General features: G+C 45.2%; 1 protein-coding gene across 1 annotated transcript; it reads right to left on the minus strand.

Annotated features, from left to right (window-relative positions):
• Positions 1–45,324: 45,324 nt before the first annotated feature.
• On the minus strand, positions 45,325–86,685 carry LOC147749179 (maestro heat-like repeat-containing protein family member 1). The gene is made up of 14 exons (XM_086936541.1): positions 86,625–86,685; positions 85,380–85,441; positions 83,664–83,783; positions 72,943–73,050; positions 71,617–71,737; positions 69,024–69,064; positions 68,593–68,734; positions 67,644–67,696; positions 66,212–66,319; positions 62,800–62,919; positions 61,723–61,821; positions 48,635–48,718; positions 47,006–47,077; positions 45,325–45,369 (listed from the first exon to the last, which is right to left on the minus strand). Exons 1-14 carry the CDS (start codon positions 86,683–86,685, stop codon positions 45,325–45,327), a joined length of 1,236 nt encoding a protein of 411 aa, XP_086792667.1.
• Between the last annotated feature and the right edge of the window lie 57,494 nt (positions 86,686–144,179).

Below are 144,179 nucleotides of genomic sequence, written 5' to 3' on the forward strand. Positions count from 1 at the left end.
ACCACCCGGGCCTGCATCCCGTACACAGAACGTTCTCGGGCCAAACTTCGTCCATGAGAGGCGCCCCCCGTGGACGACCATCCACCACCTGCACCTGTGTCCAAATGTAAGTGAGTAACAGTCCCCGACCATTCTTGGACCGTGACAGGTGCCCCCCCTTGAAAAAAGACCCCCCTCAATTTCACCTCAAACAGTTTCATCACCAGTGTGCCATGGCCTGGACCTCCAAATCCATAACCCCCCAACCCGTCCTCTAGCAAGCACAATCCATGCGCGTGACCAGGATGCCCCATGCTCCGTTCACTTGAAACACATCCCCGGCTAAGCATCCCAGGATAACGCCAGACCTGACATATCCCAGTAAACTTCTCCCCCGCATGTATTCTCAGATCGGGGCAACCTCATATTTTCTGCGACCCAATGTCAACCGTACTGGCAACAAACATCCCCCCACAAATTTAATTTGACTGGTTCCCCCATCATCTCACAGCCTGATGATTGTGGTCCCTGCCCCAGTGATGTCTGCACACCCGCTAATGCGCCTCCTGTGCTGTCCAAATGCCGGGAGAAAGACCACCCCCATCCAGGCGACTGCCCTGGCTCCCGCTCTACTTCCAGATCCTATGGTAGAAAAAGAAAAATTAGTTCTGCAGGTCCCCAGCCCCCTTACGGCAGTCGTCCTAAACACCTCTGCAAAAAACCCATGCCCCCAGTACCTACGTCGCCACAGACACCATACTGTACTCCTGTCGCCCCGAGTCCGCAGCCCCCCAAAGGATTAGCCTCCGCTGCTCTGCTCGAAATGCCTGTGCCTCATTTTTGGCACCACCAACCGCCCAGCGCAACCCAACCTGCCCCCCCTACAGCCCCCTTTTATCCGTAGCTCCCTCTGAACCATAAACTCCCGCCTCCAGGGTGTGCAGTACCAAGCACGCAGTTCAACGAAAAAACTCAGACAATATAACCCAGCGGCTCTATACCTCTACCACAGCGTTCCATCTTCCTGCCCCACCTCGGCCAACCCCGCACAAAACCCCACGTTACGCGCCCTTGTCAGATCATGCGCACTTGCCCAAACAATGGCCACCGAGCCGCCACCTGCACCCCTGCACACATGCCTCGCCTTCAGAATCTCCTCGTTCCCCTGCCAAAAAACACACCTCCCCCTACAATCCCACCAAAATACCCTGCCCATGCCGACGTGTCAGTCACCCGTCACCTTATTACTTTCACCCACGAACCCCTTGCGTAGCACCATCATACCCGTGTTCGCTATCGTAGACTGTGCCTTCCATCCTGCACTCGGCTCACGTGACCCCCACCCCGCCCCCAGGAAACTGCAATGCAACAAATCCCGAATACTAAAACCTTTTATCATCCGTTATAGCCCATCACAACTGGCCCCCACCCTGGTGTGGATATCCCATCTGACAAGCCCCTACCCCGCACATCCGATGAGCCATGATGTGAAGCATGCCACCTCCTACATCGTACACCAAAAAACCTGGCTTCCTCCCAGGAGACATCTAGCGCCCTGACCCCATGACCCCCAGTTAGCCAGGAAGGACCCCCCAGACCCCGAACCTCAACCCGCCTGCGTCACATCTGTGGAATCTGTCCCCTTTGACCCCCGGGGACCTGTCCGGCATAATACCTTCTGCGGAAACCTACCCCCCCTCCCCCAATCTGCCCTGTCCCCTTCTCTGCTACTTCATTGAGCCCACGTAATGCTGCCAAGCTCGCCAGCAAGCCATGCTGTGGGTAGTGTCTGCATCTTGCGAAACACCCCCCCGCCGCAAGGGTAATTTTCCAACCCCTGAGCCCCACCATCATATGAATGCCAATGCTTTGCCACCAAATGACCGCTTGTGAGCCGATCGGCCACCCTTGCTACCCCAGTTGCCATATTATCCTCTCTGACTCATGCCACCCAACGTTGGGTTCCCATCGTGACTCCTGCCACAGCAGCACTTGTATCCCCACAACACCCCCCCCACACTCATAGCACACCGCTGCTGAACTGCCAGTGTCCCCGCCAAAAGCTTTCTGCTTTCCCAGGCCTCAGCCGTAATCACGTAGCTGAGGGTTAAACCAGTACATTTTACGTTTGTTCGTAGCTGCCGTGCCAACAGTGGCCGTACCCACAGGTCATTAAGTAGCCGCACTTGACCCCTGCAACAATAAGGAAACAGTCCAGTTACCATGCACCCCCCTCCCCCCGCAGCAACCCACTCAGCCCCAGCCCTTCTCACGACAACTTCCATTCCCCACGGCATCCCCATCACACACCATCCCAGAGCCCACTTCGCCCTTCACAACCACGCCAGCCGACCCCCACTTTTCCCTCAACATCCATGGCATCTCTCACGCATTATATTCGTAACATTGTCCGACTAAGAAAGCGGTATTGGTCGCTGCGCGATCCCCCGACCGAGGGCAGGCCGCCGCGGCCCCCCCTACTGCTTCTGGCCAGTGCTCGGAGGCCGTTGTGCGCCCACTGGCATCACACCTACTGCCGGGCTCGACCTCCGGCCTTGGTTCGCCCACCGGGTCGCCACAACCAGGTGGGCCCAAGCACCACCGGGCCTCGTGCCGTGCTGGCAGTCCCTCAACCTTGTCCCGTATACCCTTCACAGCGCCATCTACAAACTCCGACAGGGACCCGTCGCCCGACCCCCCCTCCATCCCTCCCACGCTGTAAACCCCCAGCTGTCTCCAGTGCACCATGACCAACTAAATGGTGCAGGTTCCAAGAATGGATGGGCTCATACCTCCACCTCGCTGCTAGAAAAAGATAGATGCTGATGGAACCACTGCCGGCTCCGAGGATTGTCATTAAAAAATGCTCACAGTCCACTACCTAACCACATTAAAAAAATTCCCTCTGCAAAATTAAGGTGCCACTATCTGAATTAAGGAATGGAATGCCACCGAAAGACGGCGAACAGCTACCACAAAAACTCATCCCTGTGCTTAATCTGGGCCCGATCACGCACCCTCCTGGCACCCCGACTCAAGCCCCCAAAGCCTGAGGATGCAATGAAAACCCCCCCCCTGGCTACGGGGCCCCCAGCAGCCGCGCACGCTGGCTCCAACCCCCCTCCCCCATCCCTACCCCTGCGGGCGAAGGCAGCATGCAACGCAACCACAGATAACACCACAGCAGATAACGAAACCATAGGCACGCAGCGAGACTCCACCGCCCGCTCCCATAATAGAGTGCCCCCTCCCTACCTGCCACGTCTGACGTGTACGGTGGCTGCTCCTCCTCGCAAACCACCACCGCAGCAGCACCCGGCCGTCCCTCGCACGTGCACACATTTTCTCGCGAAACCCCATTCAGGCCTAGGTCTGCGCCTGCTGGACTCGCCCACCGCGACCTCTCCACACGGCCTGCTCGGACTCGCACACACATTGTGGCAAAGCCAGCCACTGCGCCGTAAGTCTCCCTGGGGGCACTTCAAACGGAGACACTCTACCTAGTTCAGCCGCGACAAATTGCTAAACCCCCGACCACCAGCCGATCGACAAATCGGCCTCCTGTCCCCCAGCCATCCTCCTACCTATAAACTTTCTTAACCACAAACCTTCTAAATCCTCCCGGTGGTGCTCAGGTGTCAGGATGAGGCAGGATCTTCCTCTCCTGATACCTTATATGCCCTCCCTCCTTTAACCCTTCTAGTCCCGCCCCCCACCTTGTCCTTCCGTCATTGCGCGAATACCCCGGGGAAGACTGGTCTTCGACCTTCACTTCCCCCGGGGGCTGCAGTGCCTATAATGGGTGCACGTAGTAGGGGAGTGAGCAGAAACATGAGGCTGTAACCGAAACTAGGCCAATTCTCATTCAGCCATTTTATGTCTGCGATGGGGGGGGCAAAGAAAAACGCTCATTTATGGTTGCACGCTACACCAAGACAAATGTTCTGCCTGACCAGCATCTTACGGAATACAGGCTAGCACGAAAAAAAATCTGGATTTATTTTTTACACCAAGCAGACTTTCCTCTGAATACCAGGGCGCAACACAGCATGCAAATAGCACAACAATAAACATCACTGTTCCACATAGGGGAGGTTATTCAGGACCTTGGCATCAGTGAACAGCGCCTAGAAGCCTGCTTCGTTGTTTGAGGACCGTCCCATTTCGAAGGCATCTGCCTTTACTCTCTTGGTTGTCCGCCTTTTTACAACGTTTACGAGTGGTTGCGAGCCACAAACAATAAGTAAATTCCCCTGATGCGTGTAATTTGTAGGCGCATGATCGCGCTCCCAAAACTGAGTGCGTTATTTATCGCAGGGGTATTCTAACACTACAGCGTGGGATAGAAGGAGAAGGTTATCCCATCCGACTTCGAAATCGTGGCTTTAAAAATGTATGGCATAAATTAACCCATGTGTATCACCCGCTTTAAGCCTCCCCGTTCAGGATGACTGGGCACATGTGCAAACTTACTTTATCTGTGACTCCCTGGGCCTATAACAAAAGAGTCACGATCTCTGCGGTGTCGACTGAAGAGATCGCCCGCGTCATCGCAGCTTTTGAAGATAGAGCTGCAGGGGCTGGCCAATTTAATTGCCAGGGCTGTCATTGGTAGCGCTGCTCGATTGATGGCCCGGTGACCCAGTACACTGCAGCCATGTAAGCAGCAGGTGTGCTTGCAGTGCACGTAAACGCTGCAAGTCCATTGCCCAATCATGATGCACAGCCATTCTGCGCACGCTCAAGAGGATTGGAGGTAACTGCCAGAGCGTGACAGCCCACTCTGGTGAGTAAGTGAATTACATTTGGGAGATATGGCACTTTAGGGATTGGGCAGCAGACTAAAATCTTTTTGTATAATAGAAATGTTATTTTCCAAACATGGACAATATCCGAAGAGGTTTCTTTACGCATAGCTGCCAAGGTTTCAGATTGCTGTGTGTGACATTCTCATAATTACAGTGTAATTATGAGTGACATTTCAACGAGTACAAGTGACACTTTCTTACAAGCAAAAATCAAGCAATGACGACGAAGTAACTATAAATATCAGAAATTAGACTCATTTAGGCATAGAGAAACTCTAAGAAGATCTTAAAACTAGGCCTGGGCAAAGCACTCTGCTACGCTTGCGTTGTTTGCGAAGTTTTTGCTACTTCGCCCTACGCATACTGCACGTAGCACAGTGCAAACACCCGTAGCGGTCATTTTGACATGCCGGCGAGACTTTTTCCTCGTTCGCAATCAGCAACATCAAGTTGCTGAATGCGAGTTTGGAAAATAAACCTCCCGGCAAGATTCTCAACGCGGGGAGGTCAGGTTTCTCATTGCAAGTGGTCACGTATGCTCGCGACCGCTCACGATGAGAAACTACCAGTCCTTGTTGAGAAAGCTGCCGCTCAAGTAAAAATCTACTTGAGCGGCAGAAAACTACAGCTCGCACTGTGCAAGATGCCGTTTTCTATGATTGCACAGTGCCGGATGCTTGTCCGCACTATGCAATCATTGAAAACGGCATCTTGCACAGTGCGAACCGGCTACTATGCAGTTCACGTAGTGCTACGCGTAGCTCGCGAAGTGCACTTAAAACTGGTGCAAACGATGCGCCCGCTGACGCATGATTGCAATGAAATTATTAAACTGTCACACATAGCAATCTGAGACCGTGGCAGCTATGGTGATTTAACCACTCAGTGCATTCTGGGAGCTGTAGTCTTGACATGCCTCAGTGGAGCGCTTTGAATAAACACACTTGAAAACAAAGATACCTAAAACGAAAGGCTTGGATTGTAAACATGGTGTGCTGCTCTTTTTTAGAGGAATGGGACACATTTTTCCTTATTCAGACAGGGTACGGGATAAAGGCGGAAGAAAAAGGGGGGAATAGGAAAACTGTAAAAAAGGAGAAAGCATAAACAACTAGCATTGGCATAGCCAATAGGTCTCGCCTTTGGGACCTTATAAGTGTTTAGGTATCCAGCACAATATCCTTGGTGCAACAACATCAACTGTTGCATGGCTAAATCTTATAAGGTCCCACAGGGGCGACCTATTGGCTATGCCAATGCTTGTTGCCCTTGCCAAAAAGACACACACATTGCTTGAAACATACTGTCTGGTGTGGCGGAGGCGGTGGGTACCATGATGACAAGGGGAAACACTTTGCCGTTGTAGAGCAGGCATGGGGTGCATGCTGTCTGCCTGGTGGCCCCCATGCCTCCCATTCTTCACGTGCAGGCTGCTTCAAGTCAGCTGAACTGGACTGCTTTTGAGGATGTCTCACTGAAGAGAAGGCTCCTGTTTCTGGGACAGTACACGTGCTCTTGTGTCAGCCCATGCCAAGGTAACTGGTGCGGGTCCTCCAGAAACACCAGAGGACTACCCCAACAAAGTGATCAGATCAACCACCCGGTCTTGCTTCCACCAAAACCACAAAAAAACATTTTCTTCCCCACCCTCGCTGTCGATTTTTGGTGCAGTCAGAAAGATGCTTTTTGCAGAGGAAACACGCCAGCCGCTGCCTTTTGCTGAGGTGTGCACAGGGGGCATCGGCCAAACCATTTACAACCCCCCCTTCAAACACAAGGTGAAATCTCCACCTGCGACTACACAGCACCACCCACTTTCCATTTCACAGGACAGGACCCAACCTGGTCCAGACTCTTATTTACCTACCCTCAGTATGCCCCGCCCTGGCTCCACCTCCCGCTATACATCCACCGGCGGAGGAACCTGTCAATCAGTGATTCCTAGAATGTGTGTGTGAGTGTGTGAGAGAGCGAACGTGAGCTGTCAGCTTTTGGCACCTGCATATCTAAAACAAGGGGCAAATGTGTTTTTTGCTTGTTCTGTTTTGGGTTGCCTCAATTCAAAATATTTATCCTGAAAACTAAAATGAGACAGATCTTGCAGCACTGGTCGAAGAACAAGTTTCTTTTTCGTGTTTGGGAAATAAGCGATGCTAGGGCAGGTACACCCTGGAAGCCCAGCAGACATGGGTCGCGTGCCAAAAGGGTGGGTAAATCTACTGCAGAACAGTTCAGAAATTGTTACATGTCCCGCAAGAATAAATAACTATTTGAGCCCAGGTATTTACCTGGTCCAATTACAAGTTTACTGCTGATTTAAAACAGGTGGTGTGGTGTAAAGAATGGCCTCACAGCAGCTCCTTTGGAAATTTCGATGGCGCTATACGGAAGAAAATGTACGCCTAAACAATGAAAATATTAAGTACATTTGCACCATGTATAGGTCCGGCTTTACTACGTTCTGCGCGACAATAATTACACTACCATCACTATAGTCTGCATTTCAGGAGAGATAAAAGGAAATACTTTCCGGCGTACCTTGAGAATGAAAGCAAGTGTGCCCCTCGCACGGCAGCAGGGGAGGGGGCCTGCGCGATTCCCTTGCGGGAGCGTGCAACCATATGGCGCTGCACGCTCCCTTAAGGAAATTGCCAGACGAGCACGCGTTGCCATTGCAAGCAATGCAACACGTGCACGTATTTGCTCCCCAAAGCGGTGCCGATGGCATTGGGTCTCTCTCCTATGCAGCGCATGTGCGTTGCATAGGCGAGACCTAAAAATGAACCTATAAAAGAGAGATAAAGAGACACGCAGGGTTGGGGGGGAAAAACAGGCATTAGTTATCTACAAGTCACTCTAGCATATTACTGCTCCTGCAGTGGGCCCCTAAGAACATCTTTGGGGCCCTGTGCTTGTTATTTTTTAGGTCTCGAACTGATCATGCGCTGGTCTGGCCGAGACATTTAGTAGCTGCTTTTAAAAGTGCTACCAAAGCGGCCACCAGCTTACTGTCACGCGCACAAGCGTGCGAATCCCTAGCGTGCTTAAGCACGTCATCGCGATCGTGATCACCTGCGCTATCAGAGTGATCGCGATGACTTTCGCTTTCACGGCCGCGCAGCGTTACTTTTACTGCTGCGCAGCCAATGCTCGTTTGGTTATCCTGTCTCTGCTCCTGTTAAATGCTTAGTTTGGTTTACTTCCTATAAGCCTTCCCAGCCGCTTTATTATTCTGCTTGCCCATGACTCATCTTCCCGATCTCCCGTGCCTTGCCCAACACCATCTCACCGCTCCCACTTGCCCTCCGAGGTCACTGCGTTCAGTGACCTCTTTCCGCTCCACTGTGTATTGATTTCCTCCCTCCCCTTTTGCAGTTTTATACAAAGCGATCTCGGCCCGTAGGTATTGGAGCGCTTTATACAAGCATCAGTTTCATAACACACGGTAACATTCATTTTTTGGTAGCGCCGGTATTGCTTTGCGTTTGCTGAATTGTTTTAACAATCAATGTTGGAGGGCGTTTCGACAGACCGGTAAATTGAGGTCTTCTTCAATTGTTGGTGCTTGAGGTTAGAGCGTGGGTTTGCTGGCATAAGCCACTTGAAAGCTCAGTCTCTGTCTGGAGCTTTCCGTGGCTCCGCCACATATACTTAAATTGCACAGGATGTTCCAGACTTAACAGAGTTCTTGTAAACAGGCACCTACGACAGCACATACTTGCAGCACCGATAAAGGACATTGTTTACAGAATAGCTCTAATAAGTGACAGCTCACAATGTTCCACTTTGATAGCTGCATCTAATGTTTCTCACTCGGCACCTCTTATAAACGCCCCCTCTGATAACTTTGTGTGATGTTAATTCTCACATGCCATTGCCTATAAACAACCCGTAATGTTTTAACTTCTCCCTCTCTGTCTAATGTCACAAGCTTCAGCGCCTCTTCTAAACAGTCCCTGGATATCAGCCCTGCCCCAAAGTACACTCTTGCAAAAGAGCTGTATTTCATGTATGGAGCAAATGTAATGTTGCTGCAGTCTTGCTTAGCACTGTTTCTTATGCCTCTTTCCCGTTTGTTTTTTGGCATTGTTTCTTATCTCTTTTTCCCGTCTATCTCCCCTTCACTGGCTCCCCACCCTCCCCCTTCACTCTTCCTCTCTCTCCTCCCTCTCTTAAAAACCTGATAAAACACTACAGTTTACTTTATCTGCATATATTTTCTTTCGTTATTATTTTTTAGGATCCCTGCCCGTGCTTAATTGCGAACTCGTACTTAAAGGCACATTTCGTATCTGTGGGGGAGATCAGCACCTAAAAAGGATACATCAAATCCATTTTGTGCACCTTAATTAGTGAAAGCAACAAATGGATCACTAGGCACTTACACAGTCCCCGCTAAACACACTACCATTGCTGAGGCTTACAAACCATTCATTCCTGCTCTGTAGGCTGTATGTCAGGAGGCTCAATTTGCTTAAAGTACTTTTTGGAAATATAAAAACTGGTGTGAGTAGCTGTGTACAGTACTGCACAAGTAACTAATTGCCACCACTTTGGTGCCAGCTTCTCAACCATTACATGTACAGACATCACACTGTACAAAACATTTCTAAAAACAGTTGGAAGAGTTTGTGGAGGGGTGCAAGAGAGTAGAGGTGGTAGGGTTTTTGTATCAGTGAAATCTAGGCACCAGCTGCGGGGGCCACTACGCACTAAGAACACTTTGTCATAATTAAAGCTTCAGTTAAAACCAGCAGCTTCACTAAGAGGTTTACCTTGAACATAAGGGTTAGTAGCAGCATCAAAACTATAAATTACCTTAAAATGAGAAACCCACTGAGGGTCTGTGGTTTGAGTACTTATTATAGTTAAAATGCAATCACTTACCCTAATTGAATTGATAGTCTGCTAGAAGATATTTGGACTGCGCCTCTGTAAAACCTAAAAACACGATCCCAATTTGAATGCTTACGCTCTGTTTTGGCCATTTTAAGGGCAAGTTTATAATGTGCTCAACCATCTATGTTTCTAGGTTTTGTAAATGGTCCCACCCACAAACGCCTACTGGCAAGGGAACATAAGGCATCATACCATCGAGCTGTTGCCTAATTGCCTTATAGGTAGGGCCACTGGAATTATACTGCAGGAAAGGCCAAATTATGGGGCAGGACTGAGTAAATTATGCGGCAAGAAAAGGCAAATTGTGCAGCTTAGTGCTGCTTATTTTGTAATAGTATTACTTCATTATTTAGTGAGGTCAAAAATAACAAGCATTGGCATAGCCAATAGGTCTCACATTTGGGACCTTATAAGTATTTAGGTATTCAGCACAATATCCTTGTTGCAACAACAGCAGCTGTTGCATGGCTAAACACTTATAAGGTCCCAAAGGCGAGACCTTTTGGCTATGCCAATGCTTGATTAATTAGGCACTTTCTCTCTCTTTACCTCTCCTTTTCAAGAGTTGACAACCCATGCTTCCCTAGTTCAGACCGCCCCTCCCATGTGGATAATTTGTCCTCGCTCCCTGGGAGACCTGGCCTTCACAGGTGCTCTGTGAGGGCTCCCCGACTCCTTCCCTTCCCGAGATTATATTGGGCTCCCTATCACTGTCTTTACCTGCTGATCTTTTAAGTACAATGTGGCACGCCTGGGAGTTCTGGAGCATCTCGCCCCTGGGTTTGTTTCCTGGTTTTGGAGGCCTCGTTCTCTGGCTGCAGCTTCCAACTCGGTCTTCAAGGCTTTCTAGGATTGTGGGAAACACGCCTGCCAGCTCGTGGCCTTGCTGGTGCCCTATATAAGGCCACCTCAAGAAGCATGCAAAGCAGGAGAGAAGGAATGTGCGGGAGGGGAGGTCCAGACAAGGGAGACTTGGGCAGAGAGGACACAATCCTGGGACTGTCTGCCATGAACATCCCCGGACACAGTTCTGGGAATGTCTGCAATGGCTGCCATGGACATCCACACAGCGGACGCCATTGTGCTGTTTTTGCTGCAGCTCAGCCTCACTCGAGCAAAAATTAGCTATTGCTCAGTCGCCCAAAAATGAGGAATTTCAGCCATGCCTCAACTCTGTGGCTAACTGCGCCGAAAACAGTCGAACAGCAGCATAAGCAAGTAGGATTTTGTAATGAGACACTTACTTTTGCAGCAGTTGCTGCCAACGAGCCTGCTCCTTGTAGCCGCAACTACACGGACTGCTGGGCAACCCTGCTGCGATGACTTTCCCCTGAAACAGCTCCGACCGTGGTCCAGGCCTCGAGTCGAGGACAGTGCCAACGCAGCATTGATAATGGCCTCAATGCTGCTGGACACGCTACAGGTTGCAATGTCTGCTGATGCACTGTCACTTTGGTGGCAGACGGGTTGGTGATGACGGCGTGGGCATGTTATGGTACATAATAGTCTGACGCAATATGCGCAGTGTGAGCACTCAGCAGAAACGGTCTGCGCAACCTCGCGCTCGCGGCACAGGTGAATTAGTTAAGTTGTAACCCCACCTGCTTGAGCCTTGTGCGAGTTGAGCCAGCCCCCCAAACAAGCCTGCAAGCTGCGCGCTCCGAGTGCTGTCAGCTTTCTGCCTGTAGTGTTAATTTACAGCGCTCCTGTTTGTTTTGAGAGCCCAAGAGACGCTATATAAATGCATGACTTTCCATTTCAGTGCGGTGATGCGCACCACACTGAAATGCATTAGTCTAACACCTGATGCGTGATACTTAGCAGGCCTGCAGATTTAGTCGGACTATTGAAGGAATAAGATTGATTCATGGGTCCTTTCTTTTAAGGGATGATCTCCTGGTTGCTGAAGTGGTAGAGTTCTATATTCTGTGGCATGTTTTTGCTGGTTAAAGGTTTGGTTGTAGATTCAAAATCAATTGTGTTGGAGGTTTTTTTTACCCTGGCGAGTATACTTCAGTGACTGTGAGACACGTCCTAGGGTAATTGGTATTATTTGTGTCACAGAGCTTCCAATTGGTGCTCTTGCCTCGAAATGACCTTGTAGATCGAATCGGTCACGTTCATCACCACAAAGCCACAGCACTGTTCGTTTGTCCAGTTCGAATCCCCTCCGAAGTGATAAAGATGTCTTTTAATTGAAATCCTATATCCCAATATTAACAGATTATTTGAAACGAGCAGCTTTAATATAGCTCCGCGATTATGCAGAATTGTGTGGGGTTGCAGTAGTCTCATATTGGTAGACCCTTCTATTGCATACTGAGTGGCCCCAGCAGAGTTCAGTTTTGTCAGGTCTCCTTTGGCAGTGCAGCATTACATCTTGTGGGATCAACCGAAATAGCTTTAAGAACGCTTCTGAGAGTGGTGCTTGGCTCTCCCATCCATATTGGTTACCTTGAGTTCAGTATTTGAGTTGTACTTCAGAAGACACCAAAAAACAGTAACTTGTCAACCTGCAGAAATTTATCAGGGAAAAATGTCTGGGGGAAAAAAGGCAAAGTGTTTGTAATTTGGTGTGTTGGAGGCTAATTATGTTGGGCGTTGTTTTCTTGTTGAAAACTAGAAATAAGAGGCATTTACCCTGAATGGTAAATACCTAACCATACGATAATGTTATTCACGTGTGGTAAGTATGCCGCCCAATAGCTTAAGACGGTCTTCCTCGATTCAGGATGGCTCCATTTGAAGGTCTTGCAGAGTATGCAGAGGGTGTTGAATCATGTCTGTAGATCTGTCAGTTCATGGTGATAGAGGAGTTGAGTATGATGGCGAGGTTGCGGGCATGGTCCACGGGCATGGGAGTGTTTCCGAGGGCGGCGGGCCTCCAGGTGTCGTCCCACGAGGAGGGGGTGGTTTTGAGGATGATGACTTCTGTTTTCTCAGAGTTCAGCTTCAGGCAGCTGCTGCTCATCCAGGTGATGCTCATCCAGTATTCCTAACACTTATATTTATGTGACACAGTTTTCAATAAAGCATTGATGTTTTGAAGTGCTTGATCTGCTGTGATTTATGAATATCTGAAGAAAAATGTTCCTTAAATGTAGCTATCAATGAACCTGCTTCGTGCGTATGCGTCTGCTGCAAGTTAAGAGCAAATTAAATATTGTAGGGGTACGTGCCCAAATTTTTGCAATGTTTTACCTGCGCCTGATAATTTGCAGCTTGTGCGTGTTCAGAAAGCACAAGCTGGGCTGGATGTCTGGAGGCGCCTCCATGGGGATAGTCGGGAATTCACCTATTTATCCGCAGTACATAACCCGTTCTCCAGAATTGACTATCTCTTTGTCCCCAGGGTGACAGTGAGTGCCGTGGTGTCAGCGGACATTTTGCCCCGGGGCCTGTCGGATAACTCCCCGGGGGCCCTTACACTTCAGATGGTTCGAGGGCGACAGCCGTTTAGGTGGCGTATGTCTGTGTGGTACCTGTAGAAAGATGACTATAAGGAGAGCATGAGCTAAGCTATCTATCACTACCTGACTGTTAATGTGGGGTCCGTTTCCTGTACTGAGACACTGTGGGAGGCACTGAAACCCATGCTGAGAGGGGTGGATATTTCGTGGTGTGCAGCAGCGCGTAGGGAGCGTAAGAAGGAACTACTGCAAGTGGAGGCAGGAATAGAGGTGCTTGAACGTAGGAGCCGGGAGGTAGAGGGGGGCCCAGTGAGGTGGCAACTGTTAGTGGTACAACAAAATTATGCGGCCCTCTCAATGGATGAGGCCCACCAAGCCTGGCTGGCGATGCGTAGCAGAGTGTATCAATGCGGCCCGGCGGGAGAATCAATTATCGACTCCGCGGCTATTGCCGAAAGCTTGGCTCCTTATTATGCGGAACTTTACGCTTCAAAAGAATGCTGTAATTTATGAATTAGCTGCCGTCATAGGTAAATTTATCGATGATTTACCGTCTAAAGATGTGTTGGTTGAGGTGCGAAAACAATTGGAGCTGCCACTGACAGATGAGGAGTTGGGTACTGCGCTGGGAGAACTCAACCCCGGGAATGCCCGGGACCCAACAGATTCCCCATTGATGGCTCGCTCCCCCGGACTGGAGACATGTGGAGGTGGTGGTATTCCACAAACCAGGTAGGCCCCCAGAGCAGCATGCTTCATACCGTCCCATGTCCCTCTTGAATGTGGAGGCGAAGGTTCTGGCCAAGGCTTTGGCCAACTGTCTTCTGCCCCACATTTCCACTCTGATGCACCCCGACCAGGCTGGGTTTATGCCCCAGAGGGCGACCAGGTAGGTGGGCACATGTGGCGGCCAGCGGGCAACTGGAGGAGCCAGCTGCACTGTAATTGGCCAATATGAACAGGTGTTTGACTTCCTGAGCTGGGTGTACCTTTTTGCCTTGCTGCGAAGGCTCAACTTCGGCCCGCGCTTTCTTTCCTACCTAACTCTACTATACGCAGACCTGACGGCGTCGGTGCGGGTGGCGGGAGCACTTTCTTCATCCTTCTCTATTAAGCGGGGTACACGGCGGGGCTGCACCCAGTCCCCATACTTATTTGCGCTTGCCATGGAGCCGCTGGCAGCCTGGGGGAACATTGACGCTCAGATCTGGAGATTTGAATGGGCGCCGGGCCTGTTCGATAGGATTGCATTATACGCGGAAAATGTCCTTTTCTTTCTCACGGCTATAGATAGGACGGGGCTGCGGCTATTGCGCATTCTGCAAATCTTTGGGGACACTCCAAGACTCTATATGAACCCTCATAAGTCAACACTATGAATTTTAGGGGATCACACTGGAGTAGGAGCGTGGGAGTCCTCGGTCCAGCTGGCGGCGGGGGAGCTGCAATACCTGGGCATGTTTCTATCAGATATACCAGCAATTTCCTGGGAACCTAATCTGGTCCCAGTGTGGGAACGCACTCAGGAAGATCTTAAGTCCTGGTCCCATATGCCTCTGTCCCTATACGGGATGGTGGCGCTTCCTCTGCTCCTCTACCAATTGCAGAACCATCCATACCAGATCCCACCCCGATGGTTTAAGCAAGTGAACGCACCACTGGGTCAGTTCCTGTGGGAGGGGGGAAAGGTGCGGGTGGCCTTGCGCAGATGTTTCCTGTCCACCTACTGTGGAGGGCTGGCGTCCTCGGATGTCCTCTCTTAATATCAAGCTTCACACTTGCTGGTTCTTAATGAGTGGTGGTACGGTGACCAGGGCGGCCCGGCATATGCAGTTGAGCGGCAGCTCATGGAACGCCATTCCCTACATATGATATTATATTTGTCGCTGCCATCGGTCATGCGAGCAGTTTTTCTGATTTTGAGGCAAGCTCTACGCCACATGGGGTGGTGGAACATTTTGACTCGTGAGACCCCCCCTCTGGGACAATGGGCTTCTGCCTCAGCTAGCGGCCTTACAGGGTTTCCGGGGTTGCAACGCAATAGGTAGCTCGGTCCTTGGTGATGTCATAAGGGGCCGGACTCTCAAATCTTTTAAAGACCTGCAGAAGGAATCTTCGATGCCGAAATCCCAGTTTTACCGCTACTGCAATTTAGGCATGCCCTATCCCCTAGTTTAGAGGGCCTGGAGTAACTGCCGGAGTTCAGTCCATTAGCGGTGAAGGTCTTCATGGGAGATCTCACTGACCTGAAGATCTCTCGAATTTACCAATCCCTGGTCAATCACTGCTACCCCACGCTACAGAGGCTTCGGAAAGCTTGGGAGGAGGATGTGGCACATTGGAGGAGGAGGATTGGACTGAGGCCTTAGCAGCCCCGCGGGGGCGGCAATAGCGATGCGCCTTCGGCTGGTGCAGTTCAAGTACCTACAAAGGGTCTACTTCACCAAAGTGCGTTTGTGGAAGGCAGGGCTGATCGCCTCCTCTATGTGCCTTCGCTGTAATCGGGAGGAGGGCACATTTATTCACACGTTCTGGAACTGTCCGTCTCTTAGTCGCTTTTGGAGTTGGGTATATTCCAGCCTCTCTGAGGTTCTGGGATGGGGGCTCCCCCGCATGCTGCAGCTTGCCCTACTGCATGTTATGGAGGAGGTAGGGGGTAATAACTATAAGCGACACCTCATGCAATTGGGCTTTACACAGGCAAAAACGGATATTGCCAGGACATGGAAGGCACCTAGGGCCCCATCGGTGGCTGCATGGAAGAATGGGCTGGACTTCTGTATGGGGCTAGAACAACCCATTTTGATTGCTAGGGGGTGCCCGCGCAAACACTACAAAATTTGGAAACTGTTGGGAGATTATCGGGGTCTGATGTTGGAACCGCTGCCGGTGGTAGAGGCACATTTGTCAGAATTATACATATGCATACTTTTAGACCAGGGGGCAAATTGTGGGAGGGCTCAGAGGGGCTAGCATTTCCTGCTGTGTCGCCAAGTGGTGGACAGGTTTATGTGGAATTGGCGCGATCTGGGGGTGGAGGGAGGAGGGAGGAGGAGGTAGTTGTTAATATGTGTTTGGTTATTAAATGTCAAAGTCATTATCACTGTATGGTTGAATTGTGCAGTTGCCTCTGGGGTGCAGAGCCCTGCAATATATGTGCAACTTGACAAATAAAATTTGTTTAAAAAAAAAGAAGGCACAAGCTAGTTCAAATGGTCAAGCCAAATAAATATTATAGCACTTAAGGGTGACAAATGAAGGTGGGCTTCTATGCGTCTCAGTCATTGTATGTGGAGATTGTTTAATGTATTACTGATAAAAAATCATATACTTTTACTTTATTGTAATCTTAGGACTTTTGAAAATAAACCAAATAGTCATATGAACAAACGGTCATCAGTGCTTAAATACTTTGACCATTAATTCATACTAATATATTAATTGAGGAAGTTGTGAGATCCTCCAATCTATGCATGTGTAATTAGAAAGTATCTGCTAGTGTACCTGTTTATTTGTAAATATTATGATATATTATTAACCTAGCCATACCGTTCGGTTTAGCTTTAACAGTTTGGACACAAAATGCTTTGAACATCTTTTTAATATTTAATATTTAATAACTAATAAGGTTCACAATCTGCTATTATTTAGCATGCAGCTTGATTAGAATGTTAATAGTAGTCTGGGTAAAGTCCAGTAGTATTCAAATTGTTTGTATTCACTAAATGTTCTGCATTGTAAATGAAGACTATACGGTTAGCAAATAAGTATTTGCTTAGTATTCTGTTAGTGTTTAAGAAGTATCACTCACATATCATGCCACTATGCAGACTTTTTCAGATCTCCGTGCTCTGTGCGGAGCTCAGAGTGGGAAAAACTCAGTAAAAAAACACCTCAAGTGCAGCAAAGTTTAGTGCCCAGCTAATAAACAGAATTATTTTCTTCATGTTACTTCTCTTGCCCATGTCTGAGCCAAGCAAATTCATAGACAAGACCAGTGTGTCCCTGTGTTTCAAATTTGTGAATGTGATTTAAGGAACATGTTCCATCCAAATCTTAAATTCTGCATAAAAACCTTGCTTAGAGGGATTTTTCAAGAGTGATGCATTGTGTTGCAATATGCCCCACACCTACTTAGTTTTGAAACTCTATCTTGAAGGATTATGCCAGTCATGTAGCCAAGAATATACTATAGCTCTCATTAAAGGCAAGAATATTTGTTTTCTTCATTTTTTTTATTTAGTGCCAAGGGTGCTTAAAATGCATAAAAAAACAAAAAATGTACAATGTTTACATTCAGTGGTCTGGGTAAGAACATTCACATTACATTTATTTTAAAGAGTCAGATTTACTTTACAAATAGTAAGCAATTTCATATTCATCATAGCTGTACAATAACTATTTATTAACTGCTTAATATTGCTCAAGTTGTGATGAACCAATGTTTCATGGCTGATATTGGAGAATGATTTGATGTAGGAGCCCCAGACTCGAGGAAGCAGTACTTCATTGTCATTGGAGGTGATTCTAAGCCGTTGAGATGCTGTCGTCATTCTTCGCCAAATCACAAAAGTCGAACCTTCATGTTTCTCTACAGCTGGTGAAGCTTTACTATTCAATGATTTCTAAATGTTCTCTGCAAGTCCTCTGGTGGGATATGGCATTTCAGCACTGAATGCTTCTCAGAAAGGAAATGGCGAGGGATCCTCCATAAATGTTGTCAGTGATATCAATCACAGTGGTCAGAATCAAAAGCTGAAGAGATGGCATTTAGTCTGGAACCTGAAAGTTGAAAGGTACAAGGTCAGATTGGTCAAGTAGGCAATTTCCCATCCTTACAGTCTAGCAAGCAACGTGGAGGTACCATGGGCTCATAAAATATCTTTTGCCTTGTTTTAAACGTTGGCTTGCAAAGAACTTGAATAACTTTAACCAATGTAAAGGGGGAGTTAGCTGGGAAGAGATTGGGCCTCTTTAAACACAACAAGAGGTAAGACAGTTCATAAAAATGTGCTGCCATACAATATTGTACTCCAGTAGCTGCGTCGTCTCTTCTCCAGTGTCACAACCTCTCCCATGCAGGAGCTACTCCACAGAATTCTAACACTCTTGGAAGTCTTTAAACAGCCAGTAGGTGTTTTGTAATCATACAGATTATTTATAACAATGTGACCGCGACCTGATAACCACCAGTCTTAGACTCTAGGGGGCAGATAATGTTACTTACCCATCTGGTCCCCCTTGCATCTGACCTAGATTTGCAGAATTATTTTGCTCTTCTGTGGCAATCCCAAAGCATCCATAGTGGGATGACAGCCAAGCTCTTGGGGGTCCATTCCCACGTGATGCACATAATGAATTCATATAAACAAAGTCTTTCTCTTTTAAAAGGTTTTGCACCCAATCTTAATCAACATAAAAGTGTTTCTTTGATGATGAGGACTTGAATGACCCTACCCCAGAATCGCTCCTCCTCAAGCACCAATGGGATTTGAGCCTCAATCTCTCCATGTCGTATGTTGATTACATTTTTCCCCATGACTCTTAACCACTTGGCTGCTAAGGCATTATTTTACTCCTTATTTGTTTTCCATTGAAATCAATGGAAAGTCCATGACGAGTTACCCTTGTCATTAGCGGCGAAGAGGTTATAAACCTTTGTATTTCGTTCTTTTTCTACACACCCAACTGTAATGTAATTTAAAACATTAATCAAAGGTCTTCTATCAGAAGTGGCTCTGGAATTCTGAAACTATGAAGGGGCGATTGTATTTTTGAATATATAGGACAAGAATATTGTGGCACAGTAAAAGAGTGGACAAAATATCGAGGGACAAAATAATGAATGGTAAATGCATAGAGGAACGTATACATTTGCCATTCTTAACGCCACATAAATGAAGATATATGTGTATGTTTTTTTGGTACACCGATGTGGAATTAGGTGCAGAAAATCTATACACATACCTTTTGATATTTTGTCTCTCGATTTTTTGTCAATGATATTAGTGCTTCACAATATTGATATTCAGAGACACATTTGGAAGGCCAAATTATGGAACACAGTGAAAATGATGCAGCAAATGTAGTGCATTCTGTGACAATAATATTTTGCTGTTTCATCACACATTAATGCTATTCTCGCAAGATGTTCTGCCTCTCTAGTACCAATTTAACACGGGTGAAACAATCAGGCGAGTAGTTAACGTTTGCCACGGCGCAGCACCATGTGTGATTTTTGATCCTTCTAAAGTAGCAAAACAAATCTTTGTGGAAAACTGCAAAGTGTGTATCATAGGGTGGATTATTTGGCAAGTAAAGCAAACCCATTATTGTATGGAAGAAGCCCCTGGATACCCTCTAGGGTGACAAGCACTGCTCTACAAATCCACCTTACATTTACATTACATTCCAGCGACCTCATTGAATAGTGACGGTTATTTGTGTGATTCTTTCAATTAGATAGTACTCACGCTCTCTCTTTTTGACAGAAAAAAGCATCAAAATCTTACCTCGCTCTATGTAGAAAGTATGAACTCATAAAACCTGAGAGTGCTTTTCATCATTTTGATCATGTTCTCAAGCTGATAGATAGAGAGAATGGAAACAAGAAGGCTATTTAGACTTGTAAAACAGTTGATTTATTTTTCTCTAAAATAGCAAACTGTGGGCATTACCAATAACCGGTTGATCCTAGGTAATAGGATAGGATAGTATTTATAAAGCGCACTTATACCAGCTGATGTCAAGGCGCTAAGTGAACAGGGAGAAGTAAGCACCAACAACCTGCTAGGAGGCAAATAAACAGGGGCCTGGTGTACGACCCGGGCATTTAGTGACTCGCAAATTGCTCTCAATTGCGAGTCGCAATTTGTGAGTCGCTAAATGCCATGTACAACAGTGTCAGAGACACTGTTTGTCATTTCCAATGAGGTTGCACATAGCATGCCTCATCAATATTCATGAGGCACTCATAGTTTGCAACCCCAATAGGAATGGCTGGCCTTCTCAGGTATGGCGGCCTGCTCAGCTCAACAGGCCTCCATGCCTGAAACTGCTTTTCAATAAAGCATTTTTTTAATGCAGCCCGTTTTCCTTAAAGGAAAACTGGATGTATTTTAAAAGAACATGTAACGTTTTCATTTTCCCCTGCAATTGCAAAGTGGAAGGGGTCCCCTGGGGACCCATTCCCATTTGAGAGTGTTTTATCACCCTCTTGAAGAGGGTGGTAAATTGTGAGTGTTTTGCAACTGCAATTGCAGTAGCAAAACATTCTTACATAAGGTAGCAAGTCGCAATTAGGAAGGGGCACTCTTGGAATGCCCCTTCCGATAGTGAGTTGTAAATCCTATTTAGCGAGTTGCAAATAAATTGCAACTTGCTAAATAGGGTTTGTACATGGCCCTATTTGTTTTTGCATGCGCAAATGAGTCCATAACCCGTTTGCTCATGCAAAAATGGGTCGTACATCTGGCCCCATTACTTTAAGAGCTTCTTAAAGACCGGAAGTGAGTCTGCCTTGGAAATCGGAAGGCGCAAAGATTTGCAGAGTTTTACGGCTGCCAAAGAGAAGGAGCAGCCACCCCACTTGCACCTGCGAAATCTGGGAGTGACCAATTTTTTAAGAGAAAAAGATTTTTTTATTCTTTGCTCAAAGCCAATGCCAGCCGAATCTTTTGCTTAATTTAGAAGTGGGGCTAAATTTGATCCTAGAGTGAAATGGAATTTTTGAGCCCATAGTTTTTTGCTCGTCCACAAGTAGGATCAACCCTGTGTTTTTTGTTCTCGTCTCGCACAGAAGAGGTTAGTCTAGTAGTCAGAAGGATGATTGTTTTAATTAATCCCTGTTTCCAGCAGGAGATAGATTCCACCTCTGTCTGTTTACACTGTGCACTAAAACCAGCTTTGAAATTAAGAGATCAGCTGTAGCTCTCTAAGGGTTCCAGTGGATGAGAGACAGATTGAGTTGCTACACCATTCACTCATTGCTAGTATCGTAAAGAATTCCTTTGTTTCTGAGAATGGAGCGCATTTTCCACAGGCAGTTATTCCTGTGATATCTTGCAAATTTACTTTGATTTGTGAAGATAGAATGGAAGAAACATAGTTTGAGAGAGAAGGAACATGAACATGATGGTATGGTATTTTAAAGAAGACTCAAATGTTTCTCAGCTGCTAAGGTGGGGATGTTGAAGACATCCCTGTGTTCCGGTGGTGTTACTTCTTCAAGTAGTTTTTATGGATACTGTAAATATAATAAAAAAGATCAGCATTACCAAGACCATTGTCAAAAAATGTAGACTGTCATGAGTTTCACAGAGACGGAAGTCATGTAACGCTGCACATCTCAAGGTACTAAACATTTTAAAAACCATTTGTACAAGTAACTACATGCTATGCTTGCTTACCATTTTGGCATTTCACATCCATAGCACTTTGTGTTTATCACCTTCTAAAGTAGAAGATAGGTGTGAGTGAAATATTTCTATCTGTGAGTAATAGATCAAAGATGCAGAAACAGTGAATAAAGGTGAGCTGGCTATGTACAAGTGTGCTGCTACTAGAAGTGCTCACTCTGCTCTTTACCTAAGAAATCTTGTGTGACTCCTTCTAAACAATACAGTTTCTACCTGAAATGAGGCGCTAGGGGGCGCACAGCGGAATGGCTTGGTGAGACCGCAGCTCCGCCGGACAACCGAAGGAAACGCGGTCTGTGCTCGCCCCGAGGCCTGCAATGTCGCCGACGGAATATGGCCCCGACGTGTGAATACATCAGGATGGTGAAAAAGCGAGTTTGAACGCCAATATCACGAGTGGAGTAGAGAAAACTGCGGACAAAAGAGAGTGGGACTGTGCGGCGATTCAAGATGGCGGTCGCCGCGTCTGCTGCCGACTCGTACAAGCCCAGAACTCCGAAGTAAGCAACGCGGAGACCAGCAACACCGTTAGCGCTGTACGTGTGGGCTGTGACATGCGGGCTGAGACGAGCACCGGAAGGTATGGATTCAGTGCCGGACCGTAATGGCTGGGGTACGGCTCCTTTAAGCGCCCGGGAATGCACTGAGGCAAAATGGCAGCGCCCGTGTAACCTGTGATCGGCAGGCGAGCATTGCACTTACTATACGACCAACGTGATATGTGGGACTGGGGGAAGACTGCTCACTGTAAACCAACCCTTGGATGTGTAGGCGGCAGTGGCGTCCAGAGCACGCGCGGTGCTTCACGGCCCAGGAGGCGATACTTCGCCAGGCGCTATGGCAATGAAAGGGCGCGAAAACGCACGGACTGCTCAACCCTGTATGCAAGCGAAGCCTACGGACTAGGACGATTCGCTGTGGTGCCATTGGGAGGATACGGACTTGCAGTGGCTTTTGATGCGCCGTGTCGCTCCATTCATGCACCTGATAAAGCCAACACTGTACTCAGCGTCCAATGATTCATCAGGGCTGAAGGCTGCTCGCCCTTAAACAAACATCGTGGGGATCAGCCATCCTGCTGGGTATTGCAGTGGTGCCCCCCTCAGCCCCATTACAAGATAACACTTTGCACCCCACCAGGCAGCTCAAACCACGCCTCGGTTGGACATCGGGAGCGGCGGCGCTAGGGACCCTGATTTGCACGCGGTGCACATAGTTAAATATCGCTTGGCAGCAACGACGGCGGCATCAACCAGGATCACCAGGTCCTCACTTCAGGCTGTGGAACCAAGACCACCACTGCCAGTGAAGATGGTTAAGCCAGACAAACAGCAGCAAAAGATTTCATTTGAAAGCAAAAAAGCACCTAAACCCACGGAGCAGATGGCGGACGGCGAGGTGTCGACCGACCTGGCGCCGAGTAACACTATGGAGAAGATACTGCTTTCCATTCAGGCGAACTTACAGGACATTAACGGCAAATTGGACAACTTGACATGCACGATGGACGGCATGTCTGACAAACTGGAAAAACATGGCGAGAGGTTGGAAACGGCCGAAACCAGGATATCAACAGTAGAAGATGAGTCGCGCGCCACGACCAACAAATGCGCCGGCATGGAACGCATGTTGGAAGTGATAAAGGCGAAGGAGGAGGAATTGGGAGCGCGGTCCAGGCGCAATAATGTGTGTATCACTGGCCTTCCTTCCGGAAACAACAAACACCGGTCGCATGGAGGTATACATAGAACAGTGGTGCAAAGATCTCTTCGGTGCAGACGCGCTATCTCCGATCTTCATAGTTGAGAGGGCTCACAGATCCCTCGCGCCTCGTCCACCGCCGGGAGCTCCACCACGGCCCATAGTGGCGAGAATTCTTAATTATCGTGACAGGGACACCATCTTGAGGCTCGCACGTGAGAAGGGAACGATCACCCATCAAGGTAACACTTTAGAATTCTACCCGGACCACACTGTAGCGGTACAGCAAGCAAGGAAAGAATTTGCGTCTGTGAAGGCCAAGCTCCGAGATCTCAACATCAGTTACTCCATGTTATACCCGGCAAATTACGTGTGTCTTGGGAAGGTAAAGCTGTACTGCTGTCGACCCCTAAGGCCGCGCAAGAATTTGTGAAAAAGGTGATGAAACAGAATAAACTTAATGCACGAGTGGAACAGAAACCGGATTCCGACTGAGGGGGATGGACAGATGGGCAGTACTCCCGCGAAAATTGTGGTAAGACGATCTCTGATCATTTGTGGTTTGATGTTCCCAATAACTGGTACGGTCATGTTCACGGCGTGCAAACCCCAGGTGGCATCGACTGCCAATTTCCGTGGCCTGCACTAACTGTTTCAAAGGGCTGTCAGATATGCAAACTATTGCTTTGGGTGTAATCGTTGGAGGCCGCTGGGCGTGACAGGACTAGAGACTGGCCCACTGTGTAGCCATGAGAACTGTATCATTGCTACGCTCATTAACAAGGCGTTGTTATGCATTAATCCTAGCCTCCAGAGGGCCCTTTATCGCTATGGGTTGCACATCACTGGCATATCTGCATTACGACCCTAACTTACTTCTGATGTAATGAGGAAGTGCCTTGCTGGCTGATTGTTAGTGCTGGCCAATGGGTCTGCACATGCCCTCTATACTGTCCCGCTCCACTCGGGACTCTGTCACTCTGCATGATAATGTTTCACGCTCCTATGCGTCCTGTAGACCACTGCCCGTTTGACGAAAGGACCAGGGTGAACAATGGCAAAGGAGCACATGACCTGTGATTTGTGGTGCGGCCATTACGGCCTCACGCAGTGTCATAATACGGAAGGTTCGATATGACCGGGTGAGATATATGTGCACACTGTATACCTTGTTATCAGCCTTACACAAAGCCCCCTAAATCGCTGGCATCTTCATGCTGGACTGTCATGCTCTACGAGGTCACTGATGTTACTACTCACAGACTGTATCCAGGTTCCTGTTGGTGGTGGGTGGGATAGGGGCAGCCAGCCATACCACACATGTGTGAATCGATCGATAAGTGAGTCGTCCGCATCCATTAAGTTGGGTGTTGAGTTGTGCGCCAAGCGGACCTCCGCAAGGGTATCCCCCCACGTAAGTTCTGTTAAGATGGGAATTGTTCTGAAGTTCTCTAGGTTGAAGGGTATGTTTCAGAAGGGCAGATTTGGGTTGCTGGAGTGGGTGGGGGGAGGGGTAGGGGTATTTTTCATGACAATGTCAAGTTCCTGTGTTTTGTATGGCAAGGGGCTAATAGGTCACACGTGACCGCACACATTGCAGTGCGTATGGATTCTGATCATGATTGTAAGTTGTTGCTAGCTTGGACTCAATGGCCTTATCGATGACTCCGGAAGGTAGAGGTACAGGTAGAACACATTTAAATTTCCTCACGTGGAATATCAGAGGCTTTACACAACCAAAGAAAATAAGACAGGTGTTTGCCTACCTAAATAGATGGGACATAGATGTGGCTGTGCTGCAGGAGACATACATCGCACCTAACACACATCAGCACATAGGCAAACGCTGGGCGCAGTCGTCCTACACTGCTACTTACTCCTCTTATTCGAGAGAGGTGAGCACACTGATCCGGAGGGGTGTGAACTTCACAGTACACCAATGGGAGATATGTTATTGTGTCCGGCACATTACGTGGGCAACGACTAACGCTCCTTAACGTGTACGGTCCGAATGTGGATGCACCCGAATTTTTTCAAGAAGTGTGGGGGCATTTACAGACACTCACAAACACACACATCATATGCGGGGGTGACTGGAATGTGGCTATGGTGGATGGTGTAGACCGTTCCTTACACTCCTCGGAACAGCACAAGCAGGCAAGGACGAAACTTGTTCATATGCTGACGGACCTGTCGTTAACAGATCTTTGGAGACACAGACACCCTGACACACCGGGGGCCACACACATTTCAGCGATCCACAATAGTTGGTCACGTTTGGATTACTGGCTGGGCACGGATAGCATTGCACTGTGGGCACAGGACTTGCGCGTCCTACCTAGAACACTGTCAGACCATAACCCTGTATTGTTAAAACTCACGATACCGCATTACGCACCACCCCCGTTTTACTGGAGGTTCAACTCACGTGCTCTAGCTGATAATGTTTACGCTAAAACCATCAATAAAGCGATTAGGGAATATTTTCAGATAAATGCACCAGTGGTGGAGGATCCAGGGCTGTTATGGGAGGCATTTAAGGCCACAATACGGGGCGTGTGCATGAGCACTACAATAGGCATATTCAAGGACATTGGGCAACAGATAAAGCGCTGCGAGACGCGCATGAAGGAGCGAGAAATGGCCTTTGAGACCACTCACGATATCACCCTACTGGGGGAACTGCGTCTAATACACACAGAACATCAAACATTTGTTGACAATGAAATAAAGTATATAGATCGAAAACACACGGCTAGATCTTTCGGTGAGGGCGATAGACCTGGCGGCGTACTGGCAACCAAAATATGCGAGGGCAAGGGACACACGGCTATACTGCGCATCAAGTCTAGGGATGGTACATTACAGACACAAGCCACGGACATTCTGAATGGCTTTGTTGACACTCACGGGGCACTATACAAATCACAACCGATAGCATCGGCGGAGGAGATTTTTAGCTATTTGGAGGATGTGGCAATAGGTTGGCTGTCGGACGGCCAGTGTGGTACTGAAAATTCTGGACTCCGCTATTGTGTGGTACCGAAGCTCTGCATCCGTGTCATAAATATCATCGTACCATGACGATTTTGGTATCGGCAGACCGGTAATGATTGGGATACTATACATCAACATTTGCGTCATGATCGAGTGATGCAATCACCCTGAAATCGTAGTTTTCGTCTTTGAACCCTCGGGTTCCATTTTGTGAGCGGCATCCATTTTGTGATTGCCCTTACCTAGTCAAAACGACCAAAGGCCGAATTCGATCTAAAAGGACACGTACACCTTTGCTGACTCCTCTGTGACCTGGGCGAGTTGACTCCACTGCCTCAAGCCAAACCTGTTCGGGCAGTTCCTTTCCCAATGGCCGAACAAGATTAGTATCAAGGCATAACATGTCATAAACCGTTCATCGCATACAAGCTATGTTTTATCTCACACACACCTTTCCCTGTTTCTTCTTTATGACCTGTTTTACAAGGAGGAGGTGCCCGATTTTATTAGGGGTCTGTCGATATCTGATGAAAGTTCTGGGCCTTGCCGGGTAATCTATCACGAACTGGACAGACTGAAATGTGGGCTTGTCATCGTGACTCTGCTTTTTCTTTGTAGTGAAAATATGTATATGGTCAAACTGTAAAACAAGGAGTTCTTGCCTGAAGCTCAATATTTTGTATAAAAAGAGAAGGCTGGTTCTGTAAAAACGAGCAGTCTCCTGAGAACATACATGCGCTTCATGCTATTGTACTTCTAGGATACCTGTTACTGGTTGCAGCCAATAAATACGATCTTTGCCATCACCTAGAAGACTGTGTTTCTGTGGTCCAAAACAGGAAGGACTCGAGGTCTTTGGGTGTTTCCCCTGGCACCGCCGGGTCCATAAAAACCCGGTACCTCAGTTGGCACCCAACTCGGGCGGTATCAAGCGGTACCGGTCCAAGCCAGAGGTTCGTGAGGAGCTTCGAGTGAAAATTCCGGAGGACGGCCAGCCACTTCAGCGACCCCTGTATGTCGACGTGGTTCCGAAGGTCTTTCCTGCGAGGTTCCCCACGTCCCGACGGCTACGAAGGACTGCTGCCCTGACTATCGCCCTGTTTTGGACCCTTGATGATTGGTAGAGCGAAACGATAGACGAGTCTTCTGGTGACGTCATCGATCATCGATACTTCAGTTAAGTATAAGTGGAGCGTCTCCCAGTCCTTAGTTTGGTTCTTTGTTTGGTATCCTTCGGATACGCTTTGATTTGGAACTTGCAAGCGCCAAAGCCGAAGGACTCGTGTATTCACGAGACTATCGTATTCGATAATCCTTTGCAGTTTGAAGCCAGACTAGAGAGCGAAGATGCCTGGTCTTAGCAGACTTGGAAATTTGTTTTGTCTTGGTTGTAGTAGGGACTCCCGATTGGAGGACTCGTGTCCGGTTCCTCCGATTGGAACTCCAACGTATGAGCTCTATGTGAAGCATGGCGTAGGCCCTATCACATATAATGAAGTGTGGATCCGATACACCAGAAACGATGGTGTCTTAAAATGGCCCCAATATGGTAGGTTTGACACAGAGATTTTAGATAATCTGCAGGTAAAACTTTTCAAGAAGAAAGCCCGGCCGGCGATGTTTGATTCCTTTCGCCTATGGCGCAAAGAAGCCAAACAGAAAGAAATGAAATTAGCAAAGAAAAATAAACAAGGTATGTCGATGGTACAAGCTGCCGTGGCGTTCAGGGATAATGAGGAAGAGCAAGAGAGTGAACAAACACTTAGAAGTAGGAAGTTAGCGGTAGACAAGGTCTACCCAGTTTTGCCACGTAAAGGACGAGGATCAAAAGAAGAACTCGATAAAGATCCTTTAATGTCTCATTTACTGAGTTCACCACCGCCTTATGCGCAGAGTGCTACAGCACCCCAACAACCTCCCATTGTTGGTCCACAGGTTCTACCACAAGCACAGCTCCTCTTCAGCTGGTTCCTACTGCTCCGGCGCAGCCCTCTCAAGGGTCGCCGCCTTTGCTACCTACTCCATCTGTTTTTCCTACGACTTCGCCTACTGCTCCAACTGCTTATCCTAATACTTCCTCTATTACTGCCTCCACCTCTGCTTTACATCATCCTGTCTTTTCCGGCGCTTATGCCTTTCCGTCAGTTTCTCCTTCTGTTCGACAGAGAGTAACAAACACTGTTACTGGCCTTTTCTCACCTTTCTCACCTTTCTTTGGGTCGCCTAATACGACCCCTAACTCAGAACGAAGACAGTTGCGGAGTCAACTGCCTGACTATCGGGAGAGAGAATTATTGGATGAGTTAGCGCGCAAATGGGTTGTCGATACTGCAAGACATGATGAAGAGTCTATTATAGAAGTCTTCTGTCAATGGGAAGCATCGAAACAGAGATATGTTTTTGAACAAATGTGTGTACTTCTCCGCGAAGATCTGAAGGGAAATGATCCGGAACACGATCTGTCTGAGTTGTACCTTGTGCGGTTCAGGTTCGCGGAGGGCATGATTGTGGGCACCGATGTTGAACAAGCGGTTGCGACATTATTATCCTATAGGAGCAGAGGGGGCACTTCCAGATCACTATCTGAATGTGACGCACCAGGTAGGAAAAAGGCGCGACAGTATCCCATGAGAGAGGTTCCCCCAGTTTGGAGGGAAGGTGACGCAAATGCTAATCCAGCCATTCCGCCGCATTTTCAGCGTGTGTGGGTACATGTTCCTTGGAAGAGATCTGAAGTTTTGGCTCTTAAACAGACATTGCCTGATCCCCGTAAAAATCCTGCAGGATATTATAAGGAGTTATCACAGACTGCGAGCTCCTGCATCATGAATTTAGCCGATATAGACATGTTGTTTGGAAATGTTGTTCCACAGCCTTTATGGGGAAAGATTCGTCATACAGATCATGATCAAGAGTTAGGTGACACATGGGTTAATATTGCAACTGCTGATGCTAGACAAGTTGGTGGTGCTAAACCTGAGCCTTTAGTAGCAGAACTTCCTGGTAGGATTATTACGTATATGAAGACTTTAATGCCCGAATTGCGTGTGAATTGGGACAAGTTGTCTGCGTGCAAGCAGAAGAAAGATGAGACTGTGTCCGACTTTTTCACGCAGTTCGAGGAGACTTTCGTCGATAATAGTGGTCAGGATATGGCTACTGAGGGTGGCCAGAGATTGTTTGTTGACAAATTTGTACATAATTTGCTTCCTGAATTATGTAATAAGTTGAAGGATTCTGAGAGTGCTTGGGCCGTTTCCACATCAGCACAGATTTTAGCTACGGCCCAGTACTATGAAAATCGGCGCAAAGATGAGCTAGAGAAAGCGGATAAAAAGACTAAGGAATTGAAAACTATAGTCCTTCTACAGCAAGCTTATCCACCTAGTACTACTAGTCAGCGTGACTATCAGCAACCCCAGCAGTATTCGAGAAACTCGCAAAGAAACGAGTCTTCTCAACCACGTTTACAGTATGGACCGAATCAGTGTGCGTATTGCAAGGAAGAGGTCATTTCGAGAGTAGTTGTCCGGTTTTGTTACGACGTATGAATGGTGCTTCTGGTGCAAGAGGTCGAGGTGTTCAACAGGCTCCTAGAGGTAGGGGCCGTGGAAATTTCCCCCAGAATGCTCCTTCTTTCCCGCCTCAGAATTCTATGAATAGTTTTGACCAGCAGAATAACGCGTTCGCCAGGACAGCTCAGTACTATGCTGATGACTACTATGCAGAAAACGATTATGTATGATTGCTAGGACAGCCATGGACGGTAGACAGTCAAAATATCGAGTTGGAAATATCGACCTACCATAATATCGAGTCTGAAATATCGAAGGAGCATAATATCGAAGGCAAGAATATCGTAGGACAGAATATCGACCCAAGGTAAGTAATATCGAAATACTTAATATCGATGTAAGTAATATCGAAGTTAGTAATATCGATAGCATATATATCGATGTTAATAATTTCGATGACACTAATATCGATATTTGTATTATTTTATAGTTTTTTATTATGTATGTGTTATATGTTTAATTTAAGTATTTAAAATAATTACTATTATATGTGTATACATTTTCTATAATAATATAGAAATTTATAAGGAAATTTGATGTTTTAGTACCGGAGCGGGTTGTGGGTTTATAGGGGAATAGGGTGGGAAGTAATTTAATTATGGTAAGTTGATTAATAATTAGTAGGATTAATTAATTAATTATAATTATTTGCTAATTAATATTGATTAATTGGGAAATAATTAATTGATTAATTGATATATATTTTCTGTAGCGGGATGTGGGTTTATAGGGGAATAGGGTGGGGAGTAATTTAATAATAATTAATTAATTAATATATGTTTTTAAATATTTATAACTAATTAATTGGCAAATAATTAATATTAATTAGTTAATTAATTAATATAATTTTGTACATATTTTAAATTAGTAATTAATTGGTAATTAAATAAAATTAGTTAGTTAATTACATTATTAGAGTAATTTATATATATAATTTTTAGTTACTGTTAATTAATTAATTGGGGAAAAATGATATTAATTATTAAATTATATTAATTACAGCTTATGTGCTAATATATTTACTTTATTGTTATTGTTAATTCATTATTAATTGCTAATTAAATAATATTATTTAACTTTGGGTTAAGGAGTATTTTTAGGGTTCAGGGTCATTTTTGGGTTTTTGGGTAAAGGGGTATTTTGAGTGTTTAGGGTCAGTTTTCAGTTTTTGGGTAAAGGGGTATTTTTAGGGTTCAGGGTCAGTTTTCAGTTTTTGGGTAAAGGGGTATTTTAAGGGTTCAGGGTCAGTTTTCAGTTCATGGGTAAAGGGGTATTTTTAGTGTTCAGGGTCAGTTTTCAGTTCATGGGTAAAGGGGTATTTTTAGGGTTCAGGGTCAGTTTTCAGTTTTTGGGTAAAGGGGTATTTTTAGGGTTCAGGGTCAGTTTTCAGTTCATGGGTAAAGGGGTATTTTTAGTGTTCAGGGTCAGTTTTCAGTTCATGGGTAAAGGGGTATTTTTAGGGTTCAGGGTCAGTTTTCAGTTCATGGGTAAAGGGGTATTTTTAGGGTTCAGGGTCAGTTTTCAGTTCATGGGTAAAGGGGTATTTTTAGGGTTCAGGGTCAGTTTTCAGTTCATGGGTAAAGGGGTATTTTTAGGGTTCAGGGTCAGTTTTCAGTTTTTGGGTAAAGGGGTATTTTTAGGGTTCAGGGTCAGTTTTCAGTTTTTGGGTAAAGGGGTATTTTTAGGGTTCAGGGTCAGTTTTCAGTTTTTGGGTAAAGGGGTATTTTTAGGGTTCAGGGTCAGTTTTCAGTTCTTGGGTAAAGGGGTATTTTTAGGGTTCAGGGTCAGTTTTCAGTTCTTGGGTAAAGGGGTATTTTTAGGGTTCAGGGTCAGTTTTCAGTTTTTGGGTAAAGGGGTATTTTTAGGGTTCAGGGTCAGTTTTCAGTTCGTGGGTAAAGGGGTGGTTTTTGGGTTCAGGGTCAGTTTTCTCGACTGTTGCACTCTCTGGAGTGGGAATAGTAATTTTATCCCTACGCTATCAAACGCTTTCCCTACTGTTCCACTCTCTGGAGTAGGAATAGTAATTTTTACCCTTACGCTATCCAACGTTTTATATAATTAATTGTTGAAATATCACATGTTTATTTTATTTTTTATATTACTTACATTTTATGTATGTTATTGTTTTATGTTTGTACATGTATTAGTAAATTAGAATATATTTCATTAATTTAGAAATTAGTAAATTAATTATTAATACTTATTGTTCAGTACATATATATTATATCTTTACTGTATATATTTAATTAATGTATTATTAATATATATGTTTTATTTATTAATTTTAAACATTATTAGATACTTTTAAATATGTATATTTTATTTATTAGTGTTATATACTTACTTTTACATTTATATATATTAAAAAAAATCGATATTTTTAACATCGATATTTTTTACAACGATATTATTTTTTCGATATTTTTGTACTTACCATGTTGTAGATAGGATGTCGATATTTTTGCCCTCGATATTGTTGACTCGATATTCTTGTAGGTCGATATTTTTGTAGTCGAAATTCTGTCATAGATCCGCCATGGACAAAGAGAGGGAGTTGTTTCAGTTCCAGTAGATCAGAACGGACCTTATGTTGAGGTGATTACATCAGGTGTGTCAGAGCCTTTTCTGTTAGATACTGGTGCTACAAAGAGTTCTATTATGCACTCAAAACTCCCTGGCGCACCTTTGTCTGGCGAAATGAATGTTTCAGTAGGTTTTTCTGGCGCCCCGGTTAGGAACCGATCTCTAGTCCTATGTCCCTTTCTGTTGGGCCATGTGAATTAGAAGCACCCCTTATTCTCACAACAGGTTGTGGCGAAAACTTGTTGGGATTGGATCTGTTGAAAAGATTGTATGCAACCTTGTACTGTTCTCCTTCGGGAGTACAGCTTACACTGGGTAAGAAAGTGGTTTCTCCAATGTACATGTCAAGGGAAAAGCTCCCAGCAGAATTGTCTTCTCTTCCGGATACACTTTGGGCTACTGGCTCTAATGATGTGGGTCTCTTGGAAATAGCGCCATATGTTATAACATTGAAAACTAATGTTAGAATGCCACGCATTCCCCAATACAAGATCTCTAGTGAAGGTGAAAAAGCGTTGTTAGCGATCACTTATGATCTGATTGAGAAAGATGTCATTGAGGAGACAGCAGGCAACATCAGTAATAGTCCTGTTCTGCCGGTTCTGAAGCGTACTGATCCTTCCCAGCCACCTGTGTACCGATTTGTGATTGATCTTAGAGAGGTCAATAAGATTGTTGTGCCACAATTTCCAGTCGTCCCTGATATCACTGCCCTATTGACTATGATTCCAGCTTCAGCCACTTGGTTCTCGGTGATTGACTTAAAGAATGCTTTCTTCAGCATCCCGATTGCCGAGGAGAGCAGAGATATTTTTGGCTTCAATTTAGGAGGCCGAAGTTTCCGCTTCAAACGCGCTCCTCAGGGCTACTGTGAAAGTCCATCAATATTCAGTCAGGCCTTGAAATCGCAGCTTGACACAATCGTTTTACCCGACGGCGCTACCCTTATTCAGTACGTCGATGATTTGCTAATAGCTGCAGATACTGAGGATATTTGTAGGGAAGCCACATTGTCGTTGTTGCGTCATTTATGTGATCTGCACCACAAAGTCTCTCTTTCAAAGTTGCAATATTGTCGACAAGAAGTGACCTACCTAGGTCACCTCTTATCGAAGGAGGGAAGGAAACTGACCCCAGAAAGAATTCAGGCAATTGCAAGATTGAGTGTCCCAAGGACACAGAGAGAAGTGCGTGCTTTCTTGGGCATTACATCATATTGCAGGCAATGGATATTGAATTTCTCCTTATTGGCCAAACCTTTGGTAGCATTAACTCGTAAAGATACACCGAAACCCATTCCGTGGTCTGAAGAGTGTCAGAAAAGTTTTTCCAAATTGCGTGATGCATTGTGTTCGGCTCCTGTGTTGGGTACCCCCGACTACAGTAAGCCTTTTACATTGTATGTCCATGAGAAAGAAGGTTGTGCTTTATCAGTTCTGACACAATCTTTCGGGGACAAACAGCGTCCATGCGCATACTTTTCAGCGACTCTAGATCCGGTAGCTAAGGCATTGCCAAGTTGCTTGAGAGCCACTGCGGCAGCAGCTGTCTGTATTCGACAGTCTGCTGGGTTAGTAATGAATAACATGCTAATTGTCATGGTCAAACATGCAGTAGACATTTTGCTAAACAGAACAAGGACACAGCACTTAACTAGTGCTCGATTGTCAAGTTATGAGCTGACACTGTTAGCAAGTCATGTACATATAAAGATGTGCGACACACTAAACCCAGCCACGTTATTGCCCATTCCAGTAGAGACAGATGAAGTCGAGGAACATGAGTGCTGTTTTAGGACAGAAGAAGAGACAAGAGGGAGAATAGATTTACAGGACACTCCTCTTCCTGAATGCGATGATACCTTATGGGTTGATGGTTCATGTTTCAAGTTGCCGAATGGCGATACGACTGCAGCATATGCTGTAACGACGATGCATACTATTGTTGAAGCTGCACGTATCCCCCACAATTCCGCGCAAGCAGCAGAGTTGATTGCACTTACAAGAGCATGTGTTTTGGCAAAAGGGAAACAAGTGAATGTGTACACGGACAGCCAATACGCCTTTGGCGTGGCTCACAGTTTTGGACGTTTGTGGCGAGAACGTGGGTTCCTGACTTCGCATGATGCTAAGATCCAGCATGGTCAGTTAGTAAATAAGCTTTTCGAGTCACTGACCTTGCCATTACAAGTTGCGATTGTGAAATGCAGTGCACACAAAAAGGTGACGGATGATGTTGGTCGTGGAAATGCATTTGCGGATGAAGTCGCGAAAGAAACTGCAAGGAATGTAATGAGCCGAATGTATGTTGCAGGCCCTGCGAGATGGATTGGTGATGTTGGTATGTGTGAAGATGCGATTGAGAGTGTGAAGTCTATCCAAGCCGAAGCCACAGAGAAAGAGGTGAATGAATGGAGAGAAAGTAAGGGTAAATTGGATGCGAATGGTTGTTGGGTCGAATTGTCAGAACATCAGAGATGGTTGTTACCCGATGCGTATGTGCTTGCCGTGGTGACAATGGCTCATGGAATGGCTCACATTAGCGTGAAAGGGATCTGTAAGTTGTTGGCTCCAGTATGGCAAAATGTTGGGATCCCTAAGTGTGCAGAGAATGTGGTCAAGAATTGTATGGTGTGTCTGAAATACAACCCTGGTAGAGGAACCCCAACTCCAGCTGGTCATTTTGCGCCTCCAACGTATCGGTTCGAGGTTTTGCAGCTAGATTTCATCCACATGGAAAGGTGCAACAATCTGAAATACGTACTCGTTGTTGTTTGTGCCTTCTCCAGGTGGGTGGAAGCATATCCCCTTAAGGACAACACTGCCTTATCCACAGCTAAAGCCCTTGTCAAGGAATTCTTCCCTAGGTTTGGAATGCCTAGAATGGTTTGGAGTGATAATGGAAGTGAATTTGTGGGACGAGTGATGAAGAAAGTGTGTGAGGGGCTAGGCATACAACAGAAGTTCCACGCTGCAAATCACCCCCAATCAGCTGGACTAGTAGAGTGCTATAATGGCACTTTAAAACTGAAACTGGCCAAGATTCAAGCAAGCACAGGTCTTAAATGGCCTGACGCCCTGCCCTTGGCACTCCTATCCACAAGAATGACTGTTCACTCTAGAGTGGGACTTAGTCCACATGAAATTGTGTTCGGCCGCCCGGCCAACATATGGGGAGTGCCAAGGCCCACCAGGTTCAGTGAAATAGAGCATCCTGTACTGCTTGACTATCTGTATGAATTGACGGCTAAATTGCGTGTTTTACACCAACAGGTCCACGACATCCTACCTCAGGCCTCTGAAGCTCCAGGACACCCTATCGATCCTGGAACCTATGTCCTCGTGAAAAACTTCCAGCGGACAAAGAATGATGAGCCCCGCTGGACCGGTCCCCACCTAGTTCTCCTCTCCACAAGATCGTCGGTTCGAGTGGAAGGAAAGAAAAACTGGATCCACGGGACCCATTGCAAGAGGGTCCCGTTACCTCTGCCTTACGACCAGCGGGTCCAGGAAGGGATTGCTGACTCTGAGACCGAGACTTTGCCTCGCTTCTTGCTCTTTAGTGATGCACAGATAAAAGGAACAAACTCTGTACACGAAAGTGACGACATTCTGCAAGGATCTGCGCCACCGTCAATGCGATTGGACACTACAGAGCCTGAACTTCTGTTTCAAGACCAAACGGCACCTGGTACCAATCGTTATAATTTGAGGCTGAGACCTATGACTATGGACAAATAAACCTTTTTTACTTTTTATTGTGCAGCTCTCTCATCTAGGAAACTTGCTCATTTTAGTTTTTTTTGAACCGCCATCCGGTTCTGCTGCTAGGGTCGCGGTTGCCACAGTCTTTGGAGTGCAGCTGGAGACGGTTAGGTCGACAGTTCTGGTCGGTTCAAGAGAGTTACCCTGGACTGACAGAAGCACTCCTTAGCAGAAACAACCTCCCACCGCGGGCAGCAAATTAGGGAGGATGGAGTTTCCCAACATAGAGAGACCTGCCAGATCAACGAACTTTGAAACCAGAATATGCACTGTAATGGCAAAAACACGATTTTTAATAGTATGCATTTTTATGTTGTGTAGTATAATGATGTTTTTAATTGGCTATGCTTTATACACCTTTCGAGTTTCATTTGCACCCACTACACAGCCCATACCTCCTCCTACTGTTTCCTCGCATTCTTTTCACCCCCTGCCCGAACATGAGTCCTCTAGGAGATTAGAATTTATAAATAACTCATTCGTTCAGCTCCTACACCAACACCAGTTTGTAGTGAACACGACAAATTGTTGGGTGTGTGGACTTATGCCGCACACGACAGATAAAGGTATCCCTTATTTTGTCTTGCCATTTAGCTACTATGGTTCTCTGTGGGCATTTCAAACAATGTTCCTATTTGCCCTCGAACCATATTCCTCACGTTCCACAGGAAGCAACTCGAGCAACAAGGCACTAGTTGCGGGAATCAGAAATATGAGTAGAGATATCGACACGTATAGAACGATTCCCAGAGACGAATTGCAGGCTTACAGTAGATGGAATATAACAAACTATGAAATTTCCTTGAGTGAGAGCCAGCGAGCAAAGAAGTCCTCCCCAATCTGGATAGTACCCCATCAGGGTCACCTATGTCTGCAGGGAAATGGCAAAAACCCCAGAGCTCAGCTAGGAAAGAGCGTCTGTACCGAAACATATGTTTTCTCGTCTCAGACCTCCCCTTCATTCTTAGCAGCTAAGGGTACATATTTCATCTGCCATGATAGAGCATATACATGGCTGCCCCCTGACTTTTCGGGCACATGTTTTATCTCGTTCCTGCTGCCACCCACCTACACAGCCGCGGCAGATTACCATAGGACAAGGACAGTTAGGGGTGTTGTGAGTAAAGACGACACTGCGGAACAGGAGTTTGGGGATTTCGCAAAAGGTTTTCTGCCGTTTTGGGGGCCTATGGTGAACAACAAGAACATTCGCCAATTGACGAGGGTAGTTGAATCCGCCGTGATTGAAACGGCTGGTGCCCTTAGTAACTTGACTGCGGAGCTCCAGTCGGACCGCCTTATGACTCTTCCGAACAGGGTTGCCCTAGATGTCATACTTGCAGATCGTGGTGGGGTATGTAAGGTGATCCAATCCAGTTGCTGCATCTTCATCCCAGATAACTCTCCGACAGTATACCAGGCCATCTCCAAATTGCATAAGATCTCTGAGTCCATTCATGTGGACAAAAGAGACTGGTCCTTAATGGGGTGGTTCTAGGAACTGATATCTGCCTGGGGATGGAAGATTCTGATAGTCATTGGGATGGTCTTAGCCGTTCTGTTTATGTTCTGCCTGTGCGTGCAGTGTGCTCCTGCAATATGTGCCCTCTGTGCTACATCATGTGTAAGGAAACCTGTATCAAGAGGTAAACTAAGTAATAGGATGATGCTACAGCAGCATCTCAATGACTTTATGTATACAGACCTAGACTCGGATTAGCATGAGTATAGGTTATTGCCTATATAAGGGCAAAAGGAGGGTCTGTGGTACTGAAAATTCTGGACCCCGCTATTGTGTGGTACCGAAGCTCTGCATCCGTGTCATAAATATCATCGTACCATGACGATTTTGGTATCGGCAGACCGGTAATGATTGGGATACTATACATCAACATTTGCGTCATGATCGAGTGACGCAATCACCCTGAAATCGTAGTTTTTGTCTTTGAACCCTCGGGTTCCATTTTGTGAGCGGCATCCATTTTGTGATTGCCCTTACATAGTCAAAACGACCAAAGGCCGAATTCGATCTAAAAGGACACGTACAACGTACACCTTTGCTGACTCCTCTGTGACCTGAGCGAGTTGACTCCACTGCCTCATGCCAAACCTGTTCGGGCAGTTCCTTTCCCAATTGCCGAACAAGATTAGTATCAAGGCATAACATGTCATAAACCGTTCAACGCATACAAGCTATGTTTTATCTCACACACACCTGTCCCTGTTTCTTCTTTATGACCTGTTTTACAAGGAGGAGGTGCCCGATTTTATTAGGGGTCTGTCGATATCTGATGAAAGTTCTGGGCCTTGCCGGGTAATCTATCACAAACTGGACAGACTGAAATGTGGGCTTGTCATCGTGACTCTGCTTTTTCTTTGTAGTGAAAATATGTATATGTTCAAACTGTAAAACAAGGAATTCTTGCCTGAAGCTCAATATTTTGTATAAAAAGAGAAGGCTGGTTCTGTAAAAACAAGCAGTCTCCTGAGAACATACATGCGCTTCATGTTATTGTACTTCTAGGATACCTGTTACTGGTTGCAGCCAATAAATACGATCTTTGCCATCACCTAGAAGACTCTGTGTTTCTGTGGTCCAAAACAGGAGGGACTCGAGGTCTTTGGGTGTTTCCCCCGGCACCGCCGGGTCCATAAAAACCCGGTACCTCACCAGAGGGAATATTTGGCGTTACCCATTACGGTAGAGGAAGTGACTGACGTGATCAAATCACTTCCGAACGGGAAGGCACCTGGCCCAGACGAGTACACAAATGAATTTTATAAACAATACATAGATGTGCTTGCGCCTTATATGGTAGAAATGTACGGTGCAGCTTTCGACCGGGCAGAATTACCCCCTACACTTCGGAAGCTGTGATAATCGCCCTTTTAAAACCCTCCAAAGACCCGGAATTGTGCAACTCTTACAGACCGCTATCGCTTATCAATACTGATTCCAAAATACTCGCGAAATTACTGGCGGTTCGGCTGACTCCACTGATGACGAAATTGGTCCTCCCGGACCAGGCAGGGTTTATCCCTACGCGGGCAACATCCCATAACACTAGGACACTGTTTGCCCTCTCGCACTATCTTCAGCCTTCCACGAAGGCAGTGGCAGTCATGCTCAATGCCGCCAAGGCTTTCGATTCTATTGAATGGAGCTATCTGATTGCTATTCTGCAGAGAATGGGCTTCCCCAAACGTTTCGTACAATGGGTATCGTTGATATACACCAATCTGTGCGCCCGAGTTCGAGTGAATGGTTACGTCTCTGACATCTTTAATATAGAGCGAGGTACCAGGCAAGGGTGCCCGCTTTCACCCTTGCTCTTCACGCTAGCACTGGAGCCATTGGCCTGCCTGATCAGACAGAAATACAAATCGTCGGCCCTGCAGTTCCCTTCCAGACCACTTCATATCTCGCTGTACGCAGACGATATGTTGTTATACGTTCGCGATCCCAACATACATTTAAATCGGCTGCTGCGAGAGTATATCAAATTCGGGGGACACTCGGGATTGGCCATAAACTGGTCCAAATCCTCCATTATCCCTCTAACGGATACGACGACTCCCTTTGACACTGAATATCCGCTAGAATGGCAGAAAGATCCCATACGGTATCTGGGTGTGATGTATCATAGAGACCCTGAGGTGATTATCAGGTCGAACTATGGGTCAGCGATCTCCAAATTGGAAGACAAGGTACAGCGTTGGATACAATTGCCACTATCTTTGGCGGATCACATAGCGATCGTGAAAATGAATGTGTTACCTAAACTATTATACCTTTTTAATAACATCCCTATCACACCCCCTGGAGAGGTTTTCCGCCGCATAAAATCACTCGTACTAAAGCTCATATGGGCAGGCAAACAGGCTCGCGTGGATCTAACTCTTCCATATATCCAGGGAGGTTTCGGGGTGCCGGACTTTCTATTGTATTATTTATGTGCCCAGGCCCAATATGCTGCTTATTGGTACCACGAGTTACCGTACATCGCTCATACTGCCATTGAGGAAGGGGACGGGGAACCAATCCCATTGACAGCAATCCTGTCTCATGTCAGACAACCCCTTCATGCTCAAGACATCAACACTATCGACACCACAGTCAAAGCCTGGCAGAAACTCGGGCAACTGGCGCATAAGACCCCGCTATATGCACCTGCAATGCCATTACATCACCATCAGGCATTGTCGGTCACAGGTGAAAAAGTGGGCATGTCACTATTACAACAAGTGGGCATAGAAAGAATGGGTGACCTGTTTCATAAGGGCACATTTCTTGACATTGAGGACCTAACATATATTCAAAACAAGTCGCCCATGTTCCACTTCACGCACCTCAGATTGAAACGCGCACTGAAAGAACTTTATCCTACATTCCCCAACGAACCAGATAGTTTAGACACACTACAGCTGCTCATTGAAACCCAAGACTTATCGCACCTAGTATCAAGACTATACTCCACAGCACAGGCTGAGATACCACACACCACTGAGAAGGCTAAAGCACGATGGGACACGGTATTAGAGGATTCACTGACAGACCAACAATGGCAGCAAACTTGCGCATTAACACAAATTCTCACTCCTAATGGCAACCTCAGAATTAACCATTAAAAGTTTGTACATCAGGCGTACTACACGCCTGCGCGTATGTGTAAATTTGGCCTACAAGTAGAAGACAGGTGTAAGAGATGTGGGGTGGAGGGCGCAGATTTCGCACACTTGGCTTGGTCATGCCTAAAGGTCCAAGACTACTGGGCGGAGGTAACCACAACACTCTCTACTATGATAGGGGTAGAGGTAGAATGCACAATACGGTCCTGCCTGCTAGGAATCGTACCACATCTTAAAGCCGCCAAACGCAAATTTTGTGTGATTTCCCTACTGTTGGCCAAAAGACAGATTGCACAATGCTGGCACAGTAGGAAAGTGCCAAAAGCATCCAGATGGCTACACGACATGTCCAGCTGTAGAGATAAGCTGTTAACATACGAGGAAGAGCTACCGGTGAAATCTAGGCCCAAGAACTTTTGGGACTACTTCACAGATTATATGGGTACACTGGATGTGGACGCGCGTGAGTGATCCATATACATGAGTTACAATGTAAGGGTCGATGTTGTGATGGTTGTGTGCCATACTGTCCCGTCGGATTGTACATGTCATGAATCATACAGATTACACTGTTGTGACAGCTGGATTGTAATGGTCTCATTTTCAGGTTTCTAAGTAATTGTTTTCTGTTTGTCGTTGGACATCTACAAAAAAACCATAAAACTGTAAGACTTCATGTAATGCATTAAGCCACCGGACCTAGCGTTGTCGGCTGAAGGGCTGTGTAACTCCTTCATTGGCTTGTCCTATTTCTTACCTCGCAGCCGGCCCCAGGGTTGTAGGCTCCTGGCTGTGTACGATTATCAAATGACAATAAAGGTCTTGCAAAAAAAAAAAAAGAATACAGTTTCTACCTTATCTGATAAATACCATCATGTCTGCAAAGCGCTCACCTACCATTATATATCACTCTCCTCCCCTACATTGTAAAGAGCATCAGGAAAGAAATTACTGGTGGGCGTGGCCAAGCAGCCTAAAATGGTGGCCGCGTTTTAAGCAAGCTGGTGTCAGCTCTGAGAATCCTGCTGATTCTGACCCTTAGGCGACCTTTTTCAGTCGCAAGCACCCAAACAATGGTCCTTATTTTCACCCCCTTTGACTCACCTGAGCCCATCCAGGGAGCCTGTGATGAGAGAGATAATTTCGGTGATCGACAACATGGGTGTGCATATGACCTGCCGGAAGACTGCCTGCCGGTGGCAAATACCACCTGGAGCTGTGAACCCACAGTGGCGAACACCCCTTTGCATCAACTCCTGGATGAGCGAGGGAGAGAAGACAGCTGATTAGCCGGGGTGTGGGACAAAGCTGTTTTCACTTCCAAGTGGTAGCCCGTAATACCGGAACGGGTAAATTAGAGTGGAGGAGATGGGCTGCCTGGACGAGCCGACTATGGGGCAACATTTTCTCTGATACAAAAATCCATAGGGTGGCCCGAACCCTTGTCCCCTTTGGCTTACCCAAGTCCATGCTGGGAGCCGGGGACAAGAGAAACGCATTAGTCCATACAACGCCCTGCCGTGAGACTGGCATGCCGGCAATGGACACAACCTGGAGCTGCAATCGCACAGTAGAGACCCACCTTTACCTCAGCATTGACTGTTGGGGCACAGCGAGGCTGAGGAGTCAGTCTCAAGAAGAAGAGAGATAAGGACCCCCTTTCACCTTTAGGCAACCACAAGAGTTTGTGACAGCCCAGCTGAGCTGATGGACAAGGGTAGATGAGACAGACTGAGCAGCATGAGACTCCAGGACTACGATTGCAGCCTGGGTGGGTGGAAACCCACACAAGACATCTGAACTGGTTTGGACTAGGCAAAACCCCCTCTGCCCTCAGAGGACAAATAATTTTGGGGTATAAATATTGGGACCCTCATCCCAAGAAATTAGATCACTTTTGGACAACAAGAAAAAACCTTTGCTGAGGAGAGGAACCTGACGAAACTGAGGAAAGATTATCCCTAAGCTGAAGTGCTGCTTGGGGGACTGGCCTACAGTGGTTGCCTAACTGCCAAAGAAAGGTGAGAGGAACTTTGTGTGTACTTTCATCAACTTGTGTAAGGCTCTCCAAGGGCTTGCAACAGAGCTTGCCTCCTGCTGAAGTCTCAGGGACGGCAATTGCAAAAACAACAAGTGATGGACCGAATGTGGATCAATGTCACACATTCACCCCAGTCAAAAGATCTGGGCCCAAATCCATCGTTTTTTTGCACTCCACACCACAGCAGACTTCACCCACTGGCTCCTCAAGAGTTCTCCTGAAGAGCCTGCAGTTGTGTTGGACTTTTTAGGGACTTGCGCGTCGCAAGGAGCTGGTAGCACGACTCAAGATCGAGAAGTGTGTCGCAGAGCTGCCTCTTTACAACATGAGGTGCCTCGCATCGCCAGAGGAGAGTATCGATGTTGCAGCAGACGCCGCCGCCTCACCGGGAAGCGTGTCGTAGGAGTAGAGGATCGACGTTGTATCAGTCGCCGCCGCATCTCCGAGTAGCATGTCGCAGGGCCTGTCGCCGCTCATCGCCGGAGAAGAGGATCGACATTGCAGCAGATGCCGCCGCATTACCGGGAAGCGCGTTGCATCAAGGAGAAAGCACCATCTTTATTTCTTTGCACCGGATATTAGCTGCATTTCCATCGTTGCAACACTTTCGTTGCCCTTCGTGTCGCATCTTAAGGTACATAGACTCAAAGTGTTGCATGTTAAGAACTAAAGAGAACTAAGCTAAAACGACCATCTTAATTTTAGGATTGTGAATTTTTGTTGGTAGTGGTCTTGTGATAAGCCTATATAAAGAATACTTATTTTTTATATAAAACCTGTGTGGTATCCATCTGTAGTGTTGTCACTTGATTACTGTATGTGTTCACAAATGCTTTACACACTGCCTCTGAGATAAACCTGTCTGCTCGTGCCAAGCTACCAATAGGGTGAGCAGGGGTTATTTTAGGAGTATACCCCCCTTACCCAGACTAGAGGCAAGGGGCCCTATTTGTCACAAGTACCTACCTGGGCCAACTACAGACCCCCAAATCTAACAATAAGAAAGGACATTTTGAGACACACAGCTACGGGGTTTGTGTACTAATCACCTTGTCTCTTACTTATGCCAGAGAAGCCATATGATCCTCCGTTACATCTCTTCCTTCTTAGAATGAGTCAGGAGTCGAAAAAATCATTTGGGGTAAAAAGCGAAAAATCTCCTGCGAGTTAGGGGCTTAGATACTCTTTCACTTTTTTTTTACTTTGTTATTTATTTCCTCAAGAAAGATGTATGGGCCCATTACCCTGCTCAAGGACACTATATAATAATTGAAACAGTGAGATTATTTTTGTCCATTGAAACATCCCAAATAACGAAGATGGTTGAAAATAGTTGAAGAAGATTCATAAATGTGATCAGCATGGATTTCGTTTTTTATGGTGATTTGTGTAAATGTGGTTTCTTAGATTCTTCATGGCTTTTTAATGGCTGGCATAAGCGTTTACCTAAACAAGGGACAAATTAGTAGGCTTGAGTGACAAAAAATTCCACAGCGCTCCATGGAGGTCCAGAAGCAGCAGAGTGAGATAAGTCACGCTGCTGATTTTTACCACAAGAAGTAAAACAGCGTGAACAGCACCACAAGCAGAGCAAGAGGAGCAAGCTTATTTCTGCCAATTGAAAACATGTTTAACTTGAGTGGCAGCTTCCTCAATGCAAGTGGACGGTTTTTCAACGTGAGCAGTAACGATCTGCTGTGACAACCCATGTTGAGGATTCTCGCCAAGAGATAGTCTAGCCTTGGTGAGCCAGGAGAGAGGAAATACTCCACTGCATGCCACTTTGCAGAGTTTTTCGGATCTCCGTGCTCTGTGCGGGGCACAGAGTGGGAAATACTCTGCAAACTCCGGAAGTGCAGCAGAGTTTACTGCCCAGCTAATAAACAGAATTCTTTTCTTCATGTTGCTTCTCTTGCACATGTCTGAACCAAGCAAATTCATAGACAAAGACCAGTGTGTTCCTGTGTTTCAAATTTGGGAATGTGATTTAAGAAACATGTTCCACCCAAATCTTAAATTCTGCATTAAAAAACCTTGCTGAGTGTGCCTTTTCAAGAGTGTTGCAATATGCCCCACACCTACTTAGTTTTAAAACTCTATCTTGAAGGATTATGCCAGTCATGTAGCCAAGAATATATGATAGCTCTCATTAAAGGCAAGAGTATGGATTTTCTTTATTTAATTTATTATGTTCCAAGGGCACCTTAAAATGCATAACAAACAAAAAATGGACAATGTTTACCTTCAGTTAAGTGTGGGTAGGAACATTCACATTACACATATTTTTTGTGTTGAAAATTTGTATTGAGTTTTATAATATAATACAAGTTAATAATAAGGCATCAATAAGTGGTTAATAAATACAATACTAAAAAAAGATATCAATGGAGGTATAACATTTGCTGTTGAATAAAACAAATAAATATGGAATACATAAATAGGTATATAATAAATGTTTATTTAAATAAATATGTAAAGAAAGGAAATGGTGAGGGATCCTCCATAAATGTGATCAGTGATATCAGTCACAGTGGTTAGAATCGAAAGATGGCATTTCGGCTGGAACCTGAAAGTTGAAAGGTACAAGGTCAGATTGGTAAAGTAGGCAATTGCCCATCCTCACAGTCTAGCAAGCAACGTGGAGGCACCATGAGCTCATAAAATATCTTTTGCCTTGCTTTAAATGTTGGCTTGCAAAGAATTTAAATAACTTTAAGTAAGGTAAAGGGGGAGTTAGCTGGGAAGAGATTATGCCTCTTTAAACACTACAAGAGGTAAGACAGTTCATAAAAATGTGCTTCCATACAATATTGTACTCCAGTAGCGGCCTCATCTCTTCTCCAGTGTCACAACCTCTCCCACGCAGGAGCTGCTCCACAGAATTCTACTACTCTTTGAAGTCTCTAAACAGCCAGTAGGAGTTTTGTACTCATTCAGATTATTTATAACAATCTGACCGCAACCTGATAAACACCAGTCTTGGACTCTAGGGGGCAGATAATGTTACTTACCCATCGGGCCCCCCTTGCATCTGAACTAGATTTGCAGAATTATTTTGCTCTTCTGTGGCAATCCCAAAGCATCCATATAGGGATGACAGTCAAGCTCTTGGGAGCTCTATTCTCACATGATGCATGTAATTAATTCATATAAACAAAGTCTTTCTCTTTTAAAAGGTTTTGCACCCAATCTTAATCAACATAAATGTGTTTCTTATATGATGAGGACTGCTTTGAATGACCCTACCCCAGAAATGCTCCTTCTACAGCACCATTGGGATGTGAGCCTCAGTCTCTCCATGTCGTATGTTGATTTAACTTTTTCCCAAGACTCTTGAAAACCTATGCATTTACTTATTTTTCTACACACCCAACTGTAATGTAATTTAAAACATTAATCAAATGTCTTCCATCAGAAGTGGTTCTGGAATTCTAAGACTATGAAGGGCCGATTGTATTCTATAATATCTAGGACAAGAATATTGTGGCACAGTAAAACAGTGGACAAAATATAGAGAGACAAAATATCGAATGGTAAATGCACAGAGGGATGCATACATTTGCCATTATTAACGCCACATAAATGAAGATATATGTGTATGTTTTTTTTGGTACACAGATGTGGAATTAGGTACAGAAAATCTATGCAAATACCTTTTGACATTTTGTCTCTCGACTTTTTGTCAATGATATTAGTGCCTCACAATATTCATGTTCAGAGACACATTTGGAAGGCCAAATTATTGAACACAGTGAAAATGATGCAACATAATGTAGTGCATTCTGTGATAATACTATTTTGCTGTTTCATCACATATTAATGCTGTTCTCACAAGACGTTCTGCCTCTCCAGTACCAATATAACACTTGGGTGAAACAATCAGGTGAGTAGTTAACGTTTGCCACCGCGCAGCACCATGTGTTATATTTGATCCTTCTAAACCAGCCAAACATTTATTTGTGGAAAACTGCAAAGTGTGTATCATAGGATGGATTATTTGGCAAGTAAAGCAAACCCTAATTAGATGGGAGAAACCCCTGGATACCCTCATGGGTGACAAGCACTGCTTTAAAAATCCACCTTACATTTACATTCCATTCCAGAGACCACATTGATTAGTAACGGTTAGTTGTGTGATTCTTTCAATTGGATAGTACTCACACTCTCTCTCACATTGACAGAAAAAAGCATAAAAATCTTACCTCGCCCTCTGTAGATAGTATGAACTCGCACAACCTGAGAGTGCTGTTCATCATTTTGATCATGTTCTCAAGCTGATAGATAGAGAGAATGGAAACAAGAAGGCTATTTAGACTTGTAAAACTGTTGATATATTTCTCTCTAAAATGGCAAAACTGGTTGATCCTAGGTAATACGATAGGATAGTATTTATAAAGTGCACTTATACCAGCTGGTGTCAAGGCGCTAAGTGAACAGGGAGAAGTGACAGCAACAACAACCTGCTAGGAGGCAAATAACCAGGGGCCAGATGTACGACCGGGGCATTTAGCGACTTGCAAATTACGCTCAATTTCGAGTCGCAATTTGCGAGTCGCTAAATGCCATGTACAACAGTGTCAGAGACACTGTTTGTGATTCCCAATGGGGTTGCACAATACATGCCTCATCAGTATTCATGAGGCACTCGCAGTTTGCGACCCCAGTAAGAATGGCTGGCCTTCAAAGGTATTGCGACTTGCTCGACTTAGAAGACCTCCATGTCTGGGACTGCTTTTCAATAAAGCAGTTTTTTTTTAATCCAGCCCCTTTTCCTTTTCCTTAAAGGAAAACTGGATGTGTTTACAAATTAACGTTTTTGTTTTCCCCTGCATTTGCAAAGTGGAAGGGTCCCCTGGGAACACCTTCTCATTTGAGAGTGCATTATCACCCTCTTGAAGAGGGCGGTAAATTAAGAGTGTTTTGTGACTGCAATTGCAATCGCAAAACATCCTTACATAAGGTAGCAAATCGCAATTAGGAAGGGACACCCTCGGAATGCCCCATCCTAATTGTGAGTTGCAAATCCTATTTATCAAATTGCAAATAAATTGCTACCTGCTAAATAGGGTTTTACATGGCCCTATTCGATTTTGCATGTGCAAACAGGTCGCTAACCCATTTGTGCATGCAAAAATGGGTCATGCATCTGGTCCCAGGTCTTCAAGAGCTTCCTAAAGACCGGAAGGGAGTCTGACTTGGATATCAGAAGGGGCAAAGATTTCCAGAGTTTTACGGCTGCCACAGAAACGGAGCGGCCACCCCACTTGCACCTGCGAAATCTGGGAGTGACCAATTTTTTAAGAGAAGATTTTTTTATTCTTTGCTCAAAGCCAATGCCAGCTGTTTCCTTTGTCTAGTTTAGAAGTGAGGCAAAATTTGATCCTAGAGTGAAATGGAATTTTTGAGCCCATAAGTTCTTGCTTGTCCACAAGTAGGATCAACCCAGTGTATTGTTTTCTCATCTCTCACAGAAGAGGTTAGTCTAGTAGTCAAGACAATTGTTTTAATTAATCCCTGTTACCAGCAGGAGATAGATTCCAACTCTGTCTGTTTACTCTATGCACTAAAACCGTCTTTGAAATTAAGAAATCAGCTCTAGCTTTCTAAGGGTACCAGTGGCTGAGAGACGGATTGAGTTGCTACACCATTCACTCCTTGCTAGTATCGTAAATAATTCCTTTGTTTCTGAGAATGGAGTGCATTTTCCACAGGCAGTTATTCCTGTGATATCTTGCAGATTTACTTTAATTTGTGAAGATGGAATGGAAGAAACAGAGTCCGAGAGAGGAGGCACATAAACATGATGTTATGGTATTTTAAAGAAGACTCACATGTTTCTCAGCTGCTAAGGTGGGGATGTTGAAGGCATCTCTGAGTTCCGGTGGTGTTACTTCTTCAAGTAGTTTATATGGATACTGAAAATATAATAAAAAAGATCAGCATTACCAAGACCATTGTCAACAAATGTGGACTGTTATAAGTTTCCAGAGATGGAAGTCATGAAACGCTGCACACCTCAAACAACTAAAAATGGAGAAAAAAATTGTACAAGTAACTGCATACTATGCTTGCTTCCTATTTTGGCATTTCACATCCATAGCACCTTGTGTTCATCACCTTTTAAAGTAGAAGATATGTGTGAGTGAAATGTTTCTATTTGTGAGTAATAGATCAAAGATGCAGAAATAGTGAATAATGGTGAGCTGGCAGTGTACAAGTGTACTGCTACTAGAAGTGCTCACTCTGCTCTTTACTCAAGAAATCTTATATGACTCCTAAACAATACATTTTCTACCTTTTTCTACCTTATTGATGAATACCATCCCGGCTCCAAAGGGATCATCTACCATTGACATATCACTCTCCTCCATTACATTGTAAAGAGCATCAGGGAAGAAATTACTGGGGGGGGGTGGCCAAGCACCCTAGGATTGTGGACACATTTTTAACAAACTGGTGTCTGCTCTGAGAATCGTGCTGAATCCGACCCTTAGGCGACCTTTTTTCGGTTGCAAGCACCTGAACAATGGCCCTCATATTCACCCCCTTTGGCCCATCCAGGGAGCCCGGGATGAGAGAGATCATTTTGGTGATCGACAACATGGGTGTGCGTATGGCCTGCCGAGAGATGGCCTGCCGGTGGCAAACTCCACCTGGAGCTGTGAACCCACCATGGCAAACCCCCTTTTGCATCGATTCCTGGGATGAGCGAGGGAGAGAAGACAGCTGATTAGCCGGGGTGTGGGACAAAGCTGTTTTCACTTCCAAGCGGTAGCTCGTAATAGCAGAACGGGTACCTTAAAGTGGAGGAGATGGGCTGGGCGCTATAAGTAGCCAGGACTGCAACTGCATCCTGGAAGAGCTGACTATGGGGCAACCTTTTCTCTGAGGCAAAAATCCATGAGACGGCCTCCGCGCTTTTCCCCTTCAGCTTACCCAAGCCGGGGACAAGAGAAACGCATTAGGCAAACAACGCCCTGCCGTGAGACTGGCATGACGCTAACGGACACAACCTGGAGCTGCAATCCCACAGCAGCGACCCACGTTTACCTCAGCATTCACTCTTGGGGCACAGCGAGTCAGAAGAAACAGTCACATGGAGAAGAGAGGTAGGGACCCCCTTTCACCTTTAGGCAGCCACATGGGCTTGTGACAGCCCAGCCAAATTGGCGGACAAGGGTAGATGAGACAGACTGAGCAACATGAGAATCCAGGACTACGATTGCAGCCTGGGTGGGTGGAAACCCGCACATGACGTCTCACCCCAAAGGTAGGAGATGGGCACACAGCTTCCCCCTCAGGAGGTGACCCCCCAGGAGCCCAGAGATCCTGGGAGACTACTACAGCAAACACTGGGCTTGGACGGTCAAACAAGTACAGGAATACTCCACCTCACTGTGGTGTCTCAAGAGGATAGAGGGCGTGGCCCCTGTCCTGGACCAGCGTAGGCAGATGTTCCCTGTATCAGGTGTAGGGGGTGACCCTCCTCTGCCCTTATGGCTGGTGGGCCTCCCAGAGGGCATGTAAAACCAGCACCCAGAGAAATTCCTCATGGAATACTTCAGACCCTGGATCCTGGATTGTGAGTTTTCCCCCTACTTTGTTCTGGAAAGGGCACACAGGGTGGTTGCCCTAAGGCCTCCGCCGGGGGGGACCCACTAGAGCCATTGTCATCAGGGTACTGAACTTTGTGAACTGATAATATATCCTGTGGCAGGTACGCCAACATCTAGACATCCATTGCACCAACTCCAGGGTTATACTCTTCCCTTATTATACAACTAAAGTGCAGCTCCTTTGTAAATCTTTCTTAGAGATTAAGTAGAAAGTCAGGGCTGTGGACATTCAATATATGCTGATATAACCTGCCAAATTGAAATTAATGTCACAGTGGAGAACCATTTTCTTTGAGAGCCCGGAAGAGGCCTGGGAGTGAGCAGTGGAGAGGAAATAACTGCCCATATAAACAAAGGAGCCAATGACATCTCGGGAGACTGTAGGGGGTCAACCATCCCACTCTAAGAAGAAGTGTAGCAGACTGATAGGAGGGCAACTCTGGTCACAACCAGAGGACAGACGTAGAGCATCCTCCTCAGACAGGAGAATTTTGGTACCCTTCCTTCCTTTCCTCCATGTATAGCTACAAATGTTGTCTCATTCACTTATGGAGAAGAGACACATTGCCTCCAGATAGAGGGGCTTGCTTGGAGCGAAGCTACACAAAACTATGGTGATTACTTTCTGCCGACTTCATCCCTCCCACCCCTTCACACCCCACCGCTGTTACCTGTGCCAGCCGCGCCTGAAGTTGCGTACTATAGGGCTGATTTCGGTTGCAACACTATGCCTCACGCAAGACACATTACACGGCCACGGACCCTAGTCAAACGGGCTCAACGACTCGCCAAGACCTCTGACAACAAAACCATCCACTAAAAGCTGTTGTCTTGCAATGTCAGTGGGTTGCTGGATAAAATAAAATGCACAACAATTCTCAATAGGTCCACAAGCTGACCCTGGTGGTTCTATTGTTGCAAGAGACATATTTGCTTGGGAGTAGGGGTTCCTTTTTGGTACAGCATGGCTTTAACTGCGTATATCATGCAGGGTTTACTAGGTGCTCAACAAGAGTTACCTTTCCCCTGATGGTCACGCATGCTATCTGAGACACCATGGATAGATATGTGGTGGTTACTCAATTCCTGAATGGCATCCTATGGATGGTAGTGTCTGTGTATATTTCACCGAACCTGCAGGCGACCACAATGAAAGATCTGATGACAGTTATCACCACAGTCTCGGAGTGGGACCTTATTGTAGCAGGCCACTTCAATAATGTCATGCACCCACAACTTGATGTGAAAAGAGAGGCTCAACCCTGGTGCCATGGTTGGAGTCCCTGATGCTTTGCAATCAATGGAAAGCAAAGAACTAGTCAGTATGTATTATTTTCACTGCTGGACTCCGATTTCTCAGAAGGGTACCATTGGACCACTGACCGATTTAACTAATTGGGGATGCCTAGGTCTAATACGCACTGAAACCTTCAGGTTGGGTGACTGAAGTATGTTAGATTTTTGGAACACATGAAGGTAAAGATATAACTTTACCTCAGAACAAACTCCACAACAGATGTCTCCCCAATCACATTGTGGGAGGGAAGGAAAGCAGTTCTTCAGGGGAACACAATAGCAGACCCTGCATGGGCAGCAGTGTCCGATTCTCAAAAACAGCGAGAATATGGGAACATTGCTACACAGGTATGCAACCAACTCTGGTAGACAGGTTTGTCCCATAGACACGGGGCCCGACGGTGAGGTGACAAATGTTGCTGAGGCAATCGGCAATGACTGCACACATTACTATGAGAAACTTTACCAATCAAACACGTCGGGCACGTGGAGCAACAACACCCCATAGCTGCGGACCTGATCATGCTGCAGGACTTGGATGCACCTCTGTCGAAGGAGGAATTATTTTCAGCCTTGCAGGAGATGCATTCTGAGAAGGTGCCCGGTTCAAGTGCAGAAAAGGTTACACCAACACTACTCTCTCACTTCTTTACAATGGTCGAAGCTGCAGGTACAGCTATGATAATTCTCTATCATATATAGGGGGCCTCAGTTGTAGTTTTCTCCAAACCATATAGGCCACCTACAGACTGTGCATTTTACAGCCTGATTCCCCTAAGTAATATTTAAACCAAAATATTTGCAAAGGCCGTAGCACCAGGGTACTGAAACAGGTGAGATTCCTAGTGATGCAACTGGACTTAGAGAAGGCCTTCGACTCAATTGAATGACCTTTCCTCCACGCATCATGGAAAAGATTAATTTTGGCCCTAAAGTCCTTCAGTCTGTAAAGATGTTATACACAGTGCCATGTGATAGGGTCAGAGTGAACACCATTTACTCACAACAGTTCCAGCTAGGCAGAGGCCACTGGCAGGGCCACCTGCTGTCTACTCTCCTGTTCGCTCTTGTGATTGAAACACTGGCCAAATAGATCGGGGGATGCGCAGGTTTGGGGCTTGAGGTGGGGTGTAGAATTAGGGTACTGCATCTCTTTGTATGTGGTATGATGTCCTCCTTTATATTCAGCACCTAAACCAACTGATCCTACAGCTGATTTGCATTCTAGAAATCTACAAAGAAGAAACAGGCCTGAGAGTGAACTGGGGGAAATCAGTCATAATCCCTGTGGTGCCATTCCTCCAGAGTTACTTCCAGGTGATCTGGAGCATTTAAATAGTTGGTGTTTGACCTGTCAGCCCGAGGGTGGTCTTCCCCAATCTTTTTGCCTCCACATTTGGCTGAATCTATTGTTGGTCCTAAGACTCTGAGCGCTTTACCACTCTGAATCAGTGCTAAAGAGCATGTGCTTCTTCCTTAAACATGTGTATAATTAGTGTATACTTAATTGACCTGTTTATTTAACTTGTAAGTCCCTTGTAAGGTGGTATATCATATACCCAGGGCCTGTAAATGTAGTGCTACTAGTGGGCTGCAGCTCTGATCGTGCCACCAACAGAAGAAGCCTTTCAAACCTCTCTCAGGCCTGCAACTGCAGTGCCTGTGTTTGCAGTTTAATGCTACTTTGATTTGGCATTTAGAACTACTTACTAAGCCTTAAACTCCCCCTTTATTACTTATAAGTCACCCCTAAGGTAGGCCCTATGTAGCCCTAAGGGCACAGTGTATGCAAGTAAAACGTAGGACATGTACTTTTCTGTTTTGCGTGTCCTGATAGTGACAAACAGCATATTTCACTTTTCACTACAATGAGGCTTTTTCGTGTTTCGTATGTTTGGAATGGTAGTGATAAATCCTACTTACTGGTGAAGTTGAATTTAACATTGCTATTTTAGAAATGCCGCTATGCTTTAAGAAAGTATGCAAAAGAAACAATTGCTGGACAGAATGCTGGACAATGCAAACATTCACCCCCGGTCACAAGGATCTGGGTTTAATCTATCATTCTTTTGCTTACCACACCACCCCAGTTTGGACCCAGCCATATGCAAATCAGTCTTGACCCTGTTCCTTATGGGAGCAGTCCAGCCTGAACTGCCAAGCCAGGTTCAAGACTGATTTGCATGTAGCTGGGTCTGAACTGAAGTGGCGAAGTGAGCTAAAGAATGATGATGCATTCATCCCAATCTGTGACAGGGGGTGAGTGTCTGAAAAGTGTCAGCGCTCCGTACATCATTTCCTTGTGTTTGCTTTGTTCACAATAAGAAAGTAGACATTTATCTGCACATACTGTCTTGTGTGCCTGACAGCCCATCTCCAATAATTGGAGTAAGTGACAGCTACACTTTTTGCATTCCCTCTTGACAGCCACAACCCAGAAAAGATAGGTGTGTCTGAGTAGCCATCAACATGCATTTGTATTCTGATGGCCTTACCTGGGCAGAGTGCAACAGAGGGTCTAACACTTTACTTGAATAGGCAGTGGCCTGTCCCCACACAAAGGACTGATTATCCCCTATAGATAGCCTGGAGGACAGGACTGGGCTGAAAGAGGAAGCTGTGCACTTCAGAGAGCTGCTTTGAATTCACCAACCAGCATCAAAGGCACTTTTGGCTATAAGTCTGGGTCTCTGACCAACACGCCCCACTCAAAATCAGGCACTTCTGGATCTTGAACTGAATCTATGTCAGAAGGACTGCTGTTCTGCTTAAATGACTTATCTTTGGCTTGCAAGCTTGGAAGGCCTGCTTTTCTCTGGTGTTTCTCTGCTGTCTGCTTTTCTCTGACTGCCCTGAAGGAGAGCTGGGCTCTGCCTATCCTCCAAGTGATCTCCAAGGGCTTGTTGGCTGGCCTCCTATTGCATGAGACTGAGGGACATCAAAGTCTCTATCCCTGCTCCAGTACCTGAACTCACTGGAAGTGGCCCAGACACTTGCAGCATGGAATTTGATGAATTGTATGTCTGTGTTTAACAGAACTGGCGCATCAACCAGTTGCAGGAGTAAAATGGGCACAGCGCATCAGAACTAGCGCTTTGCCCTCAGAGATCGATACATTAGACTGCGTATCGCCTCGGCAGCAGCTTGGTAAGATCGATGCATCCCCTCGACTGTGAAGCAGAATCCGATGTGGCACATCACTCAACACATCTACCACCCATTTTCAGAACTGACGTATCACCTTCACTACGTGGAGCAGATCAACACATCTCACTGTTTGAGACCAGGAAAGGTACTTTTTTCACTTCTTCCTGCCGGGGTTCTGTAGCTGGCCTGCGCTTCCACGCGTTTGGCCTGAACTTTGACCCGATACAGCGCAACCTGAAGTAACCTTTTTAGAGCTGCTTGCTTCTAGGTGCTTTAATGCATTTATTCATTTAAAAATGTTATATATCTCAACTTCTATACATTGGATTTTTGTCATTTTAGGCTTGTTTTGGTTATAATATAATTATCTATCATTTTCTAAACCTGTCTAGAGTCTTGTTGTGGTGTATTCATTGTGTTACTGTGCATGTGTGTGTGTTGCACACATACTTTGCACATTGTCTCTTTGGATACCCCTGAGTGTTCTGTGCCAAGCTGAGCACAGGTTATCTTTTAGTGTGTATCTTGCTTATCCTGACCAGGATTATGGCTTCTGCTTGGGCAGGGTGCGTACCTGTGCCAACCAGAAAGCCAATTTCAAACACTGAGGCATGCTCTTATCAAGAGACCCAGAGGAACGCTGGGGCAGGAATATAACCCCTTTGACATGCAAAATTAAGGGACATATGGCAAGATGGAACTCTCTTCCCCTGATCATGATGGGGTCTATAGCCCTCTTCAAAATTGTGGCCTGGTCACAGCTGTTGTATGTTTTGCAACACTACCCCCACAAAATCCCTAGCCTTTTGTTTACAACCCTAGAGGCCAACTTCAATAGCAACAAGTAGCGAGGATCGTTGCTGTGAATCTCCCATAAGAACTGCATACAATCCCCTTATGATGGTGGACTAGGGGCAGTAGACATCAGACTGTATTACTTTACTGGGCTGCCCAGCTGGTTGTGGTTATTGATTGGATCTTTGGTGCACGGGGACCCACTACGAGACGCACATGGACTTTACCAGGCAAGCACCAGGGTTTTGGCTGTATGGGGAGTCCCTCCTACCCACTCCCCCGGCCATTCCAGCCATTCCAGTGATTAGCTGGAAAGAGGCATTGCAATGGATATGAAAGGGAAGGGTGCCCACTAGGAAGAAGCCATTGTGGAAGGGTACATGGCTATGGAAAACAGTAGGGCTCAAGTACACTGAAATAAGTTGGGGATCTCAAAATTGGGAGACGTCTGGCAGACACACCATATGATGTTCTCTGACCATCTCAAAGCTGAATGCCATTTACACAGAACTTATTCCCGGGTTGGGACAGGTAAGGGGACAAAAATTGATGGTTGGGATCAGTTGTTTTTTGGCTAAACATCACATAGCGGGCCATTGAGGATCCGGGGGGCCCTCCCAATCTCAAAGTGGCTAAGAGGGATGGATTTCTTCTTTCCAGCTGAGGAAGCAGTGAATAGGTCCAGAGGGGGACCACAAAAGTATGATAACATCTGGGGACAGTTAAAAAGCGCTTCACAAAATACCCAGAGCGGCCCACCCATAGGAAGTTGTTGGGGGAAAAGCACACAGTTGACTGGGGCACAGACCCATCTATAGTGCACCGGACTGGTTGCAGTGGACTTGACTGTGGTCTACTTCATGGTATTTTGGAACTAAATGGGATATTAAGAAAGGGGAGAATCAGGTGGATGGCGAAGCAGTGTCACAGTATTGTGATCTTAAAATTGTTGAAAACTAAGTAAAATAATTTTTTTAAAGAAATAAATTACTATCCAGCTACAGGAAATACAACAAGAATTATCTCTTGTGCAATAGCTACTCTCGAATCAGAGTGAAATGCAGCAATGAATCTCCACCAATCTGTTCACATCACAGTCAAAGCTGACCCTGCTGATGTGCCATCTGAATTTCTTCACAACTTTTGGTATTATTGACCCAAGTCCTACAAACTAGCATGGGATTTTCAGGGGGAATAAATCCCTCAATATGGTTGGCTGTATGTCTGCCAGGTCAGTAGAGTACATGCCACCACTGTCCTGTCCAAACGGAGTACACTATTTGATGGTCTGGCCCATCCATCAACACTACAATATTTATGAAGTTCAGATTATAGAAATATCTATGCATACATACATGCAATATCAGTGTAGAGTGTTAGGTTACCTAGGAAGAGGTGGAACTGCTGTTGTGACTGATGTATTCTAAGAGAATCAAATTACATGTTTCTAGATTGACAACTATTGGTTAAAGTAGGCACCTCACTTCAGCCTTTGTAGGTGCTGTTGTATTTCTCTAAACTCTTCATCTAGTCTGAGCCTTTCATTGTCTTGCTTTATTAGCCACTGATCATCTACATTATCCCTTTCATAACCCTCAGCCAATGCACAGAGACCTTCACAGTTATTGGATTGCATAATTTAACAAGCATTTGCAATACATTAGGACTCAGATTTTTGATATTTAGAGCAATTGACGTACATGACAATGCCTTTTACCTGTATATTTTGGTTTGGAGTGAAGTGGATGTATGTGGTGTAGAGTGGAAATATGTGGGTTGTATTGGACATTGTTAGTTTTGAAATTGTGTTGTGTATTTGTGAAAGGGAATGTTGTGGCATAGTGAACAGATAGGGATGAGAGCTGCACAGAATAGATAGAAAAGAAGATCGAGAGGAATAGGTAGTTTGTGCAGGAAGTGGTGATTGATATTGAGATAGGGTAGCAAAAAGAAGGGGACAGCAGGCCATAGATGCATACAGTGGGGCCACATGTGTAAGCAGAAGACACCCAAAGAAGAGGAGGAGAGGATGGGTTTGAGGGATTGAAATTTTGAAAAGGCACGAGAAAGAAACTGTGCTTCAAGACCTGAAGAGAACCATATGAGAGAGGCAGTAAGAGTGTGTGAGGGAGCGAGAGAGAGGGGTGAGAGAGAATACAAGTGAGAGAGAGAGAGAGAAAAAGGCATGAGTGGAAGGGGCACCCATGGGGGAGAAGCGGACCAGTGCAGAGCGTGAGGAGGTACAGGAAGGTAGCGTGTGTGAGCAGGCAGTATAGAGAGGAGACAGTGTATGTGAGGGAGGGATGAGAGGGCAGTGGTATTGCGAGATGAGAGAGGCTGTGGGTATGTGGAAGAGAGATGACAGGTTTGGTGGTAGTGCAAGTGTTGGATTGAAATTGTTTGTTGTGGAATTGTGTGGCGTAGTGTGAAGTTGTGTAGTGGAAATATGTGGCATGGTGTGCTGTGGAATTATGCGGATAGAATTTAAGAGTGACAAAGGTTTCAGCAAATGGGAAGCCCATGGGCAGGCTGAAGCCTATGTAGTGGATGCAGTATTTCTTGGTTTGAGACAGCTCATGTGTGCTGTCTAGAGCCAAGACCTAAAAACATGACTTAATCTAACTGTGTAATTTACCATCAGAGAGATACCTGAATAGAGGTGCAAGGCTTTGCCTGTACCAATGCATATATGTTCTCTTCGCATTCTCAGAGTGAGGCATAGAGCAAGATAGACTGACCAAGCAGACACTGTGGTTTATGAGTAAGTGGGAGCAGTATGCCTGACAACAAAAATGGCTGCGTGTGTTTTGGCCACGGTATAGGGGTAGTGGACAAATTTGTAGATGCAGACATAAATGTGCAATATGGCATCCTGTCCTTGGGGGTATGCACACAAAGTAGCACACATGTGTACAAAGGTAATCCTAGGAAAATCACATGTACATGCAAATATGGTGTAATCCAATATAATAAAAGAAACATATGTAACAGGTTTCTTCAAATTAGATGAGTGTAAAATGACTCCGATGGTTCTCAAAATGTTCATAGTGTAGTACCTTACAATCTGCCACTCTTTTCGATCACATACCAACCTTTTGGCCCACAGTTACGTTCTGAGAAAAGTAGGCGTTGTTCCTATTTTATTGAAGAGGTGGCACACGGATTGAGAGGTTGCTTCAGTGCGGCCCACACTTCAGTGAAAGGCGCCTCCTGCAGAGAGCCCAGGTAGGCAGTGGCAAGGGGCACATAAGCTTTTGCATTTTCAAATCCACTGGAGTGTGAGAGGGTACCTAGCCCCAGGAGTTAGAAAGAGAGAGCAATAATAAGGGCACGTTATACAAATGAAAAAGCCCAATAGGGACCCATCTCAGCACCTGTTTTTTAGTACTGCTGGTGCACCGTCAAGACCCAGCCCACTTAAAGCCCTGGGACTACGTGATATTTATTTGTGCCTACCCACTGGATGCCAGTGCACCCATTCCCCTGAGCTGCATACTCCTCAGCATACGCTCCCTGCACAGACATGCAGTAGAAATCTGGGACTTACTCAGCGGAACCTAGGCACCGCTACTACACCTACAACCAGCCTACCATCACCGCATGGACCCCTGTCACCACAGAAGACACAGCTAAAACCATGAGAAGCATACACTCAGGAGCCCCCACTGACCCCAGCCCGACGTACATCTACCACAGAGCCACCTCCCCTATAGCACCCTCAAAACAGGCATGTTTCCCGGTGATTGGAAACACGCTGATGTCAAGATCCTCCTCAAGAAGCCCTCCGCAGAGCTGACAACCTCCAGAACTATAGATCCATCGTTCTCCTCCCCTTTGCAGCCAAAGTCACCGAGAAGATTGTCAACAACCAGCTCACAAACTTATAGAATCCAACTCAATCCTCTACACTTCCCAATTTGTATTACGTAGTAACCTTAGCACTGAGACTGCCCTTATAGCCACCACGGGCAACATCCGCACCCTCCTCGACCAGGGACACATGACTGCCCTCATCCTATTAGATCTATCAGCAGCCTTCGACACCGTCTCCCACTGTGCATTAACCGCCAGTCTCTGCGACGCCGGAATTCAGGGGAATGGATCCGTTCCTTTCTCACCTCTCTCCTCCCCTTCACAGCCAAAGTCAAACAGAAGATCGTCAACAACCAGCTCACGAACTTTATTGAATCCAACTCGATCCTCTACACTTCCTAATCTGTATTCCCGTAGCAACCTCCGCATGAGACTACCCAACTAGCCGCCACGGGCGACATCCTCACCCTCCTTGACCAAGGACACATGGCTGCCCTCATCCCACTAGACCTATCAGCAGCCTTCGACACCGTCTCCCACCGTGCACTAACCGCCAGACTCTGCGACGCCGGCATTCAGGGGAATGGATCCATTCCTTTCTCACCGGCCGAACTCAAATAATCAGACTCCCGCCCTTCCTCTCTGAACCAACAGAGATCAGCTGCGGAGTACCCCAAGGATCCTCTATCAGCCCCACGCTCCTCAACATCTGCATGGTCCTTCTTGCCACCATTGTGAGAAAACACAGACTTAGGATAGTATTCCACGCTTCCGACACCCAGCTCATTTTCTCATTCACGAACCAGGTACACGAACTGCAAATCCTATGCCTAACGATAACACTATCCTCATCAATTGCCCATTACTCTTATGCAATGTAACCCAAACACAAAACCCCTAACACTAGCAGCATAATTTACACCTACATTCCATAAACCTAAACCTAGTTCAATCCTGCAAAGTATCCTTAACCTTAAGAAAATCATTTACCAATACCCTGTATCAAACCCATACTTCATCTCTAGCCATAAAGGTATCCCTAAGACTAACATTAAACAAAAACTGTTCCATAATTGCCACAATATACACAACCTGGAGTCTATCACTGCACCTAACTTTAATGTGTCCCATTACTCCTACTGTAGCTCTTATTCACACACACACACACACTCTCTGGTATTAACACTACAGTCAACACTAAGGGGAGCGCCCTAAGTGTTGACTGTAGTGTTTACACTACAGTCAACACTGAGGTAAGCACAAATTGTACCATGATACAGAGGAGCAAACTTATCTGGGTCATGATGCAGTGTCTGGCCATACCCTTTTCCCTGCCAGACTGTTTTAAATGGCCTCCTCTACAATTTATCACATGTTCCTAATGTTCCTTTTTGTAAATTTTGCATTCCAGCCCATTTATTACACTTCATCCGGCCTGAGCTGGAAAGAACGACTCAAAATGGAGAGTAATGCCACAGCTGGAGAGTACGGCCCCAGCCGGAGAGTAAGGCCTGGGTGTGTAGAGTTTGGCACAGAGGCGAAGATTCCGGCCCGACTGCAAACGTATAGATACGACTCATAAATGACCTCTTTGAATACCAAAAGTCATAAATAACTTCTGTGAATACCAGAAGTTGTAAAGTTAGACTTTTGTCTCAGATTGCCTTTGCTATTCGGCCCCAGGATGTCCTGAATGTTGCACAACACACCAGGGCCAGTGAAGGTTGCCTCCTGGCTTAAGCCAGTCACTATTTCAACTGGAGTTATGAACAGAGCCCTTCCCCTTTCCTCAATGTAACTGTATTGTGTATCCTGTGGATACAGAGCCCAGCCTTTAGCCAGGCCTGGTGTTTGATCCTGAGTACTCCGCCACCTCGGAGTGCAGGGACCGGTCTTAGACCCTGTCTTGTATTGATTCCTAAATGCGAGTCGCCTTGGAGGGCAGCCTTTCCCTTTGTGCTCTATCACTTCTGAAGTCATGAGTAATGCAAAGGAGGAAGTAAAGGTTGAATGTTCTTGTTGTTTATAGTGAATTTAAGACATTGTTGCATTTGGTATCATAAGCCCATTCAAAATAAATATTTAAATTTCTTTTGTTTTCGGTATTGTAGACCACCTACGCCTTTAGACATATTTTTGCTTTTCTTTCTTGTAAACTGTTATCTAATTGCAAATTACACTTTTATAGATGTGAATCGCCACTGCTGAGGAAAGTTGGAAATATGAGACAAAAAGAGATGCATGGTTCTTACCAGGTCAATAGCAAAAAGATAGCCTTTGTACTCTTCAATAACCCGACGGCTTTCGAATGGATGAGTCTTGGCACATGTTTGAAATCCAATTATTATATCCTGCAAAGAGTGAAAGACAACTCACAGCATTAGGGAAACATTAACCAAACACAGGCATTTAGGAATAGAGATTCCATATTCGAAAGAAATTATAATGATACGGTTCTTGATTGGACCTTCAGTGTTTACAACTGGCAATTACAAATGGTTCTCCACTAGTAAAGCAAATATATTCAGTTTCCAGAAAGCATGATTTAAGGATACCCCCTATACAACTATGCTGGAGTGTCCTTCCCATGCTACTGAAGAAACATCTATGGACAATAAGATGAGAGTTCAGTCACTATTTGTGTTCTGTAACTTAGTTCTTTCTGGTTTTCACCTAAAGAAACTGCAAGGACTTTTTAGTACACAAGCATTTGGGAAGAAGGAGTGCACTTTCTTTAGAAGGAATGCTTATCCTCTCTTCCTCAAGGGTACTGTGCAGGGATTATACCAGATTCTGCTCTGTCCTTCATTCTTTGAGAAATCGCCCCCCTCTGACAACAGGTAGAAACAGACAGCTCTGTTATCTATTTGGGCCTTTCTGAAAGCTTCACAAAGCTTTAGATCGTCATCCCATTTATCTGCTACATTGATTAAGCTTGATTTATATAAATAATTCACTTGTGTCCATCAAGACGGATCACCTAAAGAGGCAAAAATAATCCCTGATGAAATGCAGCAGTAGTAACCCGAACAAAGGCGCTACACTTCTAGTTTCAGCTAGCTTATTCTTCACCCACTCTGTGGAGGGGTCCACTCTGATATGATTTGGCTATCCATGGGGTAGATATCACACTTTTGGGTGACAGGATGAGCTAAGTGAGGAAGGTGTTTCCTGTTATCATTAATTTACCATCAAGCTCCTTTAATGAAGTTACAATCCAGAACAATATAACCCAGATGTTCTTCAGTTCCTTAAGACTCCATGTGCTTGTTCTGGTCATACAGGGTCACATTTTACCTAAGGGGAATAGAAATACACTTGATACTTACTGCATGGTGAGGAGTTGTAATAAACTTAGTAGAATTGAACATCTTTCGAAGGTAACGTAAGATCAGCTCAGTATCATCGCATGCGGCGAGGCACTTCCCGAGGCACCGGAAAATAAAACCCTAATATAGGAGTAAATTAAAGACAGTCTGAGTTAAGAATGAAAAGAAACTCCTGCCCACTCTATGAGAGTAATACTTATAGAGGAGTATTCATCTTTGATTCACTCTACACATGTCTTCAACTCACACTATGAAACAACTCTTAATGAGTTGAGTGAAATGTTTGTTATGTTATGTCATGTTATATCTTCTGGACATTGTAGAGATTTGGATATGGCCATGAATATGACTCAAAACAATGAAGAGGGAGGACTGGGAGCCAGTAAAGGTCCAGTACCTATGCTCCGAAACTGCTAATCCAAAAGGCAGTGAAGGTACTGTTCCTTTCAGAAAGCAAAGAAAAAGAAAGGCTGACAAAGAAGGGAGAATCCCTTTGATTATATTTTGGTGCCATCACACATCCATGAAGATGTACTATATCATCATAGGACGTGCTCCTCATAGGGCTGGTGCTGCAGTGCCCCACGAAGGGTCGCTTTAGCAAAGACCTTTTTAGGTTTGCTATCTGATGACATGTGCCAGTGTGATGGCATTTTGAATGTGTGGGGTGGAGTGAATGGGTATAGTGAAATGAAGGGAGACTAAAACAGTCTAAGAGATACCACGCAGGACTTTAATGTGATGGTTCCCTCTGCAAGATTGAAAAACGTAATTTGGTAAGGGCTACTATAGGGACGTGATGTATCCAAGTAGCCTAAATCTGTGTGGTCAGGTCAACATGTGTCACGCATGATGGTCCAAAAAGGATCCAAAGTGCTTCTTCAGAACCTAAAAGGGGGGGTAACCCTACCCCACACCTAAGACGTAATATGCAGTGTAGGTATTGCCCTAGAAAACAACTTCTTGTTCAAAATTTTTAAAATTGATCATCCAACCTAGAAACTAAATTAGAAAATAAAGAAGACACACTGTAAACAAATTTGTTTCATGTATGGCAAGTAACTCATGTAGTCCTGTTAAACTTTTCAGAAGGGAGCAATGGTGTATTTTCTGCCTCTCCATGAACAGCAAAGGTCTGAATGATGAAATCCCTTGGTGCAAGGTGTAATTCCCATGTCAGACTCCTGCTAAATCAGATACTCCCTTACAATGGATTTATTGACATGCCGTCATACAGGGGATCTGATCTACCATTTCACCATTGAGACCATGTAACATACCTGCTTTAGAGTCTCATATACCACAAAAAGCAGTGCTTATGATAAGCCTTTTGCGACTTGCCATGGGTATCTTCTTCATTACTACAAATGTTTCTGTGGAAACAATGAGGTGGTACCCTTCATAAGAAAACATTTAACTGTGTTAGTCTACTGTTTTAGACGCCGTTTTACTAATATAATTGATGACTTTGGGCCAGCCCACATTTAACCGCACCACAGACTCCAGGATGGCCACCACTGAAGGATGATACTTCTGTTACACCAGCACATGAGGGTCTCACTCCTATGACTTCTAGCACACCCCTACTCTTCTCTCTTATCCTCATTAGCCATTTGCCCAACAGTGCTCTCCAAGCATGCAAATCCATTGGCAGTAGACCAGTTAGCCGCCCTTGTTACTTTTTAAATGTGACCGCCCATATTTACAACATGAACATAGACGCCAATATGCCTAGAATAATCCATGAGGGATGGCAAGCACTTATGTGCACCTGACTTGCTTCCCGTCACTATATATGCGTGAGCACTTAGGTGCCCCATACATTTCTCTTACCATCACCTTCCATTAAGAAAACCTTCAACTGTCTTAGTTTACTGCTTAGATGCCACCTTTCAAAAACCATGGTTGACTTTGGGTCGGCCAGCATTTCAGCACTACACACTCTGAGATGGCCGCCAATGAGGGATGATACCTCTGTTACACCAGCACGTGAGGGGCTTGCTCCTACTGGCTCAAGGTTACCCCTCCTCTCCTCATTGGCCATTTGGTCATCACTTCTTCCCGCAAATGCACACACCACACCTGTAAAAATCACTCCAATTACCTGCACCTTAAAGCAGAGGAGAATAGACTCTTGTGCTTTTGAACTATGGGGCATAATACATTGTATCAAAGTGTAAGACCCTGCACTCACACCTGAAGACAACCAATCACTCATGAAGCGATGTGTAACACCACCAGAGATTGGTTTTATGTTGTCTGTTCCACGTATGTCCACTTGCTTTATCTGTTATATTGTAAGTACAAGTGTGTTTTTCACATTTTTCACATTGTGGGGACTGATCAGCACCAATATTAGCATGAACATTTGTACCTTTGGAGACAATGTGATACAGTGAGCTGGAAAAGCGATTCCAGTGAATCATTGGACCATATATACAAAACATTTGCTTACTGTGTGTTTTTTTTTATATTCTCATTTATTTTCTAGATTGGATGATCAATTTTTAACTTGTTGAACCGGGTATTTTCTTTTGAGGGAATACCTATACTGGATGTCACGCCTTAGGTGTGGGAAAGGGTTATCCACCCGTTTTTTAGGTACTGAAGAAGCATTGTGGATCCTTTTTAGGCCATTGGGCGTGAAACATAGCGACCTGCCCACACTTTAGGCTACTTGGGTACATCACCCTACTAAATTATGTTTTTTAATCCTTGCAAGGGACCCATCACATTAAGGTCCAGTTTGGTATCTCTTAGATAGTTTTAGTCTCCCTTCCCTTCACTTTAGACTTTCACTCCACCCCCACATTCAAAATGCCCTCACACAGACACTTTTCATCAGACAGCAAAAATAAAAAGATCCCCGCTAAAGCGACTCTTTGTGGGGCCCATAGAGCATTACAGTGATGGCCTTACAAGGAGCACGCCCACCATGAAGCATGACATCCTCATTGATGTGTGAGGGCACCAAGAAATAATCCTTAGGGTTCCCCCTTCTTGTCTGCCTTTCTTTCATCCTTGCTTTTCAATAGGAACAATAGCTCCACTGATTTTTGCATGAATATGACCTTACATCCACTGAATGGGGAGTGGCTCTAATGAATAATACCTATTGGCTAAAGAAGATCCATTAGGGCAAGGAGTATAGCCCTGGTATGTGGTGTCTCCTAACGAGCCAGGTGGAGAGGAATTACCTCATGGTGTTTATCTCCATCTGACTCTAAGAAGGTTGGCTTTTCCAGGGAGTTGGAGAACCATACCTGATTTTCCCGACTGACTAATTCCAGTGCTGTGCACCCATAGTATACAAGTGTAGTTTACCAATCACAGTGCGATTGGAATACAAAGTTATATCCTTCTCTGACTTTGTATTAAACTGCCTTTCCAAATGACCCTTGAGAGCACTAACCTCCTCATTCTCATGATGGGCAAAACTGTCAATTTGTGCGGTGAGTTCTTCCATAAAAAAGGCATGCCATTTTCTGTATGGTGCTTGCTTCAGGATAGTCCCCAGGAACTAAAAAGAAAACAGTGAGAGACTTTAATGCAGTAATATAAACATTAATGCAGTATCCACAGCTGATGTTTGCAGTGACTTTGAGAAGATATGGGAAAACAAACTTCAGCTGACAACAACCTCAGTAATGATGAAATAATGTGTGGACAGAAGAACCAGAGAACACATAGAGCAGCACGTAAATAGTGTGGCGTGAAATCAGTGGTCAGAAGAAATAGGATGCCTTTACAGTGGCAGTGATTTACACAGAAACATACGCACCAAAAGCATGCTGCCTGCAAATTATTGTGAAAAGAGTTACAGTGCAGCCATCCAGACAGAAAACACATGGGGATTTTGCAGCTATATCATATACTTAGGAGCAGAATGCAAACCTCTAGGGGCTGATTTACAAGCCCCTTGAGCCACTTTTAACATGGGAAAAGTGGGAAAAGTGACGCAAAAGGGGCGGACAGGGTTGTAAATCTGCTCCATATACCCTTAGATCACCAGAGTTAGGGCTGAATGAAAATGTAGTGTTAATAAGGGTGAAGACTGAACACAAGGAAAAGAAAATTACCTCACAGGAGCACAATAAAAGCAAAGTGAAGTGTGATGACCTGGCAAAGAATACACTGTTACAAAGGAACCAAGTAGGAGTGCGATAACCAAGGATTGAATAGAGACAGTTATAACCTGGCCATTACAAGGTTACACTAGAACAGTGACAGAGTAACAATTCAGATGAATATGGAGAGCACTGATCACATGCCAAACTGATTCCAGAATATAAACATTCTGATGATGTGAAAAGCAGTTGGCGGACCCGGAAGAGTGATATTGTGACAATCCAGGGAAAGAAGAATGTTGTGCTAGTGTGACTATCCTGGGGACAAAAAGAGTCAGAGGACCTGATTTCCAACACGGGGCTACATTTCTAACCCTGTGTAAAAACAGTCAGATTGATTTAATGCAATAATCACTGCAGTGCCTGTAATTTATGTAGGTAAAACATGGAGATAAAATCTTATACATGCAGGACTATCTGCAGTAAGCACGTAATTCCAAGGTTCTGAATGTGAATATGGCCAATGAGGTTTTAAATGGTTCTGGTAAATATTGCATTCTAGGAAAAAGTTGTGTACCGAGATTGGCTTCTCCCTCACCGTGCCCATTCACAATCCAGAGAAACAATAGGCATATGGTGAACATATTGCAACCACATAGCAGAACAGCACTATGATGGGGTGAATTTAATATCTGCATTAATTCACTCTAAATGAGTGAATATGAAAGACAATGCGTTAAGAGCCATGTGTGACATTCATTAGCAATTAATCCTTACTGAAACAAGCGCGCATTTCCACTGTTCCAAGTCAAAGTTTCTTTCAGTTGCAGCTGAAATAGCAGTTGGGAAAAAAGAAAATATGTAAGTAAAAGCAGGCAACATTTCAAATGCCATGGGCTTAAATACCAAGCACTAGCAGAAGTAGAGTCACACAATTCAAAGTGTGCAAAATCTGGCTGTTGGCTCAGCCTGTCCTGGGATTTGAATTCAATGTCATCAGTTGTTCATGTGCCCTTGATGTCACTCTTACATCCTTATATCTGGTTGTAATTTTAGGTTTATATATTTTTGTTTCCTTTCTTATATAACCGAAAGGCTGCCACATCACTTGTTTGCAGAAGATCTATTTTTACAGAGCTTTAGCCTGAAAGCATTTGGCTGTCAGATGCAGCCTTGATCACATAGGGGATGGCCGTCGTGGTTCAGAGATAAAAAGTGCATACCTGCTCTAAAATTACATACATATAGAAAAATACTCCTTTATTATAACCAAGACCAAAATGATTATAACACTTCATAGTTCGACCTCCTCATCTGTTTACCTATTGTTTCATATCATTCACATTCTCTTCTGCCCTCCACAGCATTCATCATGGGCCAAATCAGCCTTAAGCTAACTTCACTGTAAGTGATGGCATTCTGCTTTTTCAATCAATCAATCAATACACTTGTAGAGCGCACTACTCACCCGTGAGGGTCACAAGGAGCACATCCACAAAGTATTTTTCTTTAGTTCCAGGGACTACTAAGGGAATGTGGGCTTTTTGAGTACCTGGCATCTCCTCCCACAGTAAAGGCTTACAAAAACTGTGAAAAAAACAAGCGTGGACAAAGCCTAAAAACTAGCAGCCAACACCAGGCTTAATAGCTTTGTCAATACTTGTTTGAAATACCATTAATGCTTGTTTAAATTGGGTGCTCAATGGCTTGTGCTTTGGGAACTCACCTTCCAAATATGTTATCAATGGGGGGATCTTCATTCTGATGAGCCTCGCTAAAAACGGGTAGTTTGCAGGAATCAGGCGTTCGAGAAGAGCCAAGACAGCGGTTCCCTTTTCGATATCCCAGCGAGGATGTGAAGAAATGACCTGAAAACCCACAACAAAGAATTCAGCAAGAGAATACTCACTGGTCTTTAAAGCATCTGGAAATGCTACCTTGTTTTCTATACAGTACTTAATACCTCATTGTGGCTGTTTCTGTGTGATATAAATAGTATGTCTTACTGATAACCAATTGACTAGAAATAAAACCATCAAGTTCAAAAGGATAAAAGCCGAGTTGAATGCAAGCTCTCCATGGGCAGGTTGCATAGAAATGCCAGCAAAGAACTTGAGGAGAGGGATCTGTTGGAATATGGTGGGGGTGGATACTCACAAGCAATCTTATGAAGAGGCTGTGTATTGGAATTCCTTTAGCTGTTTAGATACAAAAGAAAGAAGACATGTCATACTCAGTCCATAAAATACTGAGCAACACTTGCCAAAGGAAGACATGTGGCTGACAAACACACTTACGACACTCAGTAGTATCTGCAAAGAAGAGTATGGAGTGATGGGTGGTATTTCAATAAGGCACTAGAGGTCATGAGGATGCTTTAATGTCCCTGCAGATACTGACAAAGACAACCCCACCACAAAGGATGCTGCTAGTGGTATACAGTACCTCAATGGTCTGTGCTACAATGCTCCACCTCCCTACCCCAACAATTGCTGTCAAGGATGACAGCCGCAGAAGATGCTACCTAAGCTGTCATGCAATGGTCCTGCTTCAGCTGTCATTGAGTGACAGAAGACTACAGTGGGATAAGAGAGGATGCAACAGGAGCCGTGGACACGCCCTACATATTGAATGGACCATGCTAAAGAGGAGTCATTCTGCGACAGCGGATATCCCAACAGAAAGAGGACACCAAAACATGTTCTTGCATAACCATTTTCTAATAATGTTAATCACCTGGGGAGCAGGCTATAATGAATACATAATTGCCTGTTCTGTTCTGCTTAGGACCCTTTACATGAGTGACAAAGAAATAGACTATGATACCATCTGCCCAGGTTACTTGTACTTTATCAACATATTCACTGGAAAGTTGAGTGGGGACTGCTAATTGGAGCTCTGGAAATGTAGTTTTCAATTACAGGTTCTCACCACATGATGCAAATCTACTTCTTGACCTTGGAGTCAGTCCAAATAATTATTTTCACTTACCCTCATTGAGTAGGCCTCCCTGTCTATCAGGTCCATATGTCAAGTGAGAGCCAATAACTAGCAATTTAGTCTGGATCTGAAGTCCAAAATAATGAACCAGAAACATTGAAGAGACAAATATCATAACCAAAAGTAACTCAATAGAGAAATAAAATACATCCATTTTGCGGCTGACTAAAGTAAAAGCGTATAAATAGGTACCATACCCAGAAAGGTCTGATCACCATACCAGAGATAGGTAACTCCATGGAGAGCAAGAATACTCCAAGGTTTGAAGAGGACCATTAGAGGCCTGAGAAGTCTCACAGAGTGTGTGGAAACCTGAGACAGTCAGCACATTGCATTTAAGTGGGGTGAGGGTAATAACCAGATGAAGAGCTGAAACCAACAGAAAGTAACTTTATGGCTGACAAACTACAATAAGTATATAGAGAACAAGGCGGCGGACCCTCCCATATCACCGGGCACATTATCTTTAAGCGACCAGGGGAGGCATCTATGCTAGTCACAGATAGAAGTACAAAAGGGGGTGGTAATGGACGGAGCATCTGAACCAATCAAACACTCACACCCAGTCAAAAGATCTGGGTTTAATCCATCACCGTTCTTTAGCCCACTCTGCCACCCCAGTTCAGACATGGCTATATGCAAATCAGTCTGACCCTGTGCCTCATGGGAACAGTCCAGTCCAAACTGCCAAGCCATGCCTTCCCTGGACCGGAAACAAGCTTCCGAGGACCGGTTTCTGGCATTCCAGCCGTCTTCAGCCCGGCTTGCTTGAATCCAGTGGCAAAGTGAGCAAGGGACTCACGTCTGAGCATACCCTGCCACACTTATGGCGGCCAAAAGCAGTACAAAAGGGGGTGGTAATGGACGGAGCATCTAAACCAATCAAACACTCACACCCAGTCAAAAGATCTGGGTTTAATCCATCACCATTCTTTAGCCCACTCTGCCCCCCCAGTTCAGACATGGCTATATGCTAATTAGTCTGACCCTGTGCCTCATGGGAACAGTCCAGCCCAATCTGCCAAGCCATGCCTTCCCTGGCCCGGAAACAAGCTTCCGAGGACCGGTTTCTGGCATTCCAGCCGTCTTCAGCCCGGCTTGATTGAATCCAGTGGCAAAGTGAGCAAGGGACTCACGTCTGAGCATACCCTGCCACACTTTTGGCCGCCACAGGACACCTTACACTTTGTCTTCTTATGTAAATATTTTCCCCACCCCAGGAGATTGATTCTTAGGCTCCTTTTAAAAGCCATGAAATTTAGACAAGCCTGGGTTGTAGTAATGCATTTGCAGCTTTTGCCTAACAACCATTCCCTTTTTGTTGCCACAAATTTCCTGAGGGATTCTTTTAGATCAAGAAGCTCAAGATGCGACTGACGTCAGCTTGGACCATGCAAATTTGCACAGTATCTCTTTTAATGTATTGAAGTTCTTCTTATAGTTATATTTTATATTTTTTTGAATCTTTTATGGATGTGACTACTTCCGAATGAAGATTTATTATTATATAGAAAGCAGCAACATCAACACAGATACATATATCACTAAAGTGAGAGCAAACACTGTTATTGAAAGAATGACACCCACATACTATAGTAAATTAACCAAACTCCTGAGCTAATGGACTGGTTCTTCACCTCATGCCAGATCATTACTAAATATGAGGGAATCTGCGGAGAGGAGGAGGAAGCATTAACCACCTTCAATGGTAGATCCCACGGCATCAATGAGTAGGATGTTTAAGACTCACCACATTCCTTAAAGTTGATGCTTGCTTTCTTATCTACAACAAGTACCATCTGGCACAGTGCTGGCACAGATGAAGTATAGCCCTCTTCCAGCATGTAGAGCAAAATCTCTTTCCAAAAGTCCTGCAAGAAAGAGTGGTGAACGTGTTATTTGTATCATTAGCATTTAATAAGGCTTTATTCCCACAGATAAACAATCATGGCTGGTGGGAGGGGTTTTGGCATTTTATTTAGTTCATAGGGCATTTTGCAAGCTCCCATATCCAAGAGATGGGTCTATATTTGATTCATCCCCTTGCTGATACAATTCCTCGCTGATGGGGTCCAAGGCAGATGCCTAGTATTACACTGATGTAGCACTAACCGTGTTTAATGCTACAATCTGGGATTCTGCATCCAATCAAAATGAACCCATTATGTGCAGAGAATGTGTGAAACATGTTACTTTCCAAAAACCCTACAAGTGAGCTGAAGTTTGCAAATTAGCTCATTATCTGTTGGAATCTTCATAGAATCATCTTTAGGAATGTGCCAGAATACGAAAAGCAATGGCTGGGAATGAACAACCATGTTGATATGAAATATTGGTGCCTGATGTATCATGGGACAGGTAGCAAATAGGAGATGCAAATTGAGAAGCAAAGTTATGCAATATAACCGGTGTACCATTAAGTCTCATTTCAGTCTATTTAGAAGAAGCTGCAAACCCTTCTGCCTCATTCTAATGAATGAGGTAGGATTCAATTGGTGCTCTTGTACAAATGCTCCAAACCCTGGGAAGTTCTGCATGGGACAGCAGACCTCCATTCCTCCATCAGAGGACACAACTTTTACATCGTATCTCGAACCACTGTGTGCATTAACAATGTGATCCAACTCACTAATGCATCTTTACAATGTATTCCTTTACCACACAGGTAGTTGCGATGCCTCGCCTAAAGGAAAGCGTTGTTGGACTAATTTTGGACTTTAAGGCCAACACTTTCCCTACTGTTGCACATAATGGAGTTGGAATAGTACATTTTACTATTCCAAAGTCCAGCGCTTTCCCTAAGGCAATTCATTGTAACGACTTCTCTGGTAAAGGAATGCGTTTCAAACATGCAATCGTGGTTCAGAACACGTTGTTAAGGCAGGTGTGATAAATGCCTGCATGGTTCCAACATACAACCCTGCAGCAGAGGGAGCTTTACAAAAATGTGCTTGTATTTGAGCCGGAGGATAATGAAGATCACCCGGGAATTTAGGAGTCTTTGGACATTCTGCAAGTTATATTTTCTATACACCTAGTTAAATAACCCACCTTGTTTCACATCCCCCTCGCTTACCTCATCAGTATTTCTATGGTGTAATGCAATTGTATTGAGGAGCTGAGAGATTTGGATGAGGATGGTCTCTTCCTCAACATCAGATTCATCATCCAGGTGACTAGCGATCTGTGGAAATGTGGAAAAGAAAGCAAAGTAAAATACGATGTATTTGCACATAATTTTAATTGTGTTTTCTCTCCTTATGGAGGGACAAGAGATTTGAGAGTTAAAACATCACAACTTTCTAATCAAGGTTGTCAAGCACAAAGAGAACCTCTTGACAAATCCAAATGTGAAAGCAAAACTACTAGCCTCAAACATGTAAATAGAAATGTACAAATGCGGTTATGCTCTCATGCTCCGCTCTGTTGAGTATAAAAGTACCCAGCCATTAGGCGTGGGAGGGTATAGCATTCATATACTGTCAAAATACCGGTGGACTCACTTATAATATATAAGGTTCTGATACATGGGACACTACCCCTGAGAAATTGCGCCTCTGGCACCACACAGTAGTATCTCGTGCTCACCACACAGATTTGCCCTTCCCCTATGACTTGATGAGGAAGTATGTGATACCTTATGGGACTTAATACACTCAATAAAGACTAAAGAATACCAGGAACCACGTTTATGGTAGGCAGTTTTGATATGAAATACTGATTTGAAGTATGTTCATGCTACTTTGCGCTGGATTTGGTGGTTTGCCATGTTAGGCATTTAAACTGTAAAGTGGGGTATGCAACAGAAAATAACCCACTAGATAATGCACTGTCAGTGAAAAGCCCAGCTTATCAGTGCAGTAGCTGAATGTCCATGTGCCTTCCCCAATCACCCCAGAAATAGCCCAGTTAGCCTTGGTAAAGTCTAAGGGGCAGTTGGATCTCATAGGCTGGATTGTGTGGTTGGCCTCTGTACTGCCTGTGAGCACTGCTGTTGAGCCAGTCCCATTCCCAAAGTGTCTGAGCATTTTATTTCTTTGCGCTTAAGCCAGTCAACATGTGCATCAGGTTAACTAAGATGGGATCTAGGTGTACAAGCATCATTCTTACAGTGAGATGCAACACAAGGACAGGCATCTGAATTGTCCCCAGCATCAGACCTTGTTAGAATAAAATTGTTTTTGCTGTTTTGATTATGCACTTATTCATGTAAAAATTTGCATTTGCGGCACCATTTTATCTTTGGCCACCATTTTGAATCATGACCAAAACTGACCCTTGCCTTTCCAAAAAATGGCTTTTCATAGGTTTTGTTTTTTTAAGGTTGGGCCTTGCTTAACTGTCAGTCAACATGAGCTTTATTCGACAGATGTCACAAAAGCAATTCACATAAAAACGATTTTTCAAGTTATAAAAAAAATACAATAAATTGAAAATTTCAATAAAAAGAGATAATCAAACACATTAAAAGAGCATATACTATATGTTGATAGACAAAATTAATGCTACTAATTGATAGATAGTTTAGAAAAGTGTCCAAGCATTAAAATATAGCATATTATTATTATTATCGGTAGGAGACTTCATTTACAGAGGTACAAAAGGAGCCTAGATCTAATTGTCCACATCCATCTCAAAAACGTTTCCACTGATACTGCGCACTGGACTGATGGATCAGAACACAATATTCTCATTGCTACACTTAACAAGTGAGTACCCATGTTCCTACAAATGGGTGTCAGCCAGGCTTTGCGGGGAGCAGCGTACGCCGGACAGACAAACAGCACATGCGCGTATGATTCTTCAGTGTCAGTGCAGTTTAGACATTTGTCATCGGCCGCAGTGGACCATGCAGCTGTAAAGGACTTCAAAGGGAAGCAGCCTGCTCTAAACTGAAAACACAGTTTGCGATCTAGCGGCTTAGTACTAATTAAGTCACAGTAAAACATGGATTTGGTTTAATTTGTTAGAACTTCCCTGTTAGAGTGGTGGCATCGCTCATTCTATTTGCTTCTTGCACCATCGGTTCCCAGTACTTTTGCTTAATTAAATGTTTTGGTGGGAACCCAGTAGCACTAGGATCATCCCACAGTGATGGCATACCCATGCTAATTAGTAATGATCTGATGTTGCATAGCCAGCCAATCTTGTGGAAGTGATCTGCCTCCATTATATCTTTAAGACCGTCTGCAAAGATGGCCAATTCTGGGGTACGCCAGATTCTACGCCAGAAGAGAATAGGGCATAGCCTTGCAAGGTCTACTATGGCTTTTCTGCCTAAATCATAGGGGTACTTTGATGTAGGCTTGTTATCCCACTCAGGAACTTATTCTCGGAGAAAGCTAGAGGATGCATTTTCTCTAAGCCCCATAATATAGATGTGCAGTGCCGGGGTAAAGGGGCTTAGTCAGTGATGTCTTATGTTCCTTTTTTTCATGGCTCCGGCCAACTGCATGTGCTTTAAGGCCATGGTGTCAATATGCGGCCTCCAGCTAAGTCGTTTATGCAGGGTGATGCCTAGATAAGTAATGCATCAACCTGATCCACGGATTGCCCATCCATTACCCCCCATTAAATGACCTATGTGGTTTAAAGGTCATGAACTTTTATTTGAACTATTGACTGTTAGGCCAGGCAATAAGCAAAATTCTTCAAAATGCAACAGCGAATGCTGTAGCCCACTCAGTGTTTTAGACAGTATAAGCATATGGTCCGCAAACATTATTATGGGAATTTTTGTGCCTGCTAAAACTGGAGCATCTGTGGAAAAGGAAGCTAAAAAGCTAATAATACCATTAATAAGGAGTGAGAATAACGTAGGTGCTAAAACGCAACCCTGACGTACTCCCATCTTTACCGGGAACTGGTCAGTCTTGTTTCCTGGCGCCCCCCCAACAAATGTGGTCATAGTTGTATTCGTAGAGGCGCACAATTAGGAAAAGTAGGTCGGGGGCAAGCCGAGTTCCTGCAGTACCCTCCACAGTTTGGGCCGTGATATCAAGTCAAAAGCAGACTTAATATCAACAAAGGCTGCATAAAGGCTTCCTTTTCCAAGTGTTACTGTCCACCGATAAATTTTAATTAATCGGAATACTTTATAAATAGTGCTCATATTAGCCCAGAAGAGGACTCAAAATATCATTATCATCAATACAGGTTTTAATTTTTGCCAAGATAAGTTGAGCTATGACTTTCTGGATTGAGTTTAACAGGCTTATTTGCCTGTAGTTCCCGGGTAAGGATGTATCTCCTTTTTTTATAAATCAGGATGATTTCCGCCCCTCTCCAGGTATCCGGGATCAGAGCTCCATGAGCAATTGCATTTGCTAAAAACATTATGTTTTGATTCCATTGTCTTTATCCTGGAGAAAAATATCTGCGGGGACCTTGACTATGCCTGGCGCTCTCCCAATGGTAACAGTGCTCAGCGCCATTGTCACATCAGCTAAGTTGAAGACAGTATCCGATGATTTAAAATAAACCCAAGAAGGGTCATAATCCATTTTATTATTAGATGCATATTGATCTGAAAAAACTTAACCTACAGAGCAGGCTCCACATGATTTTGCAGTGATTACATGTGCTTCCTGCACCCCATTTTATCAGGCTCCAAAAGTGGTGCATGTTCCTCTCCTTACAAGCTTCAATAAGGTCCCGCCATCTTTCACAGTGATCAAAAAGGACATGGTACGTTTGCTGTTCTGGAGGGATTGGGGAGAGCATAAGCAACTGTGGCCTACTCTCACAGGGACACTGACAAAGCCAAGTGTGCTGCAGCCTTCAGGCACCATGCCACCTCCCATTGCCCATGTTTTCACACCATCACCTGCAGCCCCACAAACACTGGTGAAGGGCACTGATCCAAAACTCATTCCTGTCCCCTAGTCAGATGACAGGTGTTTCTACAGCGACTAGAGATATGATCAAAGTGTAAGCGTCCATAGGACTTGAGAAGGTCCAAGAAAAGAGAAGAGGCAGAAGACGTGCCCAAGACAAAATCACTCATTGGATCTGTGGAGGAAGAGGAGGGCAAATAATTAGAATGAGAATAACTAAAGGATATTATTGGACCCTTTTCTGATGTGCGTTGTTCACAACATTGAACAATTTTTCACACCACAAGAGCTTGATGAAAGCCATCAAAGGATCAGAAGGGCCACAGTCCTACTCAAACCAGTGGCAATGACTCTTATTTGGGGACACTGACTGCACTTGTGTTTGACATCAAAACTCGGACCCCACAATAGTAAGGGTACACTGTGTTAATCGTTTCGCAATAATTGAAAAACCATGGATAGGGTATACTTTGGCTGTCTTAGTTTTAAACCTATAATAACTGATAAACCCTCACCAGTTTAAACTTATAAACACTGAAAAAAAACCTGCGTACCACTAATTAAATGCCATTCAAAGAAAGGAAAAGGAGAGTGAAAGAGTCATTTTTTCCTGAGGGGGCCTATACAATATAACTTAGTTATACAAGGTGGCAGCAAGAAAGACTGGGCTAACATTATTCTGCTTGAGTTTTGCTGTTGAGGGATGTCACTGAAATAATGTTTTTTCTTCCTTTTGCTTTTTGAAGTTTTGTGGTCTTTGGTCTAAAGATGCAGAGTTTAGAAGCATGTTTTAGGTCGTGTTTAATAATTTGATAAACTGTAGAGAATCAGGAAATATCAAAATCATATTTGATATTTTGGCTGTGTTTGATTCTTTTACTGATAGGTAAAATGGCTGGTTTCATACAAATCTGTCCCAAAATGTGCCATCACATTTATCCACAGAGAATGGGTAAAAGCCCTTGATAGATCAGCCCCAAGTTTCTAGTGAGTCAGTATTGATAGTAGGTGAATTGACAACACCACAGGCTTTAAACATTCAATGCAATGTATAATGACAAGTTTATGTGAAAAAAGTGCTATCGCCAAGCATCTGGGATAGTGGTGAAAACATGACAGGATGAAACATGGATCGCAGTGTCACTCGGTATGCCGCTGCAAAATGTTTCTTTCTAAATTCAACAAAGATTGGAGTGATTTTGATTGTACTTGCAGTGATTCAGCTACATATATAAAAAAGCTGTGTAATGACCTTTCAAAATTGATACCTGTAAGAGATCCTTTCCACTTGTTAGATGGTATGCTAAAAGCATCTTTACAATCTTCAGAGTTAATGAAGAATGCTATTGACTTTTTAGTCCATCCTAGTGCACTGTTTTGTTGTGCGAGGGGACTAAAACACAAATATTTCTCATTTTGTGCTTTGTGTGGCATCAAAGAAAAAGTCATCCCACTGTGAACTGTGTCACTTAGCTGATGGTTCTTGGACCAAGGGGCTGTGAAATGCTATAGTACCCATGTGGAAACCGTTTACAACATGTTTGCTGAATGATGATGCCAAAGGCAAGAAATGTGAGGATATTTGTTCGCAAATTACTAGTGATGTGAAAAGAAGTACACTCTACTAAAGTCTTAGATGTTTACAGGAAAACATAACTGCTGTAGTGGACATAAAAAAAACTAGAGTCGGAAAACACCCTGGTCTTCCAAGTGTTCTGCATACTTGGTGTAAATGTGAAACATCGTCTTGAGAGTTGTCTGGGTGACACCTTAAATTGACTTTGGCACTGCAACATGTTCCATGTTAGAGTGCTTGCCATATGGTAAACAAATCAGTGTTGAAGAGCAATTCAGGAACTTTTATTTTACAATGTACGAGAAACGGCTTGACATAGAAATGTCCCTTCATCAACCATGGCATTTGAAGTCAATGAATCCTCACTGTGGTACACTGTGCAAGTTCTAGTTCCCTTCAGTAAAGGGGAATTTTCTCAGTAGTTTCAAAAGTGCTGCTTTATTTTTGACCACTTCAATAACTCGGAGGGCAGAATCGCCCAGTTCAAAGCAAATGCTGCAGAACCTGTCCAGAGAATTGCAATCTTCAAGGTATAGTGTAGGTATAGAAAGCTATGTCAGTGGCCAGCGTTAGCAAATAGTGTACTGGCTGTCTTGTCATTGCCCATTTCAAGTGCCAATGTTGAGAGGGCCTTTTCACAGAAAAAAGGGACATGGGAAGGAAAAAGCGAGCGCACATGACCAAAGACTCATTGAAGAAGTATTGTATGGTGTACTACAATACGTTTGATTTGCAAAAATGTATTTGGACCTCATATACACTGTACATACACTGTCTATATACCATGCATTATCAGTGTAGAAAGCAAGCAATAATAAAAGCAAAATGTTCCATACACACCAGAAAAACACTGATTCTGTTGCTTTTCATGGCGCGAAAAAGTTGTAACCCCTGACACCACTGATTAGGTCTTGATGAGTCAGCGCGCATGCGCTGTCCATATATAGCTGGTGGCTGCTTTGGGAAGTGCTCCCAAAGCAGCCACCAGCTTGCTAGAATGCGCACAAGCATGCGGCCTGCTGCGCGCGCATCCCTTACGTCAGTGCTTTAAATGGGAAAAAATAAGTGCAGGTACTCATTAAAATGCGCTAGAGGTGTAGTGAGGGGGCGGGGCTAGGGGCGGGGCTAAGGGCAAGACATGATGATACTTAACAACTTGTATATTAGTTGCAGCACACACGAAAACACATGAGAAATATGTTTATATAAACAAAGCAGGTTAACTCATTACACAAAATGAAAGAGAAATGTGATATGTTAACATTTCCTTTTTTTGCAATAGTTGCACCTTCTTAATGTCGTACTGTTAATTGCTGTTGTTCGGCACAATACAATATATTTTTGTGCACGCGAGTAGGAAGAAACTGAAAATATCCCCATGTCCTCGCACCAAAGCTCTTATTGGCACCAAGCAAATGAAGCAACTCATCATGACCCTCCCCAGAAGATATTTCTTGTCTCTTCCATTGTTCTATCCATTCATCCTTTCATCCTACCATTTACATCCTGATGTCCACCATTTAACCTTTACATTCTATTGTCTATTCAGTCTTTCATCAATCATTCAGTTTTTCACCATTCCGTCTGTCCACCCTTCATATCCAAACCTATCCATCCATCTATCTCCAAACCTATCCTTTCACTCATCTATCTCTATATCCACCCTTTCCCTCATCCATCAATCCTTTCGGTCATACATCATCAACCCTTTCACTCCTTTATTCCATCCACCCATTAACTCAATCCCTCCTTTCATTCATCCATCATCTACCCTTTCATGCATCCTTCCTGCCTTTCATGCATCCATCCAATCTTTCACTTATCCACCCATCATCCACTCTTGTAAACACATGGTGCCCCTGGCTCGTGCCCGCAAGGGAAACACTTTGAGTGCCTCCCACTTGTGAGCGCGAGGCGCGCTCTTGTTCTTATCTGTACCTGGTTTGCTTGTACAAATTGTGTGTGTGTTCTTCTGTAACATCAACTTCCCTCTATCACTGCTCTTTACAGCCCCTCAACAAGCCTCCTGTCCATAGTCTTGAAGCCACACTACCAAGAAAGTACTTTCAATTCATGCAGCAGGTGCAGTGGCACCAGGCCCCTAATGCCTCTGTTTCCCATTAAACCTAGACTAAAGCTTCATTTTACATTTGATCTAGAAGCCAAAGAGTCTACTTTCTTCCTTGCACGAGGGGCCGTCACACACTGCTTACTCCACTGCACACTTCCATAGATGCTGTACTTGCCTCCGTTGTTATCTGCAAAGTTTGCTCTTTCATGCATGTGCCGTGCCACCCCCCCACCGGCTATCACCATTTTTGCTGACTGACACAATACTCGCACTTCATCTTCGGTGCGGAACTGCAGGTACTGGACTGAGCTCCCAATTGTGTAGGAGGGGCAGTAGCACAGTGTCCTACACAAAGCCATTGAACCCAGATAACTACTTCAGTTCGTCCATCTGCATATCTGTCCCCAGCTTTTTGTGCCGCCTTTCCAGGGCGTAGCTTCAGTTGGCTCAGCAGGTGCAGTGGCTCCTGGACAGTAATCGCACTTGTGCGCTTTTCATCACCCTGGTACGTAGAAACACAAATTGCTGTCCTTCTCAAATCCGCCACCCACAGCATTTCTTGGTTTCCTTTTCTTTTTCTCATTACAAAGCCTCATGACCTCCCTTTATGTTCTTTTAACCGTTTATCCGTCACTGCGTTAAATTACATTCGATCGACATTCAGACGCTTCTTACTTAAATTTATGGAGTTTACTTCCATCATTTGTTGAATTATGCACTATTCCAACCACATTCCATCTAGCCCTTCCAGCCCCTTCTAAAATGCAAACTATTTCTACCGCACGCCGTTTCCTTTGCTTACAACTCAACCACCAAGGTATGTTCTTGTTTTTCCTGTCTCCGCCGTTCCTTTTCTCTCCAGCTGTCTATTTCTTCATGTCGCAGGCCTGTCCTCGCCTTCCTTGTCCCACGCTTTCCTTCCCCCTTTCTTTCCGTCTCTCCTGCTCTTCATTTCCGAAGCTGCCTCTTCTCTTTTCTCCCCCCTTAACACCCCCCCCCCCTCCAGGGGCTTAATTTTCACAGGTCATGAATGGACCCTGCTTTGTCAAGCACAGCGTGATGGCGAGCACAAACCAGCCCTGCTGAAGAGCTCAGCTGGGGCTCAGATCGGGGCTGCAGAGGCGGCGCCTTGGCTGCTAGAGACAGGTTTCACTCCTGCTCACCAGCACAGCCAATGAGCCTACCCTTTCATGAGTACCGGTACTCTACTCAGCAGGAGAAAAAGTGCCGGTACTCAGAGGGATAAATCTAAGAAGTGCCGGTACTCAGTACCGGTGAGTACCGGCCCATTTAAAGCACTGCCTTACGTGTTTTGGCACGTCATCGCAATTACTTTCGTTATCACAACGATCGCGATGACCCACATTAGGTCGCTGTGCTTCATGTTTAGACATCATTTGCACCTACAATGCTGTTTCGGCCACCACCTACGTGCTTTTTCAAAATGTCCTTTAGATGTTTAGCATGCGCGCGGGCACTCTCCCACCCCTCCCTCTCGTTTACTTCTTGCCTCGTGCGCGCACCACTCGTGTGCTGCTGAAGCTTGTATTTTTTTCTGTTTCTTTCACTATTATACTTTCAATGTTCATCTATAATGAAACCAAGTGAGATACATGTGGCGTCTCTGTTTCTTCCAGCATGCAGCTGTATGCTCTCTGTTATGTGCCGGGCAGATTCTAAAGCAAATGGTAGAATACAAATGCATGGTTTTGTTTAGTTCTGGTTGTTTCTAGTTTTCTTACATTCTTTGGCGAGAAGGCCCTGTGGGAGTCCATGCTCAGTCTGAACCACAAGGAAGCTGTGATGGAGGTTAGGCTCCACCTAGTGGAGGTAGCGAGCAGAGAGAACCTGCCTATCAATTCGAGCATTGGTATGTTTGGATTATTCAGTGCTGCATTTGACTGGGTAAACGTGGTCGCTCGTCGCTTAACGTATGTCTTGTAAAAGACTGGCAATAGATATTTACTCTAGCTGTGCAGGATGTGTGACTGTAGATTTGTAATGTGTTTGCTAGGCTGGTAAGCCCTGGAAGTAATTAAATATTGGATCCCACAGAGCTTCCAAACAAGCCCAAGCAAATGAGTACTGGGGTACCAGTCTGTCAAATCGCGTCTTTGCACCTTTCTAGGATTTTGAAGTGCTTTATAGGTGCAACGCCAACTTCTGATCTACAAAAGTTTAACAGATAAACCATATTGTTTTCCGTATCCCCATAGTCTCTATTTTTCCCGTTATTGTTAAAAGTAAACAAAAGCATTGTTAAAGCAGTGCAGCTCACAAGCCACTGTTGTTCCTCACTAGTAGTCCATTTTGTTTAGCATACTCGGTGCTCCAGGCAAAGAAGGAAAGCCGTCTATTTTAGTGGCCTTTCCTTGATTTATTGCGCCACCTAGTCCTAATGCCCTGACATTGCTGCCTCATTTCGCCTTATGCGAGTCATGGTCCTGCTGCATGGAACTTTATGTAATATTAAAACCGCACTATCTGCCCATTTATCATGAACAACTGATGAAAAGTGTGGGCACACATCTTCTTTTACATGGAAGTGCGAAATAGTTGTTTCGGAGCTGGGCCGGTGCTGCTACCCTGCTGCAGGACTCCATAAATCATAATAATTCCGACACATTTGCCCAGTCCTATCTCGTCAACAGCCTGTGGAGATATGAGATTTTCTAGGAAAGCTGTAATTTTGATCATTGTATAAACCGTTGAGAAGGGATTTTAAAACAAGCATTGGCATAGCCAATAGGTATTTCCTTTGGGACCTTATAAGTGTTTAGCCATGCACACGAGAATGGACCACAAATAGAAACTGAAAACAGGAAAGCCTAGGTATACTGAAAGGATGACTGTCCAAGTGAAGCTACAAGTAAATATACTGGAAAGCACTTGAGTGGCTTGGTTCACGTCATGGGCACCCTGAAAGAACAAGACATAAAGAAAAGGCATATACAGTGTTGACACTGGTAGTCAGCAGCTGAATTTCAGGTTCAAATGTAATCAGCCTGATGGAGCAAGGGAGACCCATATGGTTGAGGGAGGGTGAAAGACGCACTGGACTGCAAGTGGGGAACATCAGGCTCAAATGGAGAACATGGAATGTTAAGTGGGCCTATGTGAACTAAATAGAGGTACATAAGGTCTATATTCCACCACCAGGGGCAACTATGGAACACTGCAGATCTGTATTACGTGGCAAACAAGCTACATTGGGGCACAAGGGGCTAAAAGGTCCACTTATTTCTTTTGGGCTGACTACGGTTGCTGTTCCCCTAACACATTCACCCACCCAAATATGTACATCTGCCACTTACCTGTTCTTCAATGATGAGACTGTTTTTCCTAAGCACATATTCCATCAAAGCTCTTCCATTCATATCATAATATCCTTTGGTTGTTAAATTGGATATTAAACTTAAAGTGGCAAGAATAACCTGTGATGAAGCAAAAAATGGTTAGTGAGAAACCCTTTTGATGTATAAATAAAACCAAATCCCACATTCTGGTGAGGGAGCAGCACGGGAGTGTGAGAAAACCATACAATCTCTCCTTCCTTTTTGTTCATAGAGGAAATAGAAATACACTTGTATGTGTGGAAAGCTAGTACCTGGATATAGCCTTTGAAAAAATATTGGAAAATGGTTATTAAGACACTCTGAGAATAAAACTTGAATCAATTTAATTAAACTGTTTTTACAGAATGTCTGACCAAAGCGTGATTGAGGGAATATTCAAACATTCCAGGTGGTGTACTCCTTCTATAGGTGATTGGAACTTGGTAAAAGATTGAAAGATACATTGCAAAAGATGTCTAGGTAGGTTACAACTAGCAAAGAAGCTCTCAGGACCTTGTATTGATTACAAAAATGCAAATGAGAAATCAGTAGGCTGTAGATTCCAATAATGTGGAAATGAAAAAAACCTAGAGTAGTCTGTGGGAAGAATGATGGCCACTGTCTAACTCAACCTGCAGGATTTAGCAGACCTACATTATCCCAACACGGCCAGCAGATAACAAATGGGTTAAAGTACTCAGTGTCCATTGTCCCACACCTTGTTGTTTGGTTGATCCATGTCACTTTCAAGAAATCATTTTGGCTCAAGACCGTATATAGTCACAGTCTCCTCTAGTAGCCGGGTTAAAATTCACATCCCTAACATGACTCTGTTCGCTGCATATTTGCACAGGCTGGACCCAATGGCTTCAACCTCCAAAGAATACGTCCATGTTTTATTTCTTTGATTCTTATATTTCTGGTAGAGTTCTGTGTCTGATGTTTCTGGTTTAGTCTACCAAGAATTTAAGGTTTATATCATGCCCTGAGGTTAAAAAATGGTCAACTCAATAAACCTCTCAAAGAGAATACACTAGAGACCCAGTCCTGGATATACAAGTTTTTGTTGGTTATCCAAAGAAAATGACTTTGTTGATTTTCCTTTATGCCTATATCCTGTGCTTGCTTACATGCTGAACACGGTGATGCTGATGCTGAAGTTGCCTGCTTTCTCAATTGCACTGACATTGGGCACATTGTGGACATACATGGAGTCAACAGAGTTACATATATTCCAATTTCTACACAAAATACATCTTTTATATCACAATCAGACTTTTCAAATGTGCACATTGAATATTATCCTGTATTATTGAACCATGTTTGGTGAGAATTGTTTCTTAATACACACTTATTCAGCAATTAGGGAACAGGGACTTTCTATGGGATTGGGTCTGAAAATGAGTTGACACAGAGAAGGACAGGAAAACTTGGATATGTCCACTTGAACAGGGAAACAGTAGACACAAGACACTGAGGAGACACACATGGATGGAGGTTGCATGACCCAACACCTGCACGAAAGACCAGCCTTAGGAAAATACAACAGACTGTGGTATACGCACCACTGCAATGAGTCCACGTAAGTAGAGAATACTGCACTATTCAAAAAGTGCATAACTTAAATTAGATTGCGTTGCTAATTATGAAACTGCTTGACCACAGAATGCTGCACACATAATAACTTGATGGTACCTTGTGATTGTCATCCTCAAGCACGTGACGGACAGCATCCAGATAAGAGGCACCTTCTGAATCTATGAAATGAAGCCATACATCAAATGTTCATAACACATAGATATTGTCTTTGTCTAGTACGATCAGGAATCTATACTACTATAATAAAGGAAGAACTTTCAGCCTTTGAGGCGGGTGAACTCGGCAACCACAGCGCCAATCCACACACCCGATACACCGTTGGAATAGTCAGGGTGTGTAGATGGTTATAGGCTATATAAATAAAAAAAAAAGTTATTTAAAAAATTTACAGTAAAAAAAAATGTAGTCCCTCCGAAGTAGCGCCTGCCGCGACGTGCGAGCTCACGTCTGGAGCGCGGGGAGGAGCGGCATCCAAGAGCGCGACGAGGAGCGGCGGACCTGGCGCGGGGGAGGAGCAGTGATGTGAGGAGCAGCGGATAGGCTAGCGGCGGTGCGAGCAGCGGACAGGCTGGAGGAGCGGCAGCTGAGGTAAGGGGACCCATGTCGGGGCAGGCGGGGGTCGGGGCAGGTGGGGGGTCAGGGTAGGTGGGGGTCGGAGCAGGCAGGGCACGGGACGGGCGGGGCCCAGGCTGCTGGACAATGTCGGGGCGGGCGGGGGTCGGGGAAGCCTGTTGCTCCCGGACAAGGTCAGGACGGGCTGCTAGTAATAGATAAGTAGATGAAGCTTCCACTATTACATGTGCCTACCTACCTGAGGGTCCTGTCAAGTCTTGGTGTGTGTGTCTGTGACTGTGAGCCTCATGGGCCTATCAATGTCTTCCTGTTCTACTGTGCATGTCTGTGTCATCATGTACCACTGAGTGGGTCTGTGTCTTCCTGCCCCATATTTTATGTCCCTTTTTGTTCCTCACCGAAGTCTATGTCAGGATATCTTTCCACAGTGTCCCTGTCCCATTATTGGCTCACAGTGGGAACAATTTATCAAAAAGACAGATGTGGAAATGTTTGACCACTACTTTATTTCTTCACCACGACTCATGTTAACGATGGGAGGATTTATTCTTAAATTACAGTGCTCTACCAGGAACTGTTGGCAGTCAGTGTAGCTGAGGAATATGAAATTGAGGTGATTTGCTCATAGCTGCACCATGTTGGTTAAGTAAGAGGGTAAGTTGGAATTATAACTTAGGGCTCCACATTCCATGAAAAGCATTCAGTCCTTTAACTATCTTCCATGTCTATCAAAATCACATGCTGCCACCCACCCACTGAGAGGCTTACCAGTTTCAGCAAGAAGCTTGCAGAGCAGCTTTATTGTTGTGGCACGGGACTCTGCACCCATATGGATCAAGCTACTTCCAAAATATTTAAGGACCTCACTAGAGCTAGAATGGGCTGCAAGAGTAAAGTGAAAAGAAAAATAGACATACATGAAAAATGACATACAATAAAATCATGCACGGAGGAACTAAACGCAGGGGAGCAGGTCATCAAGGCCAAATGTAAGGAAATTTTCAACGCATATCCAGGAGGTACAATATCAATAGTTTACAACATTTAATGATGATCGGTGGAGCACATGGTACTCATGTGACTACTATAGCTGTATATAGTAAATTGGACAACGTGTTCTAATAGAAAGCTAACAAATGCACTGGGAAGGGAGGTAATTACTGAAGCAACAATAGCTTTTAAGAAGATCAAGTGATGTGCAGAGCAGTGGACAGAAATTAATGTTTCGGAGGACCCGATCACTGGTAAAGACCGTCATATACTTGCAGTATCACAAATATATACATATATACATTTATGACCAACTCACCCAGTGACAGGATAATGGCTGTGGACACCTTGACTGACTCTTCCCTTTCATCTGAACCTCCACGGTAGGGTGCGCAGATCTGTCAATAACAAAGCCATATTAAACAATAATGGAAGCTAGACTATTTGAAAGACAACCCTATACATCTGGAAAGCAAATTCCATTCAGTTGGGAAATGACGGCATAAGAGTTTGTCAGGATTTGTGGGGCCATGATGGTGGAATTGCAAATTCTCAGTTGCCATTCTAAGATTAACGCCTTAGTTTCCTATGGTTTCTGCATGGTTTGGAGACTGAAGTCTCACAACATTGCAGCAGGCAGTCGTACTGAATGCTATTTAACACAGTTGGCACTAGTGACAGCGTCTGCTGTTCAAGGAAATCAAGACAGAGGCTGTTGTTGCACTTCAACTTAGTTTATCTCCAGGGACTGTAAGTGCGTTCCCCCTTTGCATCTCACAGTATCTGGCTAGCAAGGTGGGTTGCATGCTTTTCAGAGCGGGCCTCTTTTGTGCACTTTCCCTCCCTTTTGTGTCCCCAGTTTCTGGTTGGCAGAGTAGTGAGCGAGTGTTTCTGTTGGTGCCTGCATTAGGGTCTTTTTCAGGTCTCACCGCCACTCGCTGCTTCTGCCGTACCGCTAGCAATAATTTCTTTTTTTTGTTCTTTGCTTGCATTCAGTTCTCGCAGATTGGTCCCCATCAGAGCTGCATGTCTTTTTGGTTTCTGTTCATTGCAAATTCCGCACACCAGCATTACTATTTAGAATTTCATGCCATGGTAGTCAAGTTGTGTTCTTCCTTTTTTAGGTCTTGTGACATAGGCAGCGCATGTGCTGCTCTCGTCTTACGAATCTTCTTGGAATTGATACAATTCCAAAAGCCTCGTCTTAGCTCCACCTTTAGCTTTGATTCGTGCGCGACGTTTGGCATCACAAATTATGCCGATAGCAGTGCAATGATTGCATGCAAGGCATGTAAATCGCTGCTTGTTGCCATCCTGTCTCCTTTTAGCCATGCCTAGAGGGATTGGATCTCTTACCCGTGGCGTGACACAGTAGGTATATTATCAGCTTGCCACACTTTTTTTGTAAGCTTCTTTATTCTCTGCCGCCATGACGGTAAGCGTATGCTTCTCATAATTATTTATTTTGTTCATTGCAGCACTTTTTTTTGTAAGCTTGTTTTATGTAGTAGCTATTAAGTGACACATACTTTTGTAGAAGGGAATACTGAATATTACTTTAAGGGTGATTTGTCATCAATTATTCTGGCTGAACGTGCCACACCTGAACCGGTCATTTAAGGAGTTGTGACACTGGTCTTCGACTCCAGCCATTCTGATGACTGGTTGGTGCCATAATTGCGGGTGAGCAGCCGCACGGAAGATGACTATGTAGGTCTGTTAGTAGGGAAGAGCATGATAATGGGAGACAACAGTTACAACACGGTCTTTACACCGCGATATGTTTACAACGCGGTCATTACAACGCAAGTCGTTACAATGACTTGCGCTGGATGGCGCTATATAGTAAGGAATAGTATGATTTACTATTCCAATACCTTCCCTACTGTTACGTAGCTGGAGTTGGAATAGTAAATCATACTATTCCTAAGTCCCTCGCCTCTAGCGCAAGTCGTTCTAACAACTTGCATTGTAATGACCGCGTTGTGAACGTATCGCGGTGTAAAGACCGCGTTGTAAGGTCATACATTCCATGATAACAGCAGGTATGTTTTGACATGAGCACGACATCTTTGTAAGTCATCTTTGAACACGTGTGAAACCTAAAGCAGCATCTTTTAGGTGATTGGATGAAACCGAAACAGTAATGGAAAGAGCGACTCCACTGAACAGTGGCATTTCCTTCTAGAGACAATTGGTAAAACCCTATGATACTCGTGGTTCGAGGTTCATTGCAGGGAACTTGATTCTAGGAGTTTGACATCATGGGATTTTGACAACTTTTTTTGTAGGTATGCTGCTTGCAGGTTAAAGTCCGAGACGGGGACAAGGATTGTGACACAATAGGAGATATAGAGAATGACAAGACAGGTACATGCATTGAAAGTTGGTATGTCTGGGACTCATGAAGATGCTCTTTAAGCCTGAAGGATATTTCACAATAGCCTTGGCTATTCGTCTGAAAAGGCGAGACCTGTGACTTCAGATGTTAGAAGCAAAACCCAGCTCAGATGCGTTCTACCCCGATTGAAGCCTGACACTATCCGGGTATGGTGTGCGACAAGGTGGGTTATGAAGAATGACAGGCAGTGTATGAGGGTTACATGTATTGTTATGGGTGGAGGAAGAGAGACTAGGGCATGAGGACTTTGACATGGCGTTAGGGAGACGGCTTGATGCATGATGACAACTGCTAGTAGCGGAATACCTGCACATTGAGGCTTGCTACCGGGAAGACACAGCGTGACACATGAAAATACTGAACAACTTTAAGTGGGTGATAAGCATGACACTAGTAGGAAGGGGTTAGGAACATTGCATATGTTGAAGTGAGGCAGAATTGCCACTACAATTAAGTGGTGTTTAAACTTTTGACATCTGTAAACAGACACCGACTGAATCACTACTAGAAGCTGGAGCCCCTGCCTGAGCACAATTGCTTCGATTCAAACATCTAAACAATACAGGAAAATAAAGAAACAAGTGTACATCAAACAAAACACACAACATATGCAATTCTTTCACTCACAAATAAAAAACTATGAAAAAGTTGACATTTTAATTGGAAGGTTGGAACTTTTCAAAATGTGTTTTTAGTTCTCAGATTCAAAACAATATGCTAGACTGTTGCAAATCACTTTCTTTTTTGTTCCTACTGCTGGCGTTTTTCGTGTCTAGCAGTGCTCCAGTTGAGGCCACCATTTGTCCAACTGGATTCTAGTTGCTGTTCTTGTGCTGCTCCCACGAATCGTGCTAACAGTACCAACTTAATTTTTAGACTCCCAGTTGCAAATTCCTACTAATTTATAGAACATTAATACATTTTCGATGTTTAGCTAGGTTTGCTTAATTAATTTGCTATTTGATTTGATTTTCTATTGTGGGCAGCCTGAGTAGGTGTTGCAGAATCCAGGTTAAGAACCACTGCACTAGATGGTAGAATCTATATTACCAGGCTGGAGGCATGGCTTTGAAGAGCAATTTTCATGTAACATGAGCCAGGTTGCCACCACGTCGATAGTTACTCCGGAGACCGAGAGCATATAATTAATTAATAGATGTGAAGACCTAGAAAATAGGTCCAGACAGGCAATCTAAGAGGCTGTAATATGGAAAAGGAAAGGGAGAAGAAGGAGAATATGTGGTGGAGTGCTTGAACAGCTCTTTAGACTTCCCTATAGGGATTGAAAGAGACCACAAAGGGGGAGAAAGAGCTCTATGACAAAGCTAGACCTCAGGACATTGTGGCAAAGATCTCCTTGTTTTTGCCAAGATATCCACATACCATCTGAATATATTAATTCTTGCAGAGAGGAGCAAACAGAAGACCATTCAAAGAGGAACCTGTAAAGGGATGGTTTTCCAAGACTTGATACACGACTCTCGGAACAAGTAGACTGTTTATGGGATAGCATGGTTTTGTCTAAATATAAATAAATCTAAAACACTTGCACTGATGCCTGCACAAACAGAAGTGAAGGGATTTAAAAAATAACTTGGATTACACTAAATATTAAAGACTTTGCATCACCCCATCACTGCCAAAGATGGTCCCTGATAAATGGTTAGCATTAGTAAAAGATATTAAGCAGGATCTGAGTAAATGTAGTATGCTCCCAGTCTCTTGGAAAGTACTCATAGCAGCAATAAAAAAAACAAGCATTGAAAATGCATAGGTCTTGCTTTTGATTAAGTTAAAGGCATTAGCTTTGCTAATGCTATTGTATAGCAAAGCGAATGGCTTTAACTTGATTTTCAATTATGCATTTGGATTGTTTGAACTTATTTGTAGGGTAGTTTCTGTACATATTGACTTTAGGAACCCCAGCTGGATAAATAATGAATTTACTTTGATCGATGACATTAATCAGATGTATATGATATATACTATTTATCATTATTTATATAAGTATATGTTATATAGTAAAGTCTAGATGGACAATTGACCCTCAGAGATAATCATTGTTAGTGATTATATATTTGTTTGTAAACCATTGTTATTGGGCAAATCTTTTCTTTTTCATGTCTCCATCCTTGGTGTACCTCCCTGTGTCCCTTCCCTTGTTCCCTTGTCAGGCCACTCTGTTGCTACCTATTATCAGAGCCAGAGTTGCTGAGAGGTAGACTTATGGGTGGTTCCTGCTGATGACCTCTCAACGCTGAAAGATCTGACAGAGGTATTTGCATTGTATTCTTTCTTTGCATCCTTGAAGCAAATTGGTTCATGTAGGCTCTTTATGGGTGATCATTTAATATTTTATACAAGCGAGTTCCCAAATGTTCCCCTCTAAAAATACTCTTACTATAAATTGGATTAATGCAGGACCCTCTTTGTTAGGAAATGTCAGTTGTCTCCTGCTGAAATACTTTGCATGTCCTCATGTATATACTTACCAGGTGATGCAGAGCCGTAAGCACGGTTGGCACAGTTTCCTTCAGTGCTCTGCAACTCTTGGTAACAGCTGCCTTCATGCATAACTCAAGGGTCTGCAAGGAGATAAGTCAATTGAGATGAGGCCAAAGGGCAACATTGAGGACATGGTGAGGGTCAATTGTAAATGACAAACATCAAATTATACATTCTGTATGAATGCTAGAGTGAGTTTGTGTGTGAACAAGCTCTCTTATGTACTAATTCTAAATACACATGACCACAAGTATTTTTTGAAAGGTGACCATTAATATGTCTAATTGTTTCTTCATTGATGGCTCTGTTTTTTTGACTCACAGTGCCTCACACAGGAGTACCCTTTTATAATTAATGCCTGTCAGCAATCAAGATCTCTAATGTCCATAGGGATTTCTGTAGAGGTTACCTAATGGAGTCAGATTTTGGATTATAGACCTTCAAGGAACCACAAGAGGACACATGCAGCATTTAACTGGTGTAACTGTAATAAATGATGGATGGAATGCTGAATGATTGAAACATTCTCCCCCAGTCAAGAGATATGGTTTAAATCCATCATTCTTTTGCCCACTATGCCACCAGAGTTTGGACGCAGCCTTATGCAAATCAGTCTTGACACTGTGTCTCATGGGAACAGTCCAGAGAAAATCGCCAAACCAGGTCCTCCCTGGACCAGAAACAAGCATCCTGGGACCGGTTCCAGGTTATGTCACCCTTTTTCAGCCAGGCTAGCTTCAATACAGTGGCACAGTGAGCAAGGGACCCATGTCTGTGAATGTCCTTCCCACTTAGGGTGAAAAGTGTAACTGCAACAAATGATGGACGGAATGCTGAATGATTCAAACATACTCCCCAAGTCAAGAGATCTGGGTTAAATCCATTGTTCTTTTGCCCACTGCTGCACCCCAGTTTGGACCCACCCATATGCAATCAGCCTTGACCTTGTGCCTCATGGGAACAGTCCAGAACGAACTGCCAAGCCAGGTCTCCCTGGACAGGAAACAAGCATCCTGGGACCGGTTTTATTTCACCCTTCATCAGCCAGGCTAGCTTGAATCCAGTGGCACACTGAGCAAGGGGCCCACGTCTGGCGCATACTCATCCCACTTAGTGCGATAAGTGTAACTGCAACAAATGATGGACGGAATGCTGAATGATTCAAACATTCTCCCCCAGTCAAGAGATCTGGGTTTCCTTTGCGTATGTCACCCCAAGTTGTAAGGGTATGCCCAGACGTTGGTCCCTAACTCACTACACCACTGGATTCAAGCTAGCTTGGCTGATGAAGGGTGATGCCCTGAAAGCGGTCCCAGGATGCTTGTTTCCAGTCCACGGAGGACCTGGCTTGGCAGTTTGAGCTGGATGGTTCTCACAAGGAACAGGGTCAAGACTGATTTGCATATGGCTGTGTCGCAACTGGGGTGGTGCGGTGAGCAAAAGAATGATAGATTTAACCCAAATCCTTGTGACAGGGGGTGAATGTTTGCATTGTCCAGCATTTCGTCCATCAATTGTTCCTTTACATATGTCGCCCTAAGTGGGTGGGTCCCATGCTCACTACACCACTGGATTCAAGCTAGCCTGGCTGATGCAGGGTGATGCTCTGAAACCAGTCCCAGGATGATTGTTTCCAGTCCATGGAGGACCTGGCATGGCAGTTTGGGCTGGAAGTTCCCACAAGGAACTGGGTCAAGACTGATTTGCATATGGATGGGTCCAAACTGGGGTAGTTTGTTACCAAAAGAATGATGGATTTGACACAGATTGTTGTGACTTGGGGTGAATGTTTGCATTGTCCACCATTCTATCCATCAATTGTTCCTTTTGCATATGTCGTCCTGAGTAGTACGGGTATGCCCAGATGTGGGTCCTGTGTGCACTACACCACTGGATTCAAGCTAGCCTGGAGGATGAAGGGAGATGCCCTGAAACCGGTCCCAGGATGCTTGTTTCTGGTCCAGGGAAGACCTGGCTTGGCAGTTCGTGTTGGACTGTTCCCTCAAGGAACTTGGTCAAGACTGATTTGCATATGGCTGGGTCCAAATTGAGGTGGTGTGGTGAGCAAAGGAATGATGGATTTAACCCAGATCTTTGTGACTTGGGGTTACTGTTTGCATTGTCCAGCATTCCGTCCATCAATTGCTCCTTTGCATATGTCACCCCAAGTGGGAAGGGTATGCCCAGACGTGGGTCTGGTGCTCATTACACCACTGGATTCAAGCTAGCCTGGCTGATGAAGGGTGATGTCCTGAAACGGGTCCCAGGATGCTTGTTTCTAGTCCATGGGAAGAAAGGCTTTGCAGTTCAGGCTGGATGGTTCCCATAAGGAACAGGGTGAAGACTGATTTGCTTAAGGCTGGGTCCACACTGGGGTGGCGTGGTGAGCAATAGAATGATGGATTTAACCCAGATCCCTGTAACTGGGCTTGAAGGTTTCCATTGCCCAGCAGCCCGCTCATCAATTGTTCCTTTGCAAATGTCGCCCTAAGTGGGAAGGGTATGCCCAGACGTTGGGGCCGTGCTTAATTCACCACTGGATTCAAGCTAGCCTGGCTGATGAAGGGTGATGCCCTGAAACTGGTCCTAGGATGCTTGCTTCCAGTCCAGGGAGGACCTGGCTTGGTAGCTCAGGCTGGACTGTTCCCACAAGGAACAGGTCTAAGACTGAATTGCATATGGCTGGGTCCAAACTGTGGTGGTGTGGTGAACAAAAGAATGATGGATTTAACCCAGGTCTTTGTGACTGTGGGTGAATGTTTGGATTGTCCAGAATTCTGTCCATCAATTGTTTCTTTTGCATTTAACTGGGGCATGCCCTAACGCATGTAGCCTAGAATCACTTCTTGTCATTGTGGGCCCTGTATTCCTAACCACAGTTGCTGAAGGCCCTCGTTTTGGTTGTCCTAGTTCTCTTGGTGATTCTAGTTTTCTGGGTTGTCTGCTATGCCTGCTTCTTATGGCACTCTTGTCTAGATCCTCTTGGCCATTTTAGTCCCTCCCCCCAGTCATGGTCTTCTTGTTCCTCATCCTCCTGCTGGTCTTGATGGTACTAACTAGTTTTGTTGCTCTCCCTTTCCTTTTTCAAATCCTTATTCTGCATTTGCTACACCCATCCCTATTCCTCCTAATGCTTGTTCTCACGATTCTCTTGTTGCTTGTATCCTGGTCCTCCAGGTCATGGTCCACTGATTCTCTTGGGGGACCTGGTAATCCTAGTGCTCCTAGTCTTCTCGGCTGCCCTGGTCCCTCTGCTCCTCCTGGTCATTCTCCTCATCCTGGTCTTCCACCAGCAGGTTTTCCTCTTCATGCTCCTGGTTTACCAGCTCTTCCTTTTCCTAGTTCTCCTAATTTCATGTTGGTTTTCAAGCTATCCTTTTTTCTAGATCTCTTCCTCCTGATTATCTTCTTAATCTTCTTTACCCTGTCCCACCTCGTAGTTTTCCTCAAACTCATACTTCTGGTCTTCATCCACATATTCTTGGTCCTGATCTTCTGGGTATTGATAATTGGTCATAAGTGGCCCTCATCCTCCTGAGACCCTTGTCCTGTTGGTAAATATTATCTTTACCATGGTGCTTCTTGCTGTGTCCCTCCTTGTTGTTCTTCTGGTGATCTTGCCTTGGTGTTCTTGGAACTTTTCATCCTTCTGTTCCCAGTCCTGCTGGTCCTCATGATCTTGCTTGTCCTTGTGTTTATGGTCCAGCTAGTCTTGGTCATCCTCTTCCTAGTCCTCTGGATCCTCTAGTGCCATTCCTCCTAGCGGTCCTGATGTTGACCCTCATGGTGATCATGGCGGTGACTGCTGTTCTGTTCCTCCTGGCCTCCTCTTTCTCCTTCTCTTCGTAATTCTCCTCCTTTTTCTGTTCCTGCTCCTCCTGGTTTTCCTCCTTATTCTCCTAGTCCTCTTGGAAGTCCTTTTCCCAGTCCTCCTGGTCTTGATCCTCTTGTTTTCCCTAGTACTTGGACAAGGTATTGGCCCCCTGTTGGTCAAGTGACCCAAATCCTTCTGGTGGTCCTGGAGTTCATAAACTTCTTAGTGGTCCTGGACCCCCTTCAACTCCTCTAGTCATCCTCATGGCCATCTTCCTTCTCCTCATCCTGTGTGTGGTCTTTGTAGTGGTCTAAGTCCTCCTTGTGGATCTGGCCGTCTTCTTCCTTCTTGTTCTTGTGTCCTAGTCCTCCTGATGCCCCTCGTTTTCCACTTGCCAATCATTCTCCTCCTCTTTGGCCTCCTGGTTCTGGTATTCCTCATTCTAATTCTCCTCCTGGTTTTACTGATCCTTCCCTTTGTCTTGGGCATGCTGGTCCTCATGTCCTTGTGGCATCAGTCATTCTAGCAGACTTGGTCTTTGGTGCCTGATCCTCCAGGTCTTTTTCATGGCCCTACTGATATTGCTTTCTCTTCCTTCTTTTGGACATCCAGTTCCTAACCCTACTGGTGGACCTGGTCATTCGCCTCCTCCTCCATTCAGTTGTACTGGCCTTTTTTCTGGTCCTTTGTGAGATTCTTGTACCCTTGTCCTCCTCGTCTGTGTAACCTCTTCACCCCTTAGTTCTCCCTCTTCATCCCACAGGTCCTCTGGGTATCTGCCTGATTCTGCAAGTGCTTCACCAATATATCCTCATCCAAAGTCAACCAGATACAGCCTCCAGTCAGAGGACACACTGAGATTGAGAATGTTTAGATGGACACCATTGAAAGGAAATTAGCCCCCTGTTTACATTTAGATAGTGAAATACAGTCATAATTTGGATGTTCCCCTAAACCCTGGACCTAGGTGCCACTACACCTGTTTCAGTATTAGCATTAGTGGATAAGGGATTTTTCAATGTCCCTCTTGCAGCCCTGCACATTGTGAACCAAGGGAGTGCAGATGTGCCTAATAGGGGGAGGGGTTGCTTAGAAGAGACACAGAGGTGACTTAGAGGCAGTAGCTGCAGCACATAAGATGGGTGACTGAAAGTAGATTTAGGAACACATTTAGGTTCCCAGATGTTAATGAGGAGAATGATCACCTTCAGTGAAGGCTCAGAAGACTCATCAGGGGAACAGCCTCAAAGGTGCATGGCCAGTAGGGTTTACACCAAAATGTTGTCATTTGTTTTTGGTTTGTAGCTGGCTTTAAAATTTTTATTCTAAGTGGAGGCTTTCAAAAGAAGGCCCATAAGGGAATCGTAACACCCTGTCCTTTGAACTGTAAGAGCTCAGACCAGGCAGAAACTGAATCACTTTGGACCTCAACATTAATCTTCTAGTCTCAAGGCTCATAAAAGTATATTTCTGTGCAAATGAAAATTGGCAGATTGAAGAAGTAATGATTCCAATAGCGAGTCCACCAAGGTCTGTCTCTCTTGCTTTTCCAGCAAATATAATTCACACCCCAGTAACTGTAGACTATTTATTTTGCAAAAATATTTTTTAAGTTCACATCGCAACCACAAATAGTATTCAATAATGCAAACACATTATTGATTTCCAACATGGTACATTTCAAGGGCTCCTCTTAAGACTGCTTTGTTTTACCTGTTTGGTCACCAGGAGTGTAATGCAAAGTCATTGTGATCTTTAGTGAAGGTCATTTATACATTTACTTGGACTGTCTAACTTTTATTTCAAAGGGTGTATGCAGCCCCTCAGACTAGAGAAGATACAATGGCACACAGTTTGTTCTAAGAGGTCTTCTTCTTCAACCAACTTTATTTCGTTTCAAGAAACCATAAAAGTGCACAGGACAAAAGCAATATAAATACATAAAAGCACAATAGATACGAATTACAGGTCATAGCAGTGTAATATATAAAACAATTACATTAATAATACATTGATTGTGAAAATGCTAAAACAATACTAAGACGAAAGCCGAAGGGATAAAAACCTCAGAAAAAAGTTCTAGGAAGTGGGCTCATTAGGGGTCACCTATGTTACCTGTGTTATCTATATTATTGTCTAGTATGGGGAGGTCAAAAATATTCACTAAAATAGGTGGGGTACTAATGAGCCCTGCAATGATTGAAATAATATAATTTTCAAGCAATAAAACATAAATGGATGTCATTATACTGATACATTTCACCTAGCTGCTCGTCCTAATATAATGATAGGAGACTTATATTCGATTTTGCGATACAATCATACAAGTACATAAGAGAATCCATCACAGTAAAAAAAAGTATATGAATAGATTCATATGCCATACAATACAAGTGGTATTGTCCCCTATCGTATCACTTTATGAACCCCTCATATGAAACATTGATACTTTATAATATATTAATTGCGAATTTAGAAGTTGTAAAACAAAAAAGTTGCCCTGTCCCAATCAAAGGAACCAATTAAAAGAAGTGGATTTGAAAATTTGCGATGGAGATGTTCAAACATAGGACATATCATCACGATGTGCAAAATATCACTTTTAAAAGACAAATTACAGGAACAAAATGGAGAATCGGTATACTTAAACCATTTTTCCTCTGGATTTAACAACTGATGAAACAGACCCAGCCTAAAAAAGTTAAAAGACAGTACTGGTGAACAGGCATCCCATAGAGTAAGTATGACTGGAACTGTCTTAAAGATGATCATTTTTTTAAATAATGGTTTGGCCAGTGATAGAGCTTCTCTCTCAGCAGCCTGGAACTAACTGTCTGTTGGACTCCTCCCTGCGGTCATGTGCATTCTTGTCAGCAAGCGAGTGAGGCTGCGGTGTTGGAGAGTGGAACGGCCGTTTGGAAGTGACATTGCTGGATTTGCCTCATTGTAGCCGTAGCCGTAACCGTAACTCCTCTGCCACTCCTCTGAGGGCTGTATTGGGCGCTCCCACTGCTGGTGCTGCTCCTTCAAGAACCAGGCGGTGTGTGCCACGGTTGCTCACGGCCTTTTGCAGCCTCTTGCGGCAGCAATTGCAGTTGCAGCTGAAGTGATATGAGCCAAGAGCCCTTGTGCCGGCAAAGAACACGGAGCATCAATGTCATCTGGAGGTGAGGAGAAGAGAGAGGGGAGAGCTAAGCTGAGGGGAGAGCCGTGGTCAAGTACTTACTTTCGCTTAGTTGCGGCCCCCTCTTGACTCCCACTTGACCCTCTTGGCTCTGCCCAGCCCCTCTTCAAACCCTGATGGCCATAAGGCCCTATTGCTCTTTCTCGTCCTGCTGCCTCAACTCTTAACGAATTCCTGCCTGGGGACCCGTGCAGAGGAGTAAACGGTAATCAGGAGGACTAAGCCCCCTGAAATCCAGAGATGCAGCATCAGCCACAGTAGAGCAGCCGTCAGGCTAATTAGACGGGTCGCGGGACCAGCAGGTTGGGAAGCCAAGCACAAGCGCAGCCACCATTAGTAGGTGGCTGCTAAGTGAGAGACCCGGTAGCCAGCAGAAGCGGCCCGAACAGGACTGGGTGCAGCTTGCAAGCGAACTGCATTGTCCCCACTTGTTGGCCCCGATTGCCTCCCACTTCTCCTCTTGCATTCAGGAGCAGCATCGCAGAAACAGAAAGGAGAGCAGATTAGCAGCAGAGAATAAAACAAGGGCAAAGCGGTGTACAAAGACAACCAGAGATGGTAGCAGCCCTGTGGGGTTAAGAGTTCTTTCTTGTCCTGTTGCTGGGGGTTGAGAGACTCGGGCCCCCGGCTTCTTACTGCACCTAGTCCAAGAGGGGTTCCAGTAGGTGTTTCTCAGTGCACTTAGGGGTGGCTGACCAGCTGTCCTCTGCTCTCAGCGTCTATTCCTCCTTGCTGGTGAAACTGTCTGGTACCCTAAGATGCAACTAGAGCCAACAAGCAGATCCACTGGAAGTGAAACTGTGAGAAGTTGGCCTGGCATATGCTGTCCACTATTCTAGTGGGCACCTTGCACAAGTCCAAACGACCCTTATTGATGGTAGGTTTAAAGATAATCTATATAGAAAGCTATCCTAGTGGTAGCTGTGGAGAGCAACCTTCAGGCTAAGTCTTGAAGGTATGTAAAGCAGCTTGTTTTGCCAGTCTATGATCTCATGAATGACCAATTGAAAGGAGAACCACGCTAGGTATATATATAACATATATGTATTTATTCTAAACACATCCCTCTAGTCTCTTTATGAGGCTAGAGGCGAAAGTACATTTGGTAAACTTATTTAGCACACAGTAAATTAGCACAATATATGATTAGCCCTAGGGGCGTAATAAACCATATACTAAGAAAGTAGTATAAGAACTACAATAGACATAGAGACAAGGCCTAGGGCCTGTAAAACCGCTGGGACAACCAGGAACCACCCAAGGAAGTGACAGAGATGACCCACGGGGCACACGTGCAGTGTCTAAACACAGCCGAGAATCACTATTGACTTCTATGGAGAAAGTTGAGGTTAGAATTTTAAAGATTAGGGACACTCAGAAGTGGACTTGGAGCAAACCCATTTAGAACTAGGCAGCTCTAGAGTCAATACCCACGGGAGCACCGGAGTACTCGAGTTACATCACCCGTGGAAGCCGGGTGCATAGGTGTCTTTTTGTGTCAGGTTTCGTCGTCGTTTTCTATGGTGAGCTGCGGAAAAGAGCTGCAGCGACCAAGTAGAAAGTGTCCGGATGGATCCAAGGGTGGATCAGAGAGATGAAGAACCTGAAAGCAGAGAGGACAGAGTCTGGGTTACTAGCCAGTGACCAGGAAGGCGATGAGCAGATGCCCACCGATGTCCGGTGATTACAGGTGCAGAAGGTGAAGCTTGACTCTTCAGCAATGAGGACCAGGATGCCTCAACAACAATAAGGAGCTGGATTTGAGCAGTGCCATGAGGGATGTCGAGTGCTGTGGTGTCGGTATCTGGATTGGACCCAACAAGCCTTGGCAACAGCAACCCATGTAGAAAGCAAATAAATTGGCGTTGGTGCAGACCAGAAAGGTCTGAGGGACTCACATTTTGGAGGGGAGTCAGGGCACATCTGGAGCAATCAGGGAAGCCCAAGAAACAAAAGAGTTACCTTCATGGGGACCCACCAGTCGACGGCCCAGGGACTATAATTAGCCCAATGCACAACTTCGGGAAAGCTTGGTAAGTTGATGCACTAGCAAATGTGCATAGTGTCCAGGAGTTCCGATTTCAAGTCACTTGTGAGGGCTGCGGGTCTCAGCTTTGCTGGGATCTCATGTCGGCCTCGGGGAAGTCTGGAAGTCTGTGTCCTGTGTTGCAAATCTGTCGGGATCCGGCGGGAGCCTTGGAAATGCAGACCTGCAAGATGCTTCTTTGGAGCCGGTTTGAACAGGGAAGTCACTCCTTGACCACAAGGGAGATCCTTCTGTCTTCTAGTCGAAATAGAATGTCAAAGTTCCAGGATATATGTTGTAGAGTTTCGTCCAGGTATAATCCAAAGTATTAAGGACTGGGTTCCTATACTTATTCTAAGTTTAGTGGTTGGACTTACTCTAGGGTCCCAACTACTGGAGGACCCAGGGAGGGGGTGGTTACACCCCTTTCCCCTTGTCCAGTTTCGCGCCAGAGCAGGGGCTGAGTGCCCCTGCAACCGGTTTGAACTTGGCTATGCACAGGGACACCAAGTGTGTCCGCAGCACTGTCTGAAAAGCATTCTATAAATGCACCCACCCACCCCCAATACACTAAAGCCTACCTGGGAGGTGGTTACACCTCCCTGTGACAAGAAACCTATTGCCCAGGCCTTCCCTGCTGGAGTTTGGTCCAGCAGCAGGAGGTCAGGCCCGTGTCTGTGGCTGCAGCATCCATTTTGTGATGCTGGGGTTCTTTTAAACTATTACCGGTTAGGTAAGTGTGTACATGTCTTCTCCCTCTAGAAGGGTGGAATTCTACCCCCGCCGCCAGGACTGGTGGGGTGTAGGATTCCAAAGTGTTTGACACCAAACACATGTTTCCATACAGCCATTCCAAAGTTAGCATTTACCGCGAGGTTATAATGCACTTAAGAGTATATGGTCTGGCTGCATCACAGAACAGCATCAGAGAATAGATTCCGAAAGCTGCAGAGTGGCTCAGCTCATACTTGGGCACCCTCTCACACAAAACCAAGCACTCTGCCTTCAGGATTGATAAGGCCTGCCAAGGAGTGACTTATAGGTTTATAGGTGGCAGTGTAGTAGTAGTAGTAGAAAAGCTTTATTCGATTTCACAAAATATAAAATCATAAAAGCGACAATTCATTTGTTAAGTCAAACATTCCAATGAATTACAGATGAGAACAGTAAATAGGTTCATAAAAGTTTTAAGAGCTAATTAAACTTTTCCTTTTCCTCAAGATACTTTTTAAAAAACCTGTCATTATTCCAACACAGTATGTATCATTTAAGGATTGTAGAAACAATAGAGCCGGGCGACATTGATGCCATGAACCTTGTTTTTTTAAAAATGGTTTGATCCATCTTGTCCTTTCTGTTGAATAAAATTTACCAAAACATATTACATGCAGAGTAGATTGGTCTGATATATTATCGCACGGGCATTTGCAGAGCATTCTGGACCAATCGTTTACTTTAGAAAATGTAGTTAAGCGAAAGAAATAGTAGAATCTAAATCTTGTCAGGATATACCTATCATAGCCCTCCTGACACTAAACCAAATAGGGTTGAATTGAGGCCAAGACCAGGGTGAGTTGGTGTTGTAATACCGTTTTTTTATTTCATTCCGCTCCTAGCCTTAATGTTTCTAGATGGTTCCAGCAAAGTGACTTTAAATCTTTCCTCGTTATGTTGTTTAGGGAGTCTGGCTTATGGTAAAACTCTGGTCTCCCCAAGTCATTCGTAAACTTGCGAATATAACACAACCATGGAATGTTGGCGGCCTGATCCAAACCCAAGGAATCTTTAATTATATCTCTATTTAAAACTAGGACAGGTGAGGTCCAGGCTCTGTGCTATAACAGTATTGGTTGCATGCTTATCAAGTCGCTGACATGGCCGATGCCCAGTCCAGAATGACAATTAAAAACAGGAGTACATTGAGTAATAGCTAAAATAAATCTTAAAAAAGCATTTTCTACTTTTTGAATGGCTGAGCTATCACAGGCTCCCCAAACGCCTGCTCCATAAATAGCTGTGCTTATGCACTTAGCCTGATAGATTTTTAGCAGGATTTCTGGTGGCCTTTTCCCCATTTTTCTTGCAAATATCATGAGTGCTGCCATTGCTCTTTTAAACGACAATGTCCTGCTTCTAATAGCTGGTCCCCAGGATCCCGATTCTTCTAAAATGATGCCTAAATAGGAGAATGTTTTAGTGGGTGCAAATTTTTTTCATTCCCGGCGAACAGGGCGCAGGATCTATCCTTGCCCCTCCCACAGGTCATAACAAACTTTTTTTAACATTAAGTTTCAAACCCCTATTATCCATAAAGTTTATATAGGTGTCTAGTGCCGTCTGAAGGCCAATTTGTGTTCTCGCCATTAAGACGGCCTCGTCGGCATACAGGAGTGAAACAATCTGTTTATGGTTAACCTGGGGTGAGTCTCGTACTTTGGCCACCAGTTCTTTTTCCAAATCGTTGGTATATAAGGTAAAAAGGAAAAGGGGCGAGTACGCAGCCTTGTCTGACGCCTCTCCTCACATGAAAAGGCTTGGTACATTTACCTTTTAAACCAAATCTCACCTTGGCTGTATGTATGTATGTATGTATTAGCATTTATATAGCGCACTACTTACCCGTAGGGTCCCAAGGCGCTTCGACCGCTGCGAAACCCTTCCTGGCTTCCCTGAGAGATGGTCCCTTAATGGGTATCTCCAGGGTGAGACCAGGCATCCCCGGCGGTCTGGTGGGGCCGTTAGTGAAGATGAGGCAAGCTAATGCCCAGAGTTGCCGAGTGTGATCGCTGATCAGAGTGGGCACCGAGGCGAGAGAATTATCGAGTCCGCTGACCCTGGTCCAGAAACCTGCCGCGCCGGGAATCGAACCCTGGTCCCGGGCCGTCCTCTGCTCTCGGGTCTGTCGCCTCTAACCAGTGAGCCACACTACTTCACTGCTGTAGCACCTGCACAGAGTTGTCTTAAAAATAATATAAGTACCTCATCCACCTTCATGCCTGATCAAATCTGCCATAAACGACTATGGATTACGCAGTCAAAAGCAGCGCTTAAGTCGACAAACGCTGAGTATAATTTGCCTCCCTTAGCCTGAGTATGTTTTCCATGTAAAATGGAAAAATTTAGCACCTGCTCTACAGTGCCCCGCCCCTCCCTAAACCCGTATTGTACTGGACTTAATACGTTAGTATCTTCTGCCCATTGTTGGAGGCTGCTCAAAATAACCCTGCCAGTAACTTTCATAAAGGAGTCAAGCAGGGATATAGGACGTACACAGGAAGGATTATCCTGGTCCCCCTTTTTAAATATAGGGATAATTACTGATTCGGACCAGGTTTTAATGAAGCCCAACTTGCAACTTGATTCAAGAACTCGGGTTAATAGTGGGGACCAAAGTTCAACCAAGTACTTTAATAAGTCGATCGGGGTGCCGTCGGGGCCCGGCGCTTTACCTCCCTTACTTTGTTTTATGGCTTCTAATACTTCCTTGTTACTGATATTAATTTTAATTTGTGCAAATTTTTCTGGACCCTCCTGGGTTGCGATCCCCGTGTATGCAATTTTATCAGTCCCCCCAGGATTATATACTTCTGCGAAGAAGTCTACCCACAGATCTTCTGATATAGCCACCTCAATTCTCGCCCCATCCCCCGTGCTAAAAAACGGTGCCTTAACTGCTCCCCAAAAGAGTGAGCTATCCTTCTTTAACGAAGCATCATATAGATTGGTCCAAGCCAGCTTGCATCTCTTTCTTGCTAAATAGTATTCCTTCCTGCAACTCCTAACTTTTTCAGAATCCCTCCTCGTACTATGTGAGGCCGTTTTCAGTTGGGAGTAGGCCTTTGTACAGTCAGAGTTGAACCATCCATTCTTGTTGGATTTAAAATCTCTGTTGGGGCGCTGTAAGATTTTTTGGATTATCCTTGTAATATCGGCAAAAGAACCCAGTATGTCTAAGTGTGATGCCTCTTCCTGCAGACACTTTAAAATTGGAGTTATAGCCTCCATGATTATTTTCTTATTAGTGACCGCAGGGTCGCTCTTAGCCCATCGAAGGGAATACCCATTTTGTCTATACAATACCCACCCTTGAGTCCAGGCTAAGCTCTCTACCAGCGAGCTTGCCTTTTTATGAGGGAGTAAAATGTTAATACTGAGCGGGAGATGGTCACTGATCCCAACTGTATGGGTAGCGAAATCCGCTACCCAGGTTGCGTAGCTGTTTGAACAAACAATGAATCGATCAGGGTACTGAGTCCTCTCCCTACAAATGTTGGACTAAAATCAACAGTTAGAGAAACCTAGGTTATGTGTTGCCATGACTTCGTTAAAGCTGCCGCCCCCATTAGTGTGAATAAAGTGGGGCTGGTGGTCATCATCATCAACCTCACAATCGCCACATCCACTCAAGAACTGTTGGCAGAGGTTGTGATGAAAATCGCAGCCCTATATGAGGATGCAATCCTTCCCTGAGTTATCGCTCACACTCTTAACGTCCTCATTGAGTCACGGAGCCTATCACAAACCTGGCCCTTATCCAGATTATTATACATGTTAATGATTGTTAACTCAACCAGTGAGGACATTTTGATGACAATAATTTGGTAATAACTGGATGCTTTCACCATTTTTATCCCAACTGCCCCCAAAAGATTTGTGACATACACACAGATCCCACCTTTATTCCTTCCATGACTTGAGTAACCCGCAGGAACATGAAACGTTTTAAAACCGCTAAGATGAATTTCCTCCAAAGACCATGTCTCCTGCAGGCAAAGGATGTCAACATTTTTAATGAAATCTACCCAAATTGGGTTAATAGTCTTGGAACGAAGACCGGAAATATTCCAAAATACTACCCTCGCCCGTCCCTTTACAAACGACTCTTGGGTGCCATGGGTAACCACACTCCCTGCCCTGTGTTCCTCCCCAATTGTTACTATGGAAACCGGGGTGACACCTCCATCACTGCCAGAAGTTCCAGGGCCTAATTGCGGCAGTTTGTTCAGCAGTACTTTTTGTGCCTGTTCTGAGGTGGTCATTCCCGTGTCAGCATCCACGGGGGGTAGAAAATGGGGAGCAACCAATTTTAAGGTTTGTCGTTAGCATTCCTAACCTCGTAAATGAATACTCCCTCATGCCCTGGATCTTCTATAATTGGGGGCGTTGGGTAGCTGGTTGAAATACTACATTCCCGGGAGACCCTTGCCAGTATAGGTAAATCTACTTCATCTAGCGAGTGTAGAGGGGCAAACCTATTTGTAACTTCCAAATTATACCTCGGTGGATTGTTAAGAGGGTGACCAAAGGGGTGAATATTAAACTTATTTGGCATTTTGGGATAGTAGAAAAACCAAGTGGGAGCACATTTATGCCCGCCGTCCGCCTTCTATTATCCCCGTCCCGATCCAAGATTTCTTTGACTAAGGGTGGGGAGGCAAATGATAAAACTAAGCAATCCCCAACAAAGGACTTATTATTTGGGGCAAGCCACCTTACTCGCTTGCCATTTTAAATGAATGTAACATATCTCGTGTTAATCCCGTTTTCTGACCCAGGAAATGAATAGCTTTGTTTCTCAGTGTTTCCCAGTTTTCCCTCACCCCGTCCTCCACTATGGGAACGTTGGCCAAAACCAACGTATAGGGAGCTGCCGCGGGTGGGAGGTTCAGATTTGGCAAAAAATAGCCGTCATCTTGGTAAGGAAGTGTACTACTCCCTGTTTTTCCAGGTCCATCTACCGTGGGCATGGAAGAACGATGCCCACTATTATTTTGACTGGCAGAAGTGGGCGGCCTAACTTTGTGCGGACTGCAAGGCCGGCTAGGCTGAGTGTTGCTAGTACTACTAGGAGCAACCTGTTTACTGTGTACCTCTTTCCCTTGCACTGTGAGTATTGTCAAACACGAATATGGTGAGATCAACTATTGACTTCATGATGTCTCCATAATCAGTGTAGTTTTGGCCCTTGCTTAAGCGTTCATCGTTAGTGGATTTTGGACACATTTTTCTTTTGTTCCTTTCTGCTTTTTCTTACCTCTTTCCCTATATGTGATTTACTTTTACTCTTTAGGACATTTGGGGTTGCTGGAAATTCATGGATCTGAGGTACTAAAATAGTGTGGGGAGGATTCTTGGACATGCATACTCTTTTTTGGCAGGGGAGATCAGAGCCCTCTAGGTCAATTACAGAAATCTCGTCGCTACCCTGCTGTAAACACACATTGTGGTGATCCAGGGGAGATACATTTGCTATAAAAATTGCAGGTACATCACTCAACTCGTTTCTAACAGGTTCAATGATGCTTGTTGCGGACAGCCCTATATTGAGTTTTTCCTCTACGTTAGAAATTCGCTTCTCTATGGCTCCTACTGCACCCGTCAAATATTTCATTAGGGTCGTACTCGACTCTTTAACAATAGACGTTTTCTTGCCCGGTGGGCTAGTGTGTAGCTTTCTTTTCCCCATTTAACAAAAGGCCAGTTAGTAACTGCTATACCCTGATCGGTTGATGGAACTATACCCTTGCTGTTGTTTCACAAAGTTGGTACGTACTTATGAGTAAACAGCCCTGCACGCCCTCGCCACTTACATGTACAAACTAGACACAATAGACAGAGTGCACAAGTAAATATCCGGGTAATTAACTTACAGTGCGGTTGATAATTATCACCAGCTTTCTTTCCTGGTCCCCCTGTTGGCCCTCTAGGTTGATTAGCAGACCCAATAAGAATATGGGGTTGCAGACCCCGAGTCGATTATGGGTTATTGCAGACAGCAAGGATTACATACAATAAAGTCTATAGTGTCATTTACCCGTGGTTAAGTATTTCAATCCGCTCCAAAGCTAGTGATGAAACCAAAAGACCTGGTCCAGCCCAGCCCAGCCTCCTCCGGCCTTTGACGGGCGCGGACGGGCCCGCCCTTGGCCCAGGCTTTGCCCGGGCACGCCCGTGCGCGTCCCGCACCGCGGGAGGCGTGCTGATCTTTTAAGCGCCTCCGGGTGCTTAGAGGTGATGTCAATCAGGTGCGCGGCCCCCAAAGCACCCTGGGAGGTGTAGTCTGCTGGTTCCGGTGCTGCGTGGGCGGCAGTTCACTCCGGCAGGCGAGCCGGACCAGCAGCGATACTGCTGATGTCCCCAAACAAGTAGGTTTATCCAGAGAATGCAAGTAAAAGTGTCCCGCATCGCAGGAGGCGCCCTGATCTATTAAACGCCTCCGGGCGCTTAGAGGTGGTGTCAATCAGGTGCGCGGCCCCCAAAGCACCCTGGGAGGTGTAGTCTGCGGGTCCCGGTGGTGCGTGGGCGGCAGTTCACTTCAGCAGGCGAGCCGGACCAGCGGCGATACTGCTGATGTCCCCAAACAGGTAGGATTATCCAGAGAATGCAAGTAAAAGTTTCCCGCACCACGGGAGGCGCCCTGATCTTTTAAGCGCCTCCGGGCGCTTAGAGGTGATGTCAATCAGTTGCGCGGCCCCCAAAGCACCCTGGGAGGTGTAGTCTGTGAGTCACGGTGCTGCGTGGGCGGCGGTTCACTCCGGTAGGTGAGCCGGACCAGCGGCGATACTGCTGATGTACCCAAAAAGGCAGGATTATCCAGAGAATGCAAGTAAAAGTTTCTCGCGCTGCGGGAGGTGCCCTGATCTTTTAAGTGCCTCCGGGTCAGGATCGGACGTGGAGGGAGGCCCTCGCCTGTTCAGCTCTGACGATGAGGGCAGTGACGCACCTGCGTCTTGAGAAGGCTCAATGACGCCTCCAATAGTGACTCCTCAAACAGCTAACACATTGATATAACAGTCTAGTGGGCGCCCAGGACACACAGTGAGAGTTGCATGACCCGGAACTGAACCGCGTGCATGCACAATGGCATCCAGTCACCGGGATGTAGAGCGGCGACCGTCAGGACTTATTATGATGATTATAACACAAAGTCACTCTAATCCTATGAAAACAATCAACACTCACTGTGATGCAAGGGGGCACATTCCCGCAGTCTTTTATGAATGTGCAGCCGCACCGGCAGAAGTCAGGGAGAGGAACCGCCACTACCCCACAACAATGAACTAAAGTCTACCTATGATGACCAGTTTGAACGTATTGCCTCCATCAGTAGGTCCCCCAAGTTGGGACTGTTCCCCAGAGTTGCAGTTTGTCCCCCTTTCTTTCCTAAATTTCCCAGATATCCTTAAGCGGGTGAGATGTGAAGAGACTGGACAATACAGAGTTCTCAGAGACGGTGAGCGGTGGGGGGAGGGTGGGGTGGGTAGGGGGAAGGGGACAATACAGCTAGAGAAGAACGCGGATTGTTCGTGTGACACGACACATAAAACACCAAACACAGACATAAAATTCGTCACACTGAACGTCAGGGGTATGCATACAGCTACGAAACGTTACTCTGTCTACGCCTATGTTAAGAGGCAACACACCCAAGTGGCCCTCCTACAGGAGACACATCTGCCAGAACAGGAAGTAGGCCGCCTGCACAAAAAATGGCGGGCATACTCTTGTGCCACTGTGTACTCCGCCTTCACCAGAGGTACACTTATATGGATAAGACCAGGGGTGCCCTTTAAGGAACAAACTCAACACATAGATAGGGAAGGGCGATATGTAATCATGACAGGGCTATTAGAGGGTCAACCTATACTAATATGATGTATATACGCCCCCAATGTGGAACAAGACCAGTATTGGGAAAAACTTACAAACGTGCTAGCTCACTACACAGCCATGCCATGGCTCCTAGGGGGAGACTACAACTGCGTACTAGATTTACACCTAGATAGATCACATTCCCCACCACTATACTCGCCTGCGCATAAACAAACTGACCGCTTCCGTAGATGGGTAGAGCACTGGTCACTAGTGGATGCCTGGAGGGCGCGGAACCCAGACGCCAGGATGTACTCCTTTCACTCCATCCCTCACAACTTGCGAGTTAGACATAATAGGTTCCTGTGCTCCACAGACCTCTTACCCAAGATGCAATACGCTTACTATATGGGAAGGATAGTGTCGGACCATGATGCACACATAGGGACCCTTAGATGGAGACCGCCCCAACCCCCAGTCCCAACATGGAAACTGCCCCAAGACTGTCTCACTGATCAGGCCTTTCGCCACATCCATGGGGAATATATCCAGGAACATTTTCTACGGAACGCTGGCTCGGCCTCCTCCAGGGCAATAGAGTGGGATGCATATAAGGTCAGCGCCAGAGGACAATGTATCCAACAGGTGGTGGGGGTACGGAGAACACTAGAACAGACACTAAACGGAGCAGAGAAAAGATTGGCAGACATGTCCCGAGACACGGACCAGGGAATGGCCACACTAGCGCAGCTCTCAGTGGCAAAACTCTTACACGCAGAGGCGCCACGAGACCTACGCAAATACAACTTCGGCGCATATGCAACCAGGGCACACAGGGAGGGCAATAGAACGGGAGCGTTACTGGCATGGGTAGTCAAACAGGAAACGGCGTCACATCCCATCACAGAGCTCACAGTCAGGAATGGGCACCTAAAACACTCCCAAATCGACATCTTACACATATTTCAGGACTATTATACAGAAGTATACCGTGCCCCGACACCGGAGACACCAAGTGAGCTGGCACAATTTATGGACCCATCGCCTATGCCCACAATCTCCCTGGCAGATAGGAATGATTTAGACAGCAAAATTACACCCTCCGACATAAAGCATGCAATCGGGCCGTTAGCAAAGAAAAAAGCGCCGGGTATGGACGGATTCCCACTAGAGTACTACAGCACGTTCGCTGCCCAGATAGTGCCCCACCTAGCATCCACATACGACGACACCCTAACCAGAGGCATTTTACCGGAGTCGTTCTGCGAATCGGTGTTGGTGACATTTCCGAAACCCCATAGAGACCCAACACTCCCGGCCTCTTACAGGCCGATAACACTTCTGAACGCAGACTGCAAGATCCTGGGAAAGCTGTTGTCCAATTGCTACAGTCAAATTCTCCCAGCCTTGGTACATCCTGACCAATGCGGCTTCGTGCCACGATTTAATACTTCGCATAATTTACGTAGACTGTTTCATATACAGGACAGGGTAAAAGACAGATTCCCACTTGCGGCGTGCCTGATCCTTGATTTAGAAAAGGCATTTAACACACTGACATGGCCCCCTCTGTTTGAAGTCCCTTGGAAAATAAATATTGGCCCAACACTGATGGCATACACAAAGCTCCTATACAGAGGCGTCACCTCTAGGGTGAGAGTCAGCAAACTTATCTCAGCCCCATTCCCGGTGGAGAGGGGGACTAGACAGGGGTGCCCCCCCTCCCCCCTCCTTTTTGCACTGGCAGTGGAACCCCTGGCCATACGATTACGACGAGAGGGGGAAGCATGGGGTATCCCGATAGCGGAAACACTACACTGCGTATCGCTATATGCAGATGATCTGCTGATATACGTTCGGGACGTAACAGGCAGCTTCACCTCAATATGGGCAGCTTTACAGGAATTTGGAGAGACCTCCGGTCTCAAAGTCAACTGGGGAAAATCAACAGTTTACCCACTCGGTCCCCAATTGGCGCCACAGAACATAGAGATAGGCACACAGACATTGAAGTGGAGCGAAGCGACCCCAGATATCTGGGAGTACGCCTATATCACTCCCCGGAGGACCTCTACGAAGGTAACCATTGCAAAGTGTTAGCAGGCCTACGATCAGCGGTGGGCTTCTGGAAGACACTACCCCTGGCACCTATTGGGTGGGTAGCTATAGCTAAAATGATTATGGTTCCCAGAATGCTATATTACTTCACAAATCTTCCAGTGATCCCACCTCGTTCCTCCCATGATGCGAGTGCACAGAATGTTGAAAGGGCGGCTGCTATACTCCCCACTGCTTCCCTTGGTGGGCCTCCCCCGAAAGGAAGACTACTACACCGCGAGAGCCCTGGAGGTATGGACCGATCACAACGTGACGGAAGTAGAAGCTCTGTTCCACGAAGGGCAACTAAAAACATATGAGGACATGGTTGAATGGCACGACCTCCCGCAGGGGCAATTCTTGGCAGATAGGCAACTCTTTGATAGCGGTCGCCAATGCTGGGACCTTCGAGATGGGGAAGCCCCAACACACCCGGTACTGCACACGATATTACGAATGGGGGCAGGCAGACACCTGGTAACATGGCATTACAAAGCGATCGGGGAATTGACCAATGTCTCCCTGGACGGATTGAGACATTCGTGGGAGGACGAAGTGGGTCGAGCCCTCCACGACAAAGAATGGTCCCTAGCCTCAGAATACCCTAAAAAGGTTTACAGGAATGGACGTTTCAAAAACATACAGTTTAATATCCTGACACTAGAGGCAAACTTCAGACACATGTTCTGGGACTGCCCATCCATACAAGGCTATTGGGACAAAATACATCGCACACTACAAGCAATAGTCAACCTGCCACACATTACCACATAGGAGGAGTGTGCCTTTGGAATTTACCGAAAAAAAGACTGATAAGCTGCAGTGGCGATTCGCATCCCTAGCTATCCTCCTAGCAAAAAGAAACATAGCCATGCACTGGAGAGCCCCTACAGGACCCCCAAAAGCAGCTTGGGTGGGAGCGGTGAGCAAATGGGGGGCAGCGGAGGAAGAGACCCTGAGAGAGGAAGAGGTGAAAGGCACACTTAAACACCCAATCTCTATGGAGTGGGCCTAACTATTAATACAATTTAAACACGGACCGCGGTAGGCGCCCTGATCTTTTAAGCGCCTCCGGGTGCTTAAAGGTGATGTCAATCAGGTGCACGGCCCCCAAAGCACCCTGGGATGTTTAGTCTGCTGGTTCCGGTGCTGCGTGGGCGGCAGTTCACTCCGGCAGGCGAGCCGGACCAGCAGCGATACTGCTGATGTCCCCAAACAAGTAGGATTATCCAGAGAATGCAAGTAAAAGTGTCCAGCGTCGCAGGAGGCGCCCTGATCTTTTAAACGCCTCCGGGAGCTTAGAGGTGATGTCAATCAGGTGCGCGGCCCCCAAAGCACCCTGGGAGGTGTAGTCTGCGGGTCCCGGTGGTGAGTGGGCGGCAGTTCACTCTAGCAGGCGAGCCGGACCAGCGGCGATACTGCTGATGTCCCCAAACAGGTAGGGTTATCCAGAGAATGCAAGTAAAAGTTTCCCGCACCACGGGAGGCGCCCTGATCTTTTAAGCGCTTCCGGGCGCTTAGAGGTGATGTCAATCAGGTGCGCGGCCCCCAAAGCACCCTGGGAGGTGTAGTCTGTGAGTCACGGTGCTGCGTGGGCGGCGGTTCACTCCGGCAGGTGAGCCGGACCAGCGGCGATACTGCTGATGTACCCCAAAAGGTAGGATTTTCCAGAGAATGCAAGTAAAAGTTTCTCGCGCTGCGGGAGGCGCCCTGATCTTTTAAGTGCCTCCGGGTCAGGGTCGGACGTGGAGGGAGGCCCTCGCCTGTTCAACTCTGACGATGAGGGCAGTGACGCACCTGCGTCTTGAGAAGGCTCAATGACGCCTCCAATAGTGACTCCTCAAACAGCTGACACATTGATATAACAGTCTAGTGGGCGCCCAGGACACACAGTGAGAGTTGCATGACCCGAAACTGAACCGCGTGCATGCGCAATGGCATCCAGTCACCGGGATGTAGAGCGGCGACCGTCAGGACTTATTATGATGATTATAACACAAAGTCACTCTAATCCAGTGAAAACAATCAACACTCACTGTGATGCAAGGGGGCACATTCCCGCAGTCTTTTATGAATGTGCGGCCGCACCGGCAGAAGTCAGGGAGAGGAACCGCCACTACCCCACAACAATGAACTAAAGTCTACCTATGATGACCAGTTTGAACGTATTGCCTCCAGCAGTAGGTTCCCCAAGTTGGGACTGTTCCCCAGAGTTGCAGTTTGTCCCCCTTTCTTTCCTAAATTTCCCAGATATCCTTAAGCGGGTGAGATGTGAAGAGACTGGACAATACAGAGTTCTCAGAGATGGTGAGCGGTGGGGGGCAGGGTGGGGTGGGTAGGGGGAAGGGGACAATACAGCTAGAGAAGAACGCGGATTGTTCGTAAGACACGACACATAAAACACCAACCACAAACATAAAATTCGTCACACTGAACGTCAGGGGTATGCATACAGCTACGAAACATTACTCTGTCTACGCCTATGTTAAGAGGCAACAGACCCAAGTGGCCCTCCTACAGGAGACACATCTGACAGAACAGGTAGTAGGCCGCCTGCACAAAAAATGGCGGGCATACTCTTGTGCCACTGTGTACTCCGCCTTCATCAGAGGTACACTTATATGGATAAGACCAGGGGTGCCCTTTAAGGAACAAACTCAACACATAGATAGGGAAGGGCGATATGTAAGCATGACAGGGCTATTAGAGGGTCAACCTATACTCATAGGATGTATATACGCCCCCAATGTGGAACAAGACCAGTATTGGGAAAATCTTACAAACGTGCTAGCTCACTACACAGCCATCCCATGGCTCCTAGGGGGAGACTACAACTGCGTACTAGATTTACACCTAGATAGATCACATTCCCCACCACTATACTCGCCTGCGCATAAACAAACTGACCGCTTCCGTAGATGGGTAGAGCACTGGGCACTAGTGGATGCCTGGAGGCGCGGAACCCAGACGCCAGGATGTACTCCTTTCACTCCATCCCTCACAACTTGCGAGTTATACATAATAGATTCCTGTGCTCCACAGACCTCTTACCCAAGATGCAATACGCTTACTCTATGGGAAGGATAGTGTCGGATCATGATGCACACATAGGGACCCTTAGATGGAGACCGCCCCAACCCCCAGTCCCAACATGGAAACTGCCCCAAGACTGTTTCACTGATCAGGCCTTTCGCCACATCCATGGGGAATATATCCAGGAACATTTTCTACGGAACGCTGGCTCGGCCTCCTCCAGGGCAATAGAGTGGGATACATATAAGGTCAGCGCCAGAGGACAATGTATCCAACAGGTGGTGGGGGTACGGAGAACACTATAACAGACACTAAACGGAGCAGAGAAAAGATTGGCAGACATGTCCTGAGACACGGACCAGGGGATGGCCACACTAGTGCAGCTCTCAGTGGCAAAACTCTTACACGCAGAGGCGCTACGAGACCTACGCAAATACAACTTCGGCGCATATGCAACCAGGGCACACAGGGAGGGCAATAGAACGGGAGCGTTACTGGCATGGGTAGTCAAACAGGAAACAGCGTCACATCCCATCACAGAGCTCACAGTCAGGAATGGGCACCTAAAACACTCCCAAATCGACATCTTGCACATATTTCAGGACTATTACACAGAAGTATACCGTGCCCCGACACCGGAGACACCAAGTGAGCTGGCACAATTTATGGACCCATCGCCTATGCCCACAATCTCCCTGGCAGATAGGAATGATTTAGACAGCAAAATTACACCCTCCGACATAAAGCATGCAATCGGGCCGTTAGCAAAGAAAAAAGCGCCGGGTATGGACGGATTCCCACTAGAGTACTACAGCACGTTCGCTGCCCAGATAGTGCCCCACCTAGCATCCACATACGACGACACCCTAACCAGAGGCATTTTACCGGAGTCGTTCTGCGAATCGGTGTTGGTGACATTTCCGAAACCCCATAGAGACCCAACACTCCCGGCCTCTTACAGGCCGATAACACTTCTGAACGCAGACTGCAAGATCCTGGGAAATCTATTGGACAATCGCTACAGTCAAATTCTCCCAGCCTTGGTACATCCTGACCAATGCGGCTTCGTGCCACGATTTAATACTTCGCATAATTTACGTAGACTGTTTCATATACAGGACAGGGTAAAAGACAGATTCCCACTTGCGGCGTGCCTGATCCTTGATTTAGAAAAGGCATTTAACACATTGACATGGCCCCCTCTGTTTGAAGTCCCTTGGAAAATAAATATTGGCCCAACACTGATGGCATACACAAAGCTCCTATACAGAGGCGTCACCTCTAGGGTGAGAGTCAGCAAACTTATCTCAGCCCCATTCCCGGTGGAGAGGGGGACTAGACAGGGGTTCCCCCTTTCCCCCCTCCTTTTTGCACTGGCAGTGGAACCCCTGGCCATACGATTACGACGAGAGGGGGAAGCATGGGGTATCCCGATAGCGGAAACACTACACTGCGTATCGCTATATGCAGATGATCTGCTGATATACGTTCGAGACGTAACAGGCAGCTTCACCTCAATATGGGCAGCTTTACAGGAATTTGGAGAGACCTCCGGTCTCAAAGTCAACTGGGGAAAATCAACAGTTTACCCACTCGGTCCCCAATTGGCGCCACAGAACATAGAGATAGGCACACAGACATTGAAGTGGAGCGAAGCGACCCCAGATATCTAGGAGTACGCCTATATCACTCCCCGGAGGACCTCTACGAAGGTAACCATTGCAAAGTGTTAGCAGGCCTACGATCAGCGGTGGGCTTCTAGAAGACACTACCCCTGACACCTATTGGGTGGGTAGCTATAGCTAAAATGATTATGGTTCCCAGAATGCTATATTACTTCACAAATCTTCCAGTGATCCCACCTCGTTCCTCCCATGATGCGAGTGCACAGAATGTTGAAAGGGCGGCTGCTATACTCCCCACTGCTTCCCTTGGTGGGCCTCCCCCGAAAGGAAGACTACTACACCGCGAGAGCCCTGCAGGTATGGACCGATCACAACGTGACGGAAGCAGAAGCTCTGTTCCACGAAGGGCAACTAAAAACATATGAGGACATGGTTGAATGGTACGACCTCCCGCAGGGGCAATTCTTAACAGATAGGCAACTCTTGGATAGCGGTCGCCAATGCTGGGACCTACGAGATGGGGAACCCCCAACACACCCGGTACTGCACACGATATTACGAATGGGGGCAGGCAGACACCTGGTAACATGGCACTACAAAGCGATCGGGGAATTGACCAATGTCTCCCTGGACGGATTGAGACATTCGTGGGAGGACGAAGTGGGTCGAGCCCTCCACGACAAAGAATGGTCCCTGGCCTCAGAATACCCTAAAAAGGTTTACAGGAATGGACGTTTCAAAAACATACAGTTTAATATCCTGACACTAGAGGCGAACTTCAGACACATGTTCTGGGACTGCCCATCCATACAAGGCTATTGGGACAAAATACATCGTACACTACAAACAATAGTCAACCTGCCACACATTACCACATAGGAGGAGTGTGCCTTTGGAATTTACCGAAAAAAAGTCTGATAAGCTGCAGCGGCGATTCGCATCCCTAGCTATCCTCCTAGCAAAAAGAAACATAGCCATGCACTGGAGAGCCCCTACAGGACCCCCAAAAGCAGCTTGGGTGGGAGCGGTGAGCAAATGGGGGGCAGCGGAGGAAGAGACCCTGAGAGAGGAAGAGGTGAAAGGCACACTTAAACACCCAATCTCTATGGAGTGGGCGCAACTATTAATACAATTAAACAAGAGACAACAGTAGAGAAGGCACCGGAGCCGACACAACCCCCACCCCGCAATTCTTCCCAACACCCCAGGTCACAGGTCTCAATGCCAGCCGAGTGAAGCCCCCGCTGAGAGGATAGAATAGGACAGGCAGTCAATACTACTGAGACTATCGTCTGCTCCCATGACAGATCACTCATTCCCCATCACGGGTGGCACGCGACCCCACCCCCTAGGCCAGTACCAGGCTCACATACCGCCTGCCACGGCCACCTGTCCTCACTCGCCCCTTGTACTCCCCCTCCCCTCTCTTTTGTGAGACGTTTCTTCCCACAGTTTCCAGTTAAGTTCCAGGCGGCGATTCAGAAGCCGACCTATTCACAGAGCACTACCGATTGAACACGCAGTAAAGGATGATCATACACAGGTAGAGGGGAGGAAGTTACACCAGCCCTCGCCATTATACAACACAAGGGACCGGACGCAATACTGCACAGCATCATGTAACAAGACGATTTATTAACAGATACCTGAGAGATGATGTGTTACCATATTTGTAGGAATGGAACCCGAATGATAATGATGTGCTATAACTGTAGTTGATGTGTAATCAATAACTTATGTGATGATTGACCTGTGACCTGTCTGACGTCCCACATGGGAATCTGTAAAGTAAAACCCTAATAAAAAGATTTAAACAAAAGTCATTCAGGGGTGTCACAATGGAACTATACCCCTTGACAAATCTTCTGTAGTACCCAGTCAGGCCCAGGAAAGCTCTGACCTGAGTCTGGGTAGTTGGAGCAACCCATTCCATGATGGTTTGGATTTTGCTCTGCAATGGTTGAACCTGGCCTCCACCTACAAGGTGGCCCAAGTACACAACCTGACTCTACCCTATCTGGCACTAAGTAGCCTTGATAGTTAGGCCTGCCTTTTGCAGGGCCTCGAAAACATTTCACAGGTAGACCAGGTGATCTTCTCAGGTGGAGCTAAAGACAGCAATATCATCTAGATATCCTGCACTATAGTCTTCCAGGTCTGTTAGGACTTTATTCACCAACATTTGAAAAGTGGCAGGTGCATTCCTCAGACCAAAGGGCATTACCACAAATTGATAGTGCCCACAGGGGTTGAGAATGCTGTCTTTGGCTTCACATCATCAGCTGATCTGATCTGCCAGTAGCCTGCTGTAAGATCAAATGTGCTCAGAAATTTGGCTGAGGCCAACATATCTATAAACTCATCTGCTTTTGGGATTGGATGGGCATCAGTCCTAGTGACTGCATTGAGACCTCTGTAGTCAACACACAACCTCATCTCTCTCTTACCACCTTGGGTGTGAGGTTTAGGTACCAAGTGTACTGACTAACCCAAGGGCTATCTGTGGGTTCAATAACTCCCAAATCCAACATTTTCTGGACTTCAGTCCTGATACAGTCCCTGACATGATCAGGTTGCCTGTAAATCTTATTTTTAACAGGCAGACTGTCCTCAGTGTCCACTTCATGAGTGCACCAGGTGGTCTGACTTGGAGTCAGAGAAAACATATGTCTGAACTGATTGAGAACTTGTCTGCAATCAGTTTGCTGCTGGTCAGTGAGGCTGCATGCCAAGGTTACACCATCAACTGACCCATCATCAGGGTTCTGGGAGAGCAAATCTCGGAGAGGGTCACTCTCTTCCTCCTGTCCCTCATCAGTAGCCATGATTCTGACCCATTTGTCTGCCACCTTTCCCAATTCTTGGGGAGAGGTCAGATCAGAGTTTACCAGGTGCTGATGCAACAGCTGATATTGACAGTTATTAAGGATCTGCTCCCTCATGATCAAGTTATACAATCCTGTATAATCACACACGTTACTGCCCAGTAACCAGTCCTCCAGAGCCTTAGTAGCACAATCAACGACGTCAACCCAGTCCTGTGTCTGTGTCTTCTGGGTATCTCTGAACTGTATTCTATACTGCTCAGTGGTTAAGCCAAACCCATCTATTGGAGCACTCTTCATGACTTTGTAATCATCAGCATCCTCTTCTCCTTAGCGAGGAGCGTGTCTCTACCTTTGTCTGCAAAGGAGAGCAACAAAATTGCTGCCCACTGCTCCTCGGGGACCTTTTCTACTTTGCAGGCCTTTTCCAGTGCAGTTATCCATTTGTGGATGTCATCCCCACTCTGGTAGAGAGGGAGAATCTATTTAAGTGTCTATTTTCATAGGACCTTTCCCTACTACTAGGGAAGTTGCTGTCACCCTGGGACTCTAGTCCCATCTTTTTTCTAGCTTTTTCAAGCTCTAGGGACTCCCTTTCTAAGGCTAACTTTTGTCTCCTTATTCTCAGATGAGCTTCTTTAAGCCTCAGCTGTCTCTCTCTTCTCCTGGGAGGTGTCCCTCCTATGAGAAGAGACAGAAGTCCCTACATAGTCGTCAGAATGGTCAGATTCCACTGAAAGTGACCTGGGTCTTCTAGGCACACCCTCAACTCTTCCTGGGGGGACACAGAGAGGGCCACTATGGCCTTCTTCATCTCCAGTTAGAGCTGGATTGTCCAGGTCTAGGTCCTGTTTACCTGCCTGGTCAGCATCAGAGTCTAGGTCCTGTTGGTTTGCCCCACTGGGCCCTTCTTCCTCTGCTGTCCCCATCCCACTGCCTACCCTTTCAGGCTCTGAGGCCTGTCTAAAGTCTTCAAGCAGCAATGCCTCAATGAGGCTTTGGGTATTGGGATTTTGTCCTAGCTTCAATTTCCTCATAGCACACAGAGCCCTTAACTCTTGAATAGGGAATGTGTCATATTTGGATGTCTAGACTTGACTGACATCTGGCAGAGACCCATTGGGCCCTGTCCTTGAAGTCATGACTAGTGAGGTGTGGTGTATGCACTACCTACTCTAGTTGTTTACCTACTAAACCTCTCTTGAGTTGTAGAAAGGGTGTACTTAAGACCTTGAGAGACAACCCTAAGTTCAGTAAAACTTACTGTATTTAAGCTTGCATTATATGTACCTCTGGTACCTTTAGTGGTTTTCAAATGATTATGATTTTCTGGTAAAACAATGGCAAGCTGGAATCCACACACTGCACATCAATGTGAGAAGTTGGCCTGTCATATGCTGTCCACTATTCTATTGGGCACCTTGCACTAGTCCAAACGACCCTTATTGATGGTAGATTTAAAGACAACCTATATAGAAAGCTATCTTAGTGGTAGCTGTGGGGAGCAGCCTTCAGGCTAAGTCGTGAAGGAATGTAAACAGCTTGTTTTACCAGTCTATATTCTCATGAATGACAAAATAAAAGGAGAACCACACTAGGCATATGTATATAAAATATATGCATTTATTCTAAACACATCCCTCTCCTTATGAGGCTAGAGGCAAAAGTACATTCGGTAAATTTATTTAGCACAGAGTAAATTAGCACAATATTTGACTAGCCCTAGGGGGCGTAACAGACCATATACTAAGAAAGTGGTATAAGAACCAAGATAGACATAGGGACAAGGCCTCAGGCCTGTAGAACCGCTGGGGCAACCGGGAACTACCCAAGGTAGTGACACAGGAGAGAATCACCATTGATTTCTATGGAGAAAGTTGCAATTAGAATTTTAAAGATTATGGACACTTAAAAGTGGACTTGGAGCAAACCCCTTTAGAACTAGACATTTCTAGAGTCAATACCCATGGGAGCACCAGAGTACTCAAGTTATCTCACCCAGGGAAGCCGGGTGCATAGGTGTCTTTTCGTGTCGGGTTTTGTCGTCGTTTTCGATGGCGAGCTACAGAAAAGTGCTGCAGGCAACCAAGTAGAGAGTGTCCGAATGGATCCAAGGGTGGATTGGAGATCTGAAGAACCTAAAAGCAGAGGAGACAGAGTCTGGTTCACTAGCCATTGACCAGAAAGGCGATGAGCAGATGCCCACCCATGTCGGGTGATTTCAGGTACAGAAGGTGAAGCTTGACTCTTCAGCCACGAGGACCAGGAGAAGTCAACAACAACCCGGAGCTGGATCGAAGCTGTCCCACGAAGGATGTCAAGTACTGCGGCGTCGGTATCCGGATTGGACCCAACAAGCCTTGGCAACAGCATCCCACGCAGAAAGCAAAGATTGGCTTTGGTGCAGACCAGCAAGGTCTAAGGGACTCACCCTTTGGAGGGGAGTCAGGGCACATCTAGAGCAAATAGCGAAGCTAAAGAAACAAAAGAGCTACCTTTGTGGGGACCCACCAGTCGATGGACCAGGGATCGCGAAGGGGCCCGAGCAGAAATGCTAGAAGCGGGCTCTCTGAACAATTGTGGAGTGTAGGCACACAATCTTTGGTGCAGATGGTCTCGGTATTGTACTATATTTAGCCCAATGCGCAACTTCGGGAAAGCTCGAGAAGTTGATGCATTAGCAAATGCGCATGGTGTCCAGGAGTTCCGGTTCCACGTCACATGTGAGGGCTGCGGGTCTCAGCTTTGCTGTGATCTCGTGTTGGCTTTGGAGAAGTCTGCAACTCTATGTCTTGTGTCGCAAATCCATTGGGATCCAGCGGAAGCCCAGGAAATGCAGACTGGCAAGATGCTTCTTTGGTGCCTGATTGAACAGGGGAGTCACTCCTTGACCCCCAAGGGAGATCTGTCTGTCTTCTAGTTGAAATAGAATGTTGAATTTCCAGGATGTATGTTGCAGAATTTCGTCCAGATATAATCTAAAGTCTTAAGGACTGGTTTCCTAATCTCATACTATGTTTAGGGGTTGGACTTACTCTAGGGGCCCACCTATGGGAGGGCCCAGGGAGGGGGTGGTAACACCCCTTTCCCTTTGTCCAGTTGCGCACCAGAGCAGGGGCTGAGTGCCCCTGCAACCGGTTTGAACTGGGGTATGCACAGGGACACCAAGTGTGCCCCCAGCACTGTCTGAAAAGCATTCTATGAATGCACCCATCCAGCCCCAATACTCTACAGCCTGTCTGGATGGTGGTTACACCTCCCTGTGACAGGAAACCTATTGTCTAGGCCTCCCCTGCCGGGGTTTCATCCAGCAGCAGGAGGTTAGACCCGTGTCTGTGGCTGCAGCATCCGTTTTGTGATACTGGGGCTCTTTTAAACTATTACCGGTTAGGTAAGTGTGTACATGTCTTCTCCCTCTAGAAGGGTGGAATTCTACCCCCGCCACCAGGACCGGTGGGGGTGAGGGGGGGGGGTAGGATTCCAAAGTGTTTGACACATGTTTCCATGCAGCCATTTCAAAGTTAGCATTTACCACAAGGATATAATGAGCTTAAGAATATATGGTCATGCTGCATCACAGAACAGCCTCAGAGAATAGATTCAGAAAGCTGCAGAGTGGCTCATCTCATGATTGGGCACCCTTTCACACAAAACCAAGCACTATACCTTCAGGATTGATAAGGCCTGCCATAGGAGTGACTTATAGCTTTATATGTGTCAGTGATTGAAGGTCGATATAGCTAACCTATATCCTAGTAAAGGGTGCAAGCGCCACCTTACCCAGGCTGCAGTAGTAGACCTGTGGTGCCATTTTGGAAGGCTTCCCAGAAGTGGCATAGTACATGCTTCAGCCCCTGGTAGGCCTCTTGGGTACATATGCCCTTGGTGCCTAGGTACCACATACTAGAGACTCACAACGGTAAACAAGTAACCAATCTGGAGTGTACCTAAAGTACATGAAATCAAGTTAGAGAGGAAGCAGCTGGGCTGGGGTCCTGAATAGCAGGGTCCCAGCTAGACTTAAGTTGAAAAACAGTGAAACACCAGCAAAACGTGCCATAGTAAGCAGATCCTACTCTCCTACAGAAACGAGTAAACATAACCTGATTAAGGCAAATACGAAAACTCAACAGGAACTCAAGGAAGGTAACAACCTTAAAAAAATATGTGATCTGGCTAGGTCAGGAAGGACCAGGCGACAAACCAGGAGCCCACAAAAAAGGAACTAAAGGAAAACAAAACACTAGGGAAGCGTCCAAAACAACCGGCGCTAGTACTACATGAAGGAGTCCATTTATCTCACCAATAGCCACTATGTTTGGAAGATCGACTAAGAGCACTCAGGCAATACGAAACACCTCATATTTCAGTTGCTCAAGGACCCGGGTTTAGTAATCTTTGCAGCAACAGGAGATACTCCAGGTTTAGTGACTCCCCATTTGCTGCCACTCAGTCCAATTATAACAAGAGATAACATCTCAACAACAACAGCTCTTGTACACACAGACTGCAAAGAAAACAATATAAGGGGAACCCATGTCCAGCCACTTAGGCTAATAAAAACTGAAGGAGACAATATCCCAGTAAGTCTAGTCACTAAACAAGAGAAACAAGCACAAGACATCCCACCTGGGGCACTCTCTAGGACTCAAGACCAAGGTCACATATTTATCTCCCAAACGTCTCAATTGAGTAACGAGGACCTAGATCTTTTATGGCTAAACCTACATATCCCAAAAATTGACAAGGTTTACTCGCACACTAATAAGTTCAAACAAAACTCGCAAGATGGTTTGCCTGAGGTGTGGCGAAGAGAGGACATGGAAGAACTCCTACATAGCAATAACAATGTGCCAGTTCAACAAACAATGTTGCCTCAAAAATGCGCTATTAAGTCTTGCCCACCCCCAGAGCTCACTGTAATTGCCAGTTTAGGTACAAATTTTCCACTCGGACCTAAGGAAAATGCCAGACAAATTCCCCTAACAGACAGCGGGGCAAGGACCACGACACAGATTCCGATGGAACTCATACCCCTGTTGCTGCAAGCATCAACAGAAACTCTGATTATGCAGTCAGACAGGCTTGACATTCAAATAGACCTAATAAACTTTATTGCATCTTACATTGCAGGTATAAAGTTAAAACCATCCATTGACTCCACCCAGCCCACTTCATGTGCATGCGGCCCAATACTAGATAAGGTAAGCTTTCTACCAGCTTTAATGGAACAGATTCTTTGTCTTAACAAACACATGGTTCACTTTAACCCCCATCCGGAGAGTATCATTACAGATCATACCGATTCAACTTCAAACAAGCAGCCTCATAAGTAGTGCCAGTCTCCGCACTTGGAATTAATAGCACAACCCAGTCTTCTACCACAGAAACTGGTGAATATGCAAATGCGGAGCAATTAACAAAACTATTGCTATATCCAGGTCAACCAAACACACTGTTGCAATCCAGAAGGCAAAAAAAGAGAGTAAGGAAAGCAAGAAATAGAATAAAGGAACATCCTACTGAAAAGCTTCACCAAACTATACCCAATCTTTACTACATCATGTCAAACTAAAAACTTAGATGAGAGTCTATCGTCATCAACACTTGCAAATCCCCCGCTAACCCAAACTAATTCAATTAAAGAGACCGGAGGAATGAATACAGAAGGCTCTGGGTCTCTTAAAAACAAAACCACTGATACCACTGTCTCGGTTTATGCTATAACCCCAGGAGGAAATGGAAATACACAAGTCAGTTGACAGAGCTGGTTTGTGTGCATCAGAACTCAAGAGGCGAACAGACAGAGAAGGATCCAAAAAAAGGGGAAACCAAGCTCCTTTAAACTTGCATCTCTGATCAACCGCACACTCACTGCCTCCAGTTCAGAATCTTTTACCCAGAATAACAGTAGGTCCTAAACCTGTCAACTAATCAACGACGATACACTGGGCTCCCAGCAGCAGGAAATAAATAATAATACAGACCCACCAGAGATTTCCGGAATCATTGCCGTAAGCAAAGAAACGATAAAGGGAACCCAGCTATCACAAGTACCACTACGATATCATATTGAAAGCCAGATAAACCCTGTATCAAAGGAGAGTACACTTAAGGAAAGCTTAAGGGACATAACTGAGCTCAACAGCCCAATTTAGCAGATAATATGGACTCCAGAATATAATTTACAAGGCAGCCATGATATCTTGAACAGAAGTAAGATACTAAGGCTCATGGCTGTAATCCCGGAACCTAAAACTGATACATACAACCAAAATTCTGGCAGTCCAGTTCCTTACAGCAGACCGAAAAGACTCTAGGGAACAAACATTAACTACATGGCAATCAGCAGAAATTGCTCAGCTAATAATAAACAGCTCCCAACAATATGCGGACTGCGGTATAAAACTATCTATACCAACAAGCCCTTGCTACCCCTCTCCACTGATTGATAATCACTTTCATCAACCTAAACAAGATCTCAACAATCTTCTGGTTACTAAACAAGTTTATTCCATACTGCAGAGCGCTAAGGGACGCAGCAGTTCACATGCAACATTGGACAGAATAGCCATAGATCCTCACCCAGTAAACAACTGAAGTTTAAATGAATGACACTGGCTTCCGGGTACACTAGCCCCCCAGTAACAGAGAATGACAAAGAACAAACAAAACTAGAAATCCTTACGAGAACGAGATTCACATTCTATCCTGGAATATAGCTGGAGCAAATACATTTCTTGAAGAAGGTCTTCCACTGTGTGTGGTCTTCTGTGACATAATTAACCTTACAGGAGACATAGGCATTGGAAGACCTTCCTATAGTTGGATTTGCTCATTACACAGTGGTGGCAGAAAAATGCAAACAACATGGCTGGACAATGGGGTCCTGACAGTTTGCATTTGCTCTAAACTTTACCTCTTAATAGTTGAATTCTCCAGATTAGAGTATTCAACATATTAAACTTACATACCATTGCTTGGGAAAAAGACATCAGTAATATTGATCAACTACTACACGCAGTCGAATGTCCCCTCCAAAAAGAACAACAACGCACTTTTACTTAAAACCATCTCGGAATAACATTGGGCTGAACCAGCATGGGATATAGTTCTAACTGGGGATTTCAACTAAACTTGTTCCACACATCTGAAGAAGATGAAATTCTGGGATCTGACAATATTTTCTGGAGCGTACTGCAACAGCTCTCAAATAGACCGACTCAACAGGACAAAATCAGCGACAGCTGGTAAAAGCTCTAGAATACCAGGGAATGTGTGTGATTAATGGAAGATCGGAAGAAGATACCCCACCCAAATACACATACCACTGCCCAATGTCACTGCCGACACTTGATTAAACGATCATAACGCTACCATTAACGCCACTTCTTACTCATTATTATATTGAATACACCACACTGAGCGACCATTCAATTCAGCACATTGTTTTTAACTTGAACTTGACACGATTTCAAGCCTCTACATCTCAGTAAGGCAACTTGAACACAATAAAACTAAAATGCCTCACCTTGTCAAGTGGAAGCAATCAGCTGCAATTTACAACAGCGAAAGTGCAACTCGGTGAGTCTACTCAAGCAACTGTAAGGATTAAACCTTGTCACAAGATACCATGCTTCAACCCACATAAAGGATTAACAAGTGAGGTACAACAATTAAGAAGAGACTTAAATAAAACACTAAGGAAGCTACAAACAAAAAACAGTAATGCCCTGCATGGGAAGCATTATAAGAGCAGAGAAAACATTATTAAAAAAGCCATGGGGGGAACAAAAGATCAAAAGCGGATAACTTCTGGGTAAAACTATTACACAACACAAGAAATCATAACTCAAACAAATGTTGGCAAACAATAAACGAATTGAATCGGCCAAGGAACACTCTAACATTAAATATGCAGGAACAAGAATGGACAAACTATATAAATCAGAAATTTGGAATACAGCACCATATTTCCCAACGGACACAGACAGTGCAGGTTCACATAAGTCATCCACAGCAACCAGGTGCTGACGACCAACCACCTTTGCATATGCCACAAACAAGATCTTTGGCAAAATAACGGAATCTAATACAAACAAGTCCCCTTACACAGCAGATGCAATAAAAAGTATAAAAAAACAAAGCAAAAGAGATGAAGCAACGGGGCACAATGGTGTCCCGTAAGCCTTTGTTAAACATGACCCAGCTTTCTGGAGCTCAACACTAGAGAACCTTTTTTTTAGGCTGAGCTCCTAAACCAAATTCCAGAGAGCTGGCAAGGATCTATTTTTACACCAATATACAAAGAAGGAGAACAAACAAACCCATCCAACTATAGGCTAATAGTACTGCTGGATGTCGAATCAAATTACCTTGCCTCCCTGATCCTGGGAGATCTGGTTAATTGGTCTAACAAACTCAATCTGATTCCTGCAAATCAACCGGGCTTTAGAGAAGGGATAGGAACTATATCTAACCTTTTATCCACCCCACTATTGCAGAGAAATGCAAGACAAAACAAACAGAATCTGCATCTCGTTTTTATTGATCTAAAAGCTGCATTTGATAGCGTGGACCGGAATCTTCTGTGGACTAAACTGCGAGCATGGAACATTCTAGAAAGAATTCTAAATGGACTAAATGTTATTTTATACTGATACATGGGTAAGAGTATAACTCGGGGACAGTTCAAGAGTCTCAAGAAAAATATATATGAACAAAGGCCTGATGCAGGGATATGTGCTGGCCCCACATCTATTTAATCTTTTCATATCTGATCTGTCAATAAACCTTAATGCAATTAACTCTCATTCCCCATATCTTGGCACCTTAGCCCTATCACACCTTGCTCACGCTGATGATATTGTGTTAGTCAGCTTAACCAAGATTGGCCTAACCAGAATATTAACTGAACTTGCACAATTTCTTTTTTTATTTTTTTTATTTTCAAACAACCTTTATTGTTTTCTTTCAATGGATGTACACAGCCTGTAGCCTACAACCCAGGGGGGCCGGCGGCAGAGTATCTTGAATCCGAAACAAGAAACTTTACAGTAGCATGACAGCCATTTAGCCGACAACCCTGGGGTCCGGCGGCAAACTGTTCATTCAGAAATCAAGTCTCTGCTGCCATTGCAAAAGTAATGGGGCATCCCTACCCCTCTGTTAACACCTTGGCTGCTATGGATTTCACCTCCTGTGCTGTTACTCCAGATTTACCATTGTTCATGACGAGCTCAGCTCGTCATAAGCACAGCTCCACTGTGCCTCATGACGAGCTGAGCTCATCATGGGCAGGGAAGGGGTTAATCTTGTGTCACACTGAACTTATCCCCCAGTGCGTATGTATCTAGCCCCACTAGGTGCTATTGCATTCATGTTATGTTACTGGCTAGAGAAAACCATGTAGCATGTATTAACTATCCCCTCCCCCCCAACTGCCCTGCGCTAACCTACTCCCTTCCCTGTGGACTTTCCATCTAGGATTGGAGTCCAAGTGCCCCCAGATATCCCTGTGTTTGCTGGGTAATCAAGTAGCATTCTCACTTATGTCTGCAGCCGGACAGTGCCGCACAGTGTAGCATGAGCCAACTCATTTCTCTTAAATGTGATCATGACCTGTTGGTCTCTGTCTGCCTCTCCGAGTTGCTGAAAACCGCCACCCCTATCTGCGAATTTCTCCCATGTGTCGCCTCAAGTACGTTACCCCGTAGCGTTGGTGTGTTGTGCATCCCCTGTGTGTGTAAGTACATCAGGACTCTGTCCTTCCCCGTTCTGGGCTATACCTGCATCATCGTTTGTATCCCCAGCCTTAAAGTGCGTTAGATACAGGCCCCAGAAGTTCTTGGGTTGGGACATATGGGGGAGAAGGTCGCTATAAAGCTCAGATTGTGTACAGCAATACAGCATGTCATTAGCCCATCTTTTGGCTGTTGGTAGTGGCCCCCTCATCCAGCACCTCGCCACAACTCTCCTGGCTATTAACATACCCATATCTGTGAGTCGTCTGACTGCTACCGGCAAGCCTCTGGAATATCCTAGCAGCGCAAGCGCCGGGTCTGGGGTCAGCTGAAGGTCCAGGATCGTGTTTATGGCTGTGAAGATATAGACCCAATATTGCAGTACCCCTGGGTAATACCACGCTAGGTGCATAAAATCTGCAACCGGCTCATGGCATCTTTCACACTCAGCAGATTGTCTCAGGCCATATCTGTGTAGATGCTCCGGGGTGTAATAAACCCTCTGGAGAAACTTGAAATGCACCAACCTATGCCTACCATTCAGCAACACCTTCTTAGTGTTCGCACAGCAGTACCTCCACATGTCATCATTGATTTCGACTTGCAGGTCAGTTTGCCATGCTGTTCTCGCTTTCGTGAATTGAGACCCTTTGTGCTCCAGAGCAAGTTTATACAGCTTAGTGATCAAATTCCTGGGGGTCTCAGCTCTGATCACACGAGTGAGTTCTGGGACCTCCGGTGGTACCGCCATGTCAGGGCCTAAAAGGTCCGTTAATGCACTATGCACCCTATGTTATTGGAAGCGGTATAGCAGGGGTACTTCACCTCCCTCCATTGTTATTTGCTCGCTTATTTTCACTGTCCCATCCGCGAATAAGTCTCCCGCCATCTTGATGTGCAGTTTGCTTAACGCTTGCACCACGCCTTTTTCTCTCCCCGGCGCTATCCACAAGGCACACTCAATGGGCATGCTAGGAGAATATAAAAGCGCGCACCTCCGAGCCTGAAAAAGAGAGTACCATGCATGATTGGTAGCTGCAATGGAGTCCAAGACACCCGTTCTTCGATCTACTGGTCTGAAGACCGTGGCTGGGAGTGGCAGAGGGTCCGCAAAGAGCCTTTCCATGCGGAGGTGGGGGATCCTTGCATCTCCGTGGATCCACGTGTGAAGGTGGGATGCCTGTGCCACTCTGTAATATAGTTCTAGATCAGGGACACCCAGTCCGCCATGTCACACGGCAGCATAAGCAGAGTCCACTTCGCTCTGGGTTGTTTGTCTCCCCACGCTAGCTTAATCATGAGTTGCATCAGGGTCTGGAAGAAGGTTTTAGAGAGTACCATTGGAATGGCACTAAACAAGAAGAGGAATCTGGGGAGGACCACCATTTTCATGATGGCTATACGTCCTAGGATGGAGAGCGGGAGCTTGCACCACGCTTCTACATCGTCCTCCAGCCTACCATATGCCACCCCATAGTTTTCTCGTAGTAATATTTCTGAATCTATGTGCAGCTTGACTCCTAAGTATCGAAACGGGTCTGTGGACCACTGCAATGGATATTCCATGTCAACCCTATAGGTCACTGGGGTGAGGGGAAATGCTACTGATTTCGTCCAATTGACTCTAAGACCCGATAGAGCTCCAAAATGTACCACGTCTCTCAACATTGATGACAAATTATTTTCTGGGTCACGAACATGCAGCTGTGTGTTGTCTGCGTATATCGACACAACTATCTTATATGTTGGAAAGCTGACTCCTTCATTCCCATGGTATTCCCGGAGCGCACAGGCAAGAGGCTCTGCCACCAGCTTATATAACAGGGGAGACAATGGGCAGCCCTGCCTAGTACCCCTGCTAATAGGGAGCGAGTCTGTCACCAGATCCCCCAGTCGGAGCCTGGCCGTTGGTTTGTGATATAGAGCGCCTAGCATTTGGAGAAATGGCTCGCCCAGTCCCATTCGTCGCAGTACTCTACTTAAGAATGGCCACTCGACGGAGTCGAAGGCCTTCTCCATGTCGAGAAAAACCGCGATGGCCTCAGTGTCCTGCCTGATGTGTTGCATAGTATCTAGCACTGTTCGAATATTATAGGTCAAATTTCTCTCCGATATGAAACCCGCCTGCTCCGGTGCGACCAGCTCGGGGGCCAGAAGTGCGAGGCGAGTAGCCAATACCTTCGCATATAGCTTAGCTTCAACATTTAATAACGAAAGTGGCCTATAGGAGCTGCACTCATTGGGAGGTTTTCCGGGTTAAAGAATTGTGACTATTAGAGCTTCTCTCATTGATCGTGGCATGCTCCCCTCCACGCAGATGTCATCAAACAGTGTGGACAAGTGCAGGATTAGTTTCTCCTGGAATGCCTTATAAAATCCCACTGTGAGCCCATCCGCTCCCGGAGCACTGCCAGAGCGCATACCCGACAGGGCCTTAACTATTTCATCTTTGTCTATGGGCTGCATGAGGAACTCCAGGTGCGCGTTAGTAAGCATGGGCAATGATATGTGTTCAAGATAGTCTGAGATTTCATCCAATAGGTCTCCGCCTCTGGAGGAGTACAGGTCAGTATAATAGTTCCTAAACTCAGTAGCTATCTCCCTCTCGTCTATAATTACTTTACCATCTGTCGTCTTCAACTCCGAAATCTGAGACCTCCCCCTGTTGCCCTTCTGTATTCTGGCTAGGAGTGAGCTAGGTCGGTCTCCCTCTCCATACGTTCGTGCAGTGGCATATTTGCCCATGTGTTGTACCTCTCTGTCCGCCTCCTTGTTGTATTCGATTATAAGTGCTTTAATTTCCTCAACTATCGCTAAGTCCGTGGTGTTCCTTTGTCGTTCCTCCAATATAGCTAGTTTCTTTTCTAACAATGACAGTCTTTGCCGGATGGATTTAAGGACGCTCGAGTGCTTGGGCATAGCTATGCCCCTAATGTATACTTTAAAGGCCTCCCAGACTGATTGGAAATTGTCTACAGACCCTATGTTAGCTTCAAAAAAGACATTGATCTCTTCTGCAAGCTCACCTCGGAACTGTGGGTCTAGAAGCGAAAACGGAGGGAAGCGCCATGTGAACGGGGGAAATGCCTTTTTAGGGGACTCCAACTCCAGCAGAAGCGGAGAGTGTTCTGAGAGAGTGCGCGCCAGAACTGTGCAAGCACTGACGCGCCGCAGCAAACAGGAACTTGCCAGCCAGTAGTCGCGTGTGAATGTCATGGTAGGCAGAGTAGTGCGTAAATCCACCCTGTGCTTTGTGTTTATACCTCCATACATCTTCCACGTCATGGCTAATCATTTCAGCTTGCATCGCCTGCGCTGCAGCAGAAGGTCTACGTGGTGGGCCAGCTGATATATCCAGAGCCGGGTCTAGTATTAAGTTTAAATCTCCCCCCCACAGCGACTGCGACGTGGGAAAGGTGCAAGCCACACTGGCCAAGTTACGGTAGAACTCAGTAGTTAGGGCCATACACATTAATGACTAGTAAATCCAGTCCCATCCCTGTACACCGTGTGATCCCATAACGGCCCTCCCTGTCTGCTTGTAGTGGCTTCAGTGTCAGCTTCGATCTAGGGTTGACCCAGGTTAACACTCCCCTGGAGTGCGACGTGAATCCTGCCGCCGCTATACAACCCACCAGACCTCTGCTCTGTAACATCTTGCTTGTGAGTGGTAGGTGTGTCTCTTGCGAGAGTGCTAAGTCTATCCTCTGTCGCTGCAAGTAGCTGACTACCTTCCTAAGCTTCCGATAGTCATTGAGGCCACGTACGTTCCACGTAAGAGCCCGAAGCCTAGTAGGTGAGTCGTGTGTGTTCGAGTTAGGTGCACCCAACATCAGGTCGATCGAAGTGTGAGTTGAGTGGCAGACAGTGTCGTGAGACCCCAACAATGAATTTGCTATCTGTCAGGCGCGCGTGTAACATAGGTGGCAGAGAGATGCTTAAGCCCAGGGCAGGCAGTGTGCGCAAACAATAAATTCCCCCTCAAAATAACAATAACCAGCAGTAACCTCCCCCCTCCCACAGCAGACCTCCCAAAACCTGATCTTGCCGAACCCTATCCCATCCCCCCTCCCTCTCTTTCCCTCCCCAACCGGTTCCAACTCCTGAGAGTCAAATAAGATCATTAAGCGCTGGGGCCGAGGTTGCCATGTTGTCAGCAAACAGTGCTAAGTCGCACTACGCCGGAGACATGAAACCCACTGCCCACAACGGTGTTAATCACACATCAGCAGTTCTAGGGGGGAACTGGTCACTCACACTTAGAGTTGGGGAGTGCAAAGAAAAATCTGCAAGCATAGTGCAACAACCCCCATCCTTGTGAGTAATCATAGCAAAACTACAGCATAATATTGCATTTCAGACCCCATATCAACAGTGCGTAGCCTGTGCGCATAGAGCACTTCCCGGACCCTTAATCTCTTGTGACTGCTGCTGTAAATTCACTTGTAACGTTAGTCTCTCCACAGCAGCTTTGAAATCTGCGCAGTCCTTCAGGCGAAATCCCCCCTCCCCTCAATCCCTGGCAGTCTGGAATTGCTCCTCCATGAGGCACTACCCCTGTACCTCACCGTAACACAGGAACAGTTGTAAGCGGCGAATCACTCCTGCTCGTCCAGTTGACTGCTCCCTTCAGCCTTGCTGCTAGGTACGTCAGCAGCCTTGCGATTTTCCCTCGATTTTCCCTCGACCAACCTTTTAGAGCCTGCTGCAGGGCGTGTGGGTCCGTAAACAGGTGAGAGTGCTATTACTATTGACCCTTAGCTTCGCCGGGTACAACATCGCGTAGTCCAAGCCTAAGTCTCGCAACTGTTTCTTATACGGAGCAAAATGTTTGCGAGCTTCCTGTACTCTGGCGGTGTAATCCGGGTACAACGAGATCTCCGATCCCTCATATTGGAGCTTTTTCTTGTCTCTGGCTTGTCGTAGAGCAGCGTCCCTGTCCCTGTAATTCAGCACTTTAGCAATGATTGGGCTTGGGGGGGGGGGGCCCCGGCTTCGGTCGCGGTCCCAAGGATCGGTGGGCGCGCTCGATCACAAACAGTGGAGAAAAAGTTTCCTCACCAAGCAGAGTGATGAGTAGCTTTTCCACAAATCTCTCCATGTTTCCCGTCTGTGTTGTTTCCGGAAGACCCGTGATCCGTAGGATACAGCGTCGAGACCACGCCTCCAAGTCCTCAGTCTTGTCCTGCAGGGCCTTCATCAATGATTAAATTTTTTGATGCCCGGTGTTCAGCTCCATGTGCGCTTCCTCCACTTCAGTTAGCCTCCGCTCCAACATATCAAGTCTTTCTGCATGCTTGTCTATTCTTTCAGCCATCCGGTCCATTCGGTATGTAAGGGCGTCAATTTTAGACCTCAATGCCGCCATGCTATTTTGAAGGCCCTTGTCCATCGCTAGCAGCATAGATTTTATGTCAGCATCTCCGTCAGCGCCTTCGCCCTCCTGTGAAGCGCCATTTTTCGTGTGAACTTCGTCCTGTGACTTAGACCGCCGTTGATCAAAGGAAAGTTTAGTCTGAGACTTGTCTCCTCGACCCATCATGTATGGCACCTGCAGGGGTAGCCCTCCCCGCGATGCAAAATGTGTACCTTTGATGAGCGCACAATAGCCGTGCAGCACTCTGGGCTAGGCCGTTGTTTATCTGGTGCTGTCGTGCCCTTGCCTTAATGTTGGCCCCAACTCTGTCGCCGCCGGGCGGCTCCGTCTTCCGGATAACGATCCGGGTTCGTTACAGCCTAGTATCGGGCTATCAGCGGGATTAGGTCGCAACTACTGCCCTAGTGCTTGGCAACTATCCAGCAGGGCCCCACACCTCCGTTGTTTCAGCTATCGAGGAGTGGAAGGCTCGGGTCAGGCACCCCATGTGCATTCCAGAGCACGCACCCGCTAGATCCGTCCTTAGTGCCCGACTTTCACCTCCAGCCAAATTATGCCCAATTTATTATGTATAAGCTTCAGGAGTTCAGTCCCGAAGCACAGTAAGGCTGTCAATTTAGGCTCACCCGCTGGCGTCCGCCTTCCTGTCTTAGCAGGTGCCCAGCAAACTCCAAGTTATGGGTTACTACCCCTGGGCACTTTCGAGGGTGCACACTGCCAACGCCGACCGCCTTAGTTGACTCGGGGCCCCGCAGTCAAACCCCTCAATGTGGCGCCCAAACCAGACAGCAGCAAGCGCCGTGCTACGCTCCCCCTTTCGCCAGGCCTCCTTTGTTCTTGAATCGCCACAGCCGCCAAACGCGGTCTATCTCACGGTGGAAGCTCAAATTAAGTCCTCCGGCTTCGCGGCAGCGAGGCGCCGTCACAAGGCAGTCTCAGCCGTTGTCCCTCAGCACCCGTTTCGGGCAGTTGGTTAGGGTCCGCAACACTCCCGGGTGGACGTCACTCCTCGGCTGCACGCACTGCTACAGCGTGCAGATCGCCTCAGCACTCGAGGCTGCTGCTTCTCGGCCCACCGCAGTTCGGCCCTGCCTACTTCTCGTTCGCAGGGATCCAGGGTCGGCGCAGAGTTGGGATTCCCACTCGGCACAGCACAGCTCTCCTCCGGACAGGAGGTCAGAATTTGCACGCTATATTTACTGCTAATGTAGGATTAGTGCAGGATTATTGATATCACCGAGCGGAGCTCGAGGCTTATGCAGCCATTTTCTTCGCCGCAAGCTCCGCCCCCCGAACTTCCACAATTTCTAACAGCAAACAAGTTAGAACCCAACACAACAAAAACAAAAACCATGCTTATTAGTCATCGGGTAGCCCGCCTGAATAACATCTGTCTGAAAGAAAAATCCTTAGAAAATGTGTCTAGCTACAAATATCTAGGATATTACATTGGCAATAAACTGACTCATTGCGAACAGCAGAATTATATGGATCAACAGGAAAGTGCACTAACTTTTGCTTATAATTCACTTGCAAAAAAACTGGAGGGCCAATCATTCAGACCACTGATTTCAGTAATGGCAGCCAAAACACTCCCAACTTTAATGTATGCCAGTGCTGCCCTTTACGAAAAGACTCAACTTTTCTGAATAACTTAATAACTATTATTTTTAAAAAGGTCTTCCAACTCCCTTAAACCGCTTCGCCAGCTCAAATGCCCTTACAATTTGGCCTAATTAATGAAACACTGGGCCGACTTTACTCATCAATAAAAGTTTGGTATTGGATAAAACAATATGTGGAGAATGCTAGCCTTAATGAGGCATTGTGGCAAGAACTCGAGAAAGGGAATAAATCACCATACACTGTTTTTTTGCACAACGCACTTAAATCCTCTTGCACTTTGGGCCTTTGGAATAAAAATCTTTCCTTTTTAACAATTAAGTTAACACCAAACAAAGCTGCAAAACTCCATTCTTTATGATTGAACAAAAGTACTTTTAGTCAAAGATCTCATTCCTGGACAGTACTCAACAACTATAAAGTCCTCAAACCAGCGGCTTATTTAGACCTAACTTTTTAAGTCCACAAAAAAAGGCTGATGGCACTACGGTTTGGAAATTATCCCCCACTATCAGGCGCTCCCAGGTGGAAAAACATTGGCTTAAAAATGCGTTGCTTGTGTGGTAGTCATCAGGAAGATCTTACACACCTGATATATACCTGTCAGAAACTTCATCCAGAATGTGTCACTTTACTAAAGGAAGCCTTCTGGATTAGAGGAATATGATCCCGCAGGGCCGCTGTTATTACAGGGCTTGATCCATCTGACCCTCAGATGAACTGAAAACTGGTTAAGTTTCTTCATATACATGATCAGGCTTGGAAGTCTTAGCCACCATGTGAGGGTTCATCCACTGAAGAAACAATGCCTACAGCAACCGGTCCTAATGACTAATATAATAGACCTAGGGCCCCAACATTTCATTTATTAATTACTCCTATCATAAATGAAAGTAATACTTTTGTCACCCATTATTTGATGGTTTTCCATGTCAGTCCTAAACAAATCAATAGTCTTACATAGTTTACATACCAATTTTGAGAGTTTCTGCCAACACTGATAATTGAGGATTTTTGTTTTATGACTGTGTGATATTATATTGTGACATATTGGGTTGATGAAATAATTTCAATGTATGTTTTTAATCAAAGTTGATACATGTAGAAAAAAATGGTATGGTTTTAATTAACTAAACAATAAAGAGATTACATGCTTCTCGCTCAGCAGCCATTCTTACATTAAAAGCTTCCTTTAACCAGGTCCTGTCTTGTTTGGTAATGTTGGATGGATTAGAAAATAAACCTGGTCTTTCTAAGTTTATAAAATTATCTCTGATGTAAACCAGCCATGGTATATTGCATATATTGCCTAATTTCATGCAATCAAGTATGATTAATCTGTTCAGGCTTAGAACTTCTTTTAACCAAACGCTACACCGGAGCTGTTAGAGCTGTGACCTGATATAATCCATAATGCAACTGATACTTAATTCCTAATGTATAATTTCAGTGATGATATATTGTCCCAATGCCAAAAGTCCTCTGAGATTGTTATTCTCTGCTATCATTAGTTGTTTTATATTCGATTACCCCATATTTCACTGCCAAAGGTTGCAATTGGTATGCATTTGCCTTTGTATATATCCAGAATAATTTTCAGAGGTTTGTGGCACAAACAGGAGGAGAATTCATTAACACCTGCACATGCTCTCATAAAGGAACATATGTTCTTTTTAACTAATGGTTTCCAGCTAATACGATACTTAAATACGGAAAGTTGTCCACCTTACTTAAATATGGCCCTGGGGCAAAAAGTGGCACTTTTCATGTACTTTAGTGTCAGGTTCATAACCTGTGATTTAATAAAATTGGTCGCAGGTCCAAGCTATTCATAAAATCAACAACAAGGGTTAAATGCTGCTGTAATGATCTTGCTCTATGCACAATTAAAACAGCATACTTTCAAGAGCACACTGAGGCTTCAGTAAGCCTCCCAACTGCTCAGGATCTATCACAGGGCTCTAGTGTCTGAAGATTTGCTGTTTCGTTATGATCAACGCACCAATATGGAGCGTCAGTATGCTTGATTTCACTTCCATAACCACATTTTACTTACTCAGTATCACAACAACAGGTGGAGAAAAATACTGCAATGCTAATGTTTATTTAAATTTCAACACCACTGTTTGGTTCATATTTATTTTTTATTTATCCCAATTTCATATGTAACAAATAAAAATGTTAGTTTTGCTTCTCAGGCTGCCTTCACGTATTGTGTACAAATCAAAATGTATTTAGTTCAGTATTTAGACTGAATGCTGGAAAACGATATTCCCCCTAATCCCTTAATCTCCCCAAACAATACACCAGATCAATGCTTAAGAAACTACCATGCTTGAATGTGTCAAATAGTGGGGTACTACAGTCTGAATTGTATAGTATTTCTATTTCTCACGGGTACCTAAGGAGCAAGCTTGGAATCATGCATTTTTCTTACATCTCAAAATTATTGATACCCGCAACATTTGTACTGTCAGGTGTGGAATACCAATGTGATGACCTAATAGTCACATGATGGAGGCCTGAACCATCTCGAACTCTAAATGTGGTGTAACTGACTCACCAATAGAACCCTTTAGTTCTGTATTCAGCCCTCATTTCTCAATAATGTACTGTTTCATTGCAGCTAATCACTCACTATAGGAGACAGTGTTCATTATGAGTGGATCACTTGGGATTGGTTGAAGTGACATGCATGGACAGCAAATAGAGGTCACACTCACCGTGAGCAAACGAAATTCCATATCAGCAGGCAGTTGGGGCTGGAGCCTTTTAACCTCATTGACCAACCATGGAAGCTCTTTATCTAGTTGCTCCTCTGGCAGGACGGAGGCCAAATGTCCCAGAGTGGTGATGACCTGTCCCCAGACCTGTTAAAATAAATCACAGCAGGTTTTCAGTTCCACACACTAGACATTAACTACTAAGAAAACATGAGCCACATGTGGAAGGTGGGGGTTCCCTGGAGAGGCAGCTGCACTAGACATCTGTTACCTAGGAGGTGATTCTGCCATGCAAAGGCAGTGGTTTGTTTTTACTGGCAGCATAATCTACAAGACAAATTTGAAATGTTATCCAAGAATTTGTTTCCACAAATATTTCAAATAAATTATAGTACCAAGTTGTTATATTTATAATAATTATTGAATGTAATATCAGAGTAATTGCCTCATATTCCTTTGCTAAAATTGCATTGATCCTTTTGTTCGCCACCATACCTTCCTATGCTGCACCCCTCACAACCCTCTCTTGTTTTACTTGGATGAGGGTCCCCACCCACCCTCTTTGTTTTCTCCCCCTCATCCATTCTTTAAATGTATGTATTTCCCCTGCCACTCCACCACGTCTCTCAGCTGTTTTTAACAATTTCTACTCCCCTACTTAAGTCATCTCTTCCCAGAAGCTCCTCATTACAACTCCTGCCATTAACCCTCACAACCACTTTTCAGCTGTGCCATCATTTTATCCCAATGTCCTCTCTGACTCCTCTTCATGTACAGGCTGTGGTAGACATAAAAAAGAGACTACTGTAACACTTATTTTATTAAATTGCCATAGAATCTCTCTATGGCACTTTCGTTTTTCAAAAATGCTTATTAGACTTAAAAGTGTTGCTTAATACTTTAGTATTATAACATGGTTTAGCTTTGATTTTGTCTGATATAGCGGACCTGATATTCTTTTGATACTTGGTGTGGTACAATAAAGGTTTTTACACATTTTAGTTATCTACAATAATGGAGATCACAAATGTGGGTCAAGAGAATGAATTTCCTTTTTTTGTATTTCATCAAATGAAGTACATATGCAAAGGTAGAGGAAGGGGCAGTCAATGTGTATGCATCAGTCATCTCACAAAACGTAACAGCTCTCAACCTTCATCCACTGCGCTCTGTTCTTTTCCCACTTTCCCAACTTACCTCCTGGAGATTGGGGATGGTTTCTAGAAGAAATGCCTTACAGGTTGAGTAGGCTTCAAAGAAAAGTGTGACTACAGGAGTGTCTACACTGGCAGCAAACTGGCCTGATAACATCTCAATGACTTGCAGAAAAACAGAAAATCACAGTTAAAGCTCAAAGGCTTAAGTGTTGCATTTATCTACATATTTCCCACCTTGCCTGGTAGTGCATAGGACATACTGAGCAAACACAGTGCAATGTGTCTGCTGATATTAAACGATTATTCACAGGTAATAGTCTCAATACACATAGCTTTTCTCTGACTCTCATGGGTCATGTAATGGTTTCCATTTCGCTTCTGCATCCTATTGCACTTTTGTAGCATTCTAGACAATACATGGTAATAATTCCACATTAATGCAACTCATTGTTTTGAACTCAAAGGAAATGAAAGGCCGAATTCGTGTCACCAGGTTGCTTTCTACTTAAAATTTGTTGCAACGCAATTCCATTTTGCACAGTATTGTTGTTTTTGAAATAAGAGTGGATAAATCAGATTTGCACAAGTTCATAGTGTATGAAGATATTGGCCCTCTGGGCAAAATAAAAAAAGTGCATGTAAAAATATAAAAGATGATGCATTAAAACATTCCTTATTAGTAATTTTGTGAATCATTTTATGTGGTTAACAAAGAAGTGCTGATTCAGAGTAAAAATGTGGTATAGTGGTTATACACTATTTTACTGCTCAGGCAGGAAGAAACTGGACTGATTTAATATCACATATCTGAAAAAACACTAATTCACTCAATTTCCTATTTTAAACATAGCAAAAAGTGTGAAATTACATTTCTCCTTTTTATGTCCTATTATTGCACATGTTTTTTGGGTGCAGATCTTGCTTCCTGCATTCTTTATTTTTCCTGTGGGAAAAATGGTTAAAATATGTGTACTCCCTGATTTGCACCAGTCTAAACCTTTACTTAATATGGTGCCGGGTTTGCAATTGTGCGAGCTGTAGGTTGCAACTAGATGTCTGTGCCATGGAAATGAACAATGACCTCTTGAAATTTATGTACAATTTCTACAGGCTTTAATTCTCCTCTTTCCATGGATGTGATTTCACAACATAAGGCCTGTATTTTTTTAGTGTTATATAGCGCATACTAGACCCGAAGATATCAGGTATCAGAGTGCTGTACATGAGCACCAGTTTCATTACACAAGGACATATTCATTTTGTTAGGCACAGGGAGATTAAGTGATTTGCCCAGAATCACAGGATGTTCAGAGTCGTTGCCGAGACTTGAACCCTATTCCCCAGCTTCGAGATCATCTGATCTAGCCATAAGGATACATCCTCTACAGATGGGTATCCCATCAAAAGCATGACGGGATAGCCCCTTCCGTCTTATTACAAATACAATATGTTATAAAGAACTTATAATAAATCAGTTGATGGAACATACGTCACGTTTGTGATGGAGCAACATGTCCCCCAAAACTTTAAATCAGACCCTTAGATTTTTGGTACGGAAATTAATAGGGTGTCTCTCAGAGGTGTACTCTTCAGACAAGAGATGTGTTCCAGTCATGACATAGCAAACTTGACACAGCAGCTCAGCATGCCAGTTCAATATGCAGATGTACTAGAAAGTAGGGGAGTTACACTTTATGCAGACCAATGTTGCAGTTGAATTCTGATTTGGGCAACAAATAAGAGTTCAATGTAGATTAAAAAAAAGATGAATATGGACTGGTATTCGCTGCATCAAACAGAAATTGCATCTCTTTGCATGAAGGGTGTTCTCAGGTAATGTTACAAAAGAGAACTTAATAAAGGTGTACTCTCCCCACACTCCCCAAGCATCAAACAGAGCCCCACCATTACACCATTGCAAGTACACACCAAGGCTAAACCAAAATTTCTGGTTGACTGTAGAAGCAGTCTTCATTACAGGACAGAATGTTCTGAGAATAAGACTGAGGCATTGTTCCATTTCTGGTTCTAAAAGAGAAAATAGAAAAAACATCAATAATAAAATAAAAGATGAATAAAAACTTGAAATGAAGAGTGTGCTGTAAAGCTTATGTTTTTTTATAATACATTTTGTAAAATAACTTGATGTATTGCTTTCTAAATATTCTACTCAGCAGACCATAAAACTTCAAACCCTCCAGGTATATGGGAACCAGGTTTCACCATTTTTGATACAGAGAAATGAGGACCTTTCTTTTCTGACAAAATGACTGCAACTCTTCCTTAACATGACTCACACAAGTAAGACTTTACTACAATTTTTGCATCTTGGTGTAGTCGACACTTTTCTGCATGTACAGCAACGTTTATACTAACAGTTCTGGAGAAAGCAAGTAGGGAGTCTAGCCAAGGGAGCCTCTGTGGCCTAAGCCAAGCCAAAACAATGTTCCCAAAATGCATCTTTTCACAACGCACGTTACGCAATCGACCTTTATCAGTAGGCAGAAAAGAAAGTTTCACATTGTTTTTTCCCTGGATTCACTTGCACCTTTTTATGACGGTGATTAAGGAGTTCAGAATTATAGCAGAGTTGCTGCATTTCCTTGTACAAATAAAGGCTTAATAATAATAGTTAAGTAGCTAGTTGGTGTAGAGCTGTTTTACTTTTTAACTGTTTTTTAGCAAGCGACATAATGAAATAACACTTGTAAGGAACATCTTCTGCTGGTATGTGGTGCTGAAATGTGTATCTGCAATTTGAAATGACCACAAACGTCAACAAATCTAAAACAATATTCATCATTTTAACATAATACCCAAAATAGCAGCAATACATTTTGTCCTTCAAAAGTGGCTGTCAGTGGACCTGTATTTAGCTAAAGTTACAACCATACACTTCTAAGGCCTCTTGCTGGAGTTGCATATTTTGAAGCTTCCTGATGGCATGCTTGTTTCTTTCATGAGCACTGTCTAAAAAGGAATCATTTTAGAGTTTATGTGTATACCCATTATGACACTTGGTAGAAAAGCATAGTAGTGATGTTTTATTTCCTTCATTTCAGTTGTCACATTCCTCAAAAATGAAGTGTTTTAAATATGCAGGTTAAAATGACAAAAATGCACGGGCCTCTATTCTCAATGCCGCCATTGTTTGAAATATTTGTAGGAGAGAACTTAAAATTACTGTGTATGGCTTTTTTCTGCTTTCAATTTGTATTGTATATGCAATGCTAGTGATTGACCCATTTTCAATCACCACTATAAAATGTATAAATCCACAATACTGTCATTGGTTTATTCAATATGTGAAAAACCTTTCACAAGCAATGTATTAAGGGACCTAAATGAACAAGCCAACATCTGTTGGAACATGTTTCAAAGCCCACTCTCTGTGTATTTGAGTGTGGTGATGGCATGAGCCATAGTAAGATAACACTATTTGCAGCCAGACCTAAAAGTAATGTAGATTCCAGTAGATTCAACAAACAAAGAGAACAAGATCAAAGCTAAGTTTCAATCAAGCCAGTCATCATGGTCATCAGAAAAAGTCTGCCTTGCAGGGAACCCATTTGGTTTATCGAAGAAACCTCACCCACCAAACTAGTTGGTGGCATGCTTCATCATACGGTTCCCACCCAGGGGGCAAGTGCCTCCTAGGTGTGCTTTGACGCCTCATTACAGCTGAGCTGTTTTTATTGTTGTGTTTCTTTTTGGTGAGGAGTAAATACCATGAGAGTGAAAAATTAAGGTTAAAACTATCTCCGGGGTACCAAATTCTTTATTATGTGGTCCCTGGGTAGGGTTCAAAGCAAGTTATTTGGATGTGAGTGAGAGAGTGTGATCTTGCACGTCTCTGAAAGGGTGTGAAATGGTCTACATGTTTCAGCCAATGCGTTTCCAATTAATTGTCTTTCTTCAGGGCCTGTGGTTCAGAGTAAAAATAGCCCTGAACCTACATGAACTAAGCATACATGCTAATGTGTGCATAGGTGTGTAAGGTACATAACTTACAGTTACGGTTCACCGTCAGATTTGATTATTTATGCATGAGAAAAGGAGACACAACATAATTACAAACAATTAAAAGGTCCCCCATGGTAGGGACCTGTCATCCATGCATGTGTCCCGGGTAGTTAATTATCCTCTACTGATAGGTGTGCCTGTGAGAGTAGTGGTTGCATCGTCTGGCATGCAGCACTGAATGCAGGAGGGCTCTACTAGGCCTATGGCCTAGTAAATAGGGGCTATCAGATGGTAATTCAGATTTTTGAGAAAATCCGAATCACACCTCGTGTGCCATCGGATTATAAATTAGCCTGTTATTACCATTTATTACCATTTAAAATTAAAACATCAAAATGCCCCAGCACGTCAATTAATAAGGCAGGGTGAGTCAAATAGACTGAGTACCTGGGCTGAGGAGAATAAGACAATCTTGGATATCCAGTACGGGTTCCTCCCAGGTCACTCGACAATGGCCCAGTGCCTCAACCTTTATCTGATCCTGGGTAAATACACCATCGCCCGCCCTGGGACGATCTACATGGCCTTCATGGATCTTTCCTCGGCCTTTGACTGTGTCAACCGAGGAAGGTTGTGGCAGTCCAT

Source organism: Lissotriton vulgaris, chromosome 1_1, assembly GCF_964263255.1.
Source record: "Lissotriton vulgaris chromosome 1_1, aLisVul1.2, whole genome shotgun sequence".
Classification (NCBI taxonomy): Eukaryota; Metazoa; Chordata; class Amphibia; order Caudata; family Salamandridae; genus Lissotriton; species Lissotriton vulgaris.

Coding starts and splice junctions, on each gene's coding strand:
- LOC147749179 (XM_086936541.1), bottom strand. CDS start 86,685: ATGGGTGCAGAGTCCCGTGCCACAACAATAAAGCTGCTCTGCAAGCTT. Junction 85,442..86,624: donor CAAGCTTCTTGCTGAAACTG/GTAAGCCTCTCA, acceptor TTCATTTCATAG/ATTCAGAAGGTGCCTCTTAT. Junction 71,738..72,942: donor ACCATAGAAATACTGATGAG/GTAAGCGAGGGG, acceptor TCTTTCTTGCAG/GACTTTTGGAAAGAGATTTT.